This window comes from Castor canadensis, chromosome 14 (genome assembly GCF_047511655.1).
Source record: "Castor canadensis chromosome 14, mCasCan1.hap1v2, whole genome shotgun sequence".
Taxonomy (NCBI): domain Eukaryota; kingdom Metazoa; phylum Chordata; class Mammalia; order Rodentia; family Castoridae; genus Castor; species Castor canadensis.
Genome location: NC_133399.1, coordinates 78,625,989 through 78,770,167, shown reverse-complemented (window position 1 = coordinate 78,770,167; position 144,179 = coordinate 78,625,989). Strand labels below are relative to the sequence as shown.

The 144,179-nt window shown below is 41.2% G+C and overlaps 1 protein-coding gene and 1 non-coding gene across 9 annotated transcripts; one reads left to right on the top strand and one right to left on the bottom strand.

Annotated features, from left to right (window-relative positions):
* Nucleotides 1–23,686: 23,686 nt before the first annotated feature.
* Nucleotides 23,687–143,711, bottom strand: Irf2 (interferon regulatory factor 2). 8 transcript variants are annotated; one of them, XM_074054876.1, is made up of 9 exons: nt 143,646–143,711; nt 63,021–63,113; nt 55,377–55,476; nt 54,460–54,636; nt 54,097–54,143; nt 44,585–44,702; nt 33,379–33,543; nt 26,205–26,251; nt 23,687–25,013 (listed from the first exon to the last, which is right to left on the bottom strand). In XM_074054876.1, the coding sequence occupies exons 1-9, from the start codon at nt 143,694–143,696 to the stop codon at nt 24,705–24,707; spliced, it is 1,107 nt and encodes a 368-aa protein (XP_073910977.1). In that variant the 5' UTR covers nt 143,697–143,711; the 3' UTR covers nt 23,687–24,704. The 8 variants fall into 8 exon arrangements, with proteins under 8 accessions (XP_073910977.1, XP_020031874.1, XP_020031876.1 ...); XM_020176285.2 differs by lacking the exon at nt 143,646–143,711 and adding an exon at nt 109,602–109,794; XM_020176287.2 differs by lacking the exon at nt 143,646–143,711 and adding an exon at nt 109,188–109,310.
* Nucleotides 45,859–45,961, top strand: LOC141417158 (small nucleolar RNA U13). The gene has a single exon (XR_012441761.1). It is a non-coding gene; the product is annotated as a small nucleolar RNA U13 (small nucleolar RNA).
* Nucleotides 143,712–144,179: the final 468 nt, after the last annotated feature.

The window sequence follows — 144,179 nt, the reverse complement described above, 5'->3', positions numbered from 1 at the left end:
TCCCTTAGCTTAAGCTATTTGAACAATTTTGTACAAAGTTTGCAATATAAAGTCCTCTAATTAATTCATTTTACCAATAAATAATTACTGAGGGGGTAACTCCAAAGGTTTTCGTTTGGAAAAAGAAATTCCAACAAGGATCCCTTAAAAATCTGTAATAAGTGGATGTTTCTTTCTGGAGGCTAGAGTTTATTCTGCATTAATGATCTACAAACCATTCAAAGATCTTAAGGACACTTAAGTTTTAAATATAAGGCTTTTTTCTTCTTGTCCAGAAATGTGTAAACATGTAGTAAATGTTGGTTTAAAGTTCCTTGCTTGTTGTTAGTGTAATCATCCAGCAGACTCCTTCAATTATGCACTCACTACATTATCTGGCCAAATCTCTAGCATAGTTGGGCTAACATGCTAGAAAAATTCAATTGCAAATTACCCTATATTAAGGTAGTATTAGGTACTACTATATGTTATACTACACATAACCCCTCAAACCTTAATAGCAAAACACTATTGAAATTTATTTTCCACTTGGGCAGTGTCCTATTGGCAGAAAGTTAGGAAAAAGGAAGCTCTACGCTACATAATCCCACAGAGACCCCAGCTGGGAGGGGCAATACCATCTTAAGGACATCACTCCCAGTACAGTCATGGCATTGACACCCAGTCTGCAGATATTTTAGTGAAAGCAAAAGATCTTGCAAGAATTTTTTGTGGGGCCAGCCTAGAGTGTTACACATCACTTCTGCCCACCTTCCAATTACCAGATCCAAGTTGCATGGTCCAAATTAGATATAAGTATTTCTGAATAATCCTGTCTCTTACTGAGAAGCCACTTCCAGCAACACAGAAGGACAGCAGAATTCTTTCATGAACAACCAACCAACCCTTTGTCACACACTTCATTTACCCATCACAAGCTTTGGGATAGTGCAGCAAATGGTCAGGTAAAACGCAATCCCACCAGATCCAGAAGACCCTGCCTTGCTGACTTGGTCTGTATTGCACTTAGTTTGAAGCAGTACTGTGGAACTGGAAGATGGACCTCCCATGGGAATGTGGCAAAGATGGACGAGCTGTGCCTGCCCAGCTCAGACTCATAGGACAGTAGTATTATGACTTCTCCTTTTTCCAGTGCCCCTTCACCCAAGGAGGTCTACCAAATGTGGAAGGACGTTATGAAAGAGAAGTGTGTTCCTCTGTTCTCTGTGAGAGATGGACACATTGGCATGTGCAGTGCCCTTTGGGCAGCTCTGGGAAGTCAGCTCCAGGCATCATTCATATTTGTTGTAGGCCCAAGCCATGACTTCACTTACTAATAAATTCTGGATGTCTCTTTTCTTCTTTTGACTACTCATGTTACAAAGGCACTTCAGTGCATAATGAATTGTCCCTTCACTCTCCAAATTTTGCTTAGTTTTAAGTAACAGCTATATCAAACACCAATTACTGTTATTCTGCTGTGCTGGATACGGTGCAAAATATAGTACAACTTTGTTTTTTACCTATAATAATAACTCTGTAAAAATAGGCATTATTGTTTTCATTTTAAAATGAGGTACCTCAGCAAGGTGAAGAAAGCTCATTCAAGGTAAATGATAAGTGTCTGAGCTGAGAACTTGAGTGCAGGCCTACATAACTCTAAAATCTGCTCTTCCTCTACACGGTGAGTACTACCAGCTTCCTAGCATAAATCCTTAGCACACACAAGGCAAGCACCAACCCATGCATTCCTCCCTGGGCAGACACACTCCAGTCAGTCTTGTCAGGAAGCTCAGAAGCACGGTACACTCATGTTGACAGAGTAACCCCCAGGTGCAGGCAGTTTGGAAAAAGTACATTCATTGAAAGGGAAGTATTTGTCACATATAACTGTGCGTATCAACAACATATAGTCTATGGCCATAACCACTGCTCTTCAGCCGTGCGTAGGATAAGTTGCAAACACACAATAGGTCTCTTGAATTCTTATGAGTGTGTTATGATTTGAATATGAAATGTCCTCATGTGTTGAAGCCATGGTCTTCAGTTGGTGGTGCAATATTGGGAGGTGCTGGAAACTTTAGGAAGTGAGGCCTAGCTAGAAGAAGGAGGTCACTGTGCACATAGCCTGGAAAGCTATACCTTGTCCCCCACCCATTCCTGTTGTGCTTTCTGCTTCCTGTCTGATATGACATGAGCAGCTTCTCTCTACCACGTGCCTCTGCCACGATGTTCTGCCTCTCCACTAGCCCAGTGAACAACAGAGCCAAGGGACCATAGACTGAAATTTCGGAAACTGTGAATCAAATAAATCCTTCCCCTTTAAGTTGTTTCTAAGGTATTTTTGTCACAGCAACAGCAACAACAAACCTAACACAAAGTGTTGATGTCACCATCAGTTCAAGGCTCACTTATTTCCAGCTCTTATAAATTTAGTTCTTCACAGTCAATAAACCAGTGTTTCTCAGAGATGTTATAAAAGCGGCATTGATTCAGAGAGTGAACAACTGGTCACTAAGACAACTTTTTTGCCATACACACCCCCAAAATTTAAAGGATAATTGCAACAGCTAAGAATCCATGACACTTAGCAGCATGTTCTCCAGTGAAACATTTTTGTGTGTGCCTTTAAAGACATTAAGCCAAGACAGGGCATTTTAGTGCTATAGACAACAGCGAAAAAAAAGCACATTGTACATTCCTTTACTTCTTGGGTCAAAATAATGAATTCTTTTATTAGAGTACTTAATACTGTCAGGCATTACGCTGAATGCTTTACACATGGTCATATTCAAACATCACAATAGTTCTACAAAGACTGTAATATTATTAGCTCCATTTTACAGATGAAAACAAAAGCAAAGAGTCAAATTAAGTAAGCACATGATAAATGACAGCAGGGGAACTTGAGCCTGAGTTTGTCTGACTTCTTCTTTTCTCTGTTTCAGTCTACCTAGGGCTCTCAGAGCTGTTTGCAAAGAATGTCAGCCAAAAGGAAATCTTTGCATGGAGTGTGAAGTCCATCCAATGCTACAAGGCAGGGTTACAAGAAAGGGAACAGAGTGTTCTGAAATTGCACCAGGATTGTAAGCAGAACAAGTGGAATCTCTCAGAATTAATGTTAATACCTTGTTGGAAGTTAATTTCAGAAAAAGCCTTTTGTGTCACATTTGGCAAGGTAGCATGACTTCCAAAATACTACAAGTAGCGAGAACAATGTCAGTTGCATGTGTAAGTGAATTTAAGGTGTTTCATCTCTTACTAAACAAATGGTTTCTTTGCTTATATAAGGCTTTAAATACTTACTGAGCAATTTAAGAATTCCAAGGAAGCCTGGAATGAGCTTTTATAAAAAAAATTCCATAGCTGACATTTGTTGATAAAAGTAATTTTACAAGTTTGATAGAATGATCTTTTTGTGTGTGTGTGTGTGTGGTTCTGGGGTTTGAACTCGGAGCCCACACCTTGAGCCACTCCACCAGCCCTTTTTTTGTGAGAGGATTGTTCAAGATATGGTCTCAAGGAACTATTTGCCTGGGCTGGCTTCGAACCATGATCCTCCTGATCTCTGCCTCCTGAGTAGCTAGGACCTATTATAGGTATGAGTCACCAGCACCCAGCTAAAGAATGGTCTTTGTGTCCTTCACAGTGGATCCCAACACTGTCCATTTATTTGTCCCACTTCTGGAAGCAGCAGTGGGAGTCAGATGGAATTATATGATGGACCTCTGCCAGCGTGTCCCTTCTAACATAATTAATAATTAATAAGTAAAGGTCATGAACTTCTAGAAGTGTTTCTATTACTTCAAATGAAAATGCTCACATGCAAAAAACACATACATTTTATAATATTTTACTTATAATCAAGACTTGAATAACTTAGAGGTACAAACTTGTTTCTACAAACTTATAGCTACAAATTCTTAAGATGTGCCATTCATTAATGTTTGCAACTTGTCAGGTCCTACACATATTATCTTACCGTCCAAGTTTGTGAAGAGGAAGATGCTGATGTGTTTGGAACAGATGAGGAAGCTGAAATTCAGACAGGTTATGTCCACTGAGGCGGTGAGTGGCTGAGGTCATGTTCAAACCCAGGACTCTGCTTCCAAAGACAGCCTTACGCCTCTCTAAAGGACAGACCGACATTTTCTTTCTCTTTTAAGAAATAGACTCGATTTTGATTAGCACCTATTAATTGTCCAAAGTAAGGGATTTCGTTGTGATATTTACACACATGCGTGTAATGTACTTTGATCACACTCATCTCCTCTATGACCCTCTCACATGCTACTTTTTAATTTTTTTTTACATTTTTAGTGGGCTTCATTATGACATTTTCATAAGTGCATCCAGTGTACTTCAATCATATTCACCCTCTGCCGTCATTCTCTCTTTTCCCCGCCTCCCTCCCACTGGTCCCTCCAACAGTTCCCTTTTACCCTGCTTTACTGCTGTCACTTCCTAGGCAGCTGGGGCTAAGGTGATCTGCTGTCATTTTACCCATTCTCAGGATGCTGAAAAAATCTTTCTAGTTTACTAGCATCCTTCAATTCTAGAAAGATTTTGATGACACCATAGATTTGGAAAATTCACCTAACATTCCTGTTCTTAGTCATTCTAAAAATGTTTAAAAAAAAAAAAAAAAACAACGACAACAACTTTTGGTGGCTCTGATTCTCAAGAGAGGGTGTCGTCACTATGATAACTGTTACCTTAACAGCCTTCTTTAAAGTCTAAGAACCATAGCCAGTGTCTCCCTCTTTGTCTCCACACCTACTTGTCCCCTCACCCCACTAAAGAATGAATGAAACAAGAATCCCTTTGTAAGTTGTGGCCTCCCTCCACATCAAAACTCCATTTGACATCATTGAAAATCAAAGCCTAGCACAAACTTTCTGCCCTTCTGGAAAAGAGCAAAGATAAGAAGGCAGACTAGCCTCTTCCCATGTCAAGTCCTTGGTATGAAGAAGCAGAAGTGGAACTAGTAGAAATTTCAGGTAAGTTTGGATAAATCAGAGAGAGACAGAGCTGGATTTAGGTTTTATGAGAACACCCAAATTTACATAATTTGGTGTCCCCTCTTTCATATTATAAGATTATAAATATAATCAGATATATATATAAAATATAACTAGGTATAAATATTAGTACTTAGAATGAGAAAAGAATATAAGACAATATATACATTTTTTAAATTACCAAATAACACAAACATCATGAAGTTCATGAAATTCAGAGTTTTTATTAATTAACTGTTTAGAACACCTTTTTCATACTTTCTGCATACATTTGTAAGGTACTTATTTTATAATATTGTTTTTCATGGAGAAAGCAGAAATATAATGCAGTCTTTTCCTCTAGATAATCTGATCAAAAATTGTTTTTATCACTAAAAAGTTTGGAACAGTTTCTTAAGTTTGTTATTAAGAGTGTCATATAAACATTGGGATTGTTGTCATGTTTGGGGAACCACTATGGCCTTTTTTTCATAAAGGACTCATTTGGCATAGTCACTATTTGGAGTACTATCAGAGATTGTGTCTAATTAATATGAGAAGTCTGACAAATTTTATTTCATGTAAATCCTACGAAAAACTAAAAAATAAATATGACAGATTTATAGTGATATATTCTTCATTACCAAGGTTATTCTTAAAGAGGCTTTTGTTTTTTGGCAGCACTGGAGCTCGAACTCAGTGCTTCATGCTTGCTTGGCAAGCGTTCTACCATTTGAGCCACTCTGCCAGCCTCCACAGTTATCCTTACCTGGGAAAAACTACACTTTTGAGTAGGCATCATTGAGAAGCAAATCCTCTACTTTGAAGAACAGAAAATTTTCCCACAGACTAGCTTCTGGCTACATGAATGTCAAGCACTGTTTTCCTCCATTCCCCATGGGTTTTCAGTGCTGGTACAAATTGCCATGTGTTCTCTAACTCTGCACATTTATGCCTTGACAAGAGGTAAATTAGGGGATATTTCTGGAAGTAATTCCTCATCAAGATAGATATTTATAACTCTACTGTATGTGAAATTGTCTGAAAAAAAATCATGTAAATATATCCCATTTAACCCAAGCTAAATATATCCCCAACACAAACTCTATTAAAGCAAATACAACAACACTCAGGGTCACTCCCAATACCAACACAAGGAAACTAGAAACAGAGAGGAAGTTAGAATGAAAAGAACCAGGTCTCTTAACTCATTTAAGTATCTTACTTTTGCAAATTTTATGAACATATGACCATTTGAATACACTAGCAGGCCCCTTCCAGGGTCTTAGAAGAAGACCAAGCAGTCAGGGATTCTATGATTAAGCCTCTCCCTGTGTCCCCCAACCTCTGAAAGCCAACGGAAGACAGAATGGTTGTAGGTTATAGACCTCACCCCTGTTAGGCACTAAATGAGCCCCTGTCCCTGAACTCCGGTCTTATATACTACCTGAAAAATAAATAAGGACAGAGAAGGGCCTGAAACTCAGTTTATCCAAAAGAGGTTGTTTAAACCTCTAATTTGCCACTGAGTGAATTAAATTGAGTTACAGTAAGGGAAAGCTACATTTTGCCTTGACATTTGTAACCTGCTGTGGAAAGTTGGAAGTATCCCACTAAAATTCATGTATCATGAAATGGATCTTAAATGTTCCCCCAAAGCTCATGCAATAAAGGCCTGTTCCCCAGCTGATGGCGTTATTGGGAAACGGTGGAGATGTCAGGAAGTGGGGTCTACTTGGGGAAGAAGATCTCAGAAGGTCTTTGTCAGCATACCCTCAATGAGGTTGGGACCCAGGTCCATTCCCCTGTCTTTCTTTCAGCTTCCCAGCTGCCATGAGGTAAGCAGCTTTGCTCCACTGCATTCTCCCTGTCTCACCACAAGCCTAACACAATGGGGTCCAGTGGCCATGGACTGAAACCATGAGGCAAAATAATTCTTCCTTCCTTTAGATTGATGTAGCTTACATATTTTATACATCAACAGAATTCTGACTAACACAAAAAACTAATACCAAGAAGTAGAGTCATTACCTTAACTATCTGTAACAATGTGGTTCAGAATCCTTTAGAATTGGGCTGTGGGTGGCTTGGAAAAGTTTGGAGGAGCAGGCTAGAAAAAGCCTACAGTACTACAGGCAAAGATTGATGGGCAATTTTGGTGGAGCACAGAAGACTAAAATGTTGGCAGGAATGTGGACAATAAAGGCTGTAAAGGCTGTGTTGATGAGGTTTCAGGTGGAAATGAGGACTCTTTTGGGAACTAGACTAGAAGCCATTCATGCTACATTCTGGCAAAAATGTGTCTACATTTTTTTGTGCCCTGAGACTTTGTAAGAGGCTGCATTTAAAGGTGCTGGCTTAGTTTATCTGGCAAGGAGAATTCAAGGTAGCACAGCATCCAGGATGTGGCATGGATAGTGCCGGCTGCTTTTAGTCAGATTTGCAACAAGCATCAGGAACAAAAAGCAAAGCAGAAAGATTTGAAAAAACTTGTAGTTTTTCCAGAATAGGAATGCGTTTAAAGTTGCAGCCAAGGAGGCTGCAGTTGCAAAAGAGACGAGCACTGTTAAAAACAAATCAAGTACTTTGCACCAGGGCAATAAGAAAGATGCCTTGAAGGCATTTCAGAAAAAACACCAAGACTCCAGACTTGGGATCAGAGGCTCAAAGACTTTTGTTTGATAAGAGAGTCCTGGGGCACAAAGGGCCACCTAGGTGATTTCTTCCCTGACATTCCTTTCTCCGTGTTCAGCCATCCAGTTGTTCAGAGGCTGCTAAACTATAGTCCAATGGAGTCAGCTACTGCTCAAGTCAGCAATGGAAACTGAAATTGTCCACATGATGCTGGAGAATTCCAGAGTTCTGGGATCATGGAGGCTTCCGCAGATATTTCAACAGAAAGCCTGGGAGGCCAGGCAGTGGACCTACAGAATTTAATGTTTGCTTTGCTGGGATTTGGTCTTTCTTGGTCAGACCCTTCATTTTCATGCCCCTATCCTTCCCTTTTTAGTGGGAATGTTTATTTACCCTGTACCATTGTATTGTGGAAGTATATAACTTGCTGTTGTTTATTTTTTTTTTTCTTATTTTTATAGGGCTCACACCCAAGAGTTTGCATTGAGTCTCAGAAGAGACTTGGACTGGGACTTTTGAGCAATGCTGGAATGCTAAGTCTATAGAGATTTACCCAAAGGCCATGAGAGGATATTTAAGATCCAAACTGTAGCCAGAGTGATACAAATCTGTAACTTCTAGCAGCTCTTATTTCAGCTAGCTCCCATTACCACCAACGGCAGAAACCAAGAAACTACCCCGACAGTCACCCTGGAGCACTTAAGCACTCTTGGCCTGCCATCTGCCTGACCCAGCTAGTCCCTTTAGTTAGAAATCTGGACATAGGGAAGTTTGTTGAGGCAGGTGAGAGAGCCAATGATAGAGAGAGAGGCACAGAAATCTGAATTCCATGAGCTCTGTTAGTTTCTCCCAGTCATGGGTATACTCTGATTTAGAGATAAGCATGGACTAGATGATCTCATTTCCAATTCCTTGACTTCATGCATCAAAGGAGAAGGAGGTTTGGGGTTTTGCTGGTAGGCTTGGCCACAAACTTCTAGTTTCATCTACAAGTTCCAAGAGGTCCAGCTGTGAGCTTCAGATTTTCAATAAAATGTCTTCCTCCTATTTAGCAAAGAACCACAAAGTTCTGTTTTTGACATTTGTTCTTGGTACCTGGATAAATGGAGAGTAATAGTGAAGTGAACTGAAATCCACACCTGTTGATTTATATATGTAAGCAGTAACTATGCATAAAGCTCAATGCATCAAAGAATTTTATAAAAAGTCTAGGACAGCAGGGCATTCCGCTAACTCTCTGATTAGATAAATAGAGCAGGGCACTTTGAAAAGATACAGAAAAAAGCTAGGCCTGGTCTGATCACAAGTCCCCATGAGTGGTCTAGTCGTTAATGAGGTCAGAGAAAGGAGATCACAGTGGGTCAGAAAAACCAAGGGCCAGACAGCGAAGCTGGAAAGGTTAAGGGAGAGAAGGCAAATGGAAGGCATTTCAAGCAGGTAGAATGGCATGAGCAAAGGCTAGGAGGTAGCCTAATCACTAGTCCAAAAATGTTTGTGTTATGAATAGGCATAAAAAAGAAGTAATATTAGAGGAAGTGAATTGCTCTCTAAGGAGTGTGAGAGAAAGCCTTTTGCTCTACCTTACATATTCAGTCTTTGAATTTAACTGGACACAAGACACATTACCAGGAGAAAGGGAATACATAATTGATTAATATTTTTGTGTGCATGAGAGTTCATGGAAAAGAAGTGAAATAAAAAAGTGGTTAGACCCAAGGCTTATCTGCCATTTTAATAAAGAACCAGGAACAATAAATTGTAGGAAAGTGACTAGGAAGTATATGGAGGAAACACATGGAAGATAAGTGTCCCTTTAATATGGCTTGTTTCTGCAATGTCACCTTAGTGCTGATTTTCCTTGTTTGGTGATAAGAGTTACCCTCCTCTTCCTGGTATGGGATTGAGGACTTACCTTCTCAAAGGGAATTTTTCCTGTATGTGTAATTTTTAATTGCTTTCAGCTCAAAAAATACCCTCCTGTCAAAGTGGTGTATTTTAGGGTGGCATATTCTAAACCCCTCAATCACATGATTGGGGTCATTATTTGTCAAAATCTCCTCACTGGAATTTTTGCCTTCTAATCTTCACTCGACCAGGGAAAAAACAGTTCCCAGTTATCTGCCCGTGAGGGGTTCACATGGTACATTATACAGTCCAGCAGTAAAGAAATCAGTTTAGATTGGTTTAAAGCTGTATTAAACATGAAAAAATCAAGGACATTGGTAATGAGGGAGTCCCCTAAAATGCAATATATCTATTAGAACAGCTAACATTAATTATACTCACCATACAACCAGCCACTTCACTTCTAGATGAAAGTGAGATGAAACTTATGTTTAAAGAAAAACTAGAATACAAATATTGAAAATATTTTGTTCATCGTCAATCCAAATTTGGAAACAACCCAAATGTCCTTTAATGGATGAAGGGATGAACAAACTGGGATGCATTTATACAATGGGATACTACTCAGCAATAAAAATTAACTACTAATGTGTGGATGAATATCAAATGCAATATGTAGAAGGGAAGGAAGTGAGACTAAAAAGACTGCATATTGTATAATTCCATTCATGTGACATCTTGGAATGGGGAAAACATACATGAACAGGAAGTTGATAAGTGAATGCCAGGGTCTGGGAGGAAGAGAAGGGATGAGAACAAATAAAGATAAAGAAAAAAATCAGACTCTGTTTCCCCAGGCCTAAGATTCCAGTGATTGTAATATGCTCTGTCAATTTAATTGCAGTCTGTTAATGGGAGAATAAAAGCAAAGAAGAAAGGAAGGAGAGAGGTAAAGGAAAAGAAACAAAGAGACAGAGATAGGGGAGAGAGAGAGGAGATGGGGACAGAGAGGGGAGAGGGAGGGAGAGAGAGAGAGAGAGAAGGAGGGAAAGAGAGAGAGAAGAGAAGGACTAAACTTACTGTGCATCTTCTTAAACAACCTTAGTATGCACTTATCCAGTTATATGCTCCTTTCATTACCAAAGTTTCATAACAGACATTAAACATTCTTCCATATCATTTGGGACACCCACAGTAATTCACAGCCTGATGGAGACATTCCACTTGTCCACCATGCTTATGAACTTGGCCTCCTTAGCACACTTAAGATTGACTATGTAATTTGAGGGCATTGTGGACAATCCTGGCAGTTTGTTGGCATTTCCCCTTCGGTTAAACTTGCAATTTTTTTCCTTTCAAAAAAGATAAATAGTAAGCATCTTATTCTGAAACTCAACAGGAGGCTTTGATAGATTTGGAGAGTGACTAACAGTGTTTTTATGATGCATGAAGTCACCACACCAATTTCCTCTAACTCTGAAAATTGTTTCATTTACTCAGTGTGTTGGAGCAATACATAGTGTTCGGCATATGCCAGGCATTCTTATCGCACATGGTGACTTTTGTTTCAATAGAGTTAAGCAGTGTAATCTTCGTAAAGACATCTTCTATGACACTTAGGGAGATGACTCTAAGTTAACAGTGTGTTGTACCATTGATGCAAATCAAACAGAAGGGATATGAACAGATAGTTCTAGGAAGCTGGCTAAGATTTCGTGTCTACAGGCAATACCAACCATGTTAGCACCTCACTCCTCTGCTCAGCAGCTGGCAATTTTTTTTGATATCCCAATTTCATAAATGTTAACATGCAAAAAAAATAAAGTGAGACTTAAACTAGAAGAGATGTGGCAGTTTTCAAAACTCACAGAACCGTGAGAATTCCAGTTAGTCTGCAAAGCTGGAGCTGTGTCCACCAGCTCAAAGGTTGTGTCTACCTCTTTCTTTTCTGTCATCCCAACTCCCTTGCAGCTCCAACCCAGAGATAAGAGAGTTCAAATCACAGCTTTGAGGAAAAACCAATCTAAAAGGGGAAAAGACAGTAGTTAAGTTTATTTTAAGCATCTTCTAGATCAGACTTCATTTTCTGAAGGCTCATAGGCCAATACACATTTTCATGGCTGTGCTAAGAAATGAAGTTTCTCTTTCTAGGGCCTTGAACCTCATCTGAATTAATAATGACATGTGGCTATTGTGAAACACCAACCTGAATCTAATAAAGGAATTAGGAATTAATCCTATAAAAGTATTTTGCAGTTTGGTGTGCTCATGCATGTGATTATTTTGCTTGTGGTGGGTTTTTTCCTCCTTATTTGTAATAAAGTTATAAAGCAAACAATCTTTTCATGGTGGTTAAAAGTTCGCATACAAAAGGCCCTCCTTTCCTGTTTGACCAGCGAAAGAGTAAAACAGGCATTGCGGCCTCTGACACAATTCCCAGCTAGTCTTTTAAAAGAAAGACGAGGTTTCCCAGTCTGGACATCCATGGTGACAATCTACACAGAAAGGCAAAGCCAAACCAGGCCAACATACAGGCATCTTGAGCGAAATTTACAGAGCTCTGGAAGTCACCTTGTGGAAGCTCAGTGCTCCTCTAGCCCACAGCCAGCCCTGGAGGAAGAAGGAACACGATGGGTGTCCTGAGCGGCCAGCTGCCTCTGCTGTGTCTGTGGCTGTGAAAATGAGCTAGAACCACAGACAAGCAAGTAGGACCCTGGGCTCGGCCCTCACCTTAGCCACTCTGTCTTCGCCACACTTGGTTGCTGGACAGTGAAGAGCAACATTTCCATTGGGAAACCCTGTCCCCTCATTTCTGGTCATGGACTCCTTTACATTTACCCCCCTCACTCCTCATCCAGGTTTTCAGAGATTCCTTTTACATTCAGGTTGATTTCTTTCATAGTAAAAAGCCCTATTTTTGACATTGCTGAATGTCTCTGTGTGGCAGGGTGAGAACCTGGACTTTTCCATTCATTGTCAGTTGTGCCAGCACCAACGGCCCTTCACTGAGGACCCACAACTGAAGTAAAAAAAAAAAAAAGATTTAGAAGAACAGACATTTGATGTAAATAAAAAGCATCACTGCTTCACGGGGCTGGTGAGTTCACCCTTGCCTCTGCTTCTGTTACTCATTTTTCAGCATAGCCTTCTGAAAATAATTACTGATTTTTGATATAGATGCTGATACTTCCTTAGCAGATTTTGTCCATGGGTTCTCTTGTGGACGGTGACACTACCACAGGGTAGATGGTGGTAAATGTTTACATTTTGAGCCAATTACCTAGTTATCATGAACTATTTTGAGGATCAAATAAATTGCAAGAATTTTTAAAGTATGAGCTTTAAAAAAGGCTCACTGTTGCCAAAACTGTTTATTGTGAAAGTGTGTTAGTCACTTTTCTGTCACTACGACAAAATACCTGAGAAAAATCAACTCACAGATACAGAGGTTCCAGCCATGGTCATTTAGGGCCACTGTTTCTGAGCCTGTGGTGAGGGGGACACCATGGCAGGGAGGTTGTGGCAGAGCAAACTGCTCATCTCATGGCAGCTAGGAAGCAAAGACAGAGAGAAAAGAACGGGAAACAAGATACACCTTTCAAAACCATTTCCCGGTGACGTACCTCCTCCAGCAAGACCCCACCTCCAAGTAGCTAGCTGTCAACTCCTCAATGGCTGAATCCGCTGATGAGGTTATCATCATCATCAGCCAATCACCTCGAAACAGCACCACCAGGGGGACCAAGCCTTCAATACATGAGCCTTTGGGGTCATTTTATATCCAAGCCGTAATAAAAAGAAAGAAAGAATTACTAAATAACAAAAGAAATGGTTGTGGATATACACTTTATAAGAAATGACAAAACCACTGTAGCATGAGCACCCCGTACTTTGTGTGTGCTAAGGAACAACTTCTCAACTTTGATTTTTCCATGTACTTTAATACAACTAACCCATCATTGCCCATGTTCCCCCAATTTGGCTGAATGGCAATATAGCAGCATTGTCCATCTCACAGGCCACAGCACCAACCACAAACACAACTGACTGGCAGAAACATTAAATTCCTCTCTAGTCAGGCCTGTGGACCTGAAGGAATTATCTGTCCTTAGATGCTTGAGTCTGAAAGCAGATTTCATTTATAATCATCCTACATGCTGTACTTAAAAGGAAAATAATTGTATGCTGTGTTTGGAAAAGGTAGAGAAGAGAATAGTATCACTGGCCAACTTTCAGATTTAATCACACATTAAAATTTCATGCATTTCACACTAAGAGGTAGAATAAAAGCAGAGTTCTCCCAAATCTATAATTTAATGCAACCATAAATATGAAGATGTAATCAACTTGTTAAGACAATCCATGCATATTTGAAAAGAAAATATATTCCCTACTATCAGGGTGTGGTGTTGAATATATGTACATTAATCTACTTCATTATTAAATTGTTTGCACTTACATCTTTTTTCCATTCAATCCATCATGTACTAATTTTGGTGTGTTAGAGTTGCCTGTTATTAGTGTTTCTCTTTATTTCACTTTTTCTCATATAATTTCTGCTTGTTGCTATGCTAGTTGGTGCATAGATATTCATAATTGTTGTATCTTCATTGCAAATCATGATTTTCAACATTACAGAGTATCTTCCCTTGCATTGTTTAAAGGCTTTGTGGCCTGAATTCACTTGTCTGATATAAGAATCACTATTTCACTTAATTGTCTTTATTTTCCTTGTATGTACTTGATTTTTAAAAAAAATTGGGCCTTTGAATGAATGTGATTGAAATAAATGTAGTGTGGGGTCAGATTTTGCCTTATAGGCCAAGTTGAAAACTGACTCATTTGTCTATAACAAGAAAAGAGGAGAAACCAGTAAAGCTCCCCCTATTTATTGATATGACTCACATTTTAGTCTCCAGTGTGATGCTAATTTATAATTACTGCAGGTGTTATGTTCACCATAATTCCTTCTTTAATTGGCATATCTTGTTTTCTTTTTTAAAAACCTCTTTTGGCGTTTCAGGATGTTTGTATGTTTGTTATAGTGGTTATGTTTGTACATATACCATTTATATATAATCCATTTTTCTTCTTGCTGAATATTTTATGGTCTGGTATATCCATTTGAACTCTCCTCCCTCATTTGTTAGCTGTATAACTGTCCACTGTATTTTTTACTTTCCCCTTTCTTCTTATTCTATTTTTTGTTTTGTTTTGTTTTTTGAGACTTGTCACCTCTGTAATTCAGCCAGCCTAGAACTTGTGATCCTTCTGCCTCAGCCTCTTAAGTATTGGATTATAGGAGTGTATCACAGCATCTGAGCCCACGATCTCCTCTCTCCCATCTCTTTATGCCATGTCATTTTTATTTCCTTGGAACACTAATTATGTACATTACTCTTCGATCCAAGGGCTCATCCTTGATTGAGTCTGAGCTATACGATTTGACACCATGCAAGTCTGCTTTATTTGTGGATTTATCACATCAAGTCTGACCAAGCACAACTTCCCACACGTGCATCACACAGCTCAGTTGTTGCCAAGAATCTCCCAGTCAGCCGCATTATCATCAACTGTGGTGTTTAAATTGTGTGATCTGCTGGGCATTTCCCTGATCTTAATGTTGTGAAAATCTGCCTCCCCAAAAAGAGAAATGGTGCCCCCAAAGCTAGGTAAAACTATGCTAATCACACCAAGCCATGTGCACTGTGTGCTTAATTTAAGTGAAAAAAGTGAACATTTAGATTTGGAAGGCAGCATGTCTGTAGCAGAAGTTGGTGGAATTTTGAGAGAATTGAATCTAGCAGCTATGCATTCTGAGCATGAGCAGTTTTTTCTCAACAGCATCTTCTTGGAACCATAAACCTGGGATACCAAGGGTACAATGTACTACTTTTTACCATGTAATAAAATTACATCATAAAATACGTTTTCACCACCAATACTTTGGCTAGATACAGCTCATCCTGTAGGAGAGTTAACTGCACATGTGCACAGTAGTCCCTGATTCACTGCATGATAAAACTGTCTTTCTTTAGCATGACAAAACTGTCTTTCTTTAGTCTTCATACTTGAAGGACAGCTTGGCTGGATACAAAATGGCTGACTTGCACCTTTTGCCCTTTGGTCTCATAAGAAGACTGCCCTGTTATTGATTTGCATTGTATGTTGCTATGAGAAATCTGACGCTCTTTAATATTCTGACCTTTATAAATAATTTGACCTTTTTTCTTGGAGGCTCTGTAGTAGATTGAATAATAGTTCCAGAAAGATATATCCATGTCCAAATTCCTGGAATACGTGAATGTTACCTTATTTGGAAAAAAAAATCTCTTCAGATGTCATTAAAAGATCTTGTAGCCTTGGGTGTGGTGTCTCATGCCTGTAATCCAAGCTACTTGGAGGATAGAGATAGGAATTTTCAACTTCTCACCTCTAAAGCTGTGATAGAATAAATTTGTGTTGCTTTAAACACCAAGTTTGTGGTAATTTGTTACAACAGTCCTAGGAAAGTAATCAGACCCTGAAGAGGGGTGTGTGTGTGTGTGTGTGTGTGTGTGTGTGTGTGTGTGTGTTCAAAGCCTCAGAGTTTACTAGAAAATGTCTCAAAATTGCTCTTTCCAAGTCAGCTTTCCTAGACACATGGTGGGTTTTTTCAATCTATAAATTCATATTTTTTCTTATTTTAGAAAGTTTTCTTGGATAATAGTTTCCTTCATGCTTTTCCTCTTTAGGAAATTTTATATACGTACATTAGGTCTTTTTGCCTGATACATAAGAAAGGGCTGATGCTCTTAGCAGAACTGGCAGTGAAGAGAAAGATGGAAGTAGGAAAAAGAATTTCTTGAAGAAATGAGATACATTTTTTTATATCGCAGTAATCACAATCACAATGAAAAAGCAAAGTTTTTATTTTCCAGTTGTAGTTTGAAGTTGCAGTGTTTCCTCATCTGTAGACATGCTGTGTGGACACACATAAAGCTGTACTGAATTTGAAAGCCAACCAATGCACCTTAGGGATTCAGTGCTACTGTCCACTCAAGGTCCCTCCCACTTCTAGTATCTTAGGTTCTCTGCCTTTGTCTGTCAGTCCACTGTGTACACTTTATCCATTCTTAACTTTTTTGCTGCCTGCCTCACAGAATTGCTGCTTTTAGCCAAATTCTCATTCCTTAGCTAAGGCTTCTGCTCTGCTGTCTTAGCCGTTTTGGAATGCTATAACTAAATACCTTAGACTGGATAATTTATAAACCATAGAAATTTATTGCTTATAGTTCTGGAGGCTGAGAGATCCAAGATTAACGTGCCAGTAGATTCAGTGTGTGGTCAGGTTCCAGTTTCATAGTTTGCAGATTCTCTGTGTTCTCACATGGTGAAAGAGGCAAACAAACCCCTTTCATACAAGGGCACTAATCCCATTCTTGAGGGCTCCACCATTACGACCTAATCAACTCCCAAATGTTCCACCTCTTAATATTATTGCATTAAGGATTATGAATTTGCAGGAGATGGGGAAGATGGGGGAGAGACACAAACATTCAGATCTACTGATATAATCCTATTCCAAAATGTCTGGGAACTTCTATTGTCTACTTGCTACTTCCTTCTTCAGGGAGGCTTCATCATTCTACCTGACCTTCCACCAGACTCAGGCCACTAAGATATATCTACAAAGCCTCTACTTAAGAGAGATGACTAGTACATGAAGTGGCAGCTTTATGCCTTTCTCTCTTCAAGGATGAGTACCCCTCAAAGTGGCCAGGTGTCTTCATGGGCTTTTGCAAGTGTCTCAACATTGTACCAAGAACAGCTGCTTCCTTCCTACCTTTAGGCTGTATTGGCTCCAGCTGTTCATATCCTCAGGCTACACTGGGATCACATGAGTCTCTGACTCACTCTTTAGCTCTTTTTCTCAGCTTTTATGTTAATCTGTAAGCAGAGGGCATCATGAGGAGTACTCCTGCCTTCACGTCTGTCATGTGTCCAGGCTGTGACAAAGCACCTGCTGCCTAAGTCTCCTCATCCTGCCCATGAGCTAGGATGATTCTACAATAGGGCAAGGAGCTTGGTAGTTTGGTTCTGTTTTATATTGAAATACTGCTTTCAAAATCTCTGAGTCAAAATGTCCTGCATCCCACGAATCTGTTGAGAATTACAGTATGAATGCATCCATGATGGAAATTATATTGCTGAGCAAGAATGAAGCAAATGAGAATCACTTCAGTCATCAAAAGTTAACATAATTCCACCTGGTGGTTTGATAAGGCATTTTAAAACTTTGAGGGAGAACAGGAAGGTAAAACAGGTCCCATCTTGGGGTTGGTACCAGTTGGGGGTGAGGATATAAGGAAAGGGTGCAGGAGGGGGAATATGGCGGAAATATTGTGTACTCATGCATGAAAATGGAAAATTGAGAACTGTTGAAACTATTCTAAGGGGTGGAGGATAAAGGAGAATGATAAAGGGGTGAATTTAACTAAGATATAGTATAAGTACTTTTACAAATATCACAGTGGACCCCCAGTATATTGTTTGAATCTATGTTGTTTAAAATTAAAAGTAACTACCAGCAAGTTTTGATTCCCTTCAACTTCCACCAAAGAGGAATTAATTCTTTGCTCCCTTTAAGCACACTCATTATAAAACAAGCCTTGTTCCATAAAGGTTATAGAGGGAGAAACTAATTTTAGCTTTATGGAAATTGGGGTCACATGGTTGAGGTCTGGGGTTCTTATTTATAAACTTAAATTAATGTAAGTCTGGGAAATAAGGGATAATTTGGAATCAGTTCTCCAAAATATGGATCTTAGCTACTTCATATGCAGATTATGTAGTTGATATAATTGAGAGCCTGTAGTATGCACCATACGTTAATAGCCTTATCTTACTTGAGTCTTACGACAACCTGACAGTAAGGTGTCAATAGCCCCAATATGTGTATAATGAAACTGCTTCTCAAAAATGTGAAGAGATTTTTCGAAAGTTATTGGCAAGAAAATAAGAATTGAACACAGGCTGATTGGATTTAAAAAATCTGTCCTATCCCCACCACTAATGTTACCGCCTTTCTGCTTCCACTTCAGTGTGTACAATGAAGACGTCATTCTCTGGCTGCTCTTACCTTTTACATTTTACTTCCCTTGGTATTCTTGGCAGAGTGGTTTCTTGAGGTATGACAAATGTTCTGAATATTTCCCAGCAGCCGTTCCTCCTTCCTTCTTGTATGCCCTCTGCTACAGACAGAGGCCAGCAGTCTGGAATCCTATTTCCCAGTCTTACTTGAAGCTGGGCTTCTGCCTGTGAATTGTGTTCAATTGATGCTACTCACTGGCAAGAGATTTGGAAGTCAGAATTGAGACTAAAGCCACCTCCCTGCAATTTGGCTGCAACCGTGGAAACAGGACTCTCTGAGCATTCAGTCACTATTGTGATGGGTGTCCAGAGACAATTAAGGTGGGTTAACAGGAACTTTCTGGGGAGCAGATTGCAATGTGTCCTTGGAGTTAATGTTTCTAGTGACAGCTCCTGATTTTCTGCTTTCACAGTGGTGGCAGAGGTGGAAACCATACAGGCTTCCCCTGCCTCCCCAGCAACACAAACACCTGCTTTTCTCTATTCAATGCCTTTCTGCTTAAAATAGCTAGCGTGGTTTTTGTTTCCTGCAACTGAACTCTGCTGATACACACCGTTTTCCTTCTTTCCCTCTAACTGCTGGTCTTTGCAACTGCCAACCTTGCAACTGATCCTGTAAACACTAAGATGAAAGCTTTCAACCTCTCCATCACACCTTAGCTCCCTTATCCTGCTGCATTTTTCTCCATAACATTTGTTGTCACCCAAAGGTTATTTTTATTTATTGCTTGAATGCCCCTTCCCAACTAGAATTTAAGCTCCATTAGAAGGAGGGCTCTAGTCACTTCTGTACAATTCCCTCATGCTTAGTTGATCAGTACTAGCAAATAGTGAAAATTCACAGTGTTAAATTAAATTAAATCTTCTTCTCTAAACCAAACACTATTAAGTCAATACGTTAGTAATAGATTCATCCATAATATACTCTCAATAACACCTCCTCATAAAGTGTTCACCTGGATTTTTCACATCCTTCAAAGAACACAAAATGCTATGTATCTTCTGATCTCAGCATTATGTTTAGAGCAACCAAACCCTTCTGGTTTACCTCAGATGCTCCCAGTTTTAGCATTGAAAGTCCCATGTCTTGAAACCTCTCAGACCTGGACAAACCAAGATAATTGGTTACCCAAGTTAAATTCCTGAGCTGCTAAAGAAAGACTCTTAGAAGTATATACTTTAAATCCATCTTGTAAATAAGAACATGAATCTGCTAAGCCAGCCTACAGTTTCCTTCTCATGTTACACGTGTTCCCTGCAACTACCAGGTAAAATGTGAGCAATGGCTTTGGGCTGTATTTTGCATTTTTTTCTTTTTACTAAAATTCTAATTTGCCTATACACTGAATATTTTAGAGCTGAGACTGTGAAATCTCAGTCACATTAAAACCATGATACATGGGCTTCCCAGAGAAAAGATACTGCAAATAAAGATGAGCTCCAGATAGACAATGCCAGAGGACTGTTGGGACACAGAAAGGTGAACTCTGTACAGAGTATTGTCAGTGTTAATTCTAGGACTAAACAAAGACTTTCTTATTGCTAACCATAAGGAAATCACCCTTACCTAGCTTCTAACATTATCCCCAAACTGGCAGTGTGTCCCAGAGTAATGAGTGCATTTGAAAGGTCAGTGGCTTTGAACTGGAGAGTTAGAGAGAATTTGGAGAATGGGAGCATTCTCAGGTATGAGACCCAAGAATCCAGAAGATGGAACACTGTGGCTGTCTTCTTTCCCTGATCATTCATGTGAATGGATATTTCAGTGTTTAGTTTTTAAAACATTCTTCTAAGCCAAAACTAAAACTTAGAGATGCTATTGGCTTGGAGATTGTTGTACCTGTACAAACAATTGTGTTACTAAAATCAACTGTTTTGTGACACAGGCCATTGGGTGTGATAGTGGGGTTTCTCCAGCAGTGAATGGAGGGGGTTAACGGAACAGCAGTTGCACAATTCTAGCACAATGCATTCCACAGAGCCAGCAGTCTGTCTGAACATGTTTATAAAGCAGAGATGGAGAAACTGACCAAACACAGGGCAGTCTGCTTAGAGGTACAAGGTACACTACTGCCTTTCTTCTGAAGAAACTTGGCCAAAGGATTCCAGAAAATGCTCTTTGCCAGAGGGTGTAAACTCTGCAATGTCCTACGTCTTGATCCCTCTCTGCATGACCCAGGTTCTTGGACAGACTTAACATTTTTGCTAAAAACAGCTGTTCAGCCTGACCACTTCCTTCCTTCTACTCACTATTTTCAGAAACAGAGAGATAGTACCTCTGCACCTGTTGTTAGTGTGGCCACAGAAGAAAACCTCCATGAAACCCTCATTTGTCCTCACAGCAAGGCCAACAAGGCCCAAGCCCAGGTGGGGGGATGGTACCAGGGTACTGTTGGGCTGGTGACAGCCCAAAAGCCAGGCAGCCTCAAGAGGAAACATCCCACTGCCCATCTTTCTGTATCTCCTGATCCAAAAATTCTCCCAGCCAGGGCAGGGCCCCTCTTTCTAGGTCTACACCTGGCTTCATTGCTTAAAGGGCACAGCTGAGTCTTGCAGCCCTGTCCTCTTCACATTGGGAATGGTGGAGCTTGTGGGAGGAGGAGGAGATCCTGTGAATGAATGCCTGACCTTGATTGAGACAGCACCTCCAAGAAGATTACAGTCCTGTGAGACACAGAGCAACACCTGTGATACCTACAGAAACACCTGTGTGCCGCAGCCTGGACACAGAGGGGAGCTGCTCCCAGATCCTCTGGAAGGTCATGTTCCTATCCCATTGTTCTGATCATCTACGCCTTGGGTATGCCATGGGATTGGGTTTCAGGATGAGAAGTAGCTGAATATCACAGGCCAAAACCAGTTTCTGCTCCCATTCTTTCCAAACTGAAACTGGCACCGAGGCACTGGACATCCCGCCCCTGCTTGTCACACCCCATTTTAGCTATCTGTTGCCAACCTCTTCCTTGCTTTTTGTCTGTCTTCAGTAGAAATTTGGCAGAAAACTAGGGCTCTTATTTTCTCCTTTTATCTGGGTCTGTTTGTCCAGAGCTAGAATAACAGGGGGCTTTTCAAGTCTAATGAATTCAATACTCAAAGAATGGCCTTGATCAAATAGAGAGTCTAATGTTCTACCTCTCAGATTTAGGGGCAGGAGCCCATTTGGGGGCTTAATACATTTTTTTCATTCACAGGCAAAATACTTCCAAAGCTCAAGTTTGAGGACTCAGAATCCCAAAATCAAATCACAAATCCTCCTCATTCCTAAAATGTCTGCCTCCTTAGTGGGTGTACTATGGTACACTTTGCATTTGGGGAAACAACAACAAACAAAAAAGGATGCTATTTTAGGTCTCGATGTCCAAAGATTTTGTATTTCTTATCCATGTATACTTCTTCTCTGTGAATACATTTAAAGAGACTAAACACCGTCTTTGGCAGTGACTTCCATCTAAATATGGAAAAACTGCCATGTTTGAGTATGGGTTTCTTTAGACTTGAAAGTGGAATTCTGGAAGTTATTTGCATTAAGGTGTACTGGATTCGTCCAACCTTAGTGTTGGGCAGATGTCCCTGTCACTGGATTCACAGTTCACAGCTGTACAACCAGGCTTGTTATCAAGGGAGTGACTTAGGGGCCGACTGCAGAGAATGGAAGCTATTGTTCAAGGGCAGTTACACTGAACTTGCTACTTAAACCCACATAGCCAAACCCACCATAAAACCTTATCAGCTCATACAGATGCCAGCCAATGAAGCACATGACCCTAGTGCTTCCTCTAAGTGACAAGGGTCAGGGCTTCAGTCCCTGGGCTGCCCCATCTTGTTTTTCTTCCTCATGTCTACCCTGAGCATTGCATAACTAGCTTGTTTTCCCATACTACTGTAAGTGTCACTTAGAAACAATACAGCCTTTCTCAGAAATATTTTCAGCATGGTTCTTTTTTTTGTGTGTGTGGCCTTACTGACATTGGAATGTTATCTTTAGCACCTAAATTGTGTTTCTCCAAATCCTGACTTTTTGTCCACCTGACGAGGTTCAGTCAGTCTGGTTCCCATACAGAAGGGGAGGAGGCAGTAACCTGGGGTGCCAGACCTGCAGAGCTGCTGAAGGAGACATGATGTGAGCTAGCTCGTTCTTGTTGGGAGGGAAAAAGGGCAGAGGACTACAGCTACCCTAAACCCTTTGATGACCAGGTCATGTGATTCAGGGATAGCCAGCTTCTATTACTATTAAAAATATATATTTTAAAAACCAGGGTGACTAAATAACAGGATTTTGATATAAAGTACAAAAAAACTAAACTGGTCTACTTAGGACCCAGTGACTCCTCCTTTCACTAAGAAATTGACGTAATACTTCCTACAGAGGTGACCCTCACAGCAGCCAACCATCTGTGTGAGGCATTTCAAACAACATACCAACCAGTAACATGCATCAGTTGACTTCTGTTCAGGGCAGATAATTTTATGACACTAGTTATATCTGTAGCCAGACATGGGAAAGATAGACATAAAAATAGGCCTTTGTCCTTTCATAAATTCAAGGAAAGTTTTCAAACATTAACTTAGCAAATCTCTTTATAACCACCCAGAGGTGGTAGGTAGGAAGCTAAGTTTTAGTATCCTGAGGAAGCATGAGAGGTGAGGATGGTGGCTTTCTCAAGGTCAGGGCTACACCTTGACATGCCAAGAGGGGGATGGGGACCAATCCATGAAGTCACATTGTTTTAGTCCAAAAGACATGGCCTAAGTTTTGAGGGCAGGGCCTGTATCTTCTTTCCTAGTCTTGGAAAGAAGAGTGACTGACAGGGAATCAGAACTCAACAACTACCTCCCATTATTGAAAATGTCTTATCTGTGCACCTGGTATGTGACATAAACACAAAACTTTAGCCATATGTTTATGCCTATGGATGAGAACAGGAAAAAGCACAGAGGTGGGTAGAATCTGTTCACAGTAGAGGACTGGATACACAGGCACCCTCCGCAATCACACCAGACATGGGAAAAAGTTGGTCTCTAAAAGTAAATGATACTTTGTCGGCCCTGACCCATAATTGTGGTCAAAGCAGACACAGACAAAGCCAGGAGTGATGCCCATTAAAAATTTAACTATATATCATATTCATTTATTTTCAATCCACAGGATAATTTGATTGCTACATGAGCTCATAAAAGCTTTTTTCACCTTTACAAAATTAAAAAAAAATGTGCCACAAGGATGTAATAACTGCTGATAAACAAGAAAAGGAATCTTAAAATTATAAATTTGCTGTAGAAAAGATAAAAAACAATTATATTTTATTTAGAATTTTATCTTGAATAAAATATTCCCCTGTATAAAAAATAAAAAAGCTTGCTCTGGTTAGAATTAGAGTATTTTTGTCTTCAAATCTGGGAATTTGCATAATATTTCCATGATAATTTTCTTTTGTACCGCGTGGCATTCAAGCATAGCAGATTAGAAAGATTTTTTTTCAAGCAGTCTTAAAATGGGACATCTGTGGAGAAGTTCATTTTCTTCTTCTCCTCCTCCAGGATGTGCAACACAGCCTCTGAGGGGAGGAAAAGGAGGAAAGGACTGGGTGGGACAGAACGGGAAGGGATGGTAGGTGGGGTTCTGGGCGGAGGGGACACTGAATGTGCTGTGATATAGAGCAAGATCACGAGAAGGCCTATTGTAAGTGCTTTACGATAAGGTGCAGAAGCAGACTGCAACGTTGCTAGTACTGCCCTATATACATATTCACAAGAATAAAAAATTCCAGCTAGTTCACATTTTCTCGTCCATTCTGAGGCATCCACTCCACCATGCTGGCCTTGACTGGAGGCAATGCAGCACCTCCACTGCCCGTGTGGCTGTTGGTCCTTGAACTTGAGGGAGTAGCCCTGGGTGATCCAGCAGGTTCTAGAGATATGCATCTACCAAGAGGCTGGAGTCCTGAGTTAAAAAGAAGCTCCAGTACTGGAGTTGGACACAGCAATCAATGTTCTATTGTCAAGGTTTTTTCCCTTAGATTTGTCTAAAATAGGCGTCAGAGAGAAAAATAAAATACAAACAAACAACAACACAAAGCCAAGAAATCCCAACAACCAGCAAGAAGAGTCAAAGGCTTAACAGCTCTTGACGCGGGCCTGGGTGATGTCAGATGTCTTCTTAATGACACTGGCCCGAGTTTCCCGGTCTGGCCGACTACTGCCGGGTGTGGGGGTCACGGAGGCAGGGAGAGGGAGGTCTGTAAATGGAGGCCAGGAGCTGTTATAAGGCACCGGACAGCTCTCTTCCTTGATGGTGACCTGCAGATCTGGCTTGTTGGAAGTAACAAAGGTCGCCATGCTGGGCAGCAGGTAAGTGCTCCGTGTCCCCAAGTTGCTGAGATACTGTTTGCCTTCAATGTTCCTCTTCCGCCAGTGTGGTCTCCCCTTTCAAAGAAAGAAAACGAAGATATTTATGTCCTTTTCCTGACACTGAATAGCTTTTTAAAAATGCACCGTTGTTCCCATGTGTGTGGGTGTTTGAACTGAATTCTTTAAGAATCATGGAATGAACAAAAGTTTAATGACTCTATACCCCTTAACTGAAATCTATACCCAGCCGTTCATACTCCAAGCAATGCTTCCCCTCCCCCTTGTTAAGAAATTCCTGTTTTCTTCCTCCTATAAATATGGCAGGAAAAGAAGGTGGCAGCTTGGTTTCTGGCTCCCCTATGCTCTGGCTGACCAGCTGACCATTCGGCAGGTTTCTGACCAAGAAGGATAGTTCATCTTGGCAACTTGCTTCCTCACTGCTCAATTAGATCTTGGAGTCAACCTGTATTTTCAGAAGAAAGAAACTGAGGTGCTTAGGAACAGACAGTAAATGACCCCTGATTGCTTTCAAACGGGTGCACCTTAGAATTCCAGCATGCTCAGCCACAGCTAGCCTCAGCAGTGGCCCTTTTGAGAAGGAGCTAGATTTCTGACCTTGAAGACACCAGATTGGAATAAGTGTGAGCCTGAATTCCTACTTCTCATAATTCCTGCACTTCACTTGTAAGTGTTGAGTACATTGGGAAATTACCAATACAAACAGCTTCTTTCTCCCTCTCTCACCCCCTTTTCTCTCTTCCTCTCACCCCTTCTTCTCTTCCCATCACCACTACAGCCATTTCCTGCTATTGTGTGAACCCGGCCTACAGGAGGAAAGCCGGAAGCAGGCTGACTGAGCATGGAGACTGGACATACACCAGCCCCCAGGCAGGATCACAGAGGGAAAGGAAGAGACGTATTTGTGGAGATAATTTTGCTCAGCCCTTTCTGACATTTCCTTCTGGTCATTGCTTTTGGCCAGGCAGGACATTCTATTTCTGCTGGTATATTAGGATGTTTGCAGTGATAAGTACATCAACACTTCCTGGCCCACACTTCAGATTCCTCTTCTGGTCGTCATAACCTCTCTTTCTGAGGGTAACACTTTATCTCCTTTCCTCCCATTCAATGTTCAATGCTTACTTTTTTATGATTCAAGATTCAGAAGTATGGCAAATTTTAGGTTATATTCTACCACACATAAAGAAATCCAAAAGCAGTTGTGATCAAAGGCAAAGGCAGGTACCTGGCAGGAAGTGGGCTTACCTCAGCACTCTCCTCGTCACTGGGCACACTATCCGTAGTTTCACTTTCTGTTCAGAGAGAGAAAAACACAGGGCCATCACTCCTATTGTTCAAGCTGATTCAAGGCTCAGACAACATTTTAAAAAGCTGGAACAACACTTTTGAAATGAGTAACTAAATGTAACATCTCTTCTCCTTTGCAAAGTCCAACACTTCTCCTTAGGAGAAGCTAGACTGAGTTTTAATTGTCTAGTTGGCCCCCCAAGAGAAGAAGGCTTGAGTTTCAACTCTAAAGGGAGGCTCATTTTCCAAGGGGCACTGTCCTCACGGTGCCCTTTCCTCCCTTCCACTCTGTTCACAAAGCCTTCACTAATTCTCTTCCAGCTCATGTCAATCATCACACAGGACTAACCCAGAGAGGAAGAGGACATCTTCCAAGAAGTCCTGTGTCATTCCAGTTCCAGCCAGATCCTCCTTTACCTACTCTCTTACTAATACTTTATCTTAGGCTTCTAGAGCTGTGTCTTCCACTTGGGTGACTGCAGGTGGACAGAGTCTAGGGTAACCCCCAACACGCTCACCTGGTGTTCACTTTCTTTGGCAACCCCTCCTCTTGAGTGCAGGTCAAACCTGTGATTTGATCTTAGCCAACAGAATACAGCATAGATAATGGGACTTGATGGGACATGTGCACAGTCATGTGACACAAGACTGAACTTAACTTTTGAGGACACTCTCTTGTTGGCTGTCCACATTAGGAAGGCCCATGTGGCAAAGAACTAAAGGATTCCTCCAAACAAAAACAAGCAAGAAACTTAGGATCTGTTTAACAACCTGTGATGAACTAAATTGTGACCAAAACTGTATGTGTGTGGAACTGGATCATATCCCAGCTGAACTTCAGCCCTAGCAAACACCTTGATTGCAAATTAGCGAGACTACTAACTCTCCTAAATGTGGATAATAAATGTGTATTGTGTTAAGCCATTAACTTTGTGGTTACACTGTTATGCAGCAATAGTCAGTTACCATGCTGATTCGACTTGCCAGTTGTGAGATACAGAGCAAATTTTCTCATCAGAAGAAATGGGGGTGTTACCTAACACCTTCCAAAGAGGATTATATGATGAGTAAGTGAGTATCTGGAAAGACCACAGCATATCCAAAGTAATTGACATTGGATTTGCTTGACAGGCTGGATTAATAGAGTCAAAGTCAATATCTAGTGATCACACATCATCTGTACATATAATAAAAGTTTTTTAAGAAAAAGTACAATTTTTTAAATAAGAAAATGGATGGTGTACAGTTTTTTGGTGTTCATTGTCATTGCAAAATGAATGCATAGAAGAGAGACTTCCAAATACACAGGCTCTTGTTGCTCATTTCTTCTGGGTCATTTTACAGACAAGGCTGAAAGAGAAACTGGAATAGCAGACATTGGTGGAACACTGTGGGCCAAAGTTTTGCACACGGGTCTTGTTCAGCTCTCACAAGGATCCTAAGTCGGGAAGCAGCTACCATCACCCCTCAATATGTATAAAAGTTAGTAAATTCTACAGGCTTCTATCCTATTCCACACCTGCCCTTGCTGCCCCTACCTCACATCTTCCTGGTGGCATAACTGGGATGAGATGGGTCTAAGCCAGACAGAGCACTTTCCACCCTATAAATGAAAGTCTAAACAGCAAATGGACAAACAGTGCCACAGGTGTATTCCTTAAACAAACAGCAAGCATGTGGACTCCATGGATCCCACCTGGGAGCACTGTGCATGCCTCTCAGGCACTGCTCTTCAGTGGTTTCACGCCGGCCTGGGTCATCACTGAGGGAAGACCATTAGTACCTAATAGAAAGAGGCCTCTGACTGAACATGTTTCCCAGAGCGTCCTTTGCTGGGCTCCACAGATGCCCAGGGAAGGTCTTGGCCTCAGCTGGCAGTGATCTGAGCTCTGAAGACAGACTGACAACACTAGGCACAGGCAATGTTTTCAGAGAGAAACAAGTAAAGAAGAGAAAAGGAAACCTCCCTCCAAACACAACCCCCCACACTAGCTCAGTCCCCTGAGGAGGCAGGAGCCAGGAGGCAGGAAGTAGGAGGCAGGACTGCCACGCCCCAGAAGAAAAAATGAGGAACAGAGATGTTGAGCAACTTGCCAAAGTCACCGACTGAGTCAGCACAGAGGACAGAAAACAAAACTGTTCTTCTGACTCCAGGGACCCACAAAGAACAACCACTCTGCTTCCCCACTGGCTCTGCCTTGGCAAAACTTCAAGATCCCCTTTCCATTTTTATGCTTAGCTTTGTTTGTGGAAGGAAGGTTTCTCTTCCTTCTGCACATGCCAAGCTCCCTCCACTCCTAATTACCTCCATAAATACCATGGTCTTCTGTTTCTTTCACCTTCAAATAAAAACAAAATTTAAAAATGTCAGCAGGCGTGCTTTGGGGGCTGGGGATTCAAGAAAAGGAGCTACTGACACCAAAGTTCTGAGATTCCACCAAGTCCAAGCTGCATTTGCTGACAGGTTTGGAAGTCAGATCCTTGGTTAAGACTCTTTGGTACGACCTTGCACAGACCATGATGGTGATTAGAACGTTAATTTCCTCTAAGTATCCAGTTTTCAACTGAATAAAAAAGTTGTGGATAAGAAAAGACACCCATATACTGAACTTAAATTTTCAGCTAACACAAATGCTGGCTGAAAAGCACTATTTCCAAATGAAGATAACTTCTGGGGTGGTTAGGAAGACTCCTCACATTAGTAACTGAGCATTATGATTTGGATCATAATATCTCCCACATGCTTGTGTGTTTTGAAGACTTGGTCTCAGATGATGGAGCTATTGGAAGGTCATGCCCTTGCAAGAAATATTGGGACCACACACACACACACACACACACACACACACACACACACTATTCCTCTTTATTTCTGCTCTGGGCCACCATGATGTGAGCAGCTTTGCTCTACCATGTGCGCCCAGCCTGCCACAGGCCCAAAACAAGAAGGCAAGTGGGCATGGAATGAAATCTCTGAAACGAGTCAAAATAAATCCTTTTCTCCTTTTATGTAGCTTATCTCAGATATTTTTTCAAAGTAATGAAAATCTGGCTAACACACTAACTTTTATTGTTTTTTAAAAAGTGGTCTTGAGTGCCTTCAGCCTAGGAGATGGAGATAGTGGCCTGAAACTCTTTCTAAGCCAATGGTGGTTTTCAGGGCTGCTCCTGAGTGGTTGACTCAAAGCCCCATTCCTGTTCTCTTAGTTTTACTTCACCACTGCCATTGCCAAGGTGACTTCTTACATGACAAACAAGTTCATGACACGGCTCCTTCCAGATCAATGTTACTGCTGAAATATCAATGTGTGTTGTTACTTCATTTTCCCTTCTGATTAGTTTGGAATTTCTGTTTGTTTGCCAACTTGAATACAAGGGAATAAAAGAAAATTGAAGTTGCTTTCAAGAGCACAGTCTGAGTAACATTTAAGTGTTTGCACTCTTACAGTTACTCATGCACTCTCACTCATATTACTCATGTACAGGTTGAGTGAGTAACTCAGACAACCCTTCTGGCCTATTTTCCTGAAAGCAGATGGGGTGAGAGGGAAGGGAGCAATTTAGGTCAGATGACCTCAGAGCAATCTGAGGATGATGCTAGTCTTAGGTTCGCAATGCACTCTGGCCCAGTTTTCATAACTTCTTGCAAATACATATAGTCAAGCCAGCACAGGAACATTATGGGGATGGAGATGACAGATTTTTCTGTGCAACATTTTTGCACTATATGATATCTGGTATATTATCTGGAAGGATCTTGTTCAACAAAATGAGATTTACAGGGATTTCGTTCCATCAATCATTTTCTAAATTACGTTCACTGAAAGACTCAACTGAATACTCAATGAGAGTCCTTTTAGTCTCAAAGCAAGCCTGACATGGTTTCAGTAAGGACCCAAAGTATCCCCTTAAGATTTGCTGGTTAGTAGGCAACCCTTCTCTTGAGTACAACCACTTAATCGTTTGTATAATGCTTCCTTCTGAAACCTATTATTCACGTCTATCCCAAAATACTATCGTGGTTTTCAACAACCTAATCAAATCCTGATGCCACAGATCAGGCAAGGGGCTACTTTATGCTCCCTTTAAAAATACAAGAAGGGCTGAGAACATAGCTCAGGGGTAGTGTTTGCATAGCATGCAAGAGGGCCCTGGGCTCAATCCCCAGCACTGCATAAATGAACAAATGAATGAATGAATAAATAAATAAATAAGAAACACCATTCCCCAGCTTTGGAACATTGCTCTCCAGTACAAACTTTTACAAATCTAACTAGAATTTTATATTATCTTAACTCATCCAATGCAAAGACCTCTACTCAAAGAAATTGTCTCTTCTCTTTCTCACCATGATATTTAGACCACAGAGGAAAAGACAGATTTGCAAAACTGAATGTGGTTTTGTAATACTACTGATATTATATTTCAATGACCAGTAAGGGGAAATAACAGCAAAAAACATCCTCCAAATAACAGCTTCCTAAACAGGTGAATGAGGTGAGGAGGCTGACATTTCATTGAATATAGCCTGAACCAAATAACTCTGTCATTAATAAACTAACAGTCTATTCTACTGAGGAACATAAAACAGGAAAGTTGACTACAGGAAACTACCTTTCCTAGCAGAATGTCACAAAACTCTTGACTAAAACACTTGAACTGGCCACGGTCAGCAACAAGTTTCGTACGTGTCTGTAAGCTCTAAAAGAGGAGAGGTAGTGGGACATTTCAGCTCCATCTGTTAAGGCACCCCTCTCTACCCCAGCCCTGGGCAACCAACAGTCTACCTTCAGTCTCAATGAATTTGGCTACTCTAGGTAGCTCTTATGAGTAGAACCATATAGTACTTGTCCCTCTAAAAGATCGTGGAGAATTCAGAAAATGAAAACAATGGAAAGAACTGAAGGGCAGGCTCTACAGCCAGGTTCTAACAAAACCTCCTGCTGCCATGAAATCCTTTTGAAATCTATGCAAATGCCTAATGCAAAGGGTAATGAAATTTTCATTTTTCTCTGCATGATCAGCTGTTCTTAGGATGCTTCTGCTAAAGCAAAATGCCACTACTCACAGAACAGCAAGAGGTCTTTCCAGAATCCCCAAGAAGACTTCAGAAACGTTTTGCTCAACAGATAAACATAAAAGTTGACTATAAAGCTCCACCCCCCCATCTTCCAACCCCCACCCCCATACAGTATTATAATGCCAGCAGCAACATGGCATAGAAGAAGCCATGAATTGTTAACTGTAGCTTATATAATATAAGCAAACAGCTTAGTATGTCACTACTGAGTTATCTCTACTGGAAAGTTATGGGATAAGCATTCTGCTCCTCCTCCTTTGGTAGGTCCTCATGAAAACCAAATAGGATCTTGTGGTGGAGTGGTTAGGAATAGGTCCTTGGCATTAGCTACACAGATTCTGCCTGTGCTTCCAGTTTTTATCCTTGGACAAATTGCTTTATCTGCATCATTTTCATCCTTGGACCTATCACTTTACCTTCATTTATAAAGGGGGAATAATGCTGGTACCCCAGCCAAGTCAGTTATTCACTTGATAATTAAGCAAGGCAGTCAATACCAAGCATTCAGTATAGTTCCCAAGGCACAATAAACATGCAACAAATAATATAGTTATTAAGAACTGGTTAAGACCAAAAATAGACTGGCACATACCAGAATTCAAATATGTTTGATGTATGAATAACTGATGACAAGTTTATCTTGCTTGACAGATTATAAACTTCCTGTAGCCAAGGTCTGTTCTCAAATTCCTTTTATTCTCCTAACATAAAAACAAGTTAGGATGTATGCTACGTGATACAAGCCTGTTGCAAAAGGACAAATACCGTATGATATCACTCACAAAAGCCACCTACAGTAGCCCAATTCATTGAGACAGAAAGTAGAATGGTAGTTGCCAAGGGCTGGGCTGGAGGGGAAAAGCGGGGGGAGTCAGTGTTTAAGGAGCACAGAGCTTCAGTTTTGTAAGATGCAAAGACAGATGGTAGTGATGGTTGCACAATGGTGTGAATGTACTTAATACCACTTAAAAACAGCAAATTTTATGTTACATCTATTTTACCTTAAAAAAATAAGTTGAAAAACAAGGGAAGCTGACGTCCAGGGAATATGAGGTTAATTTAGTGGCTGGTAATTTACAAACAAGCAGTCATTTGAATCGGCTCTAACTGTCACACGCATCTGTGCCAGTCTCTGGGGTGGCATCCTCTTGGAGGACACTCCATTTGGCAGTGCATGAAGAACACTGGGAAGAATCCCTGGACCACTTACTAGGGCTTGCGGCAGTTTCCCATGCTAGCACCTCTGCTTTTTAGTTTTAATATTTGCAAGCAATCACACTGACTCACAATTCAAATTTCCTAATGATGATTAAGTTCCAAAAAATTAAACGGAGATCATGAAGAAGAGAGCGTGAGATGACGTAATGGTGGAGAAGAAAGGAGTCCTCATTTTCTGAATCTGTTTCTAATCTGTGTCTCTGGCTGGACCAGTTCCTGCAATTATGAGGCCAATTCCTTGGGGAATTGGAAATGGGCTCAGTTGCCTGGCCCAGTTAGAAACTGTGCTAAATAGAAAGAAAAGAACAAAATACGTGGAAGTAGCAAGTAAACCTAGTGGAATGGAATGGACGTAGTAATGACCATGAGGGATAAAAGTTGAGTTCAAGTACAGGCCCAAACATTTGCTGACTGTGTGACCTTGAGCAAGTCCTTTCATGTCCAAAAATAAAGGCTCTGGGAGAGATGGTTTCTAAGGTCCTTTCAACCTTGCTCAGATTGAGATTCCACGAAAGCATTCTGCCCCAAATTCTGTTACCTTGTGCATATAAATTAGACTTCAATGAATTATTTGCCCCAAGAAATCTTACCACTTTTTAGACATGAATGAACATGCTATAGACAATCAAATAAAGAAATGCCATGACCAGGTCTCTTAATGGAGGAATGTTCACGAAGATGCTGGTCAAGAAAATAAGAGTAAGAATAAGTCCAGTAAGAATAATTCCTGGGACAGAGGATTCTCTGTTTTATGGTAAAACAGGGTGATGCAGACTAAAGGAAATCCTGGCCTATTCCCTGGTAAGTTCCCAAGTCACCCTCCTGCTCACTTACCTGCGTAGGAAGACACAGGGGAAATCTGCAGAGGGTAGAGCTCACTCATGCTGACCGGTTGGTCATCACTCTCAGTGGTCACCTCCACAACTTGGCAAATGTCTGGTGGATTAGTGACAATCTCTTGATCTTCAATGTTGCTGTCCAGATGGGACTGTCCTACAACTTCAAAGAAAAGGGAGCCATCATGCATCCAAGTCTCCTGACTTCACGATCCTAGCACACACTCTCAAACAAGAAAACCTTCCCCAACAGAGACAGGTCACTAGTCAAGAAGTCAGAGTCCTGGTAGTCACACATCACCAGCCAGGAAGGTGAAGAACAAACTTGAAATCTGGGTAATGTCTCCTAAGAAGAAGCATCCAATAACCTGCTCCCCAGGTATGTTCCCAGCATGCCTGCCAGTGGTAGGTCTAGGTGGCAATGTCTGGCTCAGCGGAGTTTCAAACTCAACCCAGTCACAACCAAGGCTGTAGGCTGCCTGGTAGGTAGCCCCACGCCAGAGATGACCTGACCTATTTCTGTTCTCTGCTCCTGCTCTGAAGGAAGATATATGCTTTTATTTCTGGGTTCTATGGTTCAGAGAGACACTATCAAATCTTAATGAGATGGGAAAGACACAAAAATGCACCCCACTGTGTCATGGGAAGGACTCTGGTCATGCTCTCAGTCCTCTTCCTGTTCTGAATATGACCAATTGTCCAAAATATCAAAAGAATAGAATAGTCAGTTCCCCACCTCTAACAAGCATTATAGTGTTAACTGCCCAGAACATGGAGATCATGAGTTCTAAACAACCTGGCTCTGAAATTGCCTTGATTTAATTAAACCTTTCTTTTGCGACAACTATAAACACATAGTTGTAAGAAATAATAGATTCTATGTGCCTGTTACTTGGTTTTCTCCAATGGTAAGTAACAAAAACTAGAGTTTGCAAAACTAGAGTCCAATATCACAACCACAACACTGACGTTGATAACCATCCACCATTTTGTTCAGATTTTCTCAATCTTACTCCTTTGTGTGTGTACATATGTCTACTCACTTCTTTGTAATTTTATCAGTTTCATGTATCTACCATCACAGTGAGCAGTTTTATTACTACAAGTATCCACCTTCCTTCAGTGCACCTCTATCTATCTCCTTATCCCTGGCCCCAGGCAACCATTGATCTGTCCTCATTCCTACAATTTTTGTAATTTCTAAGCAGAGTCATATAATAACTCCTTGGGGTTGGCTGTTTTCACTCAGCATAATTCCCTGGAAAATCACTCAAATTTGTGTGTATATCAATAATTGGTTCCTCTTTTTGTTGATACTCCATAGTGTAGATGTACCCATCCATGTAACTATTCACCCAGTGAAGGATGCCTGGTGTGATGCCAGTCTTTGCTATTAAGAGTAACACTGCTATGAATGTCTGTGTTCACTTTCATATGACCTTAAGTTTCCAATGATCAAGGATAAGCACTCAAGACTGCAATTGCTGGCTGGTATGGGAATTTCATGTTTAGTTTTTTAAGAAGCCACTGAACTGTTTCCTAGAGTAGCTGTACACTTCACATTCTCACCAGCAATGTCTAAGCGGTCAGATTTCTCTGCATCTTCGCCAGCATTTGGTGTAGTTACTGTTTTTTATTTTAGTCATTCTTTTAGGTTAAGTAATAGTATTTCATTGTGGCTTGAATTTGAATGTCCCTAATGAGCTGTTCTAATTTTAAACAGAATTGACTTTATATTACTGTTGGCAACTGACTGGATGAGATGTCCCTGACAATTGGCTCCAATTAATAAAGAACATAACAGCATGGTAATAAGTATGTCTTCTCAAGGTCCCCAGAGCACTTTACCACCTTAATCAATGTTATGCTCATACATGTACAAGATATTTTAATATTTTAACCCATGAGAACAGGGAAAATGTTATTATACTGATGTAGATGAAGAAACTGAGGCACAGAAAGTTAGAGTGACTTATCCAAACTCACACAGCACGGATTCTGTGCAGAGCTCTACATTCTTTTCATTTTCTCATCCTTTTGTAATTGCAAAATGTTCAATTTGGGCAGGAAGGGACCACATTCCAGTCTCCTTGAGAGGTCAGCTATCATGGATGGGCTCTTCTCTCAGTCATTCAAAATATCTCATTTGCTGCAGTATTTTTGTTTGTAAGTTCCTGTTTTAATTGCTTTGAAGGGATGATGAGAATATTATCTGACTTCCACTCAGGGAAGGTTTTGGAGGGCGGTGGGAATTCAGAGATCTTTAATAAAGAGAGAGAGTCACAGAAGAGGCTGAGAAAGGAGACTGGGGATGTGATAAAAAAGAGTTCACAAATCCATAGCACACAGAAGAGAAGGGAAATTGGATGCTGGAAGGGATATAATTAAATCAAAGAAAGGAAGGCTATATATGGCAGGCAGACTCCCAAATTCTTATTTCAGCCTTTGTACTATCCTATTTGAGTGTAAGGGCATCAATTATGCCGTTCACTGGACTTGGACTGAGTGCCAGCACTGACCTCTCTCAAGTTTCTCCTGCCTCTCCCAAGAAAACAAAATAGAAGGAAAACAAGACAAAGTCCTATCTTGTCCCAAGTTTTATGAAGCAGTTGGGTGGAGTCAGAAACCAGTGAGAGAGGGAGAAAGGGGGGTGGGGAGGAGAGAGAATGTGTGTATGGGTCGGGGGAAGTGTACAAGTGATGCCCTGAACATTAAGGAAATGGATAGCTTACATAAGCTTGACTTAAATCAAAGCCACTTTAACTTCCACCACTCCCAACACTCCTTTCTCCTTTGCACTGTCACTCCTAACAGTGACATCAAGTTCCCTAGGACTAAAAACAATGGCAGCAGCTCAAGTACCTTCTGTATTCTGTCCCTTTGCTCTGCCCACGGATTCTTTCACTCACTGTTCTTCTCCACAATGACCAGTTCAGTTGTTCAGCTAACAGATTTCTGGAGTACCTGCTTGGCAGACACAGTTATCCAGTACTAGGAGGGGCAGGAGACAAACAATGGAGACACCATTGGGTTTGTAAGAAGTCTTGTGGGCAACAGGCCAGCACATAATAATCTAGGGAGTAAACTGGAGGCAGTGAAAAAGTGAAAAGTAAAAGAAGGGAGGCAAGGTAAGAAAAACCCTATGATAAACTTGAGGAAGTGAAGAATTTTTCCAGCTGGAGGAGCTGCAGACTTGAACAAGGGTACTGTGAGGTGGGAGGTCAAGAAATGGGCACTACTTAGAATGCCTTTTGGCGCTCTTCCTGATCCTCTTGCACAGACTAACCTGTCTTTCCTCTCAGTGCCTCTCCCTCCCTGTCCTTGGAGCTTAGCCCAAACTACACTGTGACCCAACCTTGTGGCATTACTTGGTTTCTACCTGCTGGTATTGTCTGCATGTCCTCACTGAACTTTTTATTTGTGCATGTGACATCTCCTTAAGCTAATTATGGCTCCGGAATGCTGAGAACCAGCATTAGAACTTTTTGTACCCATCTTGACACATGCCCATGGCTGACACCAAAAGGAGCTCAGTAAATCTCTGCTGAATAATGATTGAAGGGATCCAGGCTCAGTGACTGAAGCCAGAGTCCTGCGGGAGTTCATGACAATTTGAAAGTACGGACTGTGACAGTTAATGCTGTCTAGAAAATTTTAACAGTTCAGGCAAGTGGGTTCTTTTAAACCAGTAAAAGGGATAAAGACATACCAGGCTACACTGTTGCTAAGGTTGTTGGGGAAGAAAAGGTTTGGGGGTGACAAAAATGTTCTACTGAATATGGTTCTGGTTACACACTGAGTGCATCTGTCACAACTTACAGAACTACACACCTAAAAAGGTTAATTTTACTGTATTTCACTTAATATACATGACATAAGGCAAAAAAAAAAAAAAGCAGATAAACACCTGTACTCAAAATTTAATGTATCCTGAATGTTGGTAACTAGAACAGAAAGACAAGTTTTTGTCTTCTGGGCTAAGATCTGGATACCTGGTTTATATAATCACATCATTCCTGAGGCCAAACATCCCCCAGAGGGGTGGGTTGTTTTGAGGGGTGAGCACTTTCTCCATCCAAACACCAGTAAGGACACTTAACAAACTTTCTGAAGGGAAGCAGAGAAGTCCTAGCCTCTGAGGGTGTTCTCTGGATGTGCTCAGACACAGTCCTCTGGGTGCTAGACAGTACCCTGACTGTTAAAGAATAACCATAAAAACCTAGATTTCTGAGCACATCCCTTTGCCTCTCCCTGCCCCTCAAACCTCCCAGTTCTATTAGGAAGACCCATTTTAGACAGAAAGAAATAATCATTGACCCCCATTTTAGATAGAATGAAATAATCACATCAGGAGAGAGCTAAATAAGTAAGTCCAGGTCAGCTAGCCAGTACATGGCACTCAAGGTCAGTTTTATCTGATCCCAAATTTCAACTCCTTTGCCCTACAGACTCCCTTAATGAACGTTTTAACAATGCTCAAGCAGAGCTGCTCTTGGCTTTCTATGAACCTCTTAGGATAAAACTTTCAAATCTCACCATAATGAATCTTTGGGCTCATAATCAACATCGAAATTTCTTTTAAATGGCTCTCTGTTGGGTACCAGGGAAATTCTCAAATGATTAGATAAGCTAGAAGCCCACCAAGCTCCTCTACCTTCTTAAGGACGGCACATAAGGCAAAGTCACCCACAGGACCGTAATTCTATCTGAATCTAGTTGCTAAGAATTACAACAATATTATTCATGGCTGGTCACTGACGGACGGACCGGTTTGACTGCTTAAAAGGTCATTCTTACTCTATTAACAATTGTTGACTTAGTATAGGGCTCCACCTGAGAAAGCAGCTTGCCCCCCTGCTTCAGAGAAAGTGCTCAAAAGCTGAGACTACCAGAAACAGAAAGGCCCTTCAAGGTAGCTTTGTTCTATTATTTTACAGAAGAAAAAGCTGAAACCCAGAGGCCAGGTAAATTGCCCACATCACCCAGGTGACTGCAGGGCAAAAGATTAAACTTACTAGTAGGGCACAGAAAATCAGGCCATCAGCACTGAACCACAGGGAGAAATTTACCCTTGACCCTGAGAGTATGAAACGGTTAATGCCAGACCTGACAGCATGACATAGGTGCAAGCTACTTTTCCTATTCAGATATACTTTAATTTGATTTTGGTAATATCATAATCACATTTTTTTTACCAAATTTTACTCAGTCAGAGGATGATTTATCTGTGTATCTCATTTGATCCTCACAAGAACTCTATGAAGTGGGTAGGAACAATATTATTATTTCCATGCTACATATAATTTAAAATGCTTCAGTTTTAGAAATGATATAAAATATTATTTGCAATTTATATATAAATGAGACTCAGAGAGTTTGCCCAAGATCACATAGTAAATAAAAAACATCAGCATAGGTCTAGAATCCAGTGTAGGTCTAGTCCTTTAACATCTAATCAAGTGCTCTTGTCTTTATAAAAGACAACCATTGTTTGTATTTTATAAAATACAGCCACCATTGGTTTGAGAACAATGGTAAGAGAGACAGTCATAATGGGGTAGGAAGGTGGGGCACAAGGGTCTGTCCTTGTATAGGCTGGCTGCAGGCCTGCCCCAGCAGGTTGAGATAGGTGTAGGAGGAAGCAAGTGTATGGCAGTGGTCTCTTTACCCTGTGAGAACACAGCATTACATGCGCTACAAAAATGGGAGCAGACAAGTCTTCTCAGTAGACAATTTGTCAGTCTTGAGTGTCAGCAGAGCAGAAACTTGGGTAAGGCGTGTTGGGCTGGCAGCTTCACTTAGCTATGAACCAAAAGGAAAGCCACCACCAACCTCACCTTCTCTGCAGCTTGCCACGTACAGGTTCAATTGTTCAGAATAATCCAAGCTCAAAACCAGGTAGAAAAGTGGTGGGCAGGGACCAGGTGATGCCAGAAATGAGGGGGAGACTCAAGTCTTGCCTTGGGGGCACTGGTGACATGGTAATATTGACATGTTCAATAAGCACTCTGTGGTTGAGGAATGAACCAAGAGAGAGAAGAATGGAAGCAGAGCCCAGGTGAGAGCCATGGTATGACACCAGAAGGCAGAAATAGTGTCTGACCTTGAAGATGAGTTTGAGACACATGGTGAAGAGAGATGGGAGGATTTCATAGTTAATTATCAACAGGGAAGAGATAGCAGTAACGGGGAAGGAGAAGAGAATATATAGTCTCATAAAAAGATGACAAGTTTCTTAAGTAAATGGAAACCTCATAAGGTTTTTAAAAGCCACAGACAAACTTTACTGCCCAGAGCTGGTCAGCACATGGAGACTGTCCTACTATGGGACTGTGACAACCAGTCTACCAAAGAAGAAGAAAAGATACTATCACTTCTGTATCTGAGGTTACCAAAGTATCTTGGTTCACCTCTCACATGTTGTTTAATGTTGTTAAGAGTTTTCCAGGGTCCTGATGAATTTGGCTTCTATTCCTAAAGGGGGATAGCTCAAGCTTCTCAGGAGAAGTTCCTGGGCACAGCTGTTAACTCACTGCAAAGGAGCATGGGAGACCTCTTGAGAGGGGGTGTTCTCCATGTAAAGACCTACTCAAGTGACTTTTTATTTGGGGTTGGAATTTCACACCTCAAGTACCAGGAACATGGCAAAAACAAGAAGGAGCAATGGAAATAGGAAAGGCTCAACACACCAATGGCCCAGGATTATTGCACCTTTGGCCATCTTCATATCACATGAATTTTGGTACTGGAGACTCCCAACCTTGATTTCTCCCTAAGCTTCCTACACAGGGACCCCAAAGTTGGTCTCTAAGTTGTGAGTCTGTTCTTTCGTTCCTTTGGTCGCCCCTTTGTCCATACCTGGGTTTCTAGACTGGGCCAAAAAAGGTATTTAAGCGTCACTTTAGATAAAGTTAGTCAAATTGAAAGCAATTTACAAAAAAACACAAAAAAACAACAGAATGTCCTCAAAGGTGCACTTTCGGCATAAATTAAGACAAAATGCAAACTCCATTACTTCCTGATTGCTATACATCTGTTGCTCTGGATTGCTTTTGCTCTTGAAAGAGCTGAATAGTCTCCCTTGTCTCCAGGCCAGCGATCTTTGCTTTATTGAAGGGTAGAGTCCCCTTTTATCAAGAAACACAATGGGGCTGTAAAGCACTGCCAGGCAAGTCAGGCAGAATGTCTGCACCTGCAGACTCCTCGTTCTGGCCTGGAGATCATTTCCACACAGCTCAGCAGAAGCACTGCTACGTGGGCAGGAGGCCAGCTGGGTACTGTTAGAACAATTCAACATGTGGCCGGCCTCTTCCTTTTCTAAACACAGAAGCAGCCACACACCCAACAAAAATGCAGTGCTAAAGTAAAAATAAAAAAAAGGAGGTGTCCCTCCCCACTCCTCTTAAAGGGAAAGCAGGGATGGGTCTTCTGGGTGCTCAACCTATGACTTGACCAGGCAGGAGTGAAGAAACCTATGAAGATGTTCCAGCATGAAAACACCACGCTCCTTTTTGGTGTGCACACCTGGCTGGCTGGAAGTACTTCCAGCTGTTACAGAGAAGATGGCAAGAACAGGACACAGACCTCTGACAACTGTGTGTATGTGTGTGCCCCTGCGGTGAACTGTGGCAAGAATAAAAGCAAAAAATTGCAGCAATGCAGCACAAGCCCATTTGTCAGGGCAACAGTACAATTCACATTTTGTACATACCGCTTTTGCTTACAAAAACAGCCACCTCTGTTCAGAATAAAAATGGACTGGTGGCTGGCCTCCACTGAATTCAGTTATTGACTTTCAATCCAGTTTCCTAGCTAAAGAGCCTCCAGACAACATATAAAAGACTATCATATTAAGTATTCATTTCAGCCATCAGTTTTAATCTTATAAATGCATGTTCATAGAAGTGAAATGAAAACCCCTTCTAGCTTTCATCTTGGAGCCCGAACACAAAACTGAAATGAAATCTGGTTTCTGGAGTGAACAGAAAGCAAGAAACAGGGTCATTTAAAAACACACTATTTTGTAAGGTAAAGAGAGAGACTATCTCAAATGCTTCAATGGCTTTGACAGTCACATCCCTGCATTTCTCATTTTCATCCACAAATCACAAAGACCAAGAAGACTAATTAATAATCACAAGCTTGTGAAGGGTTTAAAGGCTTGGATACACTATCATGAACCCTGGTCACAGATCGTCTTCTCTCTGACTACTTTATATGAATTCTATAATTCATCTAGAATTATACACCTTCAGAAAAGCTACCAATGAGAAAGATGTGTTTGAGCCCATTTTGTTGCTATTCATTATAAAGACCAGGAAGAGAGTCATTTAAACCAGTAGATGATTCTGTAACCAAACCTGACTATTCTGTTTGTCCCAAAAAAGAGAGTATCAACTCATTAAACTCACATCAGCTCCAGGTAGTGCCTATCACACAAAAGGGCAAAGAAGGACTTGTAAAGTGGCTGAAGTGGTAGAGTGCCTGCCTAGCAAGCGTGAGGCTTTGAGTTCAAATCCCAGTACCACCAAAAGGCCAAAGAATGATCAAACTGACAGAAACTTATACACTGAAGACTCAACCATAATGATTAAAAAATATGTAGGATGGATATGGAAGACCTGTTCAGTGAAATAACCCAGGTATCATCCACCCATAGGTGGAAAAGTCAAACTTATAGAAACAGAGAAAAGAAAGGTGATTACTGGAGGCTGAGGAGGTGGTGGGAGAAAGGAAAAATGTTGACCTAAGGGTACAGAGTCACATTTATACCTGAGAAATAAGTTTTTGTGAGCTATTGCACTGCATGATGTCCAGAGATAATAACAATGTGTATTTCAAAACTATCAAAAGAGGAGATTTTTAAAACATTCCAAACCCCCCAAAAAAGAGTAAGTTGGTGAGGTGACAAATGATTCTTTCTACAAGGTTTATATAGATCAAAACATCACATTGTATCCCAAATACACACATAAATACTGTTTGTCAGTTAGAAATAGAAACATAACCTTAAAAACAGGTAAGGAAAACCATGTGCAACTCTGACTTTGGTTTGGCATGTCATCTGGGGCTGATGTCACCTCATAAATGAAGGGGAACTCCAGGAACCAACCAACTCATTCAAAATAAGGTGTGTTAAGAAAATGTGCCTGGAGTTTTGACAAACATCTTCCTTTTTTTTTTAGGGCTCAATGGGCATGCGTGCAGTTTCCAGGCAGAGACTGCCTATGAAGAAAGCTAAGGTAAATGAAGAACCAGGAAGGGCAGAAGCCATAACAAGGACAGACACTGTGCATGTGTAAAACACTTGGGTCATGGGAAGAAGGGACCCAGGTCGAGGAGACTCTAGATAGTGAGTCCCTCACCCAGAAGCCCTTCGCTTCCTCACTGGCCGGTGGGGTGGTAGGGAGCTTGAGTTCTGATTCTCCTCTCAGCTCAAAATCTACTGTAGAACCAAAGGTCTCTACGTGGAAGTATCAAGCCTGGGTGTTGGCTGAGAGGGCTTGTCTATGCTTCCCTCACACTGCACTCTATTACAATGTCAAGGTTCAAGGTGTTCCTCACATACATGATTCTACTTCCAAAATTCCAAAACCAAAAGGAATGAGAGAATATTGACATCTGTCCCCATGTGGTCTCCTGTCAGTGTTCCACTGAGAATCCAGAAATGAAGGCCAAGAGGCTTGTTTTATAGCTGTTTGATCTCTCTGGTTCTCATCAACATCAGAAACCCAGATTGGAGCAGTGTCACAGACCAAAAGGTACTTGAAGATCACAAAGCCCCACCTCTGGGTTCTGGGTGGACTGTCAAGCTAAGTTCACTGCCAGGCCTTCATTCTTGCATGTAGTTCTCAAAGTCTATTTTCTACAGCATTCCAGAGGGAATTTACTGAGATTCATGGCTTGTCACCGCCTTGCCTAAAACCCTGCAAGAGGTGGTAGTTATATTGATGTGTATAAAGCACTTGGGCACTTTACTGTCTGTGTTATCTTTAATTTAAAAAAATATTTTTGTAGCCAGATACAGTGGCTCATTCCTGTAATCCCAGCTATGTGGGAGGCAGAAATCAGTATTTTTTTGGTTCAAGTCAACTCTGGCAAAAAGTTAGTGAGATCCCATCTTAATCAGTAAGCCGGCTATGGTGGTATGTGCCTGTTATCTAAGGTATGAGGAAGGTATAAGTAGGTGGATCCAGGTCCAAGGCCAGCCCCCTGCTGAAACTTGAGAACTTACCTAAAAAATAACCAAAGAAAAAAAGGCTGAGAAATGGCCCAAGTGATGGAGCACCTGCCTAGTGAGTCTAGACCTTGAGTTCAAATCCTAATACCCCCCTCCCTAATTGCAAACACTCCCTCTAGCAATTTGGGATAAAACCTCTTTCCCATGGCCTGTAGAGGCTCCCATATGTCCCCTTCCTTTCTGTAAGGGGACCTCATTTTGTGCTACTCTATGCCACAATGGATTCCTTTCTGTTTCCCTAAGTGAGTTCCTACCCACGTCACCAGCTGCTCCTCACACACCCAGAAGCAAAGAGACATCAGTCAAGCTCCCGAGACTTCCCAATCTAAATCAGGTTACAGGTTATTCTCTCTTGTCTCTGCTCTCTTCCTTTGCAGTATTTAGCACAAAGGGGAATGCTGGACTTACCTGTGGGTTTATCTGATACTGTCTGTGTTACTCCATGAAAATAGGAGCCGGGGCTCCCTTGTGCCCCATCTACCTCCTGCTCAGAGTATGAGTCTAGAATGTGGAAGATACTCAACGCTTGTTGAATCAGACTGTGCCCTTTGAATTTTTGTGCCTCAGTTTCTTTGCCTGTAAAATGAGCACCACCTCTGTGGCAAGTGTGCATGGAATAGTCACTAAGTGGACTCCAAGGGTAATCTTCACTGTGCCCGATACCCAAATTCAACAAATTGCACTTTTGTCCACGTGAGTAAATAATGAAAGATTAAGGGCTGCTAACTATGAGCCCCTGGGGAAGAAACATCTCTCACTCTTGGCTTTCTTCTCCTGGGGTGACCTGGCTAAATTCCTTTATCTGATACTCAAAGGCCTGAAATTTGGGGAGTAGAACTTGTATCCGGAGATGGTTCCAAGACTTCTTCCTACTGATTCTTACTTAAAGATCACTGTTTTACAAATTTTAGACTTTGGAGGACTGTTCATGTGTATAAGAAATAAGATGGCAAAACAGTTTTACCTATGATGTTCACCGTACTATCCACTTCATTTTTTATAGCTGAAGTCAGGACCGCATACTCAGGAGAAAGATCACTTACTCCATTACTAAGCCCCAAAGATGACTCAACTGGTTCTTGCTAGGGAGAAGAAAAGAAAACAAGAATTGAGAACACTTCCTTTCCCTCCCTTTTCTTAGCTTCAATTCTACCCTCTGTCTAATTTCTTTAATGTTAGGGTTAGTCATTCATGTCTAACCTATCATTCATGCATCCCCTGCCTCTTTCAGTTAGACTAGAGTTGAAAAGCTGGCTGTTCAGTGCTTCTCAGGCTCCCTCACAGAAATGGCCCCCGCACACCTGGCTTGTCTCTAGGAAGTGCTGACAACAGCTCTGGGGTTAAGCAGAGCTGCATAGCTGTCTGTGTGAGGTACTGCACTGCAAACATTCCAAGTCCTCCTTCTCCAAGGGAGCGCTCTAAAGGACTCATTCCAGGACCTCTCTCTCAGGAGGAGTTGTGTCACTACTTGTAGTTACTTCTTAGGAAAAGCTCTCCCTCAAGGATTGGCCAAGAGCAGGAGCCTGGAGGAAGGTGTGGCTGACTTCTTGGATATGCTGAGCAGTGGACTCTGACCACTTGAACATCCTACACTGAGTGGCTGGCTGATAACGTGGGCCACACTCACAGCCAAGGTCTTCCTCTCTCTGCCCCAAGGCCAGCTGGGTAGCCCTACACTCACAGCTTCACATAAAGGCCCTTCTTGTGCCTGAATATCTCATCCTGCCCAAGGGGCTACACAGTCATACTAATGAAATGAGAACAAATTCTTTCTTATAATGGCTCTGAATTCTGGCTTTATTCAAGTGTACTTCAACCCTCCACTTCTGAGAGTACCAACCAGCTCCAGGAAAGTCAGTCCTGAGGTACACTTTGATGAGAATAGTGCCCAAAGTAAGGACTGAATGCATCTGCTTTGAACCACACAGGAAAACTCCTGAGGATCCAAAATGGAACACAGGACTGGGAGCAGAGAAACATGGAGGTAGATAATACTGTGCTTTGAACAGTCAAGTGTGGCTGGGCACAGTAGCTGACATCTGCTATCACAGCTACTCAGGAGGCAGCAATCATGGTTCAAGGTCAATCTGGAAAAAAGCTAGATCTCAAAATAAGTCAGGTGCAGTGTTTAATGTCTGTAATTCCAGTTCCATGGAGTATTGGTAGGAAGACTGAGGGCTGTGGCCATCCCAGCGAAAAAAACCCCTTAAAACCCTGTCTGAAAAATAAGTAAGGCTGATCCTTTTTTTGGCTCGTAAGTGTGATGACTGTGTTCACACCTTTGTGTAACATGTGCCTTCCTCAAACCTTGTTATAACATGGGCACATTACCCTTCTGACATTAAAAAAAATAATTAAGGCAAAAAAGGGCTGGGGAGATAGCTCAAGTGGTACAGTGGTTGCCCAGTGAGCACAAGTTCAAACCCCAGTGCCTCAAAAAAGAAAAAAGTTAAGATTAGTGGACAACTAGTTAAGACATCGTGGATATTCTTACCAATTTGTACATGCACTACTTGGAATCAATGAAAGTCTTTCCCCCTACCCCCCAAAAAAACTTAGCAAGACCACTTAGGCAAGGAAGAAAAACACCATCCCACCTAGCAAGCTACCACCATGCCAAGCAAAGCTTCAAAGGCATAGCCTTACCATTCAGCTAATCTTAAAAATCTATTTTGCAGATAGTGTATATACGTGTGTGTGTGTGTATGGCTTACTAGCTGTACCAAAGGTCAGGCATCAGGAAGGATAAAGAACAGCCCTACTGGGTAGCATTTTGACCCTTTTCTCCCCCAGCATCTTGTACTCTTCTCTCTTTAACTTCCAAAAAACTCACTTGCTTTAGTCACCATCATTTCCCTTCCTTTATAGCTAAACTTCTGAGTGATTGTCTGCCTGTCCTGACCTCATCTCCTTGCCTGTACTCTTGTAAGTGCCTACGGTCTCACTTCTGAAAGAAGCGCTAGAATGGCGGCCTTAAAACAGAGATCACCAGAATTTTGGGAGGAGCTGCATCTGAGAATGGCTGAAAGCAGCGAGTCCCAGCCCAGAAACAGCTGCCCATGGATTGCTGCCCTGGGGAGAAAAAGAACCATGACACCTGACAAGGAAAGAGCCTTCCCACTCAGGGGTGGGGTGGGCACCAGGGGATCCCACTGCTTGAAGCACCCTTCAGCTTAAGAGTGGCCTTTTTACTTTCTCTTCTTGGCAAATAAATCTTTTTTACTTTCACCTTGCTGGAGTTTTTCTATCTCTAATTCGCTAATGCATACAGAACAAGGATCTGCATTGGCTGAGTACAGCCAATCCCTTCCACCTCATTTACAGAATCCAATTCCCAGAGGGGCAGTCAGAGCCTGGGCTTTGGAATCAGACAGACCAGGTGACAAAGCCTGGTGTCCCCACTGCTCCCTGATTTAACCTCATTAAGCCTCTCTTAGGGCACTGTGGACAACTGTAAACTGAGGACAATTAACACAATCCATGTCCTAGGGACGATTAAAGATTAAATTGGATCAATATACTTCATGGCACTTACCATTAAATAAAAGTTCGCTACCATCAAAGGTCACTGATCAAGCTCTGTTCTTTCACACCCAATGTTGTTTTCACAACTTCCATTGTCTCAGGTCTATATTTGACATCTCTGCCCCCTGCCTTCTTGCTAGCCTGTATTATCTCACACTGACTCAGTTCTCTACCTCTCCAGAGGTACCTTCCTTACTGATGGCCACCTCAATGGCCTCCTTCTCCCGCTCCCAAACCATGCCCCACATTTCCTCATTCCCCTTCCATTTCCTGAAAAGGAACTAAGTACAGGTATCCTGAAAAGGAACTAAGTACAGGTATCTGAAAAAATTATGGAAAGAACTGCTTATGATTTTCTTTTGCTATCTTTTTTTATTTGTTCTGTTTCTAGATTTCTTATCAAAGTAACGAGATAGTCAGACTTGCATATATTCAAACATCTAAATTAGCTCCACTTCCCAGTTGAAGAGTTCTAAGTGTTCCACATGAGCTGCAGTTTAATTAGTGGCAACTGATATTTTTATCACTTTACATACGAGAAAATGATAACTCAGAGGACTAAATTAATTTTCCAAGATCACACTACCATTAACCTGATGAGATACAAGAACTGCACTAAGTCTTTGGTCATGCAACATGGTTCAATTTCAGGAGCTTTCGGTCTTAAACCCTTGTGCTCTGCACTCATTCCAATGGGATGGAGACAGAACTAGATGGGTCATGGTTTTACTCCCCATTCCTACTGGTATCCTGCCCACATTCACAATGGAGCAGTACATTCTGCCAGTGGACACTGACAGACTATGGAAACCTGGTTTTAGTCCTCCCAACCCTGCTCTGCCAATGTCAAAGTCTTCAAATCATCTCATTGGTACTGCCATTTGGGAAGGACAAAGATGGTGAACTGTATAGTACAACGTAAGGAGTACCTCCCTGAGCCTCCATCCTGGCCCAGCAGAGAAGGGTCTTTGCTAACCTCAGTCAAAGGTTTTGAAATGATTAGAAGGAAAGGATACAGAAACCTAACTGACATTAAAACTCCAAGAATCCTAAGCAGAAAAGAGGTGAGAGTTCTCTATGAAACATGTGCACAGAGCTAGAACAGGTCATGACTGGCCTCTGCCAGCAGCTTGTTCTGGTCCTCTAATGCCCCGCTTCTACTTTGTCTCAATCTCACTCTGCTGTATCATAACCTGGCCTGGTGAGTCCTGAACCAGCCTCCTCTCTCTGTTCCCTTTCTCATGTTAGAGAAAGGCTCTCCTGTCAATCAAGCAGCCAATAGCTTTGTTGATTCCTAAGCCCACTGCTTCTCTCCAAAGAAAACCAAACAATTCACACTTGTGTCTGGATCCTTCAGTGGAGCATGAACCCTGCCAAATATTTAGGCTCAAGAACATTTTCTGTAGTTTTAGAATCTAAGATTTATGGTTTAAGAGATTTTAAACAAAAGCAAACCAGCACCAGAGAGCGTTTAAGGGCAGAGGCAGACTTCTTTAAATATGTAAAAATAGTCTACTTTTGGTTGGTCTCAAGGCTAGGCCTGCTGGATGGTCTTTGGGTGGATCTAAGTTAGAGGACAGCAGAAGGTCTGCTGTTCCAAGTCCATATGTCTCATCCCTGGGCCAAAGCCCCTTGTCTACATCTGTACTCTCCTGAGGACCACTGTAATGTCCGTAAGATAATTTCCCACCCCCCCCCCATCCAAGGACAATCAAAGGACATCAAATCTAAGGACATCTCTAAGTCTCTCTGCTAACAAAAATTCCAGGCTGACAGCTGAACCACTTAATGAAGACTGGGAAATGGGACCTCAGAAGTACACACAACACTTCATGGTGGCTACAATGCCAGAGAACAGAAGGTGTAGTACTCTTTCTTCCCTGAAACAAGACCATCTTCCCTCTCTTCTTCCCTTTCTTCTCTTACTTTGGCTCCCTTTTTCACCCTTCTCCTTGGCTCACTCTTTTCTACCTCTTCTTCCTGGGGTCTGTCTCAGAATTTCTGTCTTGGAGAAAGTCAAAAATTGCAAGGCCTCCAATGTCATTCTGGAGTAAATGACAACACATTTGTACCTCCAACACTTCTCAGAGCTCCGCATCTGTTAGTTTCAACATTGGCTTTCCAGGGTTTTCTGCCATTTCACACTCAACACATTCAAGGTTGAACTCACTCTCTTCTCCACAAGCAAGCTCCGTTCCCAATACTCCCTCCATGGGACCTCCTCTTTAATCCACACCTGTCTCTATACTCCATGTCCTCCTCCACATTCTGGAGAACTGTGCCTTCTTCTCCATCCAAATGGCCACCATCTTTGTCCACACTTGCTAATGCAGCCTCTCCATCCCTTACAATCACCACAGGAAAAGACCTTCCTTATGCTCCAGAAGAACTTCACCATCCTCCAAAAATCTGCTCCAAGGAGTTTCACTGTGTCTTATTTCATAAAATTATCCACAGAGATAATTTAGCCCACCAGTTTCAAAGCCCCCAGTCAGAAAAAGGAGAACCGGAGTAGGCAGGATAAGCATGATAACCTGATTCATCCAGGACAGCTCTGTTTATCTGTTTTCAAGTGGGTTGCTGACATGTGTTTTCATCTGATTAAAGTTTAAAAACTAAAGACCTCTTCCAACCAGTGAAGGGAAAGCTACAGTAACAGTCCTGCCCTGTGGTCATTTGCCTGTTTCTGAACAGTGACAGGGAGCACACTGAGTTTTAATCTAGTTTATGTCTTTGTCAGAGCTAACAGCTCTACTAGGAAGTTCTTCAAACAACCCTAGGAGGCAGGAAGGATTCATTCTCATTACCATCCTGCACGTTCTTTATTTCCATTGTTCCCTCACTCAATCTCCGGCTCTAATTAAGCCAGTTTCCTGATTCACCCAGGGAAGATCAAACAACAACTTTAATCTCTAGGCTTCATTCATGATGTTCCTGGTGCTAGACAATGACAGCTATTTTATCCTGTCCATCCCTCAAGGCCTGACTCAGGTACTATAGCTTCCAAAAGGCACTGAATGAAAGAGCACAGGTTCTGAAGTTGACTAATTCGGATTCAAGTTCCAGCTCCCATAAAGCAGTGCAACATTGGGAAAATGACTCAGCCTCTCTGCGTCTGCACTTCCTCAATATGTGAAAGGTCAAGAACCTATTCATCACAGAGGAATCAGATGAGTAATAATCACCCTTTGGAGGAACTCAAAATTGTCAAATAAACCCCTGTTCTATGTTCTTTTATCCTATTGCTTTTGGCCTTGTCTGAATTCCCACAGAGCAATCTGTTCCACGATATTTTCTGAAACATATATATGCACTGATAATGTGCAGTGTAGTACTGCTCAGTCTTGTTTCTCCTGTTCTAATTTCCTTAGGCAGTTAACTCTACATATAAGGGTTTAGTTCAGGTAAAATATGACTCAGTGAGTATATAAGATATTCTCACAAAAAGATTATCAGAGAATGTGGAGGTGTCACTTCCATACCTACTTCGTGGCCATGTTCCTGGGAAACATGGAATACAGAGATAAACCATCCTAGTGATCCAGGGAAAAATTCTGGTACTTGGCTGGCATGTCCTAAACATTGTTAGCTAATTAACACTTCAACTTGAAGACTGGGAAAGGCTTGCCTCAACAGTAAGTATCCATAATCCAGTTACTACACTAGGTATGCACTGATAGATTTTCTCAGTAGAATAAATCTACCTAGTCCAACCCAGCTGAATATCTGCACAGGACATAGAAACTCAGAGCTTATGTATTCTGACATACAGCTAAAAGTAATGTATAATAAATAGCTCAGTAATGATAAAGTCTGTGTACTATAGAGTTGCAGGCCACCTGGGGGAATTAATTTCAGAAACATTCTGCAGATACACTGGGTCAACACAATGGTTTCAGCAGCTGTGAACCATAGAATTTGCAAAGCCCACTGGCCTGATCCATGTCTTACTGTTAGACTGCAAGACATACACAAATCAATTTACATTCAAAAGTTAAGCTGTGCTGTGTCTGATGAATCACCTGCCTCTGCCAAATGAACAATGTCCCTTGTGGGACACATTTGAGGTGGTAACTATTTCACAACAATTTCATAACATTGACTTTGCTGAGATAGAAGTTGACCCACATGATTGCACCTACAGGGAACCTCTCCTTTCTTCAGCCAACATGGCTACGCCCCAACCACAACTGTTCCTTCCACAACTTGCTCCTGTTAGCGCCACGTGGAAGGCACTACAAAGCCAATGTGATATCATTTACCTCTAGGATGCACATTTCATCACATTCCTCTCCCTGAAATAGGATTGCCAATTATCACCTCTGGAAGCAGTTTTTCTTTCTTAGAGGTACATAAAATAATGGTACACTGAAATCTGATATTCGATGGAATCTGATGGGTGTATTAAGGCAAAATATGTTGAAAAGTGAATGTGTCACTCCATTCTTATTTCTCTATTTACTGCAATCACAAAATTAAATCTGCATCTTGTGTAAAACTCCTCCCTCCCACCGTACATATTATTTTATTTATACATATATTCATTCAGCAAATGCTTATGCATCCATTCAGCTATCAAATATGTGTAAATGATTTATTTGTTCTGTGGCAGTCCCTGAGCTAGATGCTGGAAAACAGTAGTAAAAGCGATACAATCACATTTAAGATTGCAGTAAATTCTTCAAAATCACATATTTGTGAGAAAATTATGCATTTCTGACTGACTGAACAACACTAATCAAAAAATGTAGGTCTTAAATGACTTCTACTGTGGGAAACTTAATATGGCTAACAAGGAGGGGATTTTTTACAATTAAAAAAAAGTGATACAGAAAAAAACCTACAGATTAAAAACAAAACTTAAGAGACATATCCAAAAATTACAGGTGGATCTTACATGGATCATTTTTTTACAAAACAGGGCGTTGCTATGAAGCCCGGGCTGGCCTCAAACTCACAATCCTCATTGCCTCTGTCTCACAAGGGCTGGGATTACAGCCATGTGCCATCATTCCTGGTCTTTTACATAGATCATAATTCAGGTAAACAAAATGTAGTAATATTTATAAGGCAAATGGAAATCTGAACACTGGCTGGATATTTGATGATATTGAGGATACTGTCATTTTTTAGGCACTCTGACACTATAATATTTTAAAGAGTGTTTATCTTTTAAAGATAAATATTAATGGAAGAAAAAATATGATGTTTAGAATTTGCTTCAAAATATTAAGCTAAGCCATAAGAAATTGTTTTTGTCAGTCAAAATGGGTTGAGTATCTATGACTTCATATCAAAAGTCAGGAAGTAGGTGGAGGTACTAATGAAACAAAATTGGCCAGGAACTGATTAATGCTGAAATTGGGATGATGGTCTATGGGTAAATTTTACTCATTTTCCTCCTTTCTATGTGCATAAAATTTTTTCCACAATAAAAAGTTAAAACAAAATTTGACCTTTACACTGTGCTATAGTTAAAATCAGAAACTAAAAATATTGAAAGTGAAACTGGAAGGATCACTGCTGCAGTGCTCTACCTAAATAAAAAGCTTTCCACTGTAGAGGGAAACATCTCTGAACCTTGAACAGTTTATCTAAGTTTTCCTTCAAAATCTGTTAATGTTTCTCAAAGTTTTCGCTCCAAGTCTAACAACAGTCAGCACTCCGTATCCCAGGTTCCGCATATGTGTAGTCAACCAACAGATGGAAAATACTGGGGAAAAAAAATTTTATCTGTACTGAACACATACAGACTTTTTTTCCTTATCATTATTCCCTAAACAACACAGTATAGTAATTATTGACACAGCATTTTTATAGCATGAGGTATCATGAGTAAGCTAGAGGTTTAATTTAAAGCAAGTAGGATGATTTGCCTAAGTCTCATGTAACGAAGGTGACTGCATGTGCACCCATGGACTTGGGTGCCTGTGCCAGTCCTGGAACCAGTCCTCTGAAGATGACAAAGGATGCCACCTTAACAAGTCTAATTACACATCTAAAGTAAGTTATTTCATTTCCCCCCCAAAATTCAACTTACTGGCTTGTTTTTAAACTTTGTGCTATCTGGACAATTTGGACTTTTTTTTTAATAGCTATTATAGATTATAAATCAGAATATTCAGCATCCTGGTTAAGTTTAGTTCTAAATAACCACATGACCTTGGACATGTACCACTCAACTCTTGCACCTCAGTCTCTTCTACAAACAAGGTCATCCCTTAGGCGCTCTATGACTCTGTGAGTGTCCCATCTGCTCTTTGCTTAGCAGTGGAAGCTCATCCCCCAGTTGTGCATGGGATATTTGACTCCTCTTTCTCTGTCTAACAAGCGCTACTCAATCCATACACCAAGATCCTCAAATGTAACACAGCTCAGACTACCTAGTCTACTTAGAGGGTCATGCACACACAACACCTCTACAGAAAACCCCAGGAGTTATGGGAGGGGCCTATGGTGGAGCAGAAAAACACTTCAGGACCACATTAATTCAGTGCTTGAGTTGACTCCTGTGTCTCCAAGCTAATGGCCTCTGATGGAATGTATTTATATAAATATATTAAAAACATTTTAATATATTTAAGAACATAAAAATCTACTTCGTAGTATCAGACATAAGCTGGTTGCTGGGGTTTCATTGGAACTAAGTGACTGGCTGGCTGGCAAGAGTTGTGACCAGATAAAGGCTCCAGACTGTCAAGCTCCATGTGAACTTGTGACTCCACTCATTCATGACTCGGTGATATTGGATTAAGCAGGAGCTATGTGTACCTGTGTCTGCAAGTGTGTACATGCCAAACGGGAAATATGTAAAACTCATAAAAACATAATAGCAAAAGAAGAAAGATTAACCACTCCACAGAGATCATATTACTTGTTTTTATGAAACAGAATATGAATCACTAATATGGTCACAAGTTTGATTTTTCTTTCTGAACAACCAAAGATTACCTTGATGTGCTTAACTCTGTCTTCTTTTTCTGTCTTTGGTTTCTTTCCTGTGGCAACAAAAAAGTAACATTGGATTAATTCATGAAAGATATAGGAGAAACAGTCCCCTACATTAAAGTCTCTCTGAAACTCTTAATGGACTTGTCGCTTTAATCTTTACATGATCAGATTTCCAAATATATCTTTTATTGCCTCTGGTGCCCTGAAAGTCATTTTTCAAAGCTAGGTAAGGGCAGAATTATCACCTACAGTATGAACAAGTAATTTACGCTTGAAGTGACCAGAGATGCAGAACTAAAGAAATCACAAGGAGACCATGGGATACAGTAAGCAATCCTTTCTTCAGTCAGTAAACATCTTTACCTTTCTTAGAAGGCCGTTCTGATAAGGGCAGCATCCGATACACTCTGAAGGCATTGTTTCCTTTCTTTATACTTTTATCCTTAACTTCTTCAATGTCAGGCAAGGAATTCATGGCACATCGAAAATTTGCCTTCCACGTTTTTGGATCTGGTTTATCTACTCCTGGTTGATGCTTTCCTAACAAAATAGCCAAAGGTTAAGAAAACTAGGGGAAAAAATTAAGACACAGAGTAAAAAAAAAAAAAATTCTGGAAACACAGTATTAGTGGCAAGATAATACAGAAAAGTCTTTTCATTCCAGACTCTACCTATAGTGACTGACCATCGTGGTTTCCTGGGATTGAGAAGGGTTTTAGGATGTGGGAATTTTATTTTCAAAACCTAGAAAGTTTGGGGGCACACTGGCACAAGCTGGTCACTCTGGTTCTACAAAACAGCTTAAGAGAAAAATAAAATGGTAGGATGGAGAATCAACATAAATTAGATGGAAGACTATAAGGCTGGGAGGTCAGGAGAAGTAGAAATAATTTCCGGCTTTCAAATAGTAAGTAAAAAGCACATCTCAGAAAACAGCTGCCCACTTAAAATTTGTAATAAGTAAATAAATATATTCCTGACTTCATTTTGGGAAATAATTCAATACATTTACAGTTCCAGAACAAATGAGTTTATAGCCTCCTGATAACCCCGGAAGAGTTTATCAGAGTATCACATTTACGGGAAATTTAAGAACAAAGAACCTATAGGATGGGTGGCACATCACCACTGGGTGATGAAGTGTGTACTCATGTATTCTAGACGAGTCTGGGGACAAGTCAAAGGATTTTCAGAGCTATCTTCATGAGGCCATAAGCCAGGATATTTTGTATGTGTGACAGAGGACCACTTGCCTCAGGAAAGGATGCAGAGTTTAATACCTGTATGGATTGCCCAGTTTCTAAAGAGGGGTGCATCTTTTTCCACATCCCACCCGTGTCTAGCTGCATGCATCCAGGGGATCTGGAAAATCTTCTTTTCCTGTAAAAAAAGAAGGCAAAGAAGAACTGCAGTCATGGGGTTTGGCCAACCATGACAAAAGTTCTTAAGTGCTAGCTTGTAAGATTCCCCACTAAACATCAGGGAGTTTGTAGGATGCCTACAGTCAAATCAATTGTAAAACAAATACATTTCCTGGCTGGATCCCAAATCCTAACAGTCTCTCTGGGGGAGGGTCAGAATCTCCCAGAGCCTAGCAGAGCAGGAATGTATTCCAAAGCTTAAGGTGGGGACTTGGGAAGTACCAACACGCTCCATTATTTGTACCTTTCCTCTTTCGTAGCACTATAGACAACTGGCCACCAACCAAAACTTCTAGTGCTTATTCTATCATTTCTTCTTCACATTTGGTCATACTAACTCCAGCTGCCTGAGGTAATTTTCCAAAACAGCACACACCCCTTCACTCTACTAAAGGGAAGTTGAGTTTATCTGAGGCCACTGCCACAGAAACCAAATATCTCCCATCTGCCTCTGTGTTCAACAAAAATAGAAGATTTTGTCTATTTTTCTAATCGCTGTGGGTCCACTGCCCTGCAAGAAATAGCAAGAAGTGCACAGATGGAAGGATTGTGAGATGGCTGTCTTCTCTGGTGTAAAGTCCCTCCAATACAAGCCTGTGTCAGACTCCATCTCTATCTTTTCTTTCTTTTTTTTTTTTTTTTGGCAGTACTGGGGCTTGACCTTTCTTGCTAGGCAGGCATTTCTACTACTTGAGCCACACCTCCAGCCCTTTTTGCTCTGTTTATTTTTGAGACAGGGTCTTGACTTTTGCCCAGGCCAGCCACGATCCTCCTATTTTATGCTTCCCGCTGTAGCTGGGATGATAAATGCACACACTACTATCCCCAGCTATTGGTTGAGATGTGATCTCACAAACTGCCTGGCCTGGCCTCATACCATCATCCTTCTAATCTCAGCTTCTCAAGTAGCCGTAATTATAGGCATGAGACACCAGTGTCTGGCCATCTCTATTTTTCTTGCTTCCTGGGAGGTAACTCACACTTGCTTAATTCAACCCTGGCAAACACCCAGATAGAAATGAATGCTTCAGAAACAAAGTCACACTCATAGTGAAACTACATGTGTGAAAAGAAACCTGTGTGGGTCAGCCCTCTGGTGGCACCAGTGTTACTGAGGTCAGTGGTACCATACATTTGACTACACATGTCCACGTGGGGCCCAGTTTTTATCTTATAACTGCCCCATGAGCTAAGTGTGTATTTTCCATTTTACACTTGAGGAAACTGAGGCACAGAATTAAATTACTTTACCAAAGAACTGATAGTTAAAAGTGTCCAAGTTCAAAACCAAGGTCATGTGATTCCACATTCATACCACACTCTGTCTCCCAGATTTTAGATCTAGAAGATTCTCTGACCTATGACAGGCCTGTTGACTTACATTCTGGGGCTCCCTGCACTATACAAAAGGGAAGGAAAGGAAATAACGGTAGGCATTTCCACCACTTCAGTCTCACACTGTGAAATCTAGAAAGGGCTCCAGCTGTCCCAAAAGGGATACAGTACCCCTATATAGAACCAATCACAGCGGCTGAACTGAAAAAGTTCCAGAATGTTGGAGAGTTCCCAAAAACCATTAAAAGGGAAAATTATATCATATTTTTAAAAGTCAGTTGATAAAGGAGAACTGAAAGTGGGAACTTTTTCCTAAATTCCTCATTGTTCATTCTGCACCATCCTCCATTATTGAAGGGTCTCTGCTCAGGTAGGCCAAAGAGCAGAGGACCAGAAAAGGACTGGATGAAATTTTATTTCTCAATGCACATGAAAAATCAGAACAAAATCACTTAATATTCATGTGAGAAAGAATACAAATTAAAAAGAACTTATTTCACAGGAGAATTTCCTGGAGTGCACACCCACAAGCTAAAGCTTCCTCCTTAAAAACACAGACGCCAAAGAATTTGCAGTTGTACTTTTTCTAGATTAAAAGAGTTCTGGGGTAGCATAGTATGAAGTCTATCTCACAAGACACAAAGTCAGCACAGTAAAGGGAGATCTTTTTAAGTATTTATTCAGGCAAACATGCATGCATGCACATACACACAAAACCATGGGGAAATCCTCAAATTACAAAAGTACTGATGAACCTAGTAATATCCACCACAGACCCTCTTGAAATGGGTGAAGGACCCAAATAGACCTTTCTCAGAAAACCAAAGATGCACAGCAAGCATACGTAAGGATGCTGCATGCCATGCCACCAAGCAATGGCAAAGCAGCCACCAGCGCCTCATGTCCCCAGAACAGCCACATTAAAAAGCCACATCAAAACTAGAACATAAAAAGTGTTGGTGAGGATCTAAAGAACAGAACTCTCATATATTGCTAGAGGCAATATGAAATATCACCAATTTCACTCCTGGATATATGACCAGAGAATTACAATAGGTGTTCAAACAAAAACTGATACCTCAGCTGGGTATGGTGGTACATGCCTGGAATCCCAGCACTGGGGAGATGGAGGCAGGAGGATCACAAGTTCAAGGCCAGCTTAGGCAATCTAGAGAGTTCAAGGCCAGCCTGAGCTACATAGTGAAACCCTGTCTCAAAAAAATAATAAATAAAACTGATACTATAATACTATGCATAGCAGCACTACTCACAAAGACTAAAGATGGAAATAACCCAAATGTCTATCGGTTGATGAATAGATAAACAAAACTCTGCATATGCATACAATGGAATATTATTCAGCCATGAAAAAGAAACAAAGTACTGACAAATGCAACCACGTGGGTAAACTCTGAAAAGATTGTGTGAGAGAAAAAAGCCAGACACAGAAGGACAAATGCTGAATGACTCCATTTATATGAAATGTCCAGAAAAGCCAACACTCTTAAGAACAGAAAGCAGCTTCATGGTTGCCATGAGCTAGAAAAGAAACAGGCAGTGACTGTTTAGTGGTTATAAGGATAAAAAAGTCATGGGAGTCCATGGTGGTGATGGCTGAACAACACTGCTAACAGACTTAATGTCGCTGAACTGTACACTTTAAAATCGTTAGTGCTGTATTTTTTAAAAAGCTACATGGACCTTATTGTAGAAAGAAGAAACTACTAAACAAACACAACACAGATGTCTTTAGAAATAACAAGACCACACTGAGGGGTTGAAGGTGAGATACATTTTGAAACAGAGATTCTGGTCATGGATGGCTGTGCTCTGAGGGACCGGGAGGGAGTGGCTGGAGACCGTGTAGACCCTGTAGCATCTTCAGACCTTAGAGCCCCTGAGGCCAGCCCTGCACACATGGTGGCCATACACACTGGTGTGGGAGGACACACGACATCAGCAGAGTCCTCTGTGTCCACACATGCTGACCTCTGCCCGTCGGAGGCAGAAGACACAGCCGCCTCAGCTAAGCAGCTGAGATTCTCTGAAGCTGGGCAGCAAGCATTCCTCAGCCACGTGGGGACCAGTTCTGTCACTTCCCTCTGTCTCCTCTTCCCCCAATATTTGTAAGATGTTCTATCAGTCGGCTCTTTTTGTTTGGACTTCTCGCTCTGGGTCTGATGTTTACCCAAACACAACCCTGTTCCAAGATGGAGAACGCTGGAGGTGTGGCTCAAACAGTAGAGCACCTGCCCCGCAAACATGACGCCCCAAGTTCAAATTCCACTACCGACAAAAAAAAAAAAAAATCAAGGTGAAGAAAAGGCAAGGCCTTGCCTGAGGATCCCTGTGCATGGGGAGTGGCAACAGTGGCAGGGTCCAGGTGGATCTGCACTGTGAAATGAGAACAACAATAATCAGAACAGGAAGCACAGTTAGGAGAGAAACCACGAACCTAGAAGCGGCTGCCTCCCTCCTTCCTTCCCAAGTAAAGAGTCCAGGGGAACCACAGCAAGCATCTGTACAAATCCAGAACCACTCTTCAACAAAGCAATGGCAAGAAGGAAAATCAGAAAGCCAGGGTTACTGTCCATGGTCGGGAGAAGCTTAGCGTCATAAAACCAAACACAGCCTGTGGAGCTTGGTCGCATTCTAATTTGAACAAATCAGTCGTGAAATGATAGTTGGGGAATGCTCAGGGCACTTCCCCTGGAGTGCTTCACCACAAACAAGAACACTTTCTGAGTACCAACTGCTATGGCTTGGATGTGGCTGCAGTGTGACCTCCGTGACCCCTAGGGTGAGTTGGCGAGGAGGCAGTCGTTAAGAGAATGGAGTCCAGTGTTTGCTAATTAAAGCACAAGGCTCTGCCCTCAAAAGAACATCAACACCGCCTCACCAGGACACAGGCACCATGCTGTTTGGATGCTTTAACAACCAGGATTGTGAGCCCCCAATTTTTTTAAGTTACCCAATCTCAGGTGTTTGACTCAGGAACACAAAGTAGATTAAGAAACCAACTAGGCAATAGCAAAGCTCAAAGTTCTGGGGACAGTGTCTCTTTTCTTAGAGTCACAACAGTCTTCAATGGGAGAAGAAAGTTTGGAATGACCTCAAACCATTCCAGACATAAACAGGGATTCTTAGGCAGAGTGTTTGCAAATGGGAAGGAAATAACATTAAGCTCTCCAGCAAAGTATTCACGTGGACAGATGAATGCCAACAAGCCTAAGTTAGCTGAAAACTATAAAAAGATGCCTGTAGGAGTATAGGAATGGAGAGAAAACATCCTGACCCCATGGTCACATGTGAGGCCTGCAGTAGCAGAGACAGTCCTGCCTGTGTGCACAAATACAGCCACCTGCCCACATGGTTATGCCCCAGAAGAACACCTGCTTGACAGGGACCCTCAGGCCACTCAGGAGCCCAGGGACTCCAGTGTCAACACTGTCTTAAGAGGCAGCAGTAGCAGTGACACACTCTTCTTCCAGCCAGACTCACACCTGGCCCTAGCAAAAGAGCTGCAAGATGACAGGGAAGTTCCTTCCCTGTTCTTCCTCAGGAAGAAAACTCTCATGCTATAGAAGGAAGCTCAGAAGGACAGCCCACCTGAGAGGAGCTGAGGGCTTAGTAGTACAAAGAAATCCATTTGCCTTCTGGTCCTAGATCAGAAAAACATGGGCAGGACCGGGGCTGTAGCTCAGTAGTAAAGCACTTGCCTAGCACGCTAGGTTCAATCCCCGGCACTGAGGGTAAAAAGGAGGGGGAGACTTGAGAGAAAAACATGGACAAAGTGGATGAAAGGAAAGAGGTCTCCATGGATGGTTCCACAAAGGAAATAACCCATAGAGGGTGCATTAATTTCCTTTGGCTTTTGTCACAATGACCACAACCAGGAGGCTTATGACAACAGAAATTTATTCTATCACAGTTCTGGAAGCCAAAATCCAAAATCAGGGTGTTAGCAGAGCTGAATTCCATTCAAAAACTCTAGGAAAGAATCTTTCTTGCCTCCTCCAGCTTCTGGTACCTCCAGGAGTCCCTTGGCTTGTGGCTTCAGCAATCCAGCCTCCACCTGTGTCTTTACATGGCTTCTCCTCTGTATATGTCTCGTCTTCACCTGTCATTGAACTTGCCCAGGTAGATAATCCAGGATCTCATCTTGAAGTCCTTAACTGCATCTGCAAAAACTCCTTCTCCAAATAAGGTTGCACTCACGGGTTCTAGAAGTCAGGATGTGGACATATCTTTGGGGCCCCACCCCTCAACCTACTGTAGAGAACAACTAACTGTAGCATATCAAATGCCTTGTGATGCAGGAGGCACTATGGCCCTGTAAGCACCTGTGTGCTTCAGAAAAGAGAGAGCAGTAACAGACAACTTGCTTTTCTTCAGAACTGAACATGTGTTCACCTCACCTTCTAAATCAAAACAGGTAATGTTATCTCATTATTCAAAGCAAAATCCTGCTTAACCTCTCTGCACCTCAGTTTCCTTATCTGTAAAATGGAAAATAGCAATAGCACATTCCTATCCTGGGGATTATGTGAATTGATGCATGCACTTATTTATTTATTTTTAATGGGACTGGGGTTTGAACTCAGGGCTTCACACTTACAAAGTAAGTACTCTATCACTTGAGCCATACCTCCAGTCCATTTTGCTGTGTTTTTTTTTTGGTGGGGTGGGCGATGGGATCTCTAAAATTATTTGCCTGGCCTGGCCTCAAATCTCAATCCTCCCTATCTCAGCCTCCAAAGCAGCTAGGATTATGGGCGTGAGTTATGGGTGCCCAGCAAATGCATACAGTTTGCTTAGAAGAATACCTGGCACTCAGCAGGTAATAAAAATGTTACTCATTATTATTATTATTATTACCATTTATTACCCTTTGTATCTACAACTCGCCTTTACTACCCTCCATGTATACCCCTGCTATCTGAGTAAGCAAAGGAACCACTTGATTTCTTACTTGTTTCTTTGGAAGAGGCTAATTACATCCAGGAATCTAAAACATATAGATATTGCAAGCCTGGGAAAAATATATTGTTTGCCATAAAACCTTAAGGTATTTGACAGGACCTGTAAAGTAAGCAAGTGTTTTATTTATTTCTATTTAGTCTGTTCCCTGCCTTGTTACAGAAAGGACTCACTAAAACAGATATTCACGCAGAATAACATTAAATTCAAAATAAATGGATGAAAGGAGAAGAACAAAAATAAGATTTGAGATATCTCTAAAGATAAAATGAAGGCAGGAAGTGGTTTTAGTGAAAAGACAAAATTTCACTCATTAGAAGCAGGCCACAATCTGCAGTCTGGCTCTCAGCTCTTGCACCTGGTACGAAGATAAAGCCTGACCAGCTAAAAGATTCATCATGTGCTTATGATGAAAAAAGAAAGAGGGAATGGGACGAAGAAAAAGAAAAAGACATTTAATTGGAAGAAGTGAGATTGTCCTGGTAGTAGGAGAAGTTAAGTTTAGTTGCTTTTCTAAATTATAACTAGACAATTTTAGACTTTTTCATTTCTACATACATTATCTCTTCCTGATTCACCCTTAACAGCAAGGATCAATTAAATAGTGAGTTCTGAGGTTAACCAAAGGCAGTATGTATGCATATATGTGTGCTGGGGGAGGTATAAATGAAAAACAACTACTTTTTTAGGACAGGCAGACGCACAAAGGGTTTCATGTAAAGATAAAAAGAAGGTATTTTTTACACACAAAAACAAATATTCTTTACACAGAGCACCTTGAAAAGAAAATCGGTATGCTCCGTTTCCAAAAAAAAACTATGGAATTTCCAAGTCCTTTAATCCTTACAGCTAGGAGAAGCAAGAAGGGAATTTGGAGAAGGAAGAGGCAAGGGTCACTAAAGAAACCATAGCAAGGACCTTTCATAAAACCATCCAAACTCCCAAGACTGAGCTGCAACTGGGAAGTGAAGGTTAAGGCAACAAGCTAAGATGACAGAAATTTTTGATGTTTTAAGATCACCGTTGATTGCTTGGATTCTGTAATGAATGAGTCTAAGATTTTCAACACAAAGAACAATTTTACTTTTGGTGGTCCATATGGGCATAGACTCTCTCTCTCTCACTTGCTCACTCTTTCTGTCTCTCTCTCTCTCACACCCCCCCACCCCCCCCAATACGCATACTTACCTTGTTAAGCCACTTTAGCCCTGGTATCGTGTTTGAGTTTATCTGTTCCTCCAGCCATGGGCGCATTCGCATCCTTTCCACTGGCATGGTGCCCTTTGACAGAAGAGAAATTGACATTAGGTATTTCTGCTACTGACTGCCCTGTTTGCATACCCCTGCAGGACCCTTTCCTAAGTTCCCTTCATCAGTGCTGGGGAACTAGGTGAGTATACTCAGAAGCATTGCTTTTGAACTACCTACGTTACCCACTAACCACCCTCCTCACCCTGTCCCACTGGGTGGTGGAATGAACCAGGCCTACCATTTTCTGAGCCAGCTCTCAGCTGAAGGGACCTACGGACACAGTAGGCCAGACATCCAGCTGGCTAGAGTACAGAGACACCTCCCAGTGACAATGCCGCAAACCAAGCTTTTTCCCCTCCTCTCCTAGCTGCATTTACAGAAGAAACTGTCAACGTACCAGGCATTCAGGGGACCAGCATTTACACCACCTTTGGTATTATCCTTCCAAGGGCCAAACATGGCCGGAGCAGAACAGTTTTGTGAGAGCTGGGGTAGCCAATTTGTTCTTTTGGGGTATCTGAGTTCCATAAATGCTTTGAACTCCCAATACTGACACTTAAACTCTGAAGGAATCATTTGGTCTCTCCAAGGAACCAGCCATTCTCTCCTGACTTAAGTTCAAGCTTATCAGCCCTCTGCCCTTTTCTCATCTGTGCCTTTGCTTTTACCCTAATGCACTTCCCTTCAATACCAGCCTCCTCCCTGGCCCTAGCATCCCTTGTTCTTCAGCTTACTTTCCCTTTGAAAATAATTCATGTGCTTTGCACCTGTTTCTTCTACCAGCGCACACCCTTCCAGATTCTTTTCTGAGATGGTCCTTCCCTTGCCCACCAAAATACAGCCAAGGCAGATCATTAACAGAGCATCATCCAAACTGTTTACCACTCTGTTTGTGTCCTTAGACATTTCATCTGGGATGTGAAAGCAAAGGCAATGGTGACTCAAGCCTACACCTATAGGACTTTATGGACAGTATAATCCTTTCAAACCGTAGCTGTCTCTTGCTCCTGTAACCCACTCTGTTCAGATGAATGTGGCCTGAGATAGTCAATACCTCATACCTCTCTCTTCAGGCCTGCCAAACTTTCCTCCCTCTATGCCCCACTACTGCTGGAATATAAGCATTGTTACAAGAATCACAGGCTTCACCTATGACGAGCCACCTGCTTTTCCTTTGTATGCTTCTCACAGGTCTAGTCCACTCAGTTGCAGACACCTCTGATCTTGCTCATACCAAGCTCTTTACTCCTCTTTCTCTGGGCTTTCTTGTCCTTATCCATCCTCTGAGTCCCAGCTCCCACCCTCCTTCTTCACAAGGCCTTCCCAGACCACTCTGGCCTGAAGTATCCCTCCCCATCCAACTCCTACACTACTGACAGATCATACACTGCTCATTTGAAAATCAAACACTGCTTTATGGCACCTGTTATAAGTAAAGTAGTCTTGTCTCTTACCTATAAACTTTTTAGCTATGTTACCCTCTCTTCCTATGCAAATTTTAAGTTCTTTCAGAGTGCGAACTTCTTGTAGGTTCTTATTTGATTCTTACAGGTATTCTTACAATCCTACAAAGCCAAAACGCTGCCTTCTACACAGGAAATGTTCAGTACAGAATCATGCCAGTCCTGAAGTTCTTCCCAGGCACAGCTGCCATTACAGAGTGGCTCCACCCAATCATCAGCGGGCTCCAGGCCACCATTCTTTGAGGCAGTAACAATAACCTTAGAGACATTATAAAAGGACATGGAATGACCTTGAGAAGTCCCCACGAAGCTGCTCTTCATGGGACTCAAGGCGTAATTGAGAATGAGGTTCCAGGAACTGGAAATGATAAAACATTCCCTGTTATCTTCATTTCCAGTCTAATGGGACACAGGAAGGAAGAGAATTACTGACATGAAACATCCCGAATATGGGTGGGAACACTGGCAAAGCTGTATGCAGAAGATCACACTGAGTGACCACTTTGGTGGCCACCAGCCCACTCACGTCCTCCCTTGGAAGAAGATCTCAAGACACAGAGTAGGGCAGAGGGATGAGCACAAGTAGGGGCCATTACAACGTCATGAGTAGACAGCAGCAGAGTCCAGTTCTGAGGGGACAACATGACATCAATGACATGGAAACAGGAGAGGCATGAATAATCACAAAAGTATGATACTTCTTTCCATGTTTTTTTTTCCACAAATAACCCATGAAAAAATAATAATTGCCTTAAATATTTCAAAAACAACTTTGTTATTAAAATTATAGCCTGTGCAGGGAACTATATCTGATCTACATTACCTCTAAATTCTGTACATGTGAATTAGCCTACTCACTAAAACATACTTGTAACTACAAAACAGTACTCATGGTGCTTCTGAGGTCACCACAGATGTGCAGGGAGGGAAAAATGCGAGACCCCTGATATGCATGTTCCTAGCTGAGGCCAAACAAATGTCCTTTCCACGGTCTATTTAGTAAGAACTTGTCACACTTTTGTGCCTTTTCTTGGTCATCTTGTGTTTAAAGTGGCCCCAGCAGTAGTGCTAAAGTGCTGCGTACTGTTTGTAAGTACAAGAAGGCTGCAATGTGCCTTATGGAGAAAACGTGTAATTAAATAAGCTTTCCTCTGACAGGAGTCATAGTGCTATAGATAAGTTCAATAGGAGAGGCTGAGTTCAATATTTATGAATCAACAGTGAGCAACAGTGTGTATTAAGTGAGATGTCTTTAGTCAGAAAACACATAAAGCAAGATTGCACTGATTAAAGAAAACCAGGTGACCAGAGGTTCACAGGCACCTGGCATCCTTATGAGAAAAGAAAATTGTGGACACAGACCCACAATAAAGAATGCCATGTGAAGGCACACACTGAAAGCAGAAGAACATCTGAAGACAGAAGCAGGACTGCAGTGAATCTGCTGCAAGCCAAGAAATGCCTGAGTTAACAGATGATGGAGCACACAAGGATAGATCCTCCCTACAGCCTACAAAAAAGCATGGGCCCTCTGACACCTTGGTTTTAGACTTCTAGCCTTCAGAAATGTAAGAGAATAAATTTCTGTTGTTTTAAGTCCCTTAATTTGTGGCACTTTGCTATAGAAGCCCTAAGGAGCTAACACAGGGCTGGCACAGAGCCTCATGCCTGTAATTTCAGTACTTGGGAGGCAGAGATCAGAGGGACAGAGGTTTGAGGCCAGCCCCAGGCAAAAAGTTATTAAGACCCCATCTCAACCAACAGCTGGGTGTAGTGGCTGAACCTGTCATCTTAGCTATGTGAGAAACATAAATAGGATAACAGCCCAGTCGGTCCAGGCAAAAATTCAACATCCTACCACAAAAATTTAACCAAAGCAAACAAAGGAATGAAGGTATGGCTCAAGTGCCTAGCAAGTATGAGGCTCTAAGTTCAACCCTCAGTACTACCAAAAAAATTAAAAAAAAAAAAAAAAGAGAGACAGAGAAAGAAAAAAATAAACTAACGCTAAAGGGAGATGATGCAAAGGCCTTGAAGCAGGAGGACCAGGGACCAGATTGCAGTCAGCAGCAGCGAGGATGCTAGAGACAAGGCTGACCTGCAGGTCCTAGAAAGCCAGGCCTTTGATTCTGGTTAATATCCTAAGAGTGAAGAGAAAGATGAGGGAATTAAGCAAATGAATGATGTGATCACTTTTGTCAATGGCAAATGCAAACCTGATCATGAAACCTAGGCCAGTCTTTCACCCACTTTAATGCAGGTATGAACCTCAACTCAGTAATTCTAGGTAACCTGTGACTACAGTTCTAACAAGCTCCTAGCTGTTTGGACCATGCGCTAAGAAGTGAAGATCTAGAGTCCCTTTAATTTTTACATACAAACTGCCTGGATCTTTTGTGACTTCCTCCAAAGTCTGATTGTTCTGGCTGGCAGATTTTCTCCACTAGTCTAACTGGTAGATGTCACTGTATCACCTATCTGTTAGTTCATCACTCATTTATATACTATGTCTTTCTAACAAGGATACAGCTCAGTCAAAAATCAAACTTTATCTCTTCCCTAGACAAAATACTACAGTGCTAGTATGTAAACTTGCTTTTTCCCAAAAATTCATGTGCCGGAAAGCCTGGTCCCCAGGGTCGGATGCTGAAGTGGGGAACTTTAAGAGGTAGGGCCTCCTATAAGGTAATTAGGCCATGTTGGTTCTGCCCCATGAATGGATTAATGCTGTCTCCCCAGAGTGATTCAGGTCCTGTGGGACTGGATTAGTTCCTGTGAGAATAGGCTGTTAGAAGTGAGCCTGGCACTTTGCCTAAATCCCTCTTCCACAAACTCTCCTCCCACTGTGATGTCATCTACCATGATGTTTTCACCAGAAGCTCAGCAGATGCTGGAGCCATGCACTAGAGCCAAAAATCACCCCTCTTTTTTTAAAAATAAAGACCTAGACTCAAGGTATTTTGTTACAGCAACATACAATAGACTAGGACAAATGAAAATCAAACATGTGAATAGCTTTTTAAGAAGTTTTTACAATCTATACACAATGGAATTTTATGCAGCCATGAAGAAGAATGAAATGTTATCATTTGCTGGTAACTGGATGGAACTGGAAAACATCATTCTGAGTGAGGTTAGCCTGGCCCAAAAGACCAAAAATTGTATGTTCTCCCTCATATGTGGACATTAGATCAAGGGCAAACACACAAGGGGATTGAACTTTGATCACAAGATAAAAGCGAGAGCCCACAAGAGGGATGAGGATAGGTAAGACACCTAAAAAATTAGCTAGCATTTGTTGCCCTCAATGCAGAGAAACTAAAGCAGATACCTTAAAAGCAACTGAGGCCAATAGGAAAAGGGGACCAGGAACTAGAGAAAAGGTTAGATCAAAAAGAATTAACCTAGAAGGTAACACACATGCACAGGAAACTAATGTGAGTCAATTCCCTGTGTAGCTATCCTTATCTCAACTAGCAAAAACCCTTGTTCCTTCCTATTATTGCTTATACTCTCACTTAAACAAAATTAGAGATAAGGGCAAAATAGTTTCCGCTGGGTATCAAGGGGGTGGGGGGGAGTGGGAGGGGGCAGGGTGGGTGGTAAGGGAGGGGGTGGGGGTGGGGGGAAAAATGACCCAAGCATTGTATGCACATATGAATAATAAAAAATTTTTTTAAATTAAAAAAAAAGAAGTTTTTACATTTCATTTTTGTAGTTTTGTTTCTCATTTTATACAAGATGAGTACTGAAGTAACCATACACTGACTTGAGGGAAAAAGTCTCTGGGATTCATTCTGTTTTCTTTTTTCCTTGAAGAATCATTTAGCTCTTATGAGCAACAGTTACACTGAAAACAGTAATGAACTTGTCCTTGATCCTGTCTTTTAGTCTCTACAAGCATGTTGAAATTCTCCAACCACACAGTGCATGTGAGAATTATGTTCTTGTCACCATCATGACTGCTAAAAAAAAAAAAAAAAGAGAGCCAAAGTTCCTTCACCTCTAGTCCTAGCATTGGGTCACAGTTCTGAGGAGACGCCACAGCTGTGAGCTGTGGCACACATCACTCTGTCACATCGCAGCCCTCTCAATAACGTTCTGGCCAGGAAAACAACTGGCCAACTCCATCCCCACCCAAAAGAGTAACCAAAGGCAATGCCCAGCAGGAGGGGCTGATGGCTGACCCAAATTTTGAAAGGCTTAAATCAGAACTTTTTTTTTTTCTTTTGAAACAGTCTCGCTCAGGTAGCTCTGGCTGGCCTTGAACTTGCTGTACAGCCCAGATAGGTCACTAACTCTTGATTCTCCTGCCTCATCCTCCTGAGTGCTAGGATTACAGGTGGATATCACCAGGTCTAGCTAGAAGTGAATTTTAAGAAAAGCAAACAAAGCATGTATTTTAATCAGAGTAGGAACAACTCTTATGAGAACTTCACTGATTTCGGGTTTTATTTTATTTATTTAATAGTTAGGATATTCCTCAATGAAAAGCTAATGAATTTACATGAAAGCATTTTCTCTCTTTACTTGATTTTATGTCCTGACCCCATCTCTAACACACTGAACATGTGGTAAATTACTGGTAATCTTGACACATGACACAGAACAAAAAGCTTGTCATTTGATATCAATTTTTTTTAACAATCAGAGAATGAGCATATAACCCTTATTCTTTCTGTGAAGGAAGGCAAAGGTTGAATTCTACAGTGAGCATCCCATGAGAACCTTATCAGTTAGGTGAGACTACAAACAGAATCATTTCCAGTGACTAAAAGGATGGATGACAAGCACCAGAGTCAGAGGACTAAGGACTGAAAAGAAAAGATGCCCACTTGCCATATACTTTCTAAATGTATTACTGAAATCCAAGGCAAGATATTGTTCTTTCTGAAAGGCAAGTTTTCCATGGGCACAAACACCCAGACCATGTAAAATCCAAACAGACTTGGAGAAGGCAGGGACAAAGTGGAGAAGACAAACAGGTTCTATTATTGCCTAAAAGAACCAAAGTACACGGAAATCAGGGATACTCATGTTCCAATCCTGACTCTGTCATTGCTGGTACATGGCGTTGGGCTTGTCACTCCATCTCTCTGGTCCATACTTTGATCATCTAGAAAAATGAGACACTTCAAAAAAGATGATTTTCAAGGTTATCTATGATTCTGTGAATCCTTTTGTAATATAATCTGATTTTTTTCCATAAGCTTCTACTCTTGTATGCTGAGTTGTTTTTAAAAGTAAAATTTTTATAATTTCATAGGCCTAAATCATGAGCAACCTCTGCTTTAAAGGAAATAAAAGAGCTGAAACGTCTACTCTCAAGCCTGACAAAATGTACTTTATAAAATCAGCTACTGTTGCATGTTTGCAATTTGGGGTTAGGACCATCTTCAAAATCCTAACACCTGGCTGGACATCAATTCAGCACATGTAGGCACAGGAGATCCCCACTTACCCATGGGGGATGTGTTCCAAGACCTCAATTTGTCTACCATATACGTATTATGGGGTTTTTCCTTTATATACCTACATATGATATAAATTTTCATCTTTTGCCTAAAGAAAGTACTTTCTGATTTCTTTTTGGCATATCCAAATCACAGCATGACTACTTTTGCTTTGGAGGCCATCGTTAATGAAGTAAGTGTTACTTGAATAAAAACACTGAAAACTGAGATGGCTAATGAGCAGATGGCATATACAACATGGATACGCAGGACAGAGTGGTGGTTTACAACCCAGGCAGAATGGAGCAGGAAGACATGAAATTTCATCACATTACTCAGAACAGTGTGCACTTTCTCAGTGCACACTGTTTATTTCTGGAATTCTCCATTTAACACTTTTGCACCACAGTTTTCCCTGTTCTAGAGGGAAAACATCCCTGCTGAATTTAAGAAAATACAATCCTCGGCCAACAGGGTGGTGGTGTTCCTGGTAATTCAGACTCAATTCACATGGAGAAGAACTAAAACACATGGGCAGAATATATATTTAAAAATCTGTTTAAAAGCATCAGAGGGGCTGGGCACTGGTGGCTCACACCTATAATCCTAGCTACTCAGGAGGCAAAGATCAGGAGGACTGAGGTTTGAAGCCAGCCTGGAGAAATGGTTTGCAAGACTCTATCTCTAAAAAAAGGGCTGGTGGCATGGCCCAAGGTGTAGGCCTTGAGTTCAAACACCAGTGCTGCAAAAAAAAAAAAAAAAAAAAAAAAAAAAAGCAACAGAGAGCTTTGGCATAATCAAATAGTCAGTATTATAATCATTTAGTAAAAACTTAGGGGTTATGGTCTAACAGAAGAAAGAAGCCCAGGAAAGTAAGCCTGATGTTTGGCGTTGCTCCTCCAGCTCTGGGCATCTACTGACTTCAGAAGAGGAAACTGTGTGTTCAGAAGCTAAGAGATTGTGGCACACTCAGGTGACTAGGGAGACAAAAACTTAAGATCAGTACCCAACCAGGAAAGGGGGCCCTGGAAACCACCCCCCCAAGCCTCACAACTAATAAAACTAAGCAGAAATAGACTGATATCAAGGACCTCAACCCCTGATCAAATTAAAATGACCTGCACGCTAAGAGGAGGTCACATACAAAAGGGGGAGGATAAAGGAAGGTGAATATGGTTGATGTACTCTCTATACAAATCCATTCATCTATACAAAGAATGGATAGAGAATGTTTAAACCAGTTGAAACCACCATAAGAAAGGGACTAAGGTAGAAAGAAGAAAAATAGAGGAGATGAACCAAATTGGGCTACAATACATACATGCATGGAAGTGCCATAAGGAAATTCCCTATGTAGCTATCTTAAACAAGCAAAAATTTCTTCCTTTTTTTTTTTTTTTTACAAAATTGGAGAACAGGAAGGTGGAACAAGTCCTTCCTGGGGGGGTTGGTACCAGTGGGAGGGCGAAGGAGGAAGGGAAAAGGGATAAGAGGGTAAATATTGTGCAAGTACCCTGTATACATGCATGTAAACATAAAAATGACACCTACTAAAACTATTTAGGAAATGAGGGAAGGGGGGATAAAGGAGAATGATGGAGGGGGTAAATTCAAATATGATATATTTGATACATTGTAAGAATCTTTGTAAATGCCACAATGTATCCCTACCCAGCACAACAATAAAAAACAAAAAATGGAAAATAAATAAATAAATAAATAAAATTAAAATTATCTGGAACTACCAGAGGTCAATAAAGACCTTTTCTTGAAAAAGATGGTGGTATTTGAGGGTGCATATTACCCTGGAGCTCTTCATATGCAATCACCATCATTCAATCGCTAAAGCTAGGAATATGTGAATAAATGACAACAAAATAGAAAATGAAGGGAAATAACAGACAACAGGAATAGAGCCGAAAGTATACAGACAGATCTTAAGCAGATATAATGGATATACAAGAGCAAATGTTTTCAGATAGTCTTTTAAACACCATTGCCTAATATGTCTGCAGAAATAAAAAGCAAGATGGAAATTTTTCATAGAGAATTAGAAGCTATTTTTTAAAAAACAAATTCTAGAACTAATGGTAAGTCATTAAAATTAAGAATTCAATAAATAGGTTTAACAATAGTTTGTCACCAGTGGGGGGAAAAGCACAAAGTGAGTCAGGAGATAGGTCAGAGGAAATATACAGAATGAAGCTAAGAGACAAAAGGACTGAAAATGTTAAAAATAAAAAATCATAAAATCCATAGAGAAAGCACTGAAAATGTTAAAATACGGGTAACTTGAAATTCCATGAAGACAAAAGACAGAATGAGGCAGAAATAGTATTTGAAGAGACAATGACCAATTATCTTCCAATCAATGATTAAAGAGTCACTTCAAACCCCAAATGAACACATACAAATGAAAACCATCATCTTTACGTACTGTGGTACACTTGACGAAAACTAAAAACAGAGAGGAATCACAGAACAACCAGAGGGAAAAGAAGAGACTACTTTCAAAAAACAAGATAAACAGTCACAAAATACCCCAAACCCATAAGCTACTCCATGGAACCAATGAGAGACAGAAGACACTGGAAAGAAATCTATAAAGTATTGAAAGAAAATGGCTATCATGGGAAAATTTTATGAACACGGAATATTTCCTTCAAGAATAAAGAGAAAAAGCAAGTCATTTTCACACAAAGAAAAACTTTACAGAATTTTCCACCTGTAAACTGGGTATGGTAGTTCACAGCTATAATCCCAGCATCTGGGAGCTAAAGGCAGAAGGAATGTGAGTTTGCGGTGAGGCTGGGCTACAGAGCAAGACTCTGTCTGAAAAGATAAAGAAAGCAAAGAAGGAAGGGAGGGAAGGAGAAAAGAAGGGAGGAAAGGAATAAGGGAGGGAAAGAGGAAGAGAGAAAGGAAGGAAGGGAGGGAGGAAGTTAGAAAAACTGTTACCTTCAGCAATTTTTCTCCCATAGAGTCACAGCAATTCACAGTAACACAGTCACAGGTGACAGGTCAGAACTAGGCACCAGTGAGAGAAAGGCATGGGAGCTAAGTTACTAAGAATAGGGCTTATGTTTGAGTCTGTCATAGAAGCTGACCACAGCAGTGCCCTGTTCCAGTTCTTTTGTAGCTGCATCATTTTTTTCTAAGTGCCTATGAGGGCTTACTAGCTCTCCACAGCCATTTGCCCACTCTTCTAATCAACCTCCTTTTGCCATCCTAATAAATGCTATCTTAAATCCGTTTTCATCCATTAAACCTTCTCTTACAGCATTAACCTCAGGACCCTCCTGTCTTTTGGCATGTACTGTCACAGCACCCAGTGATTCAGTTATCAACAAATAATTCCCTTACAGGGAATTGGCATCAAGTGCTGCGGGGAAGTGAGAGATGTATAAGATGTGATCAGTACCCTCAGGGAACTAATAAGTTAGCTGGAGATGTAAGACATAAATCATATAAAGCTAATAATACTATAATTACAATAATAAAACTATGCAACAGAGATCAGAAGGCAGTGTACGATTAACTGCCAACTAAGTTAACTAGTTCATAAGGAATACATAAATCATTAATTGGGTTTCGCAAGGGAAAGCTTTATGGCAAAGGAAGAGCACTGGATGGGGAGGCAGAATGGAGGTAGCAGACAAGCCAGGCAAGATGAAGAACTGGTATTAATGGCCAAAGCAGGACTGAGGAAGATGTGTTGGATGATGTGGGCGGGGCCCCAGTGTGGGTGGGGCTTCCTAAGAGTCACAGAGCATTGAGAAGCAAGTGCTGGACACTGAATATCAATCGTCTTTAACTCACAACAGCCCTAACCAGTTAAACATTCTTTTTCCACTTTAGAGATAAGAAAAAATATAGATAAAAGGGTAACCCACCCCAAATTATAATAATAAATTAGAAAAGAAAATAAATGACAGGAGGGAGAGGAAGGGAAAGGAAAGTAAGGGAGAAGGGAGGGGAGGGGAGGAGAGGGGAGGGAAAAGGAGGGGAGGGGAGGAAAAATGTGCAAGCCATCCAAGCCTCTAAAATGAAGAGTCAGAATTTGAACCCAGGTCTTCCTAGAGGGTCTCAAATGCCTGGCTAAAATCTACACTTGTCAATGTAAGATTGTGATTGTGATTGAGAAAAGCCATGTTTCACTATCAGGAACCAAGCAGCACTCTATACTGGGCCAAAAGGAGGCAAAGAGATAAGCCAGAAACTTCTGCTCTGGGTCAGTACACTTCTACAAATACAAGAGCAATTTTAGAAGTTCTTTTTATAGCCACATAGTAGTCTTTCCCCAGATACGAGTTCTTCTTTCATGATATTCTACACATCTCTCACTGACTTGTGTATCTTCTCAGCCAACCTAAGAATTTCTACACAAAATTACATGGATTGAGACAAAGGCGGAGTTAAATATCGAAAATCACCATCACCACTATTTCCAATACAACATTTGTTCCAGTGCTTACCAGGAATGAGATGCCAAGCCTGGTTTTCATGCAATATTTCATGTAACCTTCCAACAGTGTCTTATCTCCCTTTTGCAAAGGAGGAAATGAAGCTACTTACGAGCTTGACATCTGTTAAATGGTAAAGCTAAAATTCAAATCCAGATCTGCCTGGCTCCAAAGTGTTTCTCAAACTTCTGCTAACAATCCATTAGATGGTCATAGAATCTGTTTTTTTTAAAACTCAGACCAGTAATTCTGCATTAAGATCAGTACCTTTGATTTAATTTTAATGAACTATAATACAGAATAGAAAATATGAGATAGCACCACAAATACAGTCAGCATTGTTTAAAAGAAACCTGTTTCACTTTTATATCATAACATGTCATATCATACTGATACTATCGTCAAAAGAGTTTTAAAAGTTCTGCACTGCCTCCCATGGGTGCATGTGTAGGTGTGTGTGCCATAGTGGCGGTAGAAAGGGAGGGTCTTGGAAGGAAATGAGGTTACAGGAAGACAGGTGAAGCAAACCCACCCTTCAGTGTTGTACTGACTACTGGGAGAAAGAAATAAAATGCACAAGAGAAATAAAATACACGAGAAGATTAAAAACGTATGTGTGTCATAAAATATCATGTTCAGAGCTAAGACATAATGACTCTATATGGTAGGGAGGAGATGTAAGTCCTTCCCATTGGATACGTAACACTTTTCTGTGTCACTCTACATACTCTGGTGGGACCCTGAAGGACAAAGCCAACAACTGTCAGTCATGCAATTAGAAAGATATTCTGACATTGATTCGGAGGAACAGACACAGAGAAGAGCACGCCTCTTTGTGTGCGTATCATCTGCCCCAATCAAAACTGATTTTGAAAAGCTGGGTTAATCTTCAGGAAAGTTGATAAGCAATGGAAATCATTCACCTCACTGATATAATCCTCATTTCATGAATTTATTGTTCGATGTTATTGAACTTTTTAAAAGACATGTCATAGGTTCACTAAATTTTTGTCTTCAGCTCATCTGCACAGGGTTTTAAGTAATTCAACCACAAATTCTCTTACTAGGTGGATTTTTCAGGATGAATGATGAGACAGGATTGCTGCAAATGGCCACCCCAAATACATCATAACCCATACTAATGCTTTTCTGTTCTGTTATACCTGTATCGCAAAACTGTTATAGATTATTACTTGAGGAATTTTAAAAATGTCCCTAGCCCCAACCTAATAGGAATCTCCAAGGGCTCAGAATAGGGTTCTCCTTTATTATCTGAGAGTGACTTTGATACATAGGAATCACTGCTACTTAGTACCCATTAGCCCAATGGCCTTCCAGATCCCAGATGCATAATAAACACCCCCAATCAAGTCATGGGGAAAAGCAGGAGGCCAATGGCAAAAAGATTTCATAATCAATGGAAAATAAATGCATATGAAATTAACGTTCTTTACCAAAAAACAAGCTTCCCATGCTAAGGAACATTCAGACTAAGTTTAGCATATTTGCCAGTTTATCCAGAATGTTCCTATTAAGCAAATTTTGTGCCCTTTTGGAAGATTATTACCATAGCTACTTGGCAAAAATTTGATTACCAACTACTCTAAAACCTGAAGCAGTATGATTTAGCCCCCAGTAGTAATGTGTGCAGTTAAATCACAGCCATGAGCAGTCACAGAAATTGACTTAGCGCCTCCACCTGTGTGTTCAGGAGACAACAAGATAGCGCATGCCACTGGGCATGGCAGGTAGCCCAGTGGTCATTCCAGAAAACATCTCTCAATTCAGTCTCATGCAAACAGTTCTTCCTCCAGACAGTAAGCCCTAAACATATATGCAACATGTCATGTCCATGGACGCATGTGCTTTTCTGAGAAACTCCCCCACCAAGGTCTCAAAGGGCAGTTTCCTGGGCAAATTTAAGAAACTCAGTTCAAGCACACTATTGGGAAAACTGGACTTTTTCTAACCATTGGCCACTGACTGTCCCACCCACTGCTGTGTGGTGCAGTCTCCTTCCACCCGCTGTCCCCATTACCCACACCCTCTCTCCCCTTTGCTGTGAGCATCCCTGTCCTGGTTATTCTGTCTTCAGTCCATTTCACAGTCTACTCTAATCTCAGAGACAAATCTGTGCTGCTCACTTATATGCTTAGAAACCTTTCAATGATTTTCCATCAGGTCCTCTTATAGAAAGGCCCGGGCTTCTTACCATGGCCTGCGAGGATCCTCCCTAGGCTTCCAATTCTCTTCGGTACTCTTCACTTATCTCTGCCTCCCAGGACCTTACACTCCATCACTGCCCTGTGAGCACAACCTCTCAACTTGCCTTTCTGCATCTTAACTTGACTTTCTTGTCCCCTCTCCCTGGAATGTCCACCCTCTGTCCCCATTCACCTCTTCAAATAGTAGCTCTGTTTCCACCTGCAAACAGGTCTTACTCATAGCCTTCTTCTTGTTTGCTCACACTGCAAAAATGCATGAGATCCAAAAAGATGTTGAATGGACAATTAAACAATCTCATGAGAGATTTAGGGTTTATCACCTCATCTGAGCGTTTGAAGTCTCTACAGATCTCCTCAGCTGTTATCCCTACAGGAGCAATTTAATCTTTCCATCCTCAAGTTCCTTAATTCACTTCCACCCTGGTCCATCTCACCAAATGACTCTATCTGTAGCTTCAGAAAGAAAAACAGAAGCCATCAGGTTCTTCTTTATGAATTTCTAACCTTCCTCCCTCTCCAAGCTTATCTGGACTTTGGTGACCTCCTTTCTTCCTTTTTCAGACTTCCTTTTTCATAGATAATACCACTCTCTGCAACAGGGAATGCAGGAGGTTTAAGAGGTGAGACACTGAGATGGTTTCAGGCCTATTGGGTTTAAATTATTTTGAGGATATACAAAAAGATGCTGGATAGAAGATTAGATGTGTGAAGCCAGAGTTCAGGAGAATGGTTTAACCAGGAAAATAGCCAACCTTCCCCTTGAAGATTGCTTACCTGCTATCTCTTCCACAATGCCTATCCTGGCATCTCAGGACATGTGCATTCCTCCTTCCCTTGAAGTCATAAAATGCACTGCCTTCTAACAGTGACTTAACATATACCTTACACTATCTTCCAGTCTCCACTGCATTTCCATGTGATTTAACCCAGAGCCAAATGCTCCTCTAGCACTAGAAGCCCATGTTAACTGCTGCGTGTGGTAATACACAGGAGTCTTGTACTTTGCACTCAACTGGGCTCCCAAGAAGTATAGACCAGCACTATCCAATGGACGTTTTGCAACAGTGCACTTTTCCTTTATCTGTACAGTCCAATAAGGTAGCTGCTAGTCACATGTGGTCACCGAACACCTCCAATGTATCTGGCATGAATGAGGAAACCCTTGTCACCAAAGATGGTAACACAGTCGCAAAGCCAGCTCTCATCTCCTAAATTGAAGTGACCTGTCAGATGGCTGGTGGAAACCAAGTATCTGCACAGGGCAACCCTGTGGAGTTGTGGGAAGAGGCAGGTTACCCACGTGACATTGAAACTGTACTACATTAAGAAAAGCTTCACTTTAAAAGTCCTGACGCATACACTGCAGGCTTAATCACCTTTTGGAACGCAACCTGTTGCTAAGTCAAGGAGTTTCTGGGTGAATAAATGTCTGATCCGGGTCTAGACATACAAGCCCATGAGCCACCAGCTGGCAGGGGCAGCCAATCCTTTCCATCTACCATAATGGTATTAACAGTAGCTAATGAGTATGAAGTGCTTAATGGTGTCAAGGCAGTTGTAAGCATGTTAGGACTATTAGCTCACTTGCTTTACAAGACTGTAAGGAAAGTACTGCTCTAGCTCCCGTCTCATACAAGAAGAAACTGAGGCACTCAAGGCTAAGTAACTTCTTCAAGATCTCAGAACTACTGAGTGGTAGAGCTCAGATTTGAATGGGTATCGTAGACCCTTTGGATGAGACACACATGTGGACCAGAGTCCACACTAAGAGTCACAGGGCATGGTGGCACACATCTGTTGTTCCAGCCACATGGGAGACAGGTAGGAGGATATCAGTCCAAGGCCGGCCCTGAGCAAAAAACATGAGAACTTAAAAAATGCAAGAACCTGTCTGAAAAATAACTAAAGCAAAACAGGGCTTGGGGGAGGGAGGAGTCAAGAGGTACAGAACCTGCCTAGCAAGCAGGAACAGGGATGGGGGGCACACAGGGCCTGATGCCTCCACCTGACTCAGTACTTGCACTGGGAGCCTGTGACTCAAGGGCCACAGCCAGTGTGGACAGAGCTCTACAGCTCAGGAAACCACTGCAAGTTCCAGGAGCTGAGCTCAATGAACAGGAAGCTGTTTCCCAACCTCCTCTACCCAGCAGCTACTTGAACCAACACTTCCTGCCCCTCCAGTGCATATCCTGTGTGCTTGTAGTTTGCACTAGAAAAACAACACTTCCCCATTCCCATACTCCAAAATAAAAGAACCTTCCTGCTCTCCACCCTATCTGGGAAGTCCCATTGCGTCCCTTGCTGTATTCTCCAAGTGCTTCATTTTAGCTCCTGTTTGGCAAAGCAGGGTCAGCTGGCCCAACACACAGGCCACCAGGATCCTTGAAGACTGCTTGTGAAAATGTGCCCTGCCCAGCCTATTACTGATTAACCTGTAGAACTATTTCAGGAACACACATGGCTCCCATACAAAGCTAATGTTCTACTACCTTACTGTTAATCTCACATTAGCATTTATTTAAGATACTGAAAACCACTAAAGGACTAGGCACTTTTAGTATTTGTCCATCTCCCCCTGTCATTTCAGTGTATATGAAAAGCAAACACTGAGCTATGAGACCATTTTGCTTCCCAATCTAAAAACGATCTCAATTTTAGTAGTGAAACCTTGGCACCAGAACTCCCATACCTCAAAATTACTCCAGCCTACCTAAGTATTTCAGCAACGCCCCCCCCACCTGCCGTTTCTTCTTTCTTCTGTGCCACTCTCTAGCACGTCACTTCTCTCAGCTTTCAGGGCACAGTTCTGAATCTCCCCTTCCAAGAGAGCTTTCCTGGGCCAGTGTAGGTTCAAATGCTACCATAACTCTTACAATATAATAGTAATAAGAATAAGAAATTAAATGTTAACAATTTTGTCTGGATTTTAGGTAATTAAATTGACAATCTGGAAATTTTTTTTGAGACAGGTTCTCACCATGTAGCCCTGACTGGCCTCAAATTTATGCTCCTTCCGCTTCAGTTTTCCCAGTACTGAGACTACAGAAGTGTACCACCTTACCCAGCAACCTGGAACTTCTTAATGAGTCATTGTGACCTGTATAGGACCTAACACTGTCCTTACTTATCATGGAGTTGGATGAAGGACACAGATGGCATTCATGTTTTGACAGCCTCCATGTCTCTGGGACAGCACAGGTACCCACAGGAAGGGCGGGGACTAGGGAAGACCTCCTGGGTTCCTGCATCCCTCACAAGAGGGCAGGGAGTGAGCCTGTGGCTAATGCTGGGTCTTCGTCAGCCTTATACTGAGATAAGGACTGGGGACTTGAGACCTTAAATGAGAAGTCAACCTGCTGTTTCCCTAAAAACTCGAAACTCCCTAAGTCTCCTCTACTTTCTCTACAACTGTAGAATTGTTCAGGTCTTGGGGGAGGGGTTCCTCCATTGGGCAACTGTAAGCACTTTCCAGGGTATTGCTTCAGGGACCAAATGCAGAGGGTAGCAGAACCCAAGATCCTTATGTCTCTGTTTTCTCCCCTGCAAAATGGGGATCGCTTCGTTTTGTGGTTAAGAATTAAGATGCCTAGGCTAGTATCTGATCACTAGCTGATAGCCAATCAATAGTTTCCAAAGACATAAAATTTATAATCAAGGTTTAAGGAGCATTATTTATAACAGCAGAACATTTAATTTGATCCAAAATACCCAGACAGTAGGAAGATGTTTAAATGAAATGTGGTAGAATCATATAATGGGATAGCTGGACTACAGAACAACATTTAATTTGTATAGGAATGCTCAGAAAAGTGGAGAAGGAGGGGCGGTTGTTTGTTTTTTGGTAATACTGGGGGTTTGAATTCAAGGCTTTCTGCTTGAGAGGCAGGTATTCTACCACTTGAGCCATAACTTCAGCCCTTTTTGCTCTGGTTATTTTTGAGATAAGGCCTCACTTTTTGCCCTGGTCTGCTTGGGCCACCATCCTATTTTACACTTCCTGCCATGGCTGGGATGACAAGTGTGCACCACCAGACCCAGCTTTTTTCCTTTGACATGGGGGTCTCACCAACTATTTTGTCCAGGCTGGCCCACAACCAAGATCCTGTCAGCCTCATCCTCCCAAGTGGCTAGGATTACAGGCTCACTCCTGTAGCTAGGATTATAGGAGTGAGCCACTAGCACCTGGTTGATTACGTGTTTTGGTTTTTTGTTTTGCTTTTTACCAACAGGGCAAAAAAGGGCCAAGCACAAAGGATCAGGGGCTGCTGCGCTGTGGGTGGCTGCTCCATGGGCAGTAGAAACCCATGGTGACAAATATCTTCTCCGACAGTGCTGCTAACAGTCATAGCTCACCTATTTACAAGTGCTCCAGCTAAAAGAAAGCCCTAGAATTCAGAGAAACATGCACCGAAAGACAGTTGTTTGGCCTGGAACTGGGCTGCGTGGGGGTTGGCTCGCCCAGCCCTAGGCAGCAATTCACCTTCAACAGTTAAGATGCAGGAGAGGTAATTCTTTACAGCATGGGTGTCTTAAGGGGTGATGCCTGAGATTCTCACACTGAGGGGCCGGCCTGCGGTCACTCTAAGCCTCAAGTTTTTCAATACAGTTCTGACGTCAGCAAAGTGGCTTCATTTTAGATCAGAAAATAAGAACAACATGGCAATAGAGATCATTCTTCTCAGAACAACTGAGTGAGGGCTGGCGGAGTGGCTCAAGTGGAAGAGCGCCTGCCTAGCAAGTGTGAGGCCCTGAGTTCAAACCCCAGTATCAGTAAAAAAAAAAAAAAAAACCTGAGAGAACTTCTCTCTACATCACTTTCCTCCCTCCTGTCCCTAAGTGAACGATTTAGTCCAAACAGCAACTAGGAAAAGCAGGGAAAGCAGATTCACTGAGTTGAATAGTGTCCTCTTGGCCTTCATGTCTACCCAGAACCATGAATGTGACCTTCTTTGCAGATGTGATCGAGTTAAAATGTGACCACAGTGGATTAGAGTGTGCCTGGAGGAGGAGAGGAAATGGGTTCCCTTTACCCTTATAGGTTCTTTGCCAGGGCTAGGAATTAAGGTGACCTAAGACAGATTAACAGGAGAAATGCCATATTTAATTACTTAGGCATGCATGGGAATCCCATGGAACATGAGACGACTAAGTTTGTACAGCATACTGAGCACAGGAAGGAGTAGAGGTCTAGGGGTCTGGCAGGGTACCAACTACACAAATTATGGGGAAACACGGTGAGTAAAAACTGACTTGTAAGGCGATTAAAGTCTCTCATGTAATAAAAGTTGCCTGATACAAATACTTTCACTAATGTAGATTTTCCTTTACAGAGGTAATTACAAAAAAAAAAAAAGCACAGCATTCCATAGCTATTCCTGTTTCTACAGTTTCTCAAATAATCATCTCTAAATAGACCAAAGAAGCATATTTTAGGGTGGTATATTCAGGCTCCTACCACCATGTTTGAGGTACTGTATCTTGACCCACACCAGGCCCTAACTACAGTACAACTGATGTTCTTCCATGAAGAGGGGTGTTTGGACACTGTCACGTACAGATAGACACTTTTAGACAGCAGATATTTAAGTGATCCATCTATAAACCAAAGAATGCCAAGGACTGCCAGCGGCCCTTATTAGCTAGGAGAGGGGCGAGCAGGTTCTCCCTCAGAGACCCTGGAAGGAACCAACGTGGCCAACACCTTGACTTCAGACTTCTGAGTTTTCAGAACTATCAGGGAATACATTTCTGTTGTTTTAAACCACCCCCTTCGTGGTCATTTGTTATGGCAGCCATAGGAAATGCACACAGCAGTTACTGGAGCGGAGAGAGGGCAGATGCAGTCAATGCCAGGGACCAGCAGAAAGAGAGCATCCTCCAGGGTGAGACAGGAAGCAGCATCCTTCCACGCAGAGTAAGGAAGCCCACGAGCTGCATGCAGTCAGGACACATGCGGGAGGGAGACAGCAGCCCAAGAAGGAGTGACAAGTCTCCTGTAAGCATGGACAGTAGCCCTGAGCAGGGGCAGGAGTGGAGGTGAGGGGAGTCCTCACTGCACTGGGCAGCCATGGGGACCTGAAAACATGATGTGCAACTGAGTAAAGCACGTAATACAGTGTCAATGATGGGAGCCAGGTTTCCTATTGGGGGAGGAAATTATAAACACAGAAAAAAAGAAATCTAAAATAATCTGGGGTGTGGATTAGGATAGAAGGAATAGGCTTATATTCATAGGTTTTCATGGATCTCAATAAATACAGAACTGGATGGTTAAAAAGCATGTGTATGCATAGATAGATTTATATGATTTGTAGATGGATAGATGATTGATAAATAGATTTATGTATATATATCACATACATATATGCTATTACATGTTACCTACATTATATGTATATTCTCTAACCCTGTCCACTAAGAAGGCCTGGGAGCACCAAGTACATGGAGAACCAATATCTCATTCTCCACTAAGAAGAGCTAGGGATTCTTAGAGCCTCCTTTGCAAGCATGAAGTCCTGAGTTCAGATCCCAGTACCACCAAAAAAGGGGGGATCATGAGATGAAGTCAGCCCAGGCAAAGTCAAAGACCCTATCTCAAAACAAAAGAAAAAAGAATGTAGGAGTCCACACACAAGTAAAGAGAGGAGAAAGAAAGTTTTTCTATAAGGTAGAATGCTAATTAATAAATATGGAAGAATGTCATAAGCTAACAAAAATGTTTTTTAAAGGAAGGACAGGAAGGGAAACTAGGACGTTTCTGGGAGTGGGTACTAGTTAGAGGGCATAAGGAAAGGGTGAAGGAGGATGAATATAGTAAATGTATTTTGTACTCATGTATGAAAAAAGAAGAATGAAACATGTTGAAATTATTCTAAGAAATGGGGGAAAGCAAGCTGGAGGGGGTGAATCTAATAAAGATACACCATAAGCACAGATGCAAATGTCACAATGTATCCCCTTGTACAACTATTATATGATAACAATTTTTAAATATAAAAGAATGATGGAACAAAAAGATGGACATGCCATAGCTATCAAGGTGGTAACAACTCATCCTAGAAATACCACTGGATGCTAAATGTAGGTAAAAGGCTGATGAGAAACAGGGTACTTACTTACATAGGCCTTTTTTTTTTTTTCTTGGCAGGACTGGGGTTTGAACTCCCACTTGCAAAGCAGGTGCTCTACCACTTGAGCCAAACCTGCAGGCCATTTTGCTCTGGTTATTTTTCTGGAGATGGAGTCTCCTGAACTATTTTCCCAGGCTGGTTTCTCAGTCTCAGCCTCCCAAGTATCTAGGATTATAGGCATGAGCCACCAGCACCTGGCTTAGTCTGGAAGTACTTCTAAAAAGTACTTTTATTATTAGGAGAAAACCAGTAACTTTACAAGAAGCCTGACAGATACTTCCTTAATCAAGTGATCAAACCAACAAAGCCAATAAAGGGACAAGTGAAGATCATATGCCCCCTATGAGAATACAAGAACAGGGCACTGTGCCTGTGATAGTCTCATAAAAGATGCATGACCTGAATCTCATAATGAGGAAATTTCTAAGAAGCCCAAATGGATATTCTATAAGATAATGGCCTGTCATTGCTAAAAATGTCAAGTTCATGCAAGCTGAAGAAAGATTAAAGAGGCAGGACACCTAAATGCAATGCCTGGCCCTGGATCAGACTCTTGCTACAAGGGACATTACTGAGACATCTGGGAAACGTGAATGGGTCTGTGAATGAATGGTACCAATGTATCCATGTTAATTTCCTGGTTCTGATGATCATGCTGTGGTAGTGTTGGAGACTGTCCTTGTCATAGGAAAGACTCACTCAAATATTTAGGAAAGATAGGATGTCACTGTTGGCAATGGCGTCAGAAAGAAAACAATTCTTTGTACTATTCTTGCAACTTCAGTGTAAGTCTGAAATCAGTTCAAAAGAAAAAGGCTTGGCAAGGAAGACAATAGCAAAGTGATTTAGAGAGAAATGGGATGAAGACATTTCTGCAAATGAAATGAATCCTAGAAAATTCCCTCTATGTACATAAATTCAACAGCTGGCAGTTTGTCCTAATCCAGGCACCAGGGCTCCAGTAAGCACACACACTGATAATTTTGTCCATCCATCCATCCATGAGGGGTGGGCTCAATCAAGCAACAATTATCTGAGCAAGGAGCCTCTGAGAGTCACTTCCTGGGGAAGATGGACAGTGATGGTCCATAACCCATTTAAATTGTTGGGTTGTGTAGAAATCGAAAAATAAGGCGACCAAATTGTTTACCTGTATGCTTTAAGAGACAAATCTGTATCAGACTCACCTCCCAACTTGTGCACTAATATTTAAGGAAGGTTATTTAAAATTTAAAATGGAGTTGGTTTCCCAGAAGCATTGCCTCACCTCATAGGTTTAGTTTGCAACAAAGCAAAAACCTCAGGAGCACCCATCCTTGTGCTGCCAACAGTGGCATAGTTTAGGTATTTTCCCTGAAAACACCCAAATCACTGAATTCTTAGCAGGATTTTTCCCAACAGCTCCATGTCTTCACTTCAACCCATAAAGCGGGTATTTCCAGCAGTTTCACTCTTAGCAGGACAGTAGTTCCCACTCCCATGGCCTTTCAACCACTTGGCTCAGAAAAGGCCCACAGTGAGCCTGGTGTGGTGATGCACACCTGTAATCCCAGCACTCAGGAGGTAGAATCAGGAGGATACTGAATTCAGGCCAGCCTGGCCAGACTTTGTCTTGAGAAAAAAAAAAAAAAAGGCTTAGCATGAGTAAAGGCTGCTTTTTGTTTATCATTTGCAACTTTTCATCCTTTGCAGAAGATGGGAAGCCTGAATAAACCTTCAGTTTGACTTGCTCCAGCCAGGCGGGAAAGTGTAGGTACTGCCTTGGCCTCAGAGGACCAAGCAGAGGACATCTAACTATTGTCCAGGGAACAGCCATATACTGTGAGAATGAAGCCAGAAGCCAGGGGTCAGGAACAATCACTTCCTTCTAGAAAGACTGTACCAAGTGGCTGCTCCAGCTGCTTTCCACTCCCACCCCAATCCTGCATTGGCAGGGCAGCCACCCCCTATTAAAGCACAAATAAGACTTGTCATTCTACTACTGCAGGCCCGCTGTACATGCACAGGCTCCCTCATCTCCTAAGTGTCCCCAGACCTCCAAGGGGACAGCCTAAAGAGTGTCTCCACTCACTGACCGACTTATTCAGTGTTAGCTTGAAAACCCTTTCCTCAGCTGGTCTCTCAGTATCCTCAGGCCAGACCCTTCACCCATCTCCTTCACTAGACAATAATGTCCATGAAGACCATAACCGTTTTGTTCATCACTTGTTCATCACTCTGCTCCCAGGGCCTAGAGTACAGCAAGAGCCTAAGATGTATTTTTGTTTTGAGACAAGGTATTTTTATCTATAGCCCAAACTAACCTAAACCCACAATTCTCCTGCCTCAGCCTCCCAACTCTGAGATTATAGGTATGCACCACCACATCCAGCTCTATTTTAAATAAATAAACAGTAACTGACTACAGTAATCCCCTCTTACCCACAGTTTCACTTTCCATGGTTACTTAAGGTCAACCATGGTTTGAAAATATTAAATGGCACGTTCTAAAAACCAATAATTTAACAGTTTTAAGTAACTCTGATTATGGTTTATTATTATAATTGTTCTATTTTATTATTGTGGTGTTTACTTCACATTAAACTTTAACATGGTGTACATCAAGAAGAAAGAACAGATACCCGGGCTTGGGTACTAGGCGTGGTGGCAGGCATCCATTGAGGGTTTTGGAAAGTGTCCCTGGAGAATGAGTGGGAGCTGCTATATGTACACTAGAGTCACAGTAAACAGGCAGAAGAGGAAGGGGATGCGCCTCATAAGAAGAGGATCCTACACAGGCCCTGGCAAGAGGGAAATGATCAACTGTCCTAAAAAGAAATGAACGTAAGTACACATGCTGTGAGGACTTCCACCTAGGAAAAAGTGGGGAACACATTTTGAAATGATTATTTACAAATAACGCTTAACATTATTTTTTGTGTGCAAATATAATCTGGAACCTAGTTTATTTCAAAGGATTGCAATTAGGAATTCATGAGAAACTCATGCTACTGGTACCATGACTGAGAACTCACAGGTGCCCAGCATGGTGATCATGTAACTTGTTGGCCAAAACGAGACACTTGTGAGAACAGGGCCTTATTAATGGCTATCCTAGAAACAAATGTAAAGAGAGATGTCCCTCAGGAGGACCAAGAGTTCGAGGCCAGCCTGGGTTGCACAGCAAGTTTAAGGCCAGTCTAGGTTACATAGCAAGAACCTGTCTCAAAAAGAAACAAACAAATAATAGAGAAATGGTGTGAAAAAGGCAGGACATGAGGGACCTCCAGTTGTAGAAGACACTTGCACTGGAACAAGCCTGCCATCTTTTCAACAAAGTCTTGGGTCAGGGATATTTCCAAATTCAGAAGTGCTTGGATTTTAGGATTAATATGGGGCCTGTACCATGGGGAACAGAACACCCCTAGCAGGAACTAAGGCAGCAACTCTTAATCCAACACGGCAAAACTCTGCAACAGAACATGTACACTCACACAGATGGGAATAAATAACGGCTATGAACAGCTTCATGTCAACTCAGGGCAGCCTAGGCTGCCAAAGGAGTTGGGATAATAACTTCCAGTTTTCAGAGCTGTTCAGATTGCAAATAAGGGGTCTGGGACCTGCAGGAGATCTGCAGATATTTCTATTCTTAGAATACGTTATTGTTGTCATGCTATACAGGAAAACTGGCATCTCGTTCCCTAAACTGTACTCACATTACAAATTCATTTGGCACACCATAGGTTTAATTTAGGGAATCACAGCACTTCTTACTTCTGAAATGGAAAGATTTAATGAAAACTGCCTCTGCCTATTAGAAAGGGAGAAAATGTCACCTGAGGTTTTATAAAATTTGAAATCTTAAGTAGGCATTTAAAATGATTATTTCCTTTAAATCAGGATTACCTAGCAATAGAAATGCCCTGTTCTACCAATCTAATAAATAAAATACTTATTTATAAAATAAGAAAATATTTAAGTAAGACTCATAATGTCTTTAAAACATCCCGAGTCCTTTTACGAATGACATATTCTTTCTCCTATGACATTTTAAATATTTGATTTCAAAAACTAAATTTATAAAGAATACAACTATGAGTATCAAATTAAATCAAGTTGCTTGCTTATATACGCATTATGAATGTGACCCACATCATTTATGATTGCCGGTCTACCACTCCATTGACATAAGCCCTCCTCCTCTATGGGAGCCATGGTGTGACATAAAAAGACTAAGCATGAACAGAGTCACAAGCACAAATTTACAAAAAAAATTGAAGTTTATTACCTCCATATTCTTTTTTGAAACAAGCTTTCTCTGTGTTGCCCAGGCTGCCCTTGAACTCGTGATCTTCCTGCCTCAGTCTCCAAAGTGCTGAAATTACAGGTGGTTGCCACCACACCTGCTCCTTCATTCCTTTTACCACTTAATTGTGAGTGAAAGGACAAATGTATCAATTGCACTGTGGGAAAAATAATGTACATGGAACTGCTTAGGTTCTGAGACTTAGGTAGAGATCCCTGGGTACACACTTCCTCCTGGCAGTACAAGAAAGAAAACACACCAATACTAAAGAGGGTGAAGGTAAAGGAGCCCCCAGAGCCCTTCCTACGCTAAGCCAAAGAACTTACATCAGTTTTTACATGTAGGGGTACTGAACCAAATTGTTTACAGATACGTACATGCAAAAGTTGAAACTTGCTTTCACACTTCTCACTGAGCCTAACATTCACCCTAGGAGGTAGATAACAGGACCATCTTTATTTTAAGAAGATGTGTGGCTCAGCCATGCTAAAGTTGATTCTTAGCCACTGAAGTCCAATATCACGAGAACTGAGCATTAAAACAGGGCTTCAACATTTAGGGGTCTTCTTGGTAACATGAAGCCTATGGAGAAACATTCTTTTTCTACAAGTGCCCTTCGCATCCTCAAACATAAATGCTGGAAAATAGGTGTCTTTTACATTTTACTAGTCCCCTAGTTCTGCAGGCAGCTTCTCCTCAGCCAGAAACACAGAACAGTAAAGGCCTACGCCCAGAAATCAGAAAGCCAGAATGTTCCTTGTGCCATTTCCCAGGGCTTTTTAACTTGATTTAGTCTTTGTTCAGAGTGAGGACAATTAAAAATACCAATTACCCACAAACACAGATGGAACAAAAAGATAAGTAAGCTGTCTGGGACTTTTCCTAAAAGAGGAAGTCTTTTGACCCTAAATGACCCCAGAGCTGTGCTGATAAAAAAACAAAACAAAACACACTTTTTTTGTTTTTTTTGCAATCCATCACAACAAATTCAGCAGTAAAGATAAGTGAGATTTAAAGTCTGAAATCCCGACTAGCTCAGTAGAAGCTTCCTGCTTCTACACTGCTGTGACATCCCTCCTCTAGGGATGTAGGGACAGAGGAGGCCCCAATATGCAGCCTTCCTGAGGGCATGAGTCCCCACCCACGCCCCACGCAGTGACTGAGAGGCAGGAAGGAGTTGCTAAGAGTAGAAGATTTGGCCCTATCCCCTGCCTTTCTTAGCTGGGCATCCAGCAGAAGGGGGAGAAGCAGGGGAAACTGAGGAATGAGTGCCTTCTCCAAAGTCACCACTGCTTCTTTCTCGAACACTTTTCCAAATTACAGTTTCCCAAAGCATGTAGAGACCAGAGGATTTACCACCAGGAAAAGCATCCTATCCCTATCCTACCTGATGAATGAAAGAGCTAGGGGTCGTGGAAGGACAGCAGCCTTGTGTCTCATGACAGCTCCCTTTGTTAATTTTTTCATATCATTGCCACAGAAGTAACAGAAGACAAGGCAGTAGCATGGACTACAGAGCCCAGCTGACTGCCTGGTTTCAAATCCCAGCTCTATCTCTTAGCTGTGTGGCTTTGAGCAGATTATAGACTCTCTGTTCTCATCAGGCTTTGTGAGGATTAAATGAAGAAACATGCAAAACATCTACTGTAATCTCAGCATTTGGGAGGCTGAGGCAGAAGGGTCATAAGGTTCAAGGCTAGCCTGGGCTACATACCATATCTTAAAAAAAAAAAGCAAAATAAATTATCTAGGATAATAATTTACCTTTCAGGCATGCTATGGGTTGTAGGATAAACAGGTACAAAATTTCTAGACAGTAGCTTAGCCATAGGTAGCAACATTTTTAAATGACACCTATTCATCCTAGGAATATTTCCCAAGTAATTTAATCATGTTTGAAACATACTTTCTTTTGGATTTGTTTGTTTGTTTTGAGACAGGGTCTTATTAAGTATCCCAGGCTGGCCTTGAATTCACAATCCTCCCGCCTCAGCTTTCTGTGAAACATACTTTCTTAAAAACAAAACAAAACTACAGTGATCATTAAATCTGTTACCGATACAAATGCAATGCTCAATTTTGCAAAACAGAAAAGAAAGCTGTGCGAAGTTGCAGATAAATTACCTTCCAGGCACATCTAAATTATGAAAATCTAAGAGCTTCTTTAATGTGTCAACTTTTTAAAAAGCATTTTCGAGAACAATTCACAGACGGCGATTAGGATCTGAAAGAACATACTGACTTTTGAAAACATCCTAGAAACTAAAATCGTGTGGGAGCCACTGGGTGTGTTTGGACCCAGGTCCCAGCATCCAGATGGCCCAGGCTTTTGCAATTCAACAAAATAAGAATCACAGACAGACTTCCAGGCACATGGGACATACTGTATTTTCAGACCTTCTTTCCAAATGGAAAATGGGGAAAAAGCAACTCTACATTTTTCTCATCAGCATGTCCTGGGATCCTTATTTACAAATATAAAAACAATGGCAGGCACAGCTTCTCCTAGCAGGGAATGCATTTAAGATCGTCCCTCCTCTCCTTTCCAAAAGGTTGTTGCCCTGATGCCAACCGTCTCGGTCAGCAGTACCCAAGCCCAGAAAAGACTCTGTTGTCCTCATGGACACCAGGAAAGCAAGTTGCCACTTGACTTGCAATGGGGCTATGTCCCAATAAGCCATGCGTTAAACATCCATTTAACACACCTAAGCACTTAATACTACTAACCATCTCAGGTACACATCAGTTGTACCCTCTTGTGGCCTTGAGGTGATCAGGAGCTGTGGCCAGCTGCCTGACCCAGTGTCACTGGAGTGGATTCTGCTGCACAGCACTAACTGGGAAAAAAGATCACCATACAATCAAGGTCAGTGCATATATGGGAAAAGTGTAGCATGATGGTACATATGGAGAAGGGATAATTGTGATGGTGCCTGAGGAGGAAGGCATGGCAGGAACTGGGAAGGACTTGAATAATCCAAATTGCTCAGCCACTTTTCACTTCCTTTTTACACTGATAGTATAAACGGTGTGTTGCCCAGTAGGAACAAAGACAGGGGACATGAGGACAGAGAAGATGACAATGGGTCCAATTACTACCAGGGATTCTTAGACGGGCCAGCATACTGAAACCTAAGAAAACCATTTGCACAAAAGGACAAAACTATTTGCTGCCATATGATTTCAAGCCTGTAACATGCAGGCCACCTTGAAAGCCACTCCTGACCCAAAAGACAATTGCCTGAAAAACACTTGTTCTGAAAAAGACTGATTTGGAAGGGCACCCACTGTCTTTTCTGCTGGAATGAAAATTCCTTCCTTCAGTTCACCTCCTTCTTGCTGCCAGTTTTCCTTTGAGAACTTCCTTTGAGCTGTCCTTCCTTCTTAATAAAGGTTACGCATTTATTAATATTACTAGAGTTATTACCAACCCATACATTCAACTCCTTCTATTGAAATCAAGTCAATATCCAACATTCAAACTGTAAACTTGAGCATTTCAGTTTTCACTGTTTTGAGTCAATTCCTGGAATAAACCTTCCTGATTACTAATGAATCCAACTGGAAAAGAGAGCTAAAATTGCTACCCACTCCAAGTTCAGGAATACCCAGGAAGCAAGAATACCTCTCCTCTGTAAGCGACAGAATTGTCTCTGAGTGTTGTTAGAAGATATCCACTGCCTCTCAACAATTTCCAAATGGTTGCCAGAAGCCAGATTTGGCATGTATTGTACTATGCCCATTTTATCCTCTCTGCCACCCCCTTTCAAAGCCACAACAATTTCCTTCCCTCTCTCCTTACTAAAGTATAAATATGGTGGAAAGAAATCAGCTTTGGTGCCAAGCACACCTGGATTCAAATCCTACCACCAACAGCCAATAATTTCGCTAAGGCATGGTGTCTATAAAACAGAAATTGTAATAGCAACTCAGCAGAGGTAGTGTGAGAAGAAAAAAATACAAGGTAGAGGAAAAGTATGGGATGAGATTGCTTTGATCTCCCTTAAGACTACTCCAAAGAGACTTCAAAGAGTAAAGTCACTGCTCTACAAGGAGCAAGAAAGGGGTGTCTAGCCTCCATTTTCTGAAACGAAACTATATTCTGCAAAGTGGTGGCCAGATTAATCTTCCCAACCATGTTATCACTTTGCTCAAAATCCTTCAATGTCCACTGAATAAAATCTGGATTTCTGGCCACCGTAATTGACCTTCACCCCACACTTCCAATTTTTTCTCCCACTGATTCCTCCCACCTTCTTTTTTTTTTTTTTTTTTTTTTTTTTTTTTTTTTTTTTTTTTTTTTTTTTCATTTTTCTTTTATTATTCATATGTGCATACAAGGCTTGGTTCATTTCTCCCCCCTGCCCCCACCCCCTCCCTTACCACCCAATCCACCCCCTCCCGCTCCCCCCCTCAATACCCAGCAGAAACTATTTTGCCCTTATCTCTAATTTTGTTGTAGAGAGAGTATAAGCAATAATAGGAAGGAACAAGGGGTTTTGCTGGTTGAGATAAGGATAGCTATACAGGGCATTGACTCACATTGATTTCCTGTGTGTCCTCCCACCTTCTAATGCAATCAAAGTTCATAACTTCATGCACTTAAAAACAAGCTTATCTCTGTATAAAGTACTTGTGAGCCAGAGTCCACCTTACATATCTTTGAACCTCCCAAATTATCAAGCACAGCGCTGAGTACATAATGATATACAGTAATTATAAATTGATAAGGGAGTAGATGATCCCCTTTGGGAGTACTGACAGGTGATGGGGAAGAAACAGCAGAAGATATTAACCAAATGTGTGATGGGTAAACTTGTTATGAACAAGTGAGAAACAAGAAGAAGACTGTAAGAAGGAAGCAAGCTAAAAAAAGAAATCATTTTACTGTTTTCCAGGGAAATCAGGGTAAGTGTGTTAACAAACTTTTGGAATGCATTAACTTAACATTACTTTAAAAAAAAAGGTTACAGTCATGAAGAGCTCTGTGAAGGACACAAAGAGGATGAGGACTTGATGTCTGCCCTCAAAGACTGCATGCTGCAATGATGAAGGTGGGCACATCAACGCAATGACAAATCACACTGTCCTAAAGGTGACACAGAGATGCAAGCCTAGGCCAAGCCAACCACACTTGTGCTGATGCGTCTCCAGGTGCAGGGCGTCCCTGATAACCACACAGAGGCATTCAACCCAGTGGGCCCTGGTGCGATCTCTACCTCAGACTCCCGTCCATCTTGTCACTCACTTTTCGCAGTATGACCCTGCATTTTACACAGGAAAGTTGTTTGAAACTGTGTTAGGGGAGTTTTGCTACATTACATAAATGCCCAAAAGAGAGGGAGGTCTCTGGGAGGCTTCAAAGAGGGAGCACCTGAATGGACTTGGAAGATAAGCGATCTTCAAGGTAGAAAAGAAGCAAAAACATTCCCAACAGAAGGAAGAAAAAACAAGGACGAGAGGGAGGCAGGATAGTGGTGCATTTGAACCAGTGTTAACAGAGGGAAGCTGTGCCTCAGGGAAAATGGAGGAATATGGGGGAGAAACAGCTGGACAGCCCAACCGAGGCCAGCTAGCTAACAGAGAGCCACTGCCCTGGCACATGAACAAGGCTCTCTGTTGACTGACGGGGAACACCTAATCCACGCAAGGGCACGCACAAACACTGTGCTTCCCACCTGCTGTCTTGTCTGGTCCTTGTTCCTCTCTAAACACCACGGTTCACGACCCCTCTTAGTAATGAGCTTTGGGCAGGTCTCTGGACAGGAAATAGTGGAGAATTAAGCCAATCATTCCAACCAACATTTTATGGTGTATTGGGTATATGCAGGTCACTTTTATCAGCCCTATAAGAAACATGTCACTGCACTCCAAACTTCATACTTGGTTCAAAAAGACAGCCATTTATATGAGTGTACAGCATAATAAATTGAAATAAACCCCAGAAATATCTAGGGTCTTCAAGTAAGAGTTCCAAACCTTACTCCCGCAGTAAAGTGTAAGAGTCCAGCAAATATTCAGTAAGTGCTCTCATTACCACTGATGATAGCAGCACTTTGACCTCAGTCACACTGCGCAAGTGAATTCTGGTAGAAGCCTCCATGTACACAGCCAACAGAAGTGCTTCCTCCATTTTCCCTGGCTCTCCCTTGTGTAGGCCTGGACCTGCAGCAGCAGGACCCCTACAGAAAGCCTGGAAAGAGCTGATGGCTTCCCTGTGGAGAGAAGGCCCAGCCCTACAAACTTCTGCCCAAACAAGGGGTTGCTTGAGGCACTTGCAATTCTCTTGGTTCTCTAACTTGGGTTTCTTAGCCAAGTTAGAGATAACTGTCCTTATCTCCTCCTCACTTAGTATTATAAACTCATCCTCTTTATGAAGCAAACTCAAAACAAATAAAAGAGACTACAGTGCTGGGGATGTAGCAGTAGTAGAGTGCTTGCCTAGCCAGCATACTTTTCCCAGCACAAGAAAGACTGATAATAATATAATGACATAGAGGATTTGCAAATCTGGCTATCACTTCCTCTGAGAAACACTGAAAGCAGGGCTTGCCCAGGATGTTGATGGCCTGGTTTCCTTCCTCAACAACACACACACACACCCACCCACCCACACACACACACACACACACACACACACACACACACGAATAAAAAGAAAGCACCTCAAGGCCTGGTCCTTATCAAAACACAAACCGACCTTTCTGCGATGCCCATGTGTCTATGACTACAAAGGCACGCCCCATTATAAATGTAAACAGGGAAACTTCCAAATCTTCAGTAATTTTCCCCCAAAAACACCTTGCTCTATCCCCAGAATGAAACCTTTCCTTTCTGGGAAACATAGGAACGCATGCCTTGAATTGGATACAACCTTTGGCCACCTGGGGCTGGCCATGATACTCCCCTCTGGTTCACTCCCTCCAGCCACACCTCTGTGCTCTGGGGTCCAGGAACCTAAGAAATTTTCAACCTTGCTTGTCTTTGCTCGTGCTGCTCTTTCAACTAAAAATGCCTTGCTTGCCCATTTGCTACCTACCAGCTGACATTGTCTTGCTCCTTCCAGAAGTCAGGAGTGAAGCACACCCCAATTTCTCAGTGCTTTCCTCTTCCCTCCTTTGCTTAGTCTTTTGCTTACTATGCTTGTATGAAGCCTACATTTCATTATTTTTGTTATTACAGATGGTTATTTACCTGCTTGTCTCACTAACTAAACTACAAACTCTTTGAGGCTGTGGATCAGAAATTTTCAATTTTATATCTTCTCTGCACAGCTTCACACACAGCTGTTCAAAAATGGCTGTTGAATGAATTAATTCCTCTGAGAGTTCGTTTAAAGTATTTGTTTGCAGAAAAGTCTTCAATTTAATTTCATCACTAACATATTTGTTTTCACAGTACTTGCAGCTAATTTTAAGGATTTTTTTTTAGACCTTTGCCCCTAGTCTGCAGGGAATAGAAGAATTTTGCAACTCCTCTTATGACTCTGCCTTATGTCCAACACAGACGTTATCTATTTACAACTCACTCTTAGGGATAGTCCATATGCTAGCTCACCAGGTTCTGTGATTTAGAAGAATTGAGTGAAATGAAAAATTTGAGCAGACCATAATAGTAGAACAAGAATAAATTTGTTACCGTACATTTGATAGTTCACTCAATTTCTTCACTAGCTACAGCACTTGTCAGGACAAATAAAAAGTTCCTCTTTCTGTTGGTAATTCACCAGAAATACACAAATGCTTTTCACTTATTTTACTTAATAGATCTCTTTTTCAGCAATAATTTTTTCCATCCACTCAAATAGCAGTATTGAACCATTATTGAGTGGATTATGCTTAAATTCTTAAACCCTAATTGTTACTCTGAGGAAGCTCTGACTCTCCTTTATACCCTGAGGTACTACAGAATTCTGAGTCCCAGGGTCTTTCTGTTGAGTTGCCATAAGCAGTGGCTATAATTAACTCACTTCCACATTCAAGCTGCTGTTTTTCTTCTCACTAGAAATTTTAGGATTCAAATACAATAGAGAAAATTACTCAACAAAACTAACTTGATCTGGTCACAAGACCCTGGGAAGGCTACTTGATTTCAGCAGGGCAGACTGTAATCATTAAGAAAACTTTTGATTCTAGCATGTATGAGAAGACTGGGTCCTTCTGTCTGACTTTAGACTTACCAGTGCACTCTGATTTACCTCACTCCAACATAACTGAATTCCCCAACGTGCATTTTAGCAGCTTTACAACAGCTCACAATTTTGGTATGATTTTGTGCCACATGCTACTCTAATGAGAGAGACTTGGGGTTAGTTTTTCAGACCATATTAATATGTCATTTTGAAAACCACAAAAAGAAAGACTTGATACAACAGATCATCATCCAAAAGGCAAACAATTCAAAAATAGGCAAAGGACTGGAGCAGACATTTCTTCTGATGAAAAGATATTCTATATCATTAGCTATTAGAGACATGCAAATCTAAAACCATGAGCTATCCTTCACACCCATTAGGACAGCTCTCATCAAAGAATAAGAATAATAAATGTTGCAAAGAAGTGAAGAAATTGCAACCCTTGTGCACTGTTAGGAATGCAAAATGATACAGCTACTATGGAGAAGAGTTTGGTGGTTATTCAAAATGTTAAATATACAATTATCATATGACCCAGCATTTCACTGATTGAAAGAATTGACAGCAGGGACTTCAAGAGATATTTTTCACCAACGTTCGTCACAGCATTACTCAGAATAGCCAAAAGGTAGTAACAGCCCCAAGTGTCCATCAACAGATGAACAGATTAATGAAACAGAACATTATTCAGTCTTAAAAAGGAATGATGTCTGACACATGCTGTAGCACAAATGAACCTGGAAAGATTTTGCTAAGTGAAATAAGTCAGACACAAAAGTACAAAAACCATATGATTTCATTGAGACAGAAGCAGAATCGTGACTGTCAGCAGCTGAGGAAACAGAGTTACTATTAAATACGAATAAAGTTTCTGGTTGAGATGATGAAAATGTCTGTAAACGGATAGTGGTGATGGCTACCCAACACTATAACGTCCTCAGCACCACCGAATTGTACACTTAAAGATGATCATAAGATTAAGTTTTGTTACATCAATTTTATCACAAGAAAAAAGGATGATGATTCAGCACACATTTATGAATGCCAGGCCTGACACCACTTCTGACTTCAGTCCTCTTTTAAACAATAACTATTCTTTAATTCAGGAGATCTGAAATGTTCTCTACAGCTACCTACACACACACACACACACACACACACACACACAGGAATACAATAACACATTTTTCAATTAACTAAGGACCAATTTCCCCTCCATGATGAGGTCCTCTCATGCAAAGAGCTAGGTTCTCCCAGCACAAACCTCCAGGGAGAAATTTAGGAGAGCAGCATATTTTAAGTAGCAAGCTAGTGACAGTGTATACCCTGCGGGACAGGGAAGGAGAGAGGGGAGATAACTATCAAGACTCAGCCACTTCAGTTTTCCCGAAGCACAAAGCTCTACATACTAAACTCCAAGTAGAAGAGTCATGGGAAAACACCAATAACAACAAAACATCATGTGGGTCTGTTCATTTTACAATCACTAAGAATCTGTTTTTTAAAAATGAAATGCCTACCTGTGTTCAAAAATCTGTCCCGTTAGCAGCTGGGCCTAGTGGTATGTGCTCAGGAGGTAGAGGCAGAAGGATCATGAGTTCAAGGCCTGTCTCAAAAACAAAACAAAAATCTGTCTCATTAGCACTGTGGCTTCCCCTATAATCTGAGACAACCTAATATGGCCCAAATGAGGAACTTGAAATGGGACTCAAAAATAATCCATAGTGACTGCTGGAATTGTCACCTTGACCAATTAGGCTTGATCAAGCCTAACTGCTTGATCCTGGTTTCCCTGTCTGGATAATTTAGGCTCCTAACTATGAGGAATGGAAGTCTTCCACCCACCTAACTAACTCAAATCCACCTTGATTATTTGTCTTCTTTTTATACCTCCCTCTAGTTGGTCTGCACTGAATAAACACTCATTAACTAAATGACTGGCTGAATGGTCAAGACAGTCACTTGTTTCTGTTGAGCACTCTTCTTTTATTCTATCTCCCAAATTGTAACTCATTCTCAAGAAATTCAAAGAAAAAATTCTGACACATGCAAACCACCGATGAGAGAAGCAATTCCTCTCCTGTATTTTCAATTCACCCAGAATCCATCAGTATGACCACACCCAAAAGTGGAAGAAGCAGTTCATCTACATTCCCTACTGGGGCCTCCCCTATAGGCTCCCCAAGTTTCTACCTTCATTCTACAATGGGGAGAAGAAATGGGAGCCTAGCACCATGGCGGGTCCTTGGGAGTATCAGAACACCCCAAAACCCAGATACCTCCTCTTGGGACAATAGCCTCTTGTCTGACCTCCCTGTTCCCACTCTTCCTTCCTACTTAAAGGTCCTTAACTTGAAAAGTCAAGCAAACATGCATATGAGTTTAATTTCCCCATATGAACAAAATCCCAGCATGTAAAGAGTCAATGAAGACTTGCTTTCAGGATTATTATTTTAAAGTGAGATTATGCTTTTCTGTTCTTCTGTCAGTTGCAAATCCCCAAACTGACTAGAATTCATTTAAAACTAATCTACAGTGTTTTTATTAGAAGAAAGTAATCAGGAAAGCCCTGACCCACTGAGCAGCTGGGAATTCATTGCCGAAGATTTGCTTTAGTCTTTATTTTTCTAGCTTCTGGCCCTGCTAACAGGATTCCATGCAGGCTGCATTTAATCTTTCCGAGGAAAGCTACCTAAGCACTTCTTAGGTAGACTTCAGTAAAAATAAATTGCCTTGGTTCTATGGACAAGCCTATTGTTTCAACCCAATAATTACAGTCCAAAGGAACAAATGAAGGCAACTACCATTCAACATTGCATGGGATTTTAAGAGAATTTCACTGCATCATGCTTGGGGCTGAAGTGTTTGCTAATAATAATACAGTTTTGTTAAGAAGGTACCCAAAGAGAAAGGAGCAGCTCTAAATGTTCTCTCCAGTTCATCACCAAATATAATTTACTTATAAATACAAGAAGGTGTAAGTATCATCATTGGCACTGCAATGTCAGAGGGATGGATTAATAAAGATTCTTTTAAGAGTCTGGATACAAGGGAGAAAAGCCAAACATTTTTTCACCTTCTGGGTGTTGAACTCCTAATACATAGTGAGAAATCCTCACACAAAATGACAAGTCTCAAGATATATACCATTAGGTTTCTAACCTAAAGCAGATTGGTGCCATACCTTTTGAGCTAGAATTCAGCCTTCTGAGCTAACCTTTGTTTTAAGGCTGAAAATCAAAGCAATAAATATTTATCTAGTTCTTACTGCATATCAAGTACTGGTGGGGGATGCAGAGAAACACATGATCCTAGCTCTCAAATAACTTATCTCCTTGGAGAGGCTAGAAATGAAAACTCCAAGTAATCAAAGGTTTTTACAACAAACCAGGAGGATAGAAAACATTCAAGATGTACACAGGCCAGGCTCAGGGCCACAGGACTGGCACATGCAGGTTCTGCAGGAATTCAAAACATTTATTGTTTTCGCTGAACAGATCAAGTAAGGTTTGTTGGCAGAGGAGAAAGAAGAGTCATGCAGTTATGACTAAAACAACCACTCAAAATACTTTTCTTCTGTTCTTTTAGCTTTAGTTCCTCTAGTAAAACTTCCCCTAGATATTTCTCTTCACATCTTGACTCATTTCCTAATCCTGCACCATTCAATATAGTAGCTGGTAGACAGTTGTGCCTATCAAGCACTTGGAATGTGGATGAGCTGAATTAAGAAAGCTGAAGGTAAAAGACACATTGGAGTTTGAAGACGCAGTATGAAAAAGGAATGCACACTATCTCATTGATATTTTTGCATTAATGGCATTGAAATAATAGTTTGGATATGGGTTAAATGAAATTTATTTTTATAATTAACTTCACCTACTTCTTTTTACTTTTCTAACATGGCTACTAGAAAATTGGAAATTAACCTGTGGCTCACGTCCAATACTGTTCAACACTGAACAGTATTGAACGTGTTTTGCCCTAATCAATTCTTTTTTTCCTAATCAATTCTTTTTTTCCTCCTTTTGACTGTGTTTTAGCATTTGATCTCTGAACTCATAATGGTTACACCCAAACTCTACTTTCGTAACAATCCGAAAATATCTCCATAAATAGGGAGAAACTGTTCTTATTTTTAGATTAAAAAATTAGCTATTTAGAATTTTCTTCAGTCTTTCTTTTTTTTTTTTCTTTTATTATTCATATGTGCATACAAGGCTTGGGTCATTTCTCCCCCCTGCCCCCACCCCCTCCCTTACCACCACTCCGCCCCCTCCCTCTCCTCCCCACCCCCTCAATGCCCAGCAGAAACTATTTTGCCCTTATTTCTAATTTTCTTCAGTCTTTCTAAGTCATTTCTAAAACAGGGTACTTCTAAAGGTGAGAATGTGGGGAAAATAAATCTCCAGGCTCTCAAGGCTCCTGAAAAAAATGCCACAACCTCCTGTGACAGGGGAATGGAAATGATATAAAGATGGGGAAGGTATAAGATACACAGTCTGGATATGCTTGCTTGAGACATTTTACTGTTCTGTCTGTAGTTGGTTCTCACATACCATGAGAATTTGATCTGTAGCCATATGTTTAAATTAACTGCTTTTATCCCAAAGGATAATGAAACATCCTCTTTCCTCAAGAGATCTGAGTAGTTACAGCCTAGACAGGTCTCTTGGTTAAGTTCCCAAGGTTCTGGAAAGACTCCTATCTCCCTGGCACTTATACTTCAAAAGGAATGAAGGCCAGACCTTGGAGACATGCCTTTTTTTATATCCTAAAAAGTAAGGATAAGAACTCTGGATCCTTTTTATCCAGTCTCTCAAAGTTTAGAATTCTCCTCCCCCTCCCTTCCCACACACCTTTTGGGAGGGGAAAGACACAGTTGCTCTGTTCCTGCCTGCAGAATGAAAACCACATGCATGATCCAGGAGTTTTCACAGCATCCTCTGAAGGTCTAGGTGTGGGACCCATGCTGCAGTGTCGCTGACTGTTGCCATGGGTGTAAATATCAGTAAAAACTCCTTTCTCTTGCCTAGGCATTCTATGTTTCTGCGGTATTCACTTTTAAAGGACAGACAATGATGCAGCGTAACATGAGACCCTTCAGTTCTTGGCCAAGCAGTGCATCCCAACCTTACCAAGGAACCACAAGTCTAAGAGATTTCAAGTGTTGAGAGCTATATGGAGACAGACAACGGTACCTTCCAGCGCTGGCTAGGAAGACCTTGATTCTAGAGCCTAGAGAAGGGCTAAGTCCATGCACTGCATCCTCTTAAGCAAAATATGCTTTTCCTAATCTAACATTTACCAGAGGGGGGGTCAGAGGATACACTTTACTATTGTCTTGAGAACATTTTTCTGGTCTCAAAAATACTCACTTTCTGTTTTAAATTAGGAAAACACAAAGTGTTTTAGAGGGAAGGAAAAACAGAAGGGCAGATAACTACAAACCTACCATCTACAATATGTTTTCTTCCAGGGTATTTTTTTTTAAATACTACATATATTCAAATACACATACAATTTTAAAATGTAATTTAGGAGTACAATTTAGTATCATTTTCCCTCCATCCAAACAACATAAATCATAAATATTTTCCCATCATAAAATACTATTCAGAAACACGAACATTCTAACTCAAAAGTTTTCTGGATGTGACAGTTCATTTACATGTGTCCCTACTGTGAGACATTCAGGTTGTTTCCAAGTTTTCATACAACAAAAGCTGATTCAATATTTGTTCCCACCTCTGGTGATTTCAAGTAGGGAGTTCCTACAAGCAGGATTACTAGAACAGAGAGTAAATTTTTTTTCTGTTTTTGTTTTTTGCTGTGCTTGGGATTGAACCCAGGGCTTTGCGCCTGCTAGTCAAGCCCTTCTACCACTAAGCTTTGGTTTTTTTGAGACAGGGTCTCACTATGTAGCTCAGCCTGGCCTGGAATTCTGGATCCTCCTTCCTCTGCCTCCCAAGAACCCTGAGATTACAGGCAAGTGTGTGTTACCACATGCGTTTTATATGACATATGTTAAATTCCAGTAAGTTTCTTTCAATGTATAATCTGAACTACAGTATGGAGTACTCAGTTTTCAAACAGTGACCTGCAGGACCTAGTTATGGAACTCACAGTTCAATGCTAACAAACCATCTATTCTTTAGGAAAGCACAGTATTGGCTATTCTATTTCCCTCTTACAACCAGACAAAAGTAAAATGGGCCAAGGAAGACCAGCATGGCAGAAGGGTAGAGTGCCTAAAAGAGCTACTGTACTGTTTCTGATTTAATTGAATTGACATGTGTTTTCCTCTGGGGACGATGGTAGCCTCCAAGGGCAATTCTATATTGAGTTTGGGGCTTCACCTCGTGGATATTAGTTGACAGTACTTCAACTCCAGTACCTCTAAGGTGACTTCAACCATGCCCAAGTGACAACTACCCACAACTGCATGTTTATTTATATGAAGTCATCTAATACCTCGCAGTTTCCCATCAGACTTGATCATTCCCCAAATAAAAAGGTCTAACCTCAAAGTCAAGAGGAGAAGGTCCTCCAGTATTCCAACTAGAATCTGAGCTACTATTAATCAACTATTAAACTGGCCTCCTTGCCTCAAAAACTCAGTATCTGTGCAAAGATGGAAAATCTACCAGCCTGATTGACTCTTCTCTCAAATCTTCTCAAGAATTCCATCTTCACCTAACTTTCTTTTTTTAATCACCCTATCCCCTGAACCCTCACTTTCCACACCCTCCCCTTTCTGGTTCCACCACCCCACTAATACCATTTCTAGCTGTTAGGACACTCTCTTCTCACCACTATCATTTTTCTCATCTTCTTCAATAAATCTAGGATAAGGAGAAAGAACAGCATCTTTCAAAAATAACATGTTAGGTATTATTTGAAATAATCAATTTGTATGCAGCTTCTCACTCAAAATGCCAATTTCATGACATGGGAGAGTCTGGAGCTTGCCAAGCTAAGACAGCATCTTCAATTTACAAAGAGCTTCTTTGGGTTCTCCCAAAGCCTGACATTCATAAACTCAATCAGGACAAATTAAAACGTAAGCTCATTTTCCTTTGATCTCATGAAGTATACCAGTATCAAATGCTGTTACACAGATAGCAACAGATTGCTAAGTACACTTGAAAAGAAATTACTTATGAAAATTATATAGCAAGTGGTTAACTCTCAAAAATGTTTGTTTAATGAAAACTGGACAGGCTTTTATTACACAAAATCCTAAATTAAGATTTTTGTTAAACTAAATTGGTCTTGCCATTAAGATAAAAATGCTTACACCTCATCATCAGAAAGACCAGGGCAAGCCTTCTGCTTCTTCTAGACACATTCTTTGCCCAACTCTAGTATTTTCTTGCTTATTGGAGCTGAATGCTAAGGTGATAGAAAGAGACTATAAGCCAGAGCAGAAACAAAACAAAACAGAAAAAATACTTCATTTTCTATGGCTTTCTGGGACAATGAGACAAACCCATAAAACAAAGTCCTTCTTGCCTCTTCAAATTGGAAAATTCAAAGTATCACAAGCAAGGACAACAAGCAAGTATAACAAGCAAGAACAACATGGCAGAGCCAACACAGAGTGACCACAGGCTTCCTATTCAAAGCACTGTTTACAAAGACACACAAACAGGTTCCTTCTGCTTGCTTTCCTGCATGGCAGGACCCAATGCCAAGATGGAAGAATTAGCCCTAGGCAGAGATCCTGATCCAGTGGTTCTCCACTTTTGCTCTGACACACACCCTAATCTCTGGGGTTAAGAGACCCAGCACACACTGGAGAGACAGAAGCGCACTATGGGAGCAGGACTGGCAAGGAGAGGAAGGGGCTGTAGCCAATGTCAAGGATGACAGGACTATTCAGCCACACTTTACATATGTGAAAATTAAGGTCCTAAAGCAGGAAGTGACTAGAGTTAATAAAAGTGCTAAGAATCAACTGCATCCTCTCCCACACAGAGCCTTGCGCATAGCTGGCTGTCAACAAATATTTAACAAAGAAATTAAATAATAGCATGATGTTTGTGTTCACTGAAAATAATCGCAGGAATTACTACATGTAACAAAATTAATTGTTCATCTACCATCATTGCGTGGGGGGCCCTGGATCCCCAGCAGAACTGGAAGTTCTGAGGGAAGCTCCTTGCTGGATTCAGTACCTCAGGAAGCCTGTCCAGACTGTGTTTCTGTAACACAGATCTGACCAGGCCGTCCAGCACCCCAGCCTCTGCACATGTGGCTGGAATGAGGTGAACTAGGCTTGATGTAACTAGGATTCTCAAGTTGACCAAGAGTTCTAGTTCTAACTCAAGTCAGAGGTGTCTCTGAGTAACAAAAAGTAGACACACGAAAGCTTCCAAAATAAATATAATTTGTTTCAGAGACACTCTGTCCAAAGATGGACCTTATGGGGTGGGTGGAATCAATTCAAAAGAGTCCCTAAAGGTAAAAAGCTGGAGATGACAGCCCTCCTTCCACAAGGAATCCTCAGAACAAGGTTCCAGTCCAGCATCAGCCACCTGGGGGATGGATTTCAGGGCTATGTGTTTTCCTTGGTATTTTATTTAAAAAATATTGGCTATGGTTTAAATCTGGTCCTTATAGATAGTTTACTGTTCTATGTGGCTAAATCAAAGTTAACCAAACCTCTTCAATTCCTTTTCTTATGGTGGCTACCCCCACCCTAAGAGCACTCCTCAACTCAGCCCATTATGCATTAAGCTGACATTTTATACTAAATACTGATCCACTCAGGACAGAAGTAGAACACCAGTGGGGCAGAGCCAGAAAGTCCTGACCTCCTACCCCTGTGCAAGAAGGAACATGGTGCGCCACGGAGAGAAGAGGATTGATTTTTATTATCAATAACAATTGTTAGTTCTCGGTAATTTATCTTTATTTTTATATATTATATTTTTTGTTTGTTTTTGCAGGACTGGATTGAACTCAAGGCCATGCCCTAGCTCTACCACTTGAGCCACACTCCCCAGTCCTTTTGCCTTTAGTTCATTTTTTTAGATAGGGTCTCTCTCTTTTGCTCCAGATCCCCCTACCTCTGCAGGCGTACACTACCATGGTTGGCCCTTACATATTTTTATATATTATAAATTCATACCACTAATATTTATATTTCCATGTTATATCACATATTATTTTCATATATATAGATAGGGTCTCTCTCTTTTGCTCCAGATCCCCCTACCTCTGCAGGCGTACACTACCATGGTTGGCCCTTACATATTTTTATATATTATAAATTCATACCACTAATATTTATATTTCCATGTTATATCACATATTATTTTCATATATATAGTGCTGGGCATACAAGTAGTCAGTAAGTGCAAATTAACCAAATCCCTTTAAAGATGACACAGCAAGTTACTGAATTCAGCTAAGAACATGCCTGTAATAACAGACAATGAATTAAAGAATCTGACAGAATAGTGAAGATAATTCAGACTAAAGCACACTGAGGCCTGGGGAAGAGGTTTTATCTGATATAAAGAAGGAAAATACAGTGGTCCAATCACTATTATTTCCATATCATTTGGTCTCCATGGATACCACCTAACTTTTCTCCTGCTAGAAAAAAATCAGGTAATGTATTTCACTGTCAAGTATTTCCTTGATATTTTACACATAATAGTTGTTATCCCAAGTTTAATCCCTTACCATTATTTGTATACTCTTATAAGAAGTAAAATTCCTTCTTGCTGGCAATTCTACATGACAAAGTCATTGTCTGATCCAGTCAGAATTCTCTGGCTTTTTTTTTTTAAACCATAATAGGAATTTGATGCAGAGCCAAGCATGGTAGTGCACACCTATAATTTCAGCTACTCAGAAGGCAGAGATGGGAGGGCCAAGGTTCCAGACCAACCACAGGCAAAAAAGTTTGTGAGATCCTAACTTAACAAAGAAGGCTGGCATGGTGGGGCAAACTGTAATCCCAGCTATATGGAAGGTGGAGGCAGGAGGATCTAGTTTGAGGCCACCCTCAAGCAAAAACTCAAGACCCTATCTGAAAAATGTTAAACTAAAGCAATTTGAGTGTGGCTCAAATGGTAAAACAAGCTCAAAGCCATGAGTTCAAATCCCAGTATCAGCAAAAAAATAACAATCTGAGAGAAATTTGAAATAAAATGCCTAACACATGTGTAGATTGCTGTAACTTAATGTTCTTTCATACATAATATCTCGGTTGTTCCCCAAAACAGCCCTACAAATATAGCTAAGCATTATTACCTCCCTAGAACTAACCCTTAAGATAATTACTACATTTAATTTTGGTTGCTGATTGTCAGCTCACCAACTAGAATTCAATCTCTGTCGTCCTCATTTTCAATTGAATCCACAGAGCCTAGCACTGCGTCAGAGCCTAGCACTGTGTTTGGCATAGTTAATGTTCTCTAAACATTTACAAAATGTATAAATAAATTCCCCTGACTGCTTTAAGCCCTTCTTGGTAGAAGACAGATAAGGGAATTGTGAGCCAGTGGTCTGTTCACTATCAAAAGGAAATTATGTGGAAATGCTGTAAAAACAACAAAGCTTACACTAAATAACACTAAGAATAAAAACACAATGTCCCTGGTGACACAGAAGACCCATGCACATCAAATGTCGAACATCCAAAACTTCTAATCTTCCACTACTAAGTTTAAACATCTTTAACTAGCTCTGATATAATAACTATTTGCCTACCAAATATTTCAGGAGACTGGGTAAGAGGAAAGGAGGGCCATAGCTCACACAGCTGTCAAGACTTTATGGCCACCACTTGTTAGCCATCATTTGCTTCCAATTTGACTACAAACCCTGACTTTTGGTTAACATGACATTTTTACAGGTAAGTAATCTGAAATGCGTGGAATTGTTTCTAACTTTTGAAGGCCAACAGAAGAAAAAAAAGGAACTCATTGAGAATGAAATATGTAAATGTTTAATTTTCAGAAGCAGTTCCAAGTCATAACAGACAAGAACTCTTGGATCTAAGAGACCAAAATCTAACTTCTTACACAACAGGCTGAGTTATATTATAATCATTCACTTATTACAGTGAAATTCCCGGACTTTGCCACATCAATCAATAGATGTTCCAAGGTTATCGCTAGAGATGCCGGCTTAAGTCCTAACTATCCCTCCCATCTGCTGAAGCTGATTTAGAAAATACAAAAGTTTTTTTTCCAGGATATTTTAGGTTTCTATTCTTGCCCCTTCTCTCTTTCCCCTCCTCGCCCCCACCATTCCCCCATCCCCCGCCACACTCACACATACACACACACCCCACAATGAAAGGTGTCAGGAAAATCAGAGAATCCTGAACCTGGGTGTATAATGAAGTTAAATAGACTGGGGCCCCAGCAAGCAACGTGTATCTGTCTAACGTCAAGGCCATGCACCTTTTATACATGGTCTGCTGTCTGCACCTGCCCGTAAGCATCAGAAAGTGCAGACTGCTAACTTCAAATGGTGCTTGCAGGCGACCAGAAAAGTAATAGATAACTTGCGGGCTCATTCATGGTAACTCGGCAGATTCCTGAAAATCCACAACAGGAAATGTAACAAGTCCCCTCCGCCCTCCCGGACATTCATCAAAAGCAAGTCACGGCCACGCGAGGCCAGTGGCCCAAGACCGACGCAGAGCCACTCTTCCTGGTTCTCTTATTCCATGGCCTAGGGCGAGGCGCACTCAGTGTCCACCCTGCAGACGGGAGAAGAAGGGGAGCGGGAAACATGTCCCCAACTTTCAAACACCAGGGGTTAGGAAGGAGTGGAAGCCATGCCTCCGATGTGGGACAGCCTCGATTGCCAGTCCCTGGGGTCGCACTTTCAGCGGGTCAGACGGGGTCCTGCCTCACCTAGTGCCCGAACACAGTGCGAGGGCGGCCAGCCTCCTTCCCTTTCCTGCTCCCGAGAGGTACAGGCGAGGGCTGCCCCGGGCCCGCGGCGCGTCCTGGGGAGCGATGGGTTACACTTGGCACTTGGCACGGCTTCCCGGGGCGGCTGCGGCGCCGGCCCCAGGCCGTGTCGCCGGGAGCGGGCGGGCACCCGGGCGCCGCGATTGGCCACGACGGGCATCGCCGGGCCGGCAACGCGGAAAGGAAGTGGCGGCGGCGGCGGCTCTGCACCAACCATGTTCGGCCGGCGGGCGAATGTCACCCGGCGCCCAGAGCGGGTCGGAGGGCACGGGGCGGGCACTCGCGTCCCCACCCCGCCACCGCCCGCGCGCGCCCCGGGACCCCAGGGGGACGTCGGCCCCCGCGCCTGCCCGCAGGGCGCCACACACAGTCCCCGGAGGCTCCCCGCCCCCACCTCACCCGCTCCGTAGCGGAGGCGGGTAGGGCCCAGCGCGCCAGGCCGGCCCGGGGGCACCGGCGGGGACCCGGCGGCGCCCGGCGCTAGGCCGCAGCTGGGGCCGATGACCCCTGGGCGCGGCGCCGTCTGGGGACATGCCACCCGGGCCCCTCGCGCATCGGGACAAGTGTAATGACAAAGCCCCAGAGCCAGGCCAGGCGCTGGCCGGCGGGAAGCAGGACGCCGTGTCCCCGCGGAGTGGCGGCGGCCCAGCCCCCAGGAAGCCGGGCGCTCTGGCCAGGCCCAGCGCCCAACCCCGCTCCGAGCCCGGTCGCTGGCACCCGACGCCGGCGACCCTACCCCGACTCCAGCGGACCGGCGAGCGAATCGGGGTCCGTCTTGGGGTGCCCCCATCAAGTTTCCTTCCGCCGAGGCGGAGGACGCCCCTCCGGGCCGGGGCGCGGGCAGCGGGGAACGGCGGCTGCTTGGTTGTTTACGCCCGGGGAGAGGTGCCGCCACTGGGCACCAGAAGGACCCGCTCCTGTCCTTCGGATCCGGGGGCGACGGTGACTGTAAACACATACACACACACGACAATCTTGTTCTAAATGAGGCCTGACTCCAACGGACCTGCACCCACACCCACGACTCTTGGGGCGCAGAACCGCACAGAGCAGGTCGGTGTCCATGGAGCCACCTCTCCGCATCTGCAAATCCAAAAGTGAAATTAAACCTCCACCAACCTCCTCCTCCTCCTCCTCCCTCTCTACCTCCTCCTCCTCCTCCTCCTTGCAGCCTCAGCAACCCCAGGAGCAGCAAGCAGCAACACAAGAAGCTGCTTGCCCTAAAATCAGATGATCCATAACTGCACCCACTGTTCCTCCAAAAATCGGTATTAATATTCATGAACCCCGGCATTTTCCGTCTGCAAAACACCGCGTCCACGCATCAGGACGCGCACGCATACACAGCTCCTACAGATTCAGCGACATGCCCTCAAGAGAAACACACGCACAGTCACAACTATTATTTGAAAAATGTTACCTCTCAGTGTGCTTTTTCACGCTACCAATACAATTCCGCAAGGTCTAAGTGTTGCTAGGGTGTGGGAAATGGAAATGAAAGCCCGTCAGTTGAATAATCGCAGGAGCAAAACTAAAAGTTACTCCCCGGCTGGCCTGAGCACAGTCCAGATCGAAAGCAAAACAAGGAGAGGAAACTGCGAAGAGCGGAGGCTGGAAATCCCCCCACCCCCCGCCCTCCTCCCGGCCTCGCTCCCTCCCTCGCCTCGCCTCCCCTCCGCCCTCCTCCCTCCGCCCTTCCTCCCGAGTGTTTGTTCCGAGCTTGTGCAACCGGGAGGTGGAGGCAGGGGGAGGGCGCGAGCCGCCGGCCGCGAGGTGCGGAAGTTCGCCGCAGCAGCTCATTGGCTGCCTGCGTCGCTTTCATCATTTCTCGGAAAAGTCAATTTCATTTTCACTTCCCTGCGTCGCAGGCCCGGGAGCAACAAGCGGCAGGCAGCGCGTGAGTCTGTGGCTCGCACTGAGGGGCGCGCACGTGCACCGCGCCGACGCCGAAGTTGTCCTCCCGGTGGCAGGCGTAAACTTGAGTTCAGGCCTGAAGCTAAGAAACAAGGTGTCTGGCTCTCCATCCTAAGGGTTACCTGGAGGTAGGGGAGGAGGGTGCCCCGGGAGGCGAAGGAACGCCGACCATGCAGTGCGGTGGTAAGTGGTGTTTGGAACCGTTGTGTTCAGAGTGGATAAAAACTATTTTGGAACTCATCCCCCTTCAAAGGAATGGAAGTTATAGTCCACTTCAAAGAGATGACTGCGTCCCTACCTTATGGGAACCCTTATCAATGGTGTGAGGGGTCTGCTGCTTTGGCACTTCCTGGAGCTGGGAGAATTAAGACAGGCCTGCCCCTAGTAAGCCACAACTCCCAAGGCTAGTTATCGCCTGTACCACACAAGCCCAATGACCGGCAGGATGAAGTGGGCAAGGATGTGAGTTACTTTATTTAAAGACGTCTTGACTACACCTGTTCCTGCAAGGAAGTTTTGCACTGTAGAACTTCCAGCCTCAGTTTTCCATGCTGTGCAACGGAAATCAATGAGAGAATGCAAGATATAATATATGTACAGCACCAATGGCAGGTGCAGCCACTGTCACCTATTTGCTCAAACTAGTACAACTGACTTGGGACCTACTCCTGTTTTGGTCACTTGTTTAAAAGGATAGGCTGACATTTAGTTATATCTGTTTCTTCTCCTACTTACTGTTTCATCAGCCTTCTACCAACTTGTCTACCCAGTAGAAAAAGTCCTTTCCTGGGAGACCATAGCTATCTGTAATGTAAACACTTCCTAAAAAATTATTCCACCACCTCATCACAGATATCCTGAATTCTACTGTCCCCTACCTTGGACTACTCACACTACTACCCAAGTTTGGTAGAAAATAAACTTCAAGTAAAGCCCAATCTTCTTTCTCTGCCCCTCCACAATCCCCCTGTACCTTTCAGGGGAAAAAAGGGCCATATTCTTTAACAAGATGCATGAAGTCCAAGGTAATCTGGTGATCCAGCTCCATCCCTTGCAAGCCCTGCATCCTTTCCTTGCCAAACCAGCTTCCTTACTGCAGAACAGCAGACCATCCTCTTATTCCTTGTTTTATCCTTAGCCTGGGCCCAGCACATAGGCACTCAGATACTTGTGGATTAATTATTACTTGCTTTTCTCTTCACATTCTCATAAAATATTTTAGACTTTATCAGAACATTTGTTTTATTTCTTAATTTTAATGTAATTACAGAACTCAGAAAATACAGAAAAAGTCAAAAGAAGAAAATAAATCATCTGGCCAGGTGTGGTGGTACATGCTTATAATTCCAGCACTTGGGAGACAGGGGCAGGAGGATCACTAGTTCAAGGCCAGCCTATGCTACATAGTAAGATCCTGTCTAAAAAGCTAAGGGCTGAGCTAATCACAGTGGCTCATGCCTGTAATCCCAGCTACTTGGGAGATGGAGCTAGGAGAAGCACAGTTCAAGATCAACCTGGGCAAAAGGTTAGTGAGATCTTATCTCAAAGAACAAACCAGGTGTGATAGTTCACACCTGAAATCCCAGCAAGGCAGGAATCATAGGTAGTAGGATCATGGTCTGAGGCTGACCCTAGCAAAAAAGTGATACTATCTGAAAAATAACTAAAGCAAAAAGGACATGAAGAGTGTCTCAAGTGGAAGAGTTCTCACCTAGCAAGCATGAGGCCCTAAATTCAAACCCCAGTACCACCAGAGAAACAAAAAACCAAGGGCTGGAGATATAGCTTCGTGGTAGAGTTTTTGCTTTAGCATGCACAAGGCCCTGGGTTCATTCCCCAACACTGCCAAAATAAAGAAAGACCAACTGTACTCTTACCAGTCAGAAATAGACCTATTGCTATTTGAATGTATTTCCTACTAGTCATTTTTCTAAAGGGCCCGTTTCCAATCCTCATCCGCTCAGTCCCATCCACTTACTCCCCTGCATCATTCAATAAAGCTGATTGTGCTTCCTGTTCTCCACAATGCTTATGTGACATTCTTCTGTTCTATTCTGTTTCTTGGCTGGCTCCTCTTCTGCTGCCAGCCCCCTAAATCATGGTGTTTCCAGGCATTCTGTCCTCAGCCCTCTTATTTTCTCATTCTACGTGCTGTCTCAATTTTGGGTGCCTTCATCCACGCCCAAAGCTTCAAATAATACCACTATAGACGGTCCCCAACCTAACACCATCTACTTACAGTTTTCCAACTATGCAATGGTGCAAGCAGGATACACGTTCAGTAGAAACCATACTGCAAATTGTGAATGTTGCTCTTTTCCTGGGTTAGGATATGTGGTAAGATACACTGTCTCCAGTGACAGGGAGCCACAGCTCCCAGTCAGCTGCAAGATCATGAGATCAAACACCCCATACTACAGTGTACTGGTTGCCAAGCTACGATGTTCCATAGGCACCTTCAACATGCAGCATTTTCAACTTATGATACATTTATTTGGGGAATGTAGCCCCACTGTAAGTCAAAATGCCCTATTTGACGACGACTTCAAACTACTTCTGAACTCTGAACACATTACTTCCTAGACATTCCTTAGATGCAAAACAAAAATTATACATGTCTAAAAGTAAACTCTTTCTCCATAACCTTGTATTTGTCACTTCATTACCTAGCCAGGAAACTAGAGACCTCATAGACCTTCACCCTGTCCCAGAGGGACCACCCCAAAGGCATAGATATTGCTTGTAATTTTCCAGGCCCCTAAACTCATAAAACACAAGATGAATTTCACTCTGTTCTTATGCCCTTCGTGACATGTCACTGCAGACAAAGAACGTAAATGTGACCCAAACATCCACATGGTATGGCATGTACAATCAAGCAGTATTTCTTGGCTCTTAGATGAAATGCATATTGTCATAAATCTCTGTAGAAAATGGATCAATACAGTTAAATATAACTTTTTTGGAAGTTTGTGGAAAAAAGTGCCATTTGCCATAAGGATTCAAACCAAACATCTTAGTCTAATATAAAAACTGTTGTTTGAGCATTCTTACACACTGCAACTAGAATACTCTCTTGGGGGTATTCATCTATTGAATAGAGCATCCTAAGATGTACATGGGTGCATTAGAACAGATTTCTTTTTAGGGGAGTTGGGTAAGGACATTAATTACTTGAACAGGTTACTGATTGCCCTATGAGTGAATCTTAACTATGGAAGAAATTTAAAGATACACTCAAAGTGAACCCCTTTAAAAACAGGCTGTTAATTTATTTTCTTAATAACTTAGAATAGTTTAACAAAGTGCTTGTTGAAGTAGCAAACATTTGCTGAGGGCCCAGTAGTGCTTCTCAGCTCTGGGTGTATAGCAGAGAAGAGAAGTTTTCTTACGTCTAGTCAGTTGACATGTAGCATCCCGGTAATAGTAGGAATATGACCTCCACCTATAATCACAACCTGTAGAATTGTACATTAAAGAAGGGTTAGAGTGTGAGGATTGGGTTGGGGTTAAAATAAAAAAGAATTGTACATTAAAGTTAAGAAAGTGTAATATGAGGCAAACTAACTGAATTATAAAGTATTTGTAGCTATGATTACATCAGGGACCCTCGTCTGTTTGTCAGCTGCTGTTCCAGTTTACTCTACAGGATCACTGGTACCACTTCTGTGCTGGCCTTTGGGGCTGTCCTCCATGGTGACAAAACTGGTGGGCTATAAAGTCATGGAAAGCAAGGGTTCCAACTTGCCAGAGCAGTTGGCCAATACAAAGCCAAAGATAATAGACCTGCATTGCAAACAACATTATTGTGAAGTCCAAATTAAATGAAAATAGGGCCAAGCTAAATCCTAGTTGAGACAGCAGACTGTAATGAAGTTGCAGATGCCTTTAATCAAAGTCAGAGACCACTGGCGTCAACATGGAGAAATTGTTGAGCATGTTTGACCATTGCTTCCCATCATGGTTCTTTTCACTTTACTAGAAACTCTGAAATGACACTCATTTTGTTGCAATTATTCTCTGAAAATCATGAGTTTAAATTGGGTAATATATTGCCCAATCCTTAGTAATAAACACTCATTTGCCCTGCTCTGATTAAGGAAGTGGAAATATACTCTAAAATTGCCAAGGTTTCATGTTTCATTTTCTCTCTCTCTCTCTCTCTCTCTCTCTCTCTCTCTCTCTCTCTCTCTCTCTTATCCAAAGGAAAGACTTTGAAAACTTCATGAATTGTTTTTGACATAATTTCCCAAGTGACTATGATATACTCATTTTTCTCTATGGGGATAAACTACAATGTGTTGCTATTATCTTTAAATATAAAAGATATTTAAATATAAAAGTATAGTTTTATCTTCTTTAGAAAGAAGTACTATAATAGTTTTAGGTATTAAAGATACAAATTACAAATCTGTAACCTAAATTTGGCAAACCACTGGATTCCCTGGCCACCAATATATTTGAAGAATTTCACTACTTCTCTGTAACTCCTCAGTCATAGCATGTGAAACCTGGTTTGGTGTGTTTTCTTTCTCCCCAAACTTCACAGCATTTTGAATGATTCAACTTTATCCTATTTGAAAAATGTTTGGAAATTTGCCAGTCAGAAAGACTAAAGAATAAGGTAAAACAAAGGATTGAGAGTGTTTTTTAATTCTCTCACTATGTCAAAGTGTCTCCACTAAATCCAAAATGGGCATGACAGTTCACATTTATACAAAACAGAAAATATACCAATTGGAGGAAAAGATTCTGTTACCTTAAAAAAAAATCAAGCTAAGTGTCATGGTACATGCCAACCTGAACTGTTCAATGAGACCTTGGCTCAAAATAAAAGTGTGGGTGAGGGGGGATACAGTCATGGCTCAAGTGGTAAAGCACCTGCAAGCACAAAGCCCTGAATTCAAACCTCAATACCACCAGAAAAAAAGAGAAGGAGGGAGAGAGGGAGGGAGGGAGGGAGGGAAGGAAGGAAGGAAGGAAGGAAGGAAGGAAGGAAGGAAGGAAGGAAGGAAGGAAGGAAGGAAGGAAGGAAGAAAGAGGGAGGAAGGAAGGGAGAGAGAGAGGAAGGAAGAGAGGAAGGGAGGAAGGAAGGAGGGGAGGGAGGAAGGAAGAGAGGACGGAAGGGAGGGAGGAAGGAAGGAAGAGAGGAAGGGAAGAAGGAAGAGAGGAAGGGAGGGAGGAAGGAAGGGAAGGAAGGAAGAGAGGAAGGGAGGAAGGAAGAGAGGAAGGGAGGAAGGAAGAGAGGAAGGGAGGAAGGAAGAGAGGAAGGAAGAGAGGAAGGGAGGAAGGAAGAGAGGAAGGGAGGAAGGAAGAGAGGAAGGGAGGAAGGAAGAGAGGAAGGAAGAGAGGAAGGGAGGAAGGAAGAGAGGAAGGGAGGAAGGAAGGAAGGAATGGAAAGAAGGAAGGATGGATGGATCAAGACCACTAAATACTTTAGTCATACTTCAATTTCAGATCATTAGTGATAAGAAAGAAAACACAAACCAGCCATGCTTTAGACACTGTAAGATTGAAAGAGAGAAGGAAATGTATGGACCAAGCAACGCAAGGCTATGCAGGCATCCACATATTTGAGTAAGTTCACACTGGGTGAGCCAGGCCAGGCCAGCCATGTCAGGGATACTAACTTTATGGGTCCATCATCAACCAAGTTATGATCAAATTGTCCCCATCTTTCTCTGTTTTTCCTTCCTATTTGTTGAGCACATTTCATCTTTCCCATAATGTAGAACCAGCAGAGTTCTGCCCAAATGTTTCACAATGTATGCAGTTGTCCGACTTTCATGACACTTTCTAACAAGCCTTTTTCTCCTGAAAAATTGGAGGAACAGTATCTCTAATGCGGTCATTTCTCACAATGCTTATTTATCGATGACTACATATACACATTTTCATTTGTTAATATTTTGGCTTATTAAGAAGTTAATTGTGACAGTGGGAAATATTTATGCTACACATTGACAGCAAAAGGAAAATAAAATTTTATAGGTACAGTATGAGCACCATAAAGATGGTCACATACAGAACCAAAGGGAAGTGTATCAACACACTAACAGTGGTTGTCTTTGAGTAATGGGACTATGAATGATTTTTTTTCCTATTGAAAAATTAACTTTTTGAGGCAAGATTTTATCTTTATCACTGTAGAAACTTATTTCCTGATACTTTTTGTATAAATTGGTTACAATGTTTAGCTGGTTTTTTCCATGTATTTTTAAGAATAGAGCTGAATTCTCATCCAAGATAGTTTAAACTGTAGTCTTTTAAGAATTTTTAGGCTTATGTATCTTCAAGTCACACAGGTCATTTTTCCTACAAATGCTGTACAGTTTCTACTTGTCTTTTTGCAAAATAGTCATTTTTCAGAATTTCAAAAGGATTTGAGGTTTTTTAATTTCTTTCTTTGACTTTTGGGTTACATAGAAGAATGTTATTTAATTTCCAAATATTTAGGTATTTTCCAAATATTAACTTACTATTATTGATTTATATTTTTTATATTGTTTGCATGACTCAAATCTTTATAAATTAGGGACTTATTTGATGACCCCAAATATTGTTTTAAAAAATTTTTATTCTGTTGTTATTGGGTAGAATACCAATAACAATGCTAATGTCCATTAGCTTAATTTCACTGCTAACTTTGTTCTTACTTTTCATATATTTAAGTAATTATTTTCATACTTGTTTGGTCAGTTGTTAAAAGGTTAACATTAAAATTTAAACCTATTAGTAGATTTGTCTATTTCTATATGCAATCAACCATTTGCATGTCATGCATTTTTAAACCCTCTTATTGGATGAGTAAAATGTTTAGAATTTTTATGTCCTCTTGATGAACTGATCTTTTTATCATTATTAATTGAATTTCTTTATTTTTGGAAACTAAATGATACTTTCATGCAATCTTGCTACTTCAAATATACTTGTTTTTTATTACTGTTGTACAGGGGTACATTGTGATATTTTAAAAAGTTCTTACAATCCAACTAAAGATATATTGTAAAAGGGTTTGTTTTATCTTGGTAGTTTAAATATTGACTCTCAAAGGAACATATAAAATGTAAGAAGGAACATAAAACATATAAGAACAAACTTCCTGGAATTCAGTGCTCCCAAAGCATGAAAATAACTTATAAAACATGTTTAAACTTAAGCATCATGTTTTAAGTATGCTATTTGAAAACATTAAGAATTCAAAGGAATCTGTAACAACTGAAAAATCTTCTAATTATATATTTCATTTCACTTATAATGCAAATTTCAATCACTATCTTCTTAGCAGTCAAATTCAGATTCTTAGATACCAAACATGAAGGAGAACTCTTAAGAAAAATATAAACTTTTATGTTGTTAGCTCTTTTTGCTCTCTTTCTGGTACTTTCATATTCAGTCATCATATTGTTGATTTTGCTTGCTTGATTTCCATATGTAATCCTAGATTAGCAGAAGGAGAAAGAGAAGAACATCTGATTTTAGAGAATAAAGGAAAGGATCTCCTCTCTCCCTCCTTCCTTCCCTCTCTCCCTCCTCCTCTCTCTCTCTCTCTCTCTCTCTCTCTCTCATAGGTTCCCTGCATACAGATCCTCATTTGGAACTCAGAACATTTTTTTCTCACAAAAATAACAAACACTAATATTATATATAGTTCAGCTTCATTTCATTCTGGCTTAAAAATAAGTGCTGTGGGCTGGCCTGGGAATACACCATTTTATCACACTATGTACATGAGAAATTTTCATTCTAAAGTTTGAAAGGCTGTGTTCAGAAGAAACTTGAGAACACACTGGGTCTGGGACTGCCTGCCCTCAACAGCGCTGGGCTCAGTGCTTTGGAGGAAACAAGTTAAAAAGAGGCCTAGTTGCTGAACTCAAGGTGCTGGCAGAGTGCACTGAGAGACAGAGCCTGCAGTGAAAATCTCACTGTTGTCCCAGGTGACACTTTAAGCATTCATCTGTCTGTTCACTCAAACTTTGTTCCTTGACTTTATAGTATTTCTACCTCTTTTTTTATATTGTAAGTGATTTTTTCTAAAATAAATAATGCATGATTGTAGCAGAACTTTACAGCCCTATATACTTGTTTGTGGGAACAAAATTACATGAAAGGATTTGAATGACTGTTATCACTGAATGATTGAGTAAACCATAGCAGATCCATTCTGTGGGATGCTCTGGTACCAACAAGAGAACAAATGATGAGAACCTGTTGATATAGTGAGGGTGATCTGTACCAGGACGTATTGTAAAGAATGAAAATCAAAATACAAAAGAAGTGTTAGTATTGTGATATCTTTTGTGCAAAGACAACAGTGACCCTCCCCCAAAAAGTTTGAATTTGAAAGAATAAAGACATACATGCCACACTATTAACATTGATCACCTTCATATGTTAAGAAAGTAAATGATAATTTTAAAACAAAGTGAAAATGTGGAAATGTAGAGAAAGTTAAATTTAAAAAATCAATCTCTGTTTTCTATCTTATTTGTGTGTGTGTGTGTGTGTGTGTGTGTGTGTGTGAACTTCCCTGGGTAATTAATTATAAATACAAATTTCTTGACTGCCTGCTGTTTATATTGCTTCAGAGGCCTGCTAGCAAGAAGTCCTTTAACCCAGCAGACCCACATGGTTACTTAAATAGTTAAAACATAACTTAAACAGTTATGTTTTTAAACCAAAAGCATTTCAGTTCCTTCTGAGATCCGCCTACTCTCCCTGTGAAAAGGGGCCATCTTAGCCCTTTGTGACTATCTCTGTAGCCTAAAGGATAACTGTTTCCTAAAGTGTAAAACTATGGGGGCCTATGGGTATTCCCCTCATGCCAGCTTCAGCCCCACTTCCACTCCTCTGCCTTGTACTAGTGAGTTCTCCTCTTTCACGTTTATGGACCAACATGGCTTCCTCTGGCAGGCTGATGTACTCACAGGAAGGAGGCAAGCTGCTGTGGAGTCCAGTCCACTGAGTATGCTTTGAGAACCAGATGCTAGATGCATTTCTGCTCAATTTGACTCATAAGTCCACAACCCCAGTTTGGAGGCCTCAGAAAAAGGGGGTGCTTCAGTCCAGCTTCCACTGTACCTCTTCTGAACAATTATTCACCATGGATATACATTACATCAACAGAACACTCATTAATCAAGCACAAAGCTAAATAGTCACAGACAGTGCTCTGTCTTCAATATGGTTTGAGTGTGGTCCTCATAGGTGCATGTGTTGGAAGACTGGTTCCCAGTATGGCAATATTAAGATGGTAGAATCTTTACGAGGTGGGGCATAGTAGAAATAGATTAGGTCTTGAGTGTGCCATCTTTGAAAGGATTAATGTGATTCTTTTGGGGCCCTGGTTAGTTCCTGACACAGTGAGTTGTCATAAATAAATAAGCAAATAAATAAATAGTAAATAAATAATAAGGCTATATCCTGAATTCTTCTGGCTTTCAGTATTGACATGTTATCTCTCACTTTTGCCCAGGTTTCCACACTGATGCCATCTGCCATACTGATATATAGCCAGAAGGTTCTCACTAGAGCCGAGAAAGTGCTGGTGCCATGCTCTTGAATTTACAGAACTGTGAGATAAATAGGCCTCTTTTCTCTACAAAATACCCAGTGTCAGGAATTCTGTTATTGCAACCAAAAAAAAAAAAACTGACAATAAAGACAGTAAATAATGAAGTATAGTGAGAACTATACTAAAGGAAGTACTTACAAGGCTTCCAGCAGGTAGTGGGATTTGAGCTCTGTCTTAAAGAATAGGTTAAAAGCAACTGTCAGAGTAATTTAAATAAATTTATATGTGTATGTTATCCCATGTTAATATTTAACCTTTAAAAACCTTAACAGAAACTTTCAGACTTTTAAAAAATCTTCTCACCCCACAGAGAATATTCATCTGACAAATCCATTTGGTCCTATGATCCAAAATAGTTATGTTTTTTAACTAAAGGAATTTTGTTGAATTTTATATTCAAGATATTGGTAGTGATATAAAACATCAAGACTGGGGATGGAAGAGTGCATTCTGGAACCAACATGTGGAAGAAATGTGTGTGTTCAGTAAGATCTCTAAGGCAGCTCTTCAGCCTCTGAAACTATAGATTGCAAACTATTTCCTTGTGACACTTCAGCTGAGTCCTGGGGAATGAAAGGGAAAAACTAGTCACCAGATGAGTGCCTGCAGATGTGAATTCCTGGACCCTCTTAGGTCATTCATTAGTTGACAGGCCATGTAATGATGTGGTGGACTTATTCATGGTCACACTCAGAATGGATGGAGGAGTAGCCTCGAGTTATTTGTTAACTCAGCAGTTCCCTCACAAGTTACTTTAATTACATAGCTATGTCTATTCCATCACACCAAACATCTGGTGAAAACTAAAGAAAATAGCTTACACACAGATGTTTAGCTTATGGTCATGCAAACAGAACACCTGTGTACTAAGATAGTGTTTTACCCTGATGCTTGCTAGGATGTGCCTATAACCCAGCTCTAGCTCAGGCTCCAGCTCTCTTATGTGTCCAGGCCCCCAGAAGAGCTTCACAGTAAAGGTCTCTGCCTGCCAATGTGAGGACAGAAGGAGTGGTGTGACCACTGGGCTGCCATGCATGGGACTAGTATTCTTCTGTGCTGTTTTATATAAATATTCTTGAGATGGGAAAAAAAACTACATGTGCCTTCAGAAGAGTAGTAACTCCAGAGATCTTAATATCTCGATAAACTTTAACCAGTAGAAAAAGTTCAGCTATTTCATATGGTTCAACAAAGTATGTATATACGCATGTATATACGCATGTATATACATTCATGTATATATACTTATATTTATAGAAGGAGAGAGAGATTTATTACAGATATTGGCTTATATGATTATGGAAAGAAGTCCCACTATAGTCTATAAGCTAAAGACTCAGGAAACCTAGCACTGTAAATCAGTCCAAGTCTTAAGGCCTGAGAACCTGGCAAGATGATGGTATAAGTCCTGGTCACAGTCTGAAGGCCAGGAACCAGGAGTACAGATGACTGAAGGCAGAAGATGGAAGACCTAGATTGGAAGGAGAAGTGGAAATTACCCTTTCTTTGCCTTCTGGTTCTATTCTGATGCTCCCTCAATAGATTGGATGATGCTTTTCCACATTGGTGAGGGCAGATCTTTATTCAGTCTACCAGCTCAAATGCTGATCTCTCAGAAACTGCCACAGACACAATCAGCTATCTGCATATCCCTTTGTGCTGTATGTACCACTGTATGTGTGTATATGTATATTACACACACACATATATATATAATATTATTGATATTATCTGACTCATTTTGCAGAATGGCCCATTTTCCTGAGACTAGCAAGAGATTTGAACCAAGCCAAGTATTCTCAGCTTTTACCACCAATGAAAAGAGAAAAGTATACAGAACTAACATTCCCTGATTATAAAGTATGTGCCAGGCACTTTCTTTCTCTGGTAGCTATTCCCTTTGAGGCCGGTGATCTAATTCCCAGTTTCATATTTTACACTCCTTGCCTCATCTGATGGAACTGATCCTTACTGGTATCTCTGCTTCTACTTTTGTTTCCCAATAGTTCATTCTGCTCGAATGCAGTGAAGTGTTATTAAAATATATCATGTCACTTTCCTGCCTAAAGCTCTTCACACATTTCCCATAGCAATTAGGATAATGTTCACATCCCTTTTAGTGGCCTAAAAACCTTTTCTCTGCATGTGTACTCTAGCTTGGGCCTACCTCCCTCTCCCTCATTTCACCTGGGGTCATTCTTTTCCCTGGTCTCTATGCTCTAGAACAGAGGTCAGCACACTTCAGCCAACTGCCTATTTTTGTACATCCTTGGAACCAAGAATGGTTTTTATATTTTTAAGTGGTTAGAGGCAAAAACCAAAAGAAGAACAGTATTTTCTGATACATGAAAATTGTATGCAATTCAAATTTCAGTGTCCATAAATAAAGTTGTAGTGCAACACCACCATGCTCATTCGTGTATTGTCCAGGGTGGCTTAGCAGTTGCACCCAAGATTGGATGGCCCATGAAGCTTAAAATATTTACCAGCTGGCCTTTTACAAAAAGATGTTTGCCAGCCCCTGCTTTAAGCCACATTGGCCTCCTTTTTGTTCCTAAAACTCTGTTGTGCGGTCCCTCCTTGGGGCTTTCCATTTCTTGTTCTCTCTTCCTGGACTGTTCTCTAGCTTTTTGCATGGCTGCTTAATCCTCATAAGGTGTCACTTAACTCACACAAAACCAGCAGAAGCTCACATACTATCAGAAAGTATCTCTTTCCATAAAATGACCAGTTTCTGAACCCTGGGTGGAGAGATTTGGCTTAAGATTCTTTCAGTCCTCTCTGGCAGTAGTGAGGGACAGAGAGGCTTTCTTGAAGTCATGATTGGCTCTGAATTTCATTATCATGGTGCCACTGTCTGCAATCAGTGTGAATGGATGTCCCTTAGCTCTTGTACCCAGTAGACTAAGAAGCGGGAGAAAGAGGCTATCCCAGAGTTAGGGGACCAAAGACGCTGTCACTGAAAGTTTTCTCGTGTCATTTCAGCCACATCTCCAGTCCATCATGGCCAGCAAGGCAGTAAGCACAGCCTAGGCTCCTCAATGTAATGGTGGACGTGGGACCTCCAACAGAGCCAGGGCTTTTCTCTTCATTATCATACAGTGTTCTACCCAACAAGTCAGGAGGCCCTCCAGTCTTTGAGCCTGTGGTGTAATCAATGTGCATAGACCTGAGATTGGAAGACGGCCTCTTTCCACATCAGTGCAGGACCACATCAAGTCATCCATCTACTCTAGGCCTCAGTATAACATGAATTAGCCTCATCCTCCTAGAGACTGTCTAAGGGTCAAATGAGAAAATATTTTTAAGACTGCTTTTGAAACTTAAGAGTTAAAGGAGCATATGATATTTCATTCCCTGACAGCAACACAAAACTGTATGTAAGGAATGCCCTGTGACATCTTCCACAATGTATGAAAATCTTTTTCTTTCTTTGATGGTACTAGGACTTGAACTCAGGGCTTCATGCTTGCTAGATGGGCACTCTATTTGTTGAGCCATGCTTCCAGCTCTTTTCTCTCTGGTTATTTCTGAGATGGGGGTCTTATGTTTGGCCCAGGCTGGCCTGGACCACAATCCTATTTTATTCATCCTGCCAATAGATGCACACCACCACGCCCAGCTTTTTACCTTTAAGATGGGGTCTCATGAATTTTTTTGCCCAGGCTGGCCAGGAACCTCAATCTTCCCGATCTCAGCTTTCCGAGTAGCCAGTATTACAGGCATGAGCCACTGGTGCCTGGCTTATTGTGACTATCTTAAATTGGCACATCCTTAAAGGTATTACATTGTCCTTAAAAATACAGGTGAAGTCTGGTATGGTAGCACATACTTGTAACCCAACACTGAGGAGGCTGAGGCAGTTAAGGTTAGCCTGGGCTATATAGCAAGACCCTGTCTCAAAAACAGTGTGTGTGTGTGTGTGTGTGTGTGTGTGTGTGTGTGTGTGTATGTATGTATGTATGTATGTGTGTGTGTGTGTGTGTGTGTGTGTGTGTAAAAGATATGCATAAGATTTTCAGGGATGTTTCTAGAATGTAAATATATTCTATGAGATGCAGGGGGCCGTCTGTCCTAGACAGAGATGAGCAGATGAGAGAGAAAGATTCTGAAAAAACAAACTACAGAGATAAAAGATCAAGGTCAAGGCAGAGAGAACCCCATCAAGACCTCCAAGGTTAGTTAACTCAGATTTTGTGACAGTTTTTTTGCGGGGGGAGGGATTGGATGGGACTGGGGTTTGAACTCAGAGTTTTGTGTTTGCAAAGCAGGCACTCCACTGCTTCAGTCAAGCCTCCACTCCACTTTGCTCTGGTTATTTTTGAGATAGGGTCTTGTGAACTATTTGCCCAGGCTAGCCTCGAACTTTGATCCTTCTGATCTCAGCCTCCCAAGTAGCTAGATTTACAGGTGCCTGGCAGACAATTTCAATTTAAAAACAAAACATTTCCCAAAGCAATTCAGAAAATGGGGTTCACTGTAGGAATTGTGTTCAGTGTTAGAGTACAGTGGATAACAAGAGGAGCATTCTGAGGGGCTACTGAGTGAACTTTTGACCTGGGACTTAGTCTTTAGAGAATGAGGACCAGGCTGGGCTAAGCATTGGTTTTACTACCTTTTAAGGCCAGTGTGAGGGTCCCATGATGCCCTGGCCTTGGAGCCAAGAGATGTGGTTCCTGGTCAATGCCCTGACACACTAGCTGTGTAAAGTTGCTCTCTGAGAGCCAGTTTTCTCCTCTATAAAAGTAGGGCAAAATGTTCTTTCTTCCAAGTGTTTTTGAGGCATAGAAATAATGCCTGGAAAGAAACCGGTCCTGTGTCCTGCTCGAGGGAAGATGTTGGTAGCATTGTAACTGCTGGGACAATCACAGTCTCTGTTGAGACATGCTTTTCATTACAATGACACCCTCTTCATTAGATTGCAAAGACCCCAGTATTGAGGTGTAGCTGGTATTATAAACTGACAGATTCTCTCAAGTTACCTGGAGATGAGTCACGATAACAGCACTTCAGGAATGATGAGGACCATCTGCTCACTTGGGCTCCCAAGAAGCACAAAGACTCTTCACTTGGCTGAAGAGTGAAAGTGAGTCTGTGGTCTGAGAGGAATGATGTAAGACCAGAGCTAGGGAAACTGTTCCCAAGGGCAGTCCAGGGCATACAGTGGGCTTGACCATTGTAGTCAAGAAGGAAAGTCATACTCTAGCTAGAGTAGCTGACCTGATCATCAGGTAAGAAATGGGAAGTAGGCCACTCACCAGGAAAGGCCTGAGCAGGTGGATGTGTACATATGGCAGTTGCTGTATATTTGGAGCTAGGGTATGGCAGGGGCTCCAGTGCAGAACTAGTTGACTGTCCAAGGCCAGTGCCCTTTATCATTCATCCCTGTCCCACTCACTTGTGGCCACACCTTCCTATAAGGATCTTTGCCCAGCTGGTCCACATTCCAGTGGCCTCCACAGCTCTGATCTTTTCTTATTTGCAAAGTACAAGAGAATGAGAGTGCAGTAGAGGTCAGATCAAGTGGAAGGCCACTCACCCTGGACAGCAGCTGTAAGTGAGCAATGACAGTCCAGGCCGCTAGTAATCAAGAAGGTCCCCTTGGAAGAGATGGAAGGTGCAAGTGCATCTTGCAAAAGCTAACCTTCTTACCCTCTCACTGATCCCTCACTGACCTCCTTCTTCAAACATTGAGGCTTAAGAGTGGTGAGAACAGCACAGTTTCTAATGAAATATGGTTGGTCCCCTTCAGATTCTAGTTTGTGCTGACTCTCACCCACTCCATGTCCAATCTTCCTTTCCTGACCATAATGTAGCTCATATGATTAGCTCAAAAAGTTGACAATTATCAATAAATAACATAAAATAAAGAGGAGTGTACATGATGAATACTGGATCCTTTTCAAGACTTCATATAATCTTTCATTACAGATGTACTCTATGAATTTCCCAGAAGAAAATATAGCATGTAGCAGTTCTCATACTTGATTACCCTATAGCAAATGTTAGGAGCTGAATTATGTCACACACTCCCAAGTTCATATGTTGACTCTCCAACCCCAAGTCTCAGAATGGAACTGTATTTGGAGATGGGACCTTTTAAAAGGCAATTATGGTAATATAAGATCATTAGGGTCGGCCCTAGTCCAATATGACTGATGTCTTTATAAGAAAAGAAGATTAGGACACAGAGACAGACACCAGCCAGGTGCACACACAGATAAATGACCATGTGAAAACACAGCAAGAAAGCAGTCATTTGCAAGCCTAGGAGAAGAATTCAGAAGCGGCCAAACTGGCCAGCCCCTGGGATTTCAAACTCCAAGCCTCTAGAGCTATGAGACAACCAGTTTGTTTAAGCAACCTGGCCTTGAATATTTTTGTTATGGCAACCCTAGCAAACTAACACAGAAAACTTTTAATATCTTGGTCATTTGGGGGTATACTGGGATAGTATTAACAATCACTTCAACACTATTTTATTAAAATTTTTGCTGGACCTTGACTCGTTTTTATTTATTTGTTATCTAGTATCACCAATTTATAAGCATGAAATTCCCCTACCTTTTGTATGAGCTTTTCCCATTTTGATACAGTTTATCTTGGAGAACAAGCTGGTGCTGGAAGCTCTGCCCAGTGTGATGATGTTAAAAAGTGTAAGATTCTTAAAAAGTTAAGGCCTAGATGGAGGTGATTAGATTGTTGGGGGTGCTGCTTGGAAAGGATTAATGCTGGCCTCTCAGAATGAGTTAGTGCCTGTGAGAGTGAATCATTATAAAAGAACAAGACTAGCCCCTCACTAGTCTTTGTTTTCCTATCTCACCATGTGATCACTGTTACAAGCAATCCTACTTTGTGATGCTGTTCACCATGAGGCCCTCACCAGAGGCTATACCAATAGAGCCTCCCCATCTTGGCCTTTCAGATTCTGAAGCTGTGAACTATTTACTTATACATTACTAACCCCAGGTATTTTGTTTTAGTAATGGAAGATGGACTAACACACATAATTTACATAAAAATTCAAATAGCCAATCTCTAATTACAGATGGATAAATACTGTATAGTCTCAGGCTTCACTTCTAATTTTTGTATTATGTTAATGTAGCTATGCTAGAATTGTGCTGCCCAGAAAACCTGAGCAAGCTAGGCACCCTGGCCAGAGAGAGACAGAGAGAAAAAGAAAGAATGAAGAGGCAAGAAAGGAAGGAAGAGAGGGAGGGAGGGAAGGAGAAGGGAAGAAGGGTGGAAGTGAGGAAAGAAGGAAGGAAGGAAGGAATGTAGGAAGGAAGGACACCTGTGCAAAATTTGGAAGGCAGAAGTGAAATGGCAACAATGTCTGTCATCAAGAAGTCCATGTGGGGCACCCTCTCTTGGGAACTCCCCCCAACTCTGGGGGCTCTACTCTCCCACTTTTATACTTTTCTATTTCAAAAAACTCTCCTGATTTACACTTAAAAAAAAAAAAAAAAAGAAGGCGGCCATGTAGGTTCTGAAGGTTTGATTCAAGTGGCAGTGTCTGCTTTGCAACCATGAAGCCTTGAGTTTAAGCACCAGTCCCACCGAAACAAACAAAAAGGCCATGTAGGGCGTCAAGTGCTATAGTGGCTGACACATTACGCCATGGCTCATTTTACTGATGCAGGGTACTAGGACTGACTCCACCAGAATTATTTCTTCTGCTTCTCTGAATCTTGAGCTAGGTTGGTGAACAGTTCTTTTGAAGGGCACCTCCACCATTGGAGTTGGAGGGTTGAAGACATGAGATCAACATGGGGTCCAGTTCATGCACAATGGGTCCATCCCACATATGTGGATGCAGTTTGTACTTGCTCTCTCCCACTTCCTGTCCATCTTCCCCTCATGGCCTGTTGAACTCAGGCCCAATTTTGGACATAGTGATGACAAGGTACATAGACTGTTAATCAGCTCCTATAACCATATAAGTACTGAGCCCTACAATAAATTCCTTATTTTGATGAAGGTGGTTTTGCTTCTCTGGTCAAACTTTGACACAGATTTGAGGACCAGAGTAAGATCCGTGGTAATAAAAACCTGAAATGTGTGGCACTGGCTTTGGGACTGGGCAACGGAGAGAAGATAGAGGGTTCTTGAGAAGACTGCCAGTGAGAGCTTAAATAAACATGAGGAAAATATTACTGGAATCTAGAAGAAAGGACACAGTGTTACATGGGGGCAGGAAATTAATCAACACTGAAACCTAGAAGAACTTGAAAAACAAAAAATGTATCAATGAACTTCGAAATTTAGTTAGGGAAATTTCTAGGCATAGTGTTGAAAATGACCTTGATTTCTAGCTGCTTACAAAAAATAAGAGAGAATAGAGATGAGCTAAAGAACAAACTGTTAAATATGAAGGTTGCAAAATTTGCTGAGTTTGAACATGAAATAGTTTCTCATTCCTAGGCTCTTCAGATGGTAAACAAATGTAAAATTAAGAAATGGCTTCTGGATCTAGTTCCAGTTAAGATGGAGTGAGCAGATGCCAGGGTATCTCTTCTCCTAATTATATCTAAGAACCCTGGAGCAGATAAATAACACAGCTAATGAGGACTCTGAAAGTAAATAATAGCAGGTGGGTTGGGAAGGGAAATCAAAACTCCATGAAAGAGAGTAATGTCCTGGGCTTTTTCCCTGCCATATCACTTCACATAGACTCAGCACAGCTACAGATCCAGAATTGTTTAAGTGTCATGGATGGAAAAGACTCCAAGAGAAACTCTTTTTCTAATCAAAGGAATGAGGACAGGGGTCCCTACATGACAGAGAGAGTGGAGGAAAATCCTGTTTTTGTTCCATCCTGACCTGTCCCAATGCCATAAAGCAATAAGACTTGGGAGTCTTGAGGGGAAGAGATGAATAAATTTTGCATGCAGAAGGGATAAGCATCATTGTGACCAGAGGATAGACTCTGGCAGGTTGTATCATTCGATACTGGCCATTACAGTATCTGTCATTCCATATGCTCTTTTAACAAAGTGATCTATTGTTTCTGGGCCTTTGGGTTAAGATCAAGAATAAACAATGTAATCTTGTTATCTCCCATCAAGAAGTGAAGTCCATGTACCTCACCCTTGAACCTGGATGGACCTTTGTACCTACTTCAACTAATACAGTGTAAAACTGAGGCTATACAACTCTAAGATTAGATCATAAAAGGCGTTGCTTCCTGGCTTTGTGTTAGGACCCTTTTCCTTGGAAGTTAGTTGTCATGCTGTAAGGAAACAGAGAACATAAGAAGACACAGGTAGGTATTCCTACAGACTGCTTAGCTGAAGTCCTATGCAATAGCCAGCATTAATTCTATCCCCAGCCATCATCTGAGTGCACTCACATGAGAGACCCTCTAGGTAAGCCAACTGAACCCCTAGACTATAAGACATAATAATAATGAATAATTTTGTTGGTTTATGAAACTAAAGTTAGAGTGGTTTGCTATGTAGCAAAAGGAACTAGAATAGGGACCATAAAAAGAGCTATCTTGGTTACTTTTTCATCAATTCTCAGATTTCCTTCAAATCCATTGTCCTACCTCTCACTTGGAACCACCAGTCCTACATATTGGTTGCTAGTTTTCCTACCATGCTGTTCTCATTCTGTGACTTCGCTGCTTATCTTGGTCTTTAGTAAGCTGAATCTTACATGTTGACTAGGAAACCCCATGCAACACATACTGACATAAGGAATTGCCTCCAATTCTACCCTCAGTAGCCTCACCCATCAGATGCAGGACCAGCAAGGTGGGAAGGAAGAACCTGCCATGCAGTGGGAATAGAGATCAGAAGTTTAGCAACTGCTCATAAAAGTGAGGAGGTGTAGTGAGTATAGTTATTGTAATTGAAGTGCATACTATAGAAACCTAGGGAAATGCAGTAACAAAGGAATAAGTAACCACTGGGAAAGAGAATAAGAAAAATAGAAAGAAAAGCTTAAAGAGAAATTTGCAAGAAAATAGAAAAATAGATACAGGGAAGGAAGAGGTAACAATCGTGAGGTGAGAAATTAAAGGAAGAAAACCAAATGCAGTACACAATATTGAAGCCAAGCCAAAATGCCTGATGAAGGCCTGCAAACATGAGTGGAGTGCAAAGACAGCCAAAGTGTATATTTTGCCAAAATGTACTAACAACACTAAAGTATACTAGTCTTATGTGTATTTTGTTAGAATATGAATATTAAAGTAAATTGTTATTCTTTAACAATATAAAATTTTGAGATGTGAAACTCAGGCCTAAAATTATGGATGCATTCCAGGAAAAGACTCTAGGAGCAACTCTGCTTTCTTAAGTATATACAAAAAAACTGACAGAACATATTGGAATGATGGATGTTGGCTTCTTGACCATCTCCTAGGATACCACACAGAGCATACCACATCATTAAATAAGCCATACTTCGTAGACCATAGTGGTGATAGGTGTAGCGATAAGCAACATCAAAACAAGCAATATACACGTCTGTAATCCCAGCACTCTGGAGACAAGCAGAAGGATTGCAAGTTTGAGGCTACATACCAAGTTCCAGACCACCCTCAGCTACATAGTGAAACCCTGTCTAAAAAAAATCAAGTAAAAACAAAATAAATAAAAAAAAATAAATTTCTTAAATCAAATAAAAACAATCTGTAGACTGTATCCTCACCTACAGAAAGATACCAAATCAAAGAAGTATGTTTTTTTTTTCCCTACCTTTGGCCCTTGAACAATAAGCCATCACTGTGTAATTAAAGACACATGGAGATAAGTGCTTGCACCTTTATTTCTGGACAGAAAGAAATGATTCTACCAATCAGATAGATGCACCCAAAAGGAAATGATTTAATCTAGCTTTGTTCATGGTAGCATTCTGGTTTGAGAGGAACATTCCAGCCAATGTGCACTGTTCCAGCAATGTGCTTGAGCAAACAAGTTATAGGTATGCCAAGATTCGCAGCCTTTCAACCCTTGGGGTAGCCATGTGCAGCCTGGTATATTTGCCCTAGGATGCTACAGACAGATATCAAACAACCTTTCAATTCATTATCATTTTCTTCTCTTCCTTTTTCCTCTCATTCTCTCCCCTCCCTCCCCCTCATCTCTATCTGTGTTTCTCCTCACCCCCCAATACGGAGGATTGAACTTTAGTCAAGCATGCTGAGGAACCTGTAATGCATACTACAAAAGCTATACCCTTACCTTTTTTTATTTTTTTAATTTTGAGACAAGGTCTTGCTGAGTTACCCAGGCTGGTGTTGAACTTGTGATCCTTCTACCTCAGCCTCCTGAGTAGCTGGGATTAATCATCATCATTTTATACATGTGTCCAATGAGCTGGAGATGGTTGAGGACACTGGTTTGTGGTTAAGTTGAATCTTTATTGATGAAGTCTTTATGTAGGTGACCTACTCTGATCCCAACCCAGTTAAAGAGAACAGAAATTCCTGTCAATCTACACACTTGGGACAAACACACACCCATACACCAGCCTGACTCTACTCCCAAATTTGTATGAGGATAACCAGAATAAATTAAAGTAATGGGTTAAAGGTCCATTTGTCTACTGCCCAGATAAGTGACCTTGGGTAAATAATAGAGAAAATCTAATGGAATCTCTTCATTCCATAGATGAGGAAAGCTAGACTGAAGCTCACTAGCTTGAAATATCAAAGATATGACTGTAGTAACACAAAAACAAGAACTGCTCTCTAGTCCCCTGACTGCCCTTATGTACAAGTGAGTTATTAATTTAAAACCAAAAGAAAAGAGCACATGATCACTGTCAATAGGAGAAATGTATAGTGCTGTGGTCCAAGGAAACTAGCTGTCACCAGTCAGGATGGCCAACAAGGCAAAGGGCCTCAGCACCCTATCACATTTAATGATCAGGGCTTTGATTTGCTAATCCAGAAACCCTAGAACTGGTTGAACCATGGAAATAGACTCACATCAGCCTATACCAAAGACCTGAACTATAAACCAGTCCCCAGGCTCCTTAGTGGCTGCTGAATGAGTGTGAAATCACAGTACAGGGATCACAAGCACTGAAACAACTAATGAGGCATTTTGCCCCACAACTGTGTGCGTTAGTGACTGTCAGTTCCTTCCTTCCCCTCCCCTATGCTGAATCCTTGCTGTCTAACTCCTTGCTTGAGAGGGTTGGCATTTGCCCATCTCCTATTAGCAGTCATTCTTTGCTAGATAAAGTAAACATAGCCCTCCAGCTTAATACCCTTAATTGTGTTCAGCCTTGGATAAGTTAATATTGATCCTGATACAACAAATTGATTAGTTTGGGTCATTGCTATCTCCAGTCAATAATTTACTCAGTATTCTTTGACCTGGCTTCACCCATTACATTTTGGTCTGAAAGGCTAGTTAACCTTGTCTTGTATGTCATTCCAGGTACTGACATACATGGTTAACCCAAATACCTGTCAAAAACAATGTCTAGTGGTTTGTTTAGGTGTCCACTAAAGGGTTCTCTTGGACCATGTTTTGAAAAATCATAAAGTTTGGCATGTAAAGTTGTATATCTAATATTTTCATCCTGAGGCTCATGGGGCTGGTTTAATGCACTAAACCACACTTTAGCACAACCTTTTATAATTCTCATGCTATATTAATCCATTTTCTATTTCTTCTACTTTTTAAATCTTTCTCATGCTCATACCATGCTCACACACAAGGTTCAGTTCCTTTTGGAAAGCAGCAAAGGTTAAATTCTTTTGGAATAACATTCTATTACCAGTTAGTTCTCTGCCATGTGGCCTTTTGGAGTCTCAGTTTTCTCATCTGCAAAACGGTGAGTCACTTTTGTCCCTTTTTTTCTACAAGATTACTGTGAGGTTCAAATAAAATAAAGCAGATGAGAATATAGTGAAAGGATTGCCATGGTACCCAAATGTATGGGAAATATGCAGATAATTTGCAATGAAAATAATTAGGCATTCACTTTCATTCATTTAAATGTGACTTTTGCTCCTTTCTTGCATCTAATTAAGTCAAGAGAAATGTTAGGTGTAAAATTCTTAAGGATCAGGAGTTGGGTTCTGCTGGGCAAGGAAAATGTGCCCTCAAGTGCCTTGGGGGTATAATTAATTTGGCTTTTCTATGCTCTAGGATAAAAGTTCTGTCTGAAATTGTTTTGGCTTTTATCCTCTCAGCCATTTTGATGCTAATGTAGACAAGTTCAGCAGGAATGAATATTCTAAATATATATTACTTTATTTCATGAGCATCTTCATTAATAGTTATGGTTCATCATGTGACAGGCATTTTCAAAAGCCAAGAGTAGGCGGATAGAAAGCAAACCCTTGGAGAAGAAAATCTGGAGACCTAGATAAGTAAATTTAATTAGAGATTTCACATGGAATGATTGTGGGATGCAGGCAATTTTCACCCTTCCCTCCAGCAGGAGGGCTTTGTCCTGGTGTATAACATTTCATAGGACCCATTCCCGGGAGCCATTTCCCCCCCCCCACTCACAGATGCTTTTGCAGCTGCTATAAGGTGTAGGGATTTCGTTTTAAATACGAAATGTTCCCCAGCTTCTGTAATAACCTGCAGCTGTTTGACCACTCTGTGCAAGAAGTTAAATGTTGTGCACTGGTCCCTGGAGCTGCTTCAGACCAAAAGCAAAATATTTTCCACTTCCCAGAATTAGTGAAGGGCTGCCTATCAGTGGAATTTAAAATATTTCTCCAATTAAGCTCAAGACCTACAGAGTTAGTTTTGAATGTGAGAAGAAAGGGACATGGAGTTAGCAGAGCTACTCTTTAAAAAGATGTCTTGGATAACAAATCTCTGTTCAGAGCAGCCTATAGCCAGTCCTATCCAAGGAAAAACCTGCATTGGAGCAGGAGTGCAAGGTCTGCCTTTCTTCTAGAGAAGGAGACAGAAAAGTTCCTGGATTTTCCACTATTGGTGTCTCGCACTGAATATCTAGAAGAAGTGAACACCTAACTCACAAGAAGTTTAGTAGTTATAGGCAGTGTTAGTTGAAGGAATGGATTAAAGAGTGCTGTAATATTCATAATGTTTCAATTTTAAATAGGATTCTCTTTACAAAGCCCTGTCAGCGTGAGTTCAAGCTTTTCTTTAACATTCTAAAAATACATGTCTGTGAGGTTATAGCAGAACTCACATCCACAGATGGGAGAAATGGGAGGGGCATATTTGCATCACCAAGCCTGGCTTGGTACTTGATGGGATGAGAGAGGCACCAGAGGGCTCCCCTTCAATCCCGTGTCCTTTTCTACCCATGCATTCATTTCAGAAACAGTCTTTGGTTACACCTGTTTTATTGCTATGCTATCTGTTTTGATTCTTATCAAATTATTTGGTGTTGACCATACTAGAGTTAAGTCACATTCCAAATGCTTGCACCAAGTATCTGTAAAATAAATGTCAACAATGATATTTAGTTATGGTCTGGAGGCATATTTAGGTAATGATTATAAATTCTACAGAAACGGAAAAAGAAATCTTGGATATGACTGTCATCATCTTCTACTATAAATCCAAGTCCTCCTGTGTACATAGCATTTGTTTCTGTCAGAGATAGAGTAGAAACAAAATGTCAAGGTTTCATTTATGCCATTTGGTTTTCATATATATCCATTTCATTTTTCTCCTCCCAGATGGAACTCAGGTGGCAACTTTCAGAAAAATACTTTCCATAGAACCAAGATGTCCTTGACTGAGGTGGCCAATGATACAAGGTTACACAAAAGGGTTTTGTGCTCAATGATGCCACAGCTGACACCCCTCTTTCTCCTTGCCCCAAATCTGAGATCCTTTTTCTGGGATTTGTCATACTATAATCTCCATAGGTAATAAGTTGTGTGCCTTATATAGTCAACTTTGCTGGGTTTCCCAAGGTTATTGTTAGATAGCATCTATCTGTCTTCCTTTTGTGCTGAGCAACTTAGAGACACCATGGTATTAAAGCCTATAGATTTTTCTCAGAGCTGGACACCAGAATCATAAGGGCAAATGTCAGAACTCAGAGCTATAACTTAGAGGCACCTGTAGAAATTCCTCATCTCACTGCACTTGCCCAAGAGCTAAGGGCCTTTTACAATAAAGTCCTTCAACCATGAAGGGATGAAGTATGGGATCCTTGTAAAGTATGCTAAAAGGATAAAGGGAAAGAGAGAGGGAAATAGAGAGAAGGAACACATCTTCAACTACACCTAACCTAACTCACCAAGACTGTGGGCCACAGAGTCCTTCAAGGGGCTCTGAGATCCAGGAGTCTCTCTTGACAATTGCTGCTTAAAGGTGTCCCTCACATACTGAATAGTTGACACAATCTGCAGGTACTGACCTTTTCTTATCCCCACACCTCCGACATCTCTGAGCTTCTTTCCAGTGAGTACATTAGACATAGAGGACCACAAATGAAACCTAACCATGGTGTGTATGCCTCTTTTTTCAACTTCTTTTCACCTTAAATATGTCCTTCCTGACATATTTAAGGGTGTGGTGCATAAGTGTACATGTGAACTCCTGTTCACCTGAATTGAGAAGAATGAAGAGGTATTAAGAATATCTTAGTTTTGAAAATGCAATATCATCAGATCCTTCAATCTAACTTTCTCCACAAAAGGTGAGATTCTGTATATTCCAACTTCTGACAATTGGCAATTCCTCCTGAGAGTTCAGTCTGAGGACCAGTCCTCAAGGATTGTCTATGAGTGGAACCAATGGACTGCAGTTTCTAAATGTGGAATTTCCTGCTTAGGACTTCCCAATTCATTCCTGTACCACCCATTAGGAGGAGTATGGACAGATTCACTTGCTAAAACTGAAAAGCCAGGCCTCAGCTGGTCAGGCTGAGCTGTTTCTGAAACTCAGAGAAGCTATGACTCATTCCTCCTACAGTCCGTTAACTTCCCACTCCTCTCTAGACCAGTTACTTCTCTCAGTCTGACTCCTACAAACCCACTTATTTTCAAATTTGCTCAATAACCATGACAATTAAACACAACCTGCTTCATGCACAGGATGCTGAGAAAACACACAGTGAGAATCGAGGGTCCCCAAGTGAAATAATGACCACAGACAGAGTGAGGGTTGTTTTCTTGGGCTTTGGATGGTGAGAAGTAACTGCTAATAAGAGTCAACAGTAAGTTTTAGGACATGTGTGGTCCTGCCCAATTAAATTAAGGGAATGCAATCATCCTAACTAGTGATTTGCAGGAAGTCACACCACATTTTAATTGAATGCACAGGTCCCTGCATGATTAGGAACATAATACTTTGATTCCCAGGCAGAGCTGAGCAGGTAACAATGGGCTAAAATGGCTTCCTGCCATAAAGCAAGGGTATTCAAGCTTATTCTCCCTGTGACTCCTTCAGTCCCTGTTGCCAAAGTCACAAAAGGAAACTCAAAAGTTCAATTCTCAGAGAAGTTGCAGATCTTTCCTAGATAGTTCCAACCACCAATGTGATTTTTTTAAGATGCAATGTCTGCATTAGAGAGATTGCAACCAGATTTAACTTTTGGGGAGAAATCTCAAGAAGAAAGCAGTAGTTTGGTGCAAAGTTGTTGAACCAAGTCAAACAGCATCAATTCCTCCCATCCTTCCACTAGTCTAAAGGGGTGACCAGTCATATAGCTATTTCTCAGTTTGTATCCTAAACCCACCTCTATCCTATCCAAGTACAGAGACTCCAGAAGCTTCCAATTCTTTGGAAAGAAGTATTCAACACATTTGTTCAACAAATATATGTTGAGTTCCTATCCTGGTTTGGGTACTAAGACACAGGGAGTCATAACAATAGAGTCACCCCTAGTTACCCTCAGGGATACCTCAGATACAAAAATCCAAGGATGTTCAAGTCCCTTAAAGTGGCATAGTATTTGCATATATTATGGCACATCCTCCCTTACATTTTAGGGGTTTCTTTGGTTTTTGTGGTACTAGGGATCAAACCCAGAGCTTCGTGCATGCCAGGCAAACACTCAGCCACTTGGCTACATCCTCAGCCTTCCCCTTACATTTTAAATCATGTCTAGATTATTTATAATACATAATGCAACATAAATGCTCTGAAATAATCGTTATACTCTATTATTTAGGGAACAATGACAGAAAAAAAAGTATGTACAGGTTCAGTATAGATGCAACCATCTCAGGCCTAACTACATAGTACACATCAGTAACAATGTAACATATTTTTTTCTTTAGAATATTTTTCAGTTTCCAGTTGGTTAAATTTGCAGGTGTGGAACCTGCAGATATAAAAGGGCTGACTATAGCACGGATACCAGCCCAATAAAATTAACCACTAGACTATAGTGGGAATCCACAGATACATAGTCACCATGAGTCTGAATTGAAAATACAACTTATTTTCTGTAGTTTTAAAAGCTGGATCACAAGCTTGACTTTTAAGGTTAGGCAATAGCCCTTTGTTTGCACTTAGCCTCACCAGTGACAACTCGTTAGTTGTCTGTGGGCAGCCTTCAGTGAAAGGTACACCAAGATGCCATTCTGAGCAGCTATTTAATCTGAGCATGCTCAAACCTGAACCCATTGTCTTCCCTCCAAATCTTTATGTCAGCCAGTGGTACTCAATCATACAAATGAGGACATGTTCATCACCCTTGCCTCCTTCTATTCCTTACTTTCAAGTTCCAACTAATCCAGACATTTATCACTTTTACCTCTTAAAAAAATTCAAACAATGTAATTGTTTTCATTATAGACACTGTACCAGGCACATCAGAGATTGGTACTATTGACTGTAATCCTAGCTACTTGGGAGGCAGAGATCTGGAGGACCATGATTCAAGGACAGCCCCAGCTAAAAGTTAGTGAGACCCCCCCCACACACACACATCTCAACCAATGGCTGGGTATAGTGGTGATTGTCTGTCATCCCAGCTAGGCAGGAAAGCACAAATAGGAGATTCAGGGGCCAGGCTGGCCTGGTAAGAAAAAGCAAGTCCTTAACTCAAAAACAACCAACAAAAAAGGACTGGCTTACAAGTGCTAGAGCACCTGCCTAGCAAACACAAGGCCCTGAGTTCAACTCTCTGTACCACCCCCAAACAAAACGCAGAGAAATGGATACTATTATCACCATGTTCATTTTATAGATGAATAAACATGACTGCCAAGGTGGAAGCAAAGCCAAAAAGTAAGCTCAAGTCTATCTGATTTTAAGAATGAGTATTCTTAAACCCTATAGGAGGTTACGGGCCTAATTAAATATATATGTCTAAGTCAGAGTCACTCCTACTCTGAGCCTCATCCCTTCCTCAGTGTCTTTGCTACTCTCTGGTTTCACTCTCTTTTTTATTCCCTTTTTACCTTTATTATATTTTTAAGCCAAGTTTATAAAGGCATAATGTGCAAAAATGAAGCCTACCCTGTTTAAGTACCATTTGACAAGTTCTGACAAACGTGCATGGTTGTGTAACCACACCACAATCAAGACATTTCCAAAATTCTCATGACCCTTTACGTCAATCCCTTTCCCTAGCAACCATTTATCTGACTTTTCCACACAGTTTTTCTTTTTCAGAAATGTAACGTAAATGGAATCATACTGTGTCTAACTTTGGTGTTGGATACTTCCTGTTAGCATAAAACTTTTTCATCCACGTTGTTGTGAATATCAATAGTTAAGTGCTTTTTGTGGCTGAATAGTACACCATTGCATGGATGTGTATCACTGATGTTTATCCATTCTTTAGATGATAGATATTTTATTTATTTCCAGTTTAGAGCTACTATGAATAAAGCTACTAGAAACATTCATACATAAGGTTTTTTTTTAAATATATGAACACATGTTCTGCTTTATTTTTTATGAACAAACACACAGAGTAGAATCTAGGTCGTAGAGAAAAATCTATGTGTATGCTTGACTTGATAGGACTATGCCAAACTATTTTCCAAGTAGCTATGTAATTTTGCATACTAACCAGCAATAAGAGTTTCAGTTGCTCTACATCCCTTAGCAACACTCAATGTTAATAATCTTCAATTTTAGCCTTCTCATATGCATGTAGTAGTATCTTATAGTTTCTATTTGCATTTCCCTAGTGACTAATGATGTTGAGCATCCAGTTCAGGTGCTTATTTGCTCTCCACTTTTCTTCATTAGTTAAGTATCTGTTCAAATCTTTGGCTTGCTTTTTAATTCAGTGGTTTATTTTCTGTTTGCTGAGTTTGGAAAGTCCTATATTCTACATATGAGTCCTTATATCAGATGTGCTTGCAAACATTTTCCCCAAACCTACTACTTGAGTTTCCATTTTCCCAGCAGTGTTTTTGGAAGAGCAGAAGTTAAATTTAAATTATGGTTAGTGTAATTTATTGATTTTTTTTTCTTTTATGGTTCCTGCTTTTTCTGTTTTATCTCAGAAATCTTTGCCTAAGTCAAGGTCACAGAAAACATGTTCTTCTGGGCCTTTTTAGTTTTGCCTCTTATATTAGCTCTAGTATCTATTTTAGGTTAACAGGCCTATGGTACAAAGACCAATGTATGTCATTCCTTTGCCTAAGGAAGTACATTGCTTCAATGAATTTTATTGAAAAGACTATCCCCAAGAAATTATGTTGATAGCTTTACCAAAATCCTTGACTATATGTGTGGGTCAATTTCAGTTCTCTTTAGTCTGTTTCATTGATCTACTTTATCTTTATGCCAATAAGAAATTTTCTTGAATACTAAAAATTTAAAGATTCATAGAACCAGGTATTAAAAGTTCTCTAATTCACTCTTCCTATTCAAAAACATTTCAGCTATACTAGGTCCTTTGCTTTGCATTAAAATCAGCTTGATGGTTTTAACTTTTAAGAAAGCTTGCTAGGATTTTGATTGGGAGAGAATTGAGATCTTAGTAATATTGAGTTTTCCAATCCATGAACATGATTTAAGTCTTCTTTAATTTCAGCTATGTTTTAAGGTTTTCTATGTACAATTCTTGTGTTTTTGGTTAAATCTATCCCTAAATGTTTCATTTTTTATGATTCTGCAAATGATTTTAAATTTCAAATCCAATTGTCTATTGACCCTGACACATAACTTTGATGAACTTACTTATTAGTTATAGTGACTTTATTTGTAGATTATTTATAGAGTTTTCTATGCAAATGATTGTATAATCCATGAGGAAAGTCAGTGTCACTTCTTTTCAAATCTATATACATTTTGCATAATTTTCTTGCCATAGTGCTGGTCACCTCTAAGGCAATATTGAGTAGAGGTGGTGAAACTGGCATCTTTGCCTTGTCTTCTATTAAGAGAAAAATAATTGAGTCCTTCACCATCAGGTATGTGGTTACCTAAAAGTTGTCCAGAGATGTCCTTTATCAGTTTAAGCGCATTTCTACCTATCTCTCATTTCCCGAGAACATTTTTCAACCATAAATTGATGTTAAATTTTGTAAAATACTTTTTCTGCTTCTATTGAAATAATCAGTTATCTTTATTATCTGTCAGGATAATGACTTATACTGATTTTCAAACATTTAGAAAGCCCTTCTTTCCTCAGAGAAACCTCATTTAGTCATGATATAGTATTCCTTGTACGTATTGCTGGATTATATTTTCTATATTTTATTAAGATCTTTGCTAATGAGAATATTAAAGTATAATTTTTTCTATGATGTCTTTGTCTTGTTTTGGTATCAGAGTAATACTGGCACATTTTTTAAAAAGTTTGTGCATAATATTATTTTTCCCTTAAATGTCTGGTAAAATTCACCTTTGAATTCATCTGGATCTGAAGGCTCTTGTGGAAAGGTCTTTAACTACAAATTCATTTTTTTTCAATTGAATTTCTTTAATAGAAGGCTATTCAGTCTATCTATTTCTTCTTGAGTAAGCTTTAATAGTTTGTATCTTCCAAGAAACATGTTCGTTTTAGCTAAGTTATCAAACTTTTCAGTATAAAATTAACTGCAGTAATGCCTGTTACACCATCTGTAGGATCTGTAGTGGCATCTCTCATTCCTAATATTGGTCAAATGATATTTTCTAATTTTCTTTGTGATTTCTTGCTTACTCACAGGTTAGATATCTGTTGATTAATATTCAAATGTTTAGAATTCTTTCTAGACATGGTTCTGTAATTTATGCCTAGTTTAATCTAATCTTTTTTTCTTCTCAAAGCCACACTCTAAATATTTATATACATTGCTATGGAGTGAGCTCCAGAAAATAGAACATATTAAGTAAGGTAGAAACACAACTCGACTAAATTTTTTTGCTTAACAAACAACTGGGGTGTCTTGCATTCCTTTCTTATGACAATTTCCTGCTAGTCCCCATCCTCTTCCCAAATAGCTCCCCTTCAGGAAATATTTTTAAATGGAAGGAACAGAACCACAAAGTAAGTAAACAAAATGGTTACCTATGGAAAGGACTGAAGAGCCAGGTTGTGGTGAGTGGTAGAAATGGACTTCTCTGAATATACCTTGTTTTGTAGATTTTATTTTAGAATCATGATTATAAAACAAAATGCAATGAAAAGCAATATGATCACAAAAATCACACAATATTTTGTGTTGCTTATAAAAGTAAACACATACTTCATTTGTAATTTCTTAAAAGTAGTATGTGGCTTAATTGGCAAACTAGTGTTTGTCTGGAATGCAGAGAATAGAGGGGATCATGAACTCTAAATCTTCAAGAGTATATTTTGTACTTGCTACGCAAGTGCTCTACCACTCGAGCTACACCTCCAACCCTTGTTGCTTTAGTTTATTTTTCAGATAGGGTTTCATGCTTTTTGTACACAGCTGGCCTCAGGCCATGATCCTCCCACCTCTGCCTCCTGCAGAGGTGGTATTACAGGCATGATACACAACACCTGAGTTGTTATTTGAGACAGTGTCTGCCTAATTTTTACTCAGCCTGGTTTCAAACTGCAATCTTCCCATCTCTGCCACTTGCATAGCTAGGATTACAGGTGTGCAACACTATGGCTGGGAAATTTTTATTTTTATAAAGAAATTAAAATGCCAGAATAAGTGCAATGTGAAATGTTAAAGATAACACACATGTGTTACAATTTTTTTATAAATAGTAGTTAAAATCATAAGGTCAGTAGCAAGACCATCTGAGTTAGAATTCTGGGTCTGCTACCTAACATCTATCTGATTTTACTCAGCTTATGATAGCTCTTTTTCTTCTTGCCTCTTTCATGTCACCTGTAAAATCTATTATTTTCTTTACTCAAGTAACTTTCTGTCCTTTCCACTGCAAAGCACACTGGTCTCAACCCCCACTTAACTTCACTATGATCTGTTGAAGAAGGCGTGGGTGCCATGATGGTGAGGACAGGTAGGAGACCCTAGGAATTACCTTTTCTTTCCATGCTGAATTAAGTTAATCTCCTACTTGCATTCACAGTAGTGGGGGAGGAAGTATTTCTTTCTAACTCTAAGGCCCATCTTTGCAAGCTCCATGAAGATAAACACAAGATTTTTAAAAACAGTGTCTAAAACTACAGTGATGGAGTATAGACCACTGGTTTTGAGAGGTTAGTGTGACTGTACAGGGAATTTTGTGTGGTAGGAGAATTGTTCTGTATCCTTGCTGTGGTGGTGGTTACATGAACTTATAAATTTGTTAAATTTCATAGAATACATAGCCCCTCCACCAATCTATTTCACTGTATGATAGTTTTTAAAAAGCAGAGTTGTTTCAACACTTAGAAAATTTCTCCTATGCAATGTGGGTAAAATTGAATTGAACAAAAATTTAAAAGTAAAAACTCTAGGCAGTCTTTCTTCTCTAGAACTTTACTCAAGAGTTATCCCTTCCACTTCCTTTAGGGTATTTGCCTTTCCTCCCACACAACTCTGCAAGCAGGGGATCCACCTGCTCAGGCTGCCTTCCTCACAAGTCTGCAGGCTCTCCATGGGCAACGTCCAGGCCTATTGGCCCCAAATCTCTGCATCAACAAATATAGCCTACTCTATTTTTCAAAACTCATTTCCTCAACATGAGATTCTGTTCTCAGGCAATTGTCATAGCAGGAAAGATCCCATAAACCCATGTTCACCAGGTGGAGGTGTTGAAGAGAGAGAAGTATCAGTCATGAGTAGGCAGATAATAGAGAAATTGGGGGCAGGGAAGCATTCACAATAACTTTCAACTCTTTCCTTATGGGTTCTGCCCATTCCATCCTCAAACTATACATAAACCACATCTGTTAGAGTCATTCTTATCTTCATAATAAGTCAAGTGCAGTGTCTCATGTCTGTCTATAATTCCAGCTACTTGGGAGATGGGAGTTAGGAAGGATGGCAGTTCAAGGCCAGCCCGGGAAAAAGTTAGTGAGACCCCATCTCAATCAATAAAGCTGTGTGACATAAGAAGCACCTGTCTTCAAAGCTATGCAGAAGGCATAAATAGGAGACTCGCAGTCCAGGCTACTGGGGCAAAAACTTGAGATTCAATTTGAACAAAATAACTAAGGCAAAAAAGGGCTGGAGATATGGCTCATGTGGTAGAGCACTTGTGTAGCAAGTGCAAGGCCCTGAGTTCAAATCCCAGTACCACCAGGAAAAAAATCTTCAGAATAATGGAAGAGGCTGTGCATGTGGGTGGGGGCAGGGGGAAATAATGGAACTCTTTTTACCTCCAGCTCAATTTTGCTGAACCTAAAACTGCTCTAAAAAATAAAATCTATTTTTTAAAAAGTTTTCCAAGACGTCTTAAGTATATATGCTACATAATAATTCTTCACCATAGTCTGGACAAAGATGGCATTATCATTTAGTAGAGTAATATACTTTTCGAACATTTATCATATGGCAAGCACAGTTCTAATTATTTTAGTTGTATTGTCACATTTATTTATCTAATGATCCTAATAGGTAAAAACTGTTAATATCTTGATTTCACAGGTTAGGGACCTGAGGCAAAAGAAGTCAAAGCAACTTGCAGTGAAAGACACAGAGGTGTGACACCCAGGTCTCTGGTCAAGACAGGCCTTGGTACCCACCTGTGGGCAGCGGACCAGCGCAGTCAGCACCAGGTGCAGAACATCCCTCATTTTCAGTCATCCCCTTCTTAGGCAGCACACAGCAGGTTACTACAAAAGCAAAATGCCAGTGTATAAAGACCTCATCAATGCAGCTTAGTGCAGGAGTTTTGACAGTCTAGCTGTGGGTTGGTCAAGGCTTCCTCAGGCTTGCGTCTCACTTCTCCCTCTTCCTCTGACCTGTCCTGCTTTAACCCCTGCTTTCAGAAGTGCTGATCCTTAATAAGCATCCTATACCACAAACTGTTTCTCAGCCTTGGCTTCTGGGAAGATTCAGGCTACAGCCCTTGCCAAGGTCACAGAGCAGAAAAATCTGATGTTCTTAATTACTATGATACATTTTTTCCAAATAAAAAAACACATCTAGAACTCTCCGGTAGCAATGGTTGAATCTATTACCTAAGAATATCTGAAATTTTCTTTTTAATTTTTATAATACCTTTATTGAGTTAATTACACACCCTAAAATCCACCCTTTCAATATATGTATATACA

Coding starts and splice junctions, on each gene's coding strand:
- Irf2 (XM_020176283.2), bottom strand. CDS start 109,139: ATGTGTTTACAGTCACCGTCGCCCCCGGATCCGAAGGACAGGAGCGGG. Junction 54,637..55,376: donor AAACTGGGCAATCCATACAG/GTATTAAACTCT, acceptor CTATTTTGTTAG/GAAAGCATCAACCAGGAGTA. Junction 26,252..33,378: donor CCCTGTGTCTTCCTACGCAG/GTAAGTGAGCAG, acceptor CTCTCTGAACAG/AAAGTGAAACTACGGATAGT.